This window comes from Thermobia domestica, chromosome 8, assembly GCF_964235325.1.
Source record: "Thermobia domestica chromosome 8, izTheDome1.hap1.1, whole genome shotgun sequence".
Taxonomy (NCBI): domain Eukaryota; kingdom Metazoa; phylum Arthropoda; class Insecta; order Zygentoma; family Lepismatidae; genus Thermobia; species Thermobia domestica.
This window is the reverse complement of record NC_137461.1, coordinates 198733990-198878168: the sequence shown is the minus strand read 5'-3', so window position 1 is coordinate 198878168 and position 144179 is coordinate 198733990. Positions and strand designations below refer to the sequence as shown.

The 144179-nt window shown below is 34.5% G+C and overlaps 1 protein-coding gene across 1 annotated transcript; it reads left to right on the top strand.

The window, feature by feature from the left end:
- The first annotated feature begins 59645 nt into the window (after positions 1 to 59645).
- Positions 59646 to 139463, top strand: LOC145692424 (uncharacterized). The gene is made up of 6 exons (XM_081767732.1): positions 59646 to 59723; positions 87346 to 87376; positions 90993 to 91119; positions 95391 to 95564; positions 127012 to 127163; positions 139277 to 139463. The coding sequence occupies exons 1-6, from the start codon at positions 59663 to 59665 to the stop codon at positions 139461 to 139463; spliced, it is 732 nt and encodes a 243-aa protein (XP_081623858.1). The 5' UTR covers positions 59646 to 59662.
- Positions 139464 to 144179: the final 4716 nt, after the last annotated feature.

Sequence of the window (144179 nt, the reverse complement as noted above, 5' to 3'; positions counted from 1 at the left end):
CTAGGAATAGAACATATTAGGATCAGTCCATACCATGCTGAGGCTAACTTAGCTGAAAGATTCATAAAAATTTTGAAATCGTCTTGCACTTATTGTGCGGAAAAACAGCAACAGTGGTCTAATTTTATACCTGTGTTACAGTATGCATTGAATATATTTGCGAACATTCAGGACTTAAATCGATTCCATACGAATTAAATTTTGGACGTCCCTTGAACACCCTATTAGAATTGAAATGGAAGATTTGTGACCAAAAATTGTTCACGCATAAGAATGCTTTATTTATGGCACAATGCTCTTGAGAATATGGAAACGGCATGGTTAAAGAGGAAATCTTTATTATCTAAAATTAGAGGTCCAGTTGTGGTTTCTGTTAATAAAATCTCATGTTAAGTCCTCTCTTGCCGATAAGGTAACAAAATCTTTGAGTTTTAAGTGGGATGGACCTTTTATTATTCGGAGGTTTTTGACTCCTAATACCCTATTGATATCTGATGCTGATGATTCTCGAGACTCATATAAGAGAGTTCATGTGTCGGATGTTAAGAAGTTTTTCCCTAGAAGAAATGTTTAAATACGGTTTCGAAAAATTCAATCAGAAGGTTTTTTCTCATAGCTTTCTGGAAAATGAATGACAGTAAGGGTAAGAATAAATGTAAAAGGAGTAAGATGTCTTAGTGAAATAAAATATTTTTAATTTGTTGTGATTTGATATAATTTGTATAAGTTTGTTATGAAATTTTTAATGTGTGGAATATAAATTTTAATTTGTAAAATAGATCATTCTAAATGTTTTGAAGTTTTAATGAGATTAAAAATTAAATTTTTGGAAAGAATTTTAATATTTGAGATTAAATAATGAAAGAATTTAAATTTTCAAGTTAAATTTGAGAATGGTATATATTTGAAGTTATATTAAATGTATTGTGAAGTGTTTAAATGTAATTGTACAAGAGTGTTTCATTTTATTAATGCTAGTTTTTGTTATACATTTTTTATGAGTTTTTCCAGCTGAGATATTAATGTGGATGATTCCTGGTGGCCATACAAAAAAATATCCTTCTCGGATTTTTTTTCTTTGGAGGGGGAGAAATGTAGCATGCTCAGCTACATTGAGTTGGAGCTGCCTTTAATTTTTGGAACACCCTGTATATCCTGGCGTTTTGAGGTGAATCGGAAAAATGGACTAATATCAAGAATATACAAGAACATGAAAGAAAGAAAGAGAAAATGTATAACTTTTGATTGTATAAGTTATTCCTAATTTTTGTATATAAAAAAAGAAAAGGAAAAATCTTATGTAATGAGAAAATGAACGAAGGACATAGAAGCGAGTTTGTTTGTGACAATTTCAAGGTTAAAATTATGACGTTATGTCTGCTCGTTTGCGCGTGGGCAGCTGCCTCGCTCGTGTGCGGAAGCTGTGAGCCAGTCAGTTGCTGCGTGGAATGTCCGTCTGGGAGTACCTAGTGGAATACATCTGATCGCTTTTGACGGAAGTATGTGATCGGTAGAATACGAAGAAATTTAAAGCAACCGTTTGGCTTTGCGTTCGTAATTTGATTCTGCGTTCGCTAGTTATATTGAATTTTCAGCCAAGTGTCGTATTATTAACAAAACTAATTTGGAAGGGTTGAGGCTAGTAGAGGAGAATTTTGACAGACTATACCAGAGGTGGAATGGAGCAGTCTTGAATTGCTGAGTATAAACCTGAGTGTAGATATTAGAACCTTAATTCCTATAAACCCTGATTATTAATTCAGCTAATAATTTTTCCTACTAGCCCAAGTAGCTAGATTTGTTAGATTATTAAATTACTAGACTTTAGATCTTGGTAAGAAAATTCTATTAACATTGATTTCAGAAACTTTTTTTTTAAAAAAGGTTATATTTAGCGTCCCATTTTGTCATTTACTTTTCTATTTTTCGAGACTTTATCTTGGAAGAAATAGAACTTCGGCGTCGATTTTACTACTTGTTTGCTTCGCGCATTTATTAGTATTTAAATTTCGTGATGTTTAGATTTGCAGTTAAAGTCGTGGTCATTTGATTTAGTTTTTGCGACTTTCCATACCGGTTGTTTTTAGGCAACCTTTGAAATTGTTAAGAGGGATCAGATTGTTCTCATATTGAATTATAAAACAAAAAGTAATTTATTGTATTTGACTATTATTTTTCAATCAATATAAACTTCTTGTTCAATTATATTTAATCGTATTTAAACCTTCATATTAATTAAATTATTCATAGAGTTCAAAGTTATTATTATTGTTGGTTTGTTACATTTTTAAAAAATATTTAAATTTTAGTAATAAAGTTTAAATTGAATATTTTCTTTTATTTCAAACTGTATCTTATAATTGGTATATTACGAATACTACTGAATCAAGTAAATTTGCCTGTCATTTTTAGGGAGATTGAAGCCTACATATTTAGAGGTATTTTTCTTACGAAGTTTTTTCCAGCAACTAGAACCGTGTCACATGATAGTTAGACTAATATTAATCAGTATTTCTTTATCTTGCTTTATACTAATAAAAGTGTCAAACAATCAACGGCACAAGGTTCGTTACACTTGTGAGAAAAAAAATTAACGGTCGTTAAAATTTTAGCTTTTAACCGTGTCCGGTAAAAACATTTCTTTCTTTGTCGCTTCAATCTAAATTCTTTCAATCTAGTTTTCTTTACATATATTCTTTTCTTTTTCTCTTCAGATTTCCTCTTCTGCTTGCATTTAATTCCTGCAAAGGAATTTCGTTTTTTCCGTATTCTCGTTTTCAGCCGATTTCGGTTCCAACCAGTTCCTTTCCTAATTTTGTTTTTTGGATTCCTCTTTGGCATACGGATAACATTATGTTCCCATCGAGATTCCTTCTGCCTCTTTCTGTCAGATCGTAGTTGAGTATGTTGACCTTTTCTCTTACGGCTGTATTTCCACAATTTATCACGTTTCTTTGAATGCGGTAGCATTCTCCACGATTTTGACCCTAATTCTGTCGATTCAGTAATGTCTGACGAGTTCTCTGTCAGTACACTACTTATTGACAATATCAGTGTTACATCTTTACTAGCTGACTCATTTTCCATTAATGGTGTACATTCAACACTATTGATTCTTCCTGCTAAATGAAGTTGCACATCTCTGTAGCTAATGGTCTTCATAGTGAGCAAGCCAGTGGTAGCTGTATCAGCTTGTGACAACAGTCCGGGAATAACTTTCCGATTCAATTCCAAAATCCCAGTATCGACCGTTTGTTTTCCATTCAGAGATATATGTTTATCTTTAACTTCTACCTGGATTTCTGTCACACTTTCTGGTATATCTTTCTCCTCTGTTTTATAATTATCATTTTCGCATTCTACTGTTTCAACTTTCTCAGCTGCAGGATATTCCATGATATCTATTGGAGTTACTGCTCCTTTCTCATTTCTTCGGTTCTTTCTCAACCCTGCTATAACCTTTTGACATTCTTCTTTTATTTCCACTTTTAATTGGTTCATATTTTGCTCCATATCTTCTACGAATGTACTTATCGTACTCGTCAGTTCTCCAAAACATTGGTGTAGCATAAATAAAATATTTTCGTTCGTCAGTTTGTTCCCATGTTTTGGTGTTCCTTGATTAGTATTGGCAATATCTTTCTGATTATCCTCTTCTCTCGGGATTAAAATACTTACATTTTCTTTCTTTGTTAGATTTCGTTCATTGAGCTCGTTCCGAGGTTTAGTTTCGTACTTGTTACACATTATTACGTGAAGTTCTTCAGTCTGCTCATAACCACTACACTTTTTACTCTCTTTATGTTCTACCTTTTGTGACACTTGCATAGTTCTTTGTGTCATACTTCTCCTTAAACACAAATGGACCAACCGGTTCAAAGATTGGATAAAGAAGTCAAGTAGTCATGAAGATTTTAATAAATTGCTGGAGCGGATGTATAAGATATGAAGGATTTTTTTTGAACCCCCCCCCCAAATATTAACTGTGAATGTGAGAAAGTAAATATGGTGAGCGTGTCGAGAAAGAAGAAAAGGTGCTATGGTCCTAGAAACTTTAAATAGAAATATGTCCAGTGTTGAAGCTGAAAAAGACTTTTTTAAGTGTTGCGGGGAAATAGTTCCGACGATAAAGGAAGGAGGCAAGAGGAAACTCAATGTACAGGACAAAGTAATTACCTGTGTTAAATGCACAAAATTGATCCACCAGCGATGTGTGGGAATCATGGAAAATCCAGAAGAACAAGGTACTGAATATTTCACGAATTGGATCAGTCAAGACTGCCAATCGAAAGGAAGTGAGAATTATAACACGACAGATAGTGAGGATGATTTTGGAGATATTGCTACGGAAGAAGACAAAGAAAAAGAAAAGGAGAGAGAGCTGGGAAAAGAAGAAGAAGCTCAACGGAAAGAAGTACAAAATTCAAAAGAAGGAGAAGTGCCAAACGAAAAAACTAGATAGGAAGAATTGCAGAATTCGAAGGAAGAAGGAAAAATTGAAGAAGAGGCGCAGGCAGAAAAAACAAAAGATATTTGTATTCTGATGGAGTCAGTGGTTTTACACGAAGCCAAGGAACAACCGAATGCGTCGTCATCAGAAGTAAACAACCAAGAAATGTTTAAACTGCTTATGCAACAACTATCCCAGTTTCGATTAGAAGTTGCCAATAATAAAACAACATTGGCTAATAATATGCAAACGTTCGGAAAGAAGTTGAAGGAAGAAATACGTGAGGATTTGAATATAGCTATCGGAGAATTGAAGAAAGAAATTGTAGGTATAAAGAAAAAACAGGAAAAAACGGAGAAATGATTGGAAGATGTTGAAAACTCTGTTGATTCATTAGTCAATGTTCATGATGACGTCAGTCTGGAAGTAGCCACGATTAAGAGCAGACAAGAGGAGAACTGTCAGAAAATTGAAAATAATACTCGCCGAATTGAAAATCTGGAGGACGAAGTAAAAAATCGTATAACGAAGCTAGAAGAAGAATTGAAGGATCAAAGAACGTGTGAAGAACAGTCTTACATGAATGGGAAGGAAGTGTGTCACGAGAATTCTCCGTTAGTACCTATATTACTGAGTTATGCGACGGTGTGTAGTACTACGTTCACAACGGTAACCAGTAACCAACAGAATACTTATGTCAATGATTCCTTGATGACTAACAGATCTAGTATTGGTTCCATAGTTACACCTCAAACTGTATGTTCCGTGGTAGAGAACTCTGTGCCTAATAATCCAATAATGGGGAAAAAACATTAGTGCGATTCCGACAGAAACGCTTGGAACGATAGGACGAATAACAATGAATGACTTAAGCCATTTTCCTAAATTCGACGGTCAGCCAAACGGAATAGCAAAAGATTTTTTGGAAGAGCTCACCCAAACACTGAATCTCTTCACGTTGCGTGAAAACGAAAAACTGGTATTACACAAAGATGTTTAACTAAAGGAGCCGAAGCATGGTTCAGGAACGTGTTGCAAAATCTTCATACCTAGCAGGATTTTGTCAATAGCTTCAAACGACAGTATTTGACCCCAAGACTAGAGAGAGTACAAAAGCGGTGATTGCAAAATATGAGACATGAACGCAACCAATATCCTTCTTTGACGGACTTCGTATGGGCAATAGTTGAACGATATCATGCTATAATAACGGATGGGAATGAAAGGGAACTAATGGAAATAATTCTAGACAACATACCGCCTAGTCGAAATGTGGATGATCTGGTACTAGAGATAGCTGATATGGAAGATTACGGTGATCCGTGGAATTATAATGAGTCGATGAAACCTAGATATTTAGGGAATACTAAGCCATATATGCGAACCCCACAAATAAGATATGCGAAAAGGATGAAGATGGACTCTGCATCACAAATAGAGAACCCGGATAATAAGCCATCGTTTGCTAACGAATCACCCTCCGAGAACATTAACAAGAACAAATGGACATATTACTACGGACCAGCTTATTCAGATATGAGAAGAAATAATCGAGGATGGTATATGAATCCGTATGCTCCTCCACCGCCTTGGTGGAATAGAAGATGAAATTTTGCAACGGGTAGAAACCAGAATGGGAACTCTAATGCTACAAGAGTTAATGATTCTGAATTGGAGAAAATTAATGCTTCATCATCTACTACCAATGCGCCACATCCGATTCAGAATCCGCAATCGGGAAACTAACGCTGCAGCCTACGGAAACAGGGGTAGGAGGCTGCGATGGAAATGTATCCCCTGATATATCTACCAATGATGACATCGCACGTAACCCAAAACAACTGGGTAAAGATATTCACCAATTATATGGAAATTTTATATTTAAAGAAGATCCTGATTTGTATGATCCTGAGGAAATGAGGAGGAAGCAATCGCAAGATGATTATTGCAATTCAGTGAAGAATAAAATAAAAGCATAACCATCTGAATATATTAAATTATTTAGATCCTTGCTGTTCGTTAAGAACGTGAAACGTGGGAGTTGGCTTCTGGTAGTGCCCCAAACTATGGCTAAGGACATTGTTCGTCGAATCCATCAGAAGGGTCATTTTGGTCAAAAGAAGTGTTTAGCATTTTGTAAATCAATTTTCTATTGGAAAACTTTGAAAAAAGACATGATACACTGCATCCAAGACTGTTTAGAGTGTGCTAAAACTAAACCAGCGAATCGAAAAATCCAATGTGAAACATATCATCTGGACGCAAATTATGTACACGATAAAATTTGTTTAAACTTAGAAGTTAAACTTCCTAACAGTCATGATTTTCAATATATTTTGTTCATTGTCGATGTATACTCACGCTTCGTTTGTTTCTACCCACTACGTAAAGCTAACACCTCGGAAATTTCTCGAACGTTAGAAAATCACTACTTTTATGTATTCCCTTACCCATCTTCCATTGTAACCGATCAAGGACCACAATTAACCTCGGCGCAGTGGGAAAAGTTTTGCCAGGAACGAAAAATTAAGCATTGTCTAACATCTCCGTATAATCCTAGAGGAAACGGTATAATAGAAAGAAAACATCGAGATGTTAACCGAATTATAAGACTGTATTGTGCTGAAGAACAAAGTAAATGGAACAAGATGTTGAAATCAATACAAGATCTTTTAAATAATTCTGTGAATACCATGACACAACAAATTCCTGCCGAAATCTTTCTCGGACATTCATCTGTAGAGATTTAAGAAAGGGTATAATTGGCCGGAGGAACTATATCCTTTGGATATACACGATAGAATCATAACCTTACGAAACCCTGTTCTGCCGAAATCATCTACAAATGCTACGAGTGAGAAAGATATTGTGCTGAAAACTGGAGATTTAATAATGAAAAAGACACACTATTTATCATCTGCGTTCAAAAGTGAATCGGCAAAATATTTGAACTGCTATATGGGACTTTATTTAGTAACTAAAGTGTTACGTAATTGTGCAGTGCTGGATACTCTAGACAATAAATCGATTGGAACTCATAAATTCCGAAACTTGAAACTTTTCAAATGTTCACCTGAGGAGAAAATTAAACTAATGGAAAAATATACTATAGAGGAGACTTAAAAAAATATCACTGATAATTTTTTTCCTGAAGGAGGGGGGAAATTGTTATGCCCCACAATTATTCTTGTTTGTTTCTTTGGCTTTTCTTGTTTCTTTTCGTGTTTGTTTATTATGTAGATTTTATTTGTTATATGTCTTGTTATATGTCAACATACTTTTTGGTCGGTATCCGAAATTAATCTTTGAAAACTAAATTTAATTTATTAAATATCAGAGGAAGAAGAAATATTTTTAAAGAGAGGAAGAATTGTAATTGTGAATCAGTTAATTCTTTTAACTGCAAATTTAACAAAAATAATAATTTTAGAACTTATTAATGTGTGCGAATCGTTATCTGTTAAAAGTTATATATTAATCCGTAATTATATAAGTTTTGAACATACTGAGGATATTTCTAACGGTGGCAGTAAATTAATAAATATGCATAATTAAATACTTTCTTCTGGGGCTTAGGCTCTTATTCTTCCATACCGCCACTTCACCTTAAAACAAATTCTGATGAAAATTACTGTGTAATCAGTAAGTACATAATCAAAATTCTAGTAATTTGGCTTAAGACTTTTGTAAAATGGAATATCTTTGGGAACAAATAGCATTTGAAATGAGTTATTGCCTTGGCATGATTTTATAGTAATCATAACGTGTAGTATGTTACTGACCAGATAATTATATAATTGATACCTGTAATATGAATCAGCGCAGCATTAAACGTAGTCTATGCCATTGGATAAAACAGGAGTTAATCAATAAATGTTGCATATTGAAACATGAAGTTAGATATCGTATAGTTACAGCAATGCCAAAACGATTATGGTATATACAAAGGCTATATTTAAAGAGATAAGTGATATAATTATAAAATAATATTAAAGAAGATAAATGTATTTACGGAAGTTATAAATAATGTGTTTAGTATATGGTAGAATTTATATTTAATGTATGTTTGCCTTTGTTGAATTTATGAGTTCTGGATAATGCTGACTGTATAAAGAATAACTTCAGTGTTGTAATAAGATAAACTCTGACCATGGGTAACGCTTACGCGAAAATTCTGTAGCTAATTAATTTCAGTGACCGGAACCAACCCATTTTAAGGTGGTCGTGACGAAGAAAGTTGTCATGAGTGGCATGCCCAATATTAACTACTTGAACTCCTATTTATAATCTATTCCTTATGAAGATATTCTATAAACAAGCTACTTCAGAACAGTATTATTTGTTTGTCTTCAAATTAGTTGTTATCTATTTAAATTATGTTATTGAAATCCGAAATTTACTTGAAGAGATTTCATACATTCACTCAGTGAGTCACGGTTTCTTTTTCATCTCGCACCGTGCAATGTGAGCAAATAAATCTTCATGGTTTCGCTTACTTCCAAAATCAAGAATCTGGATCTAAATCGGATTTTCCACGTTTTGCATAAACATGGTGGCGACTCAGTAATTTTAGTGCTGAACATAATTCAGTGGTCTGAGGTTATCTATCGGTTGAAAACGAAGGCAACTATGTAGTAATATAAATAAAAAGTGAGATATGCCAAAATATGGAGCGGTGCAGAGCATAACAAGTTCAGCACAAAATTTAGCAGTTAGTTTATAGAGCGTCGACGTCCTGACGTATGTTGTCTCACTGAATTGACTTTTCACTCTTTCGGTTCTCTCAGTGATTGTAATGCAATTATCAATTGTGAAGCTACGATTGGTGTAGCAATACTTGTGAGAAAAGGTTTAGTTTTTGACCGTGTCAGGCTTTCACCTGACGGTAGAGCAATCAGATGTTACATCTCAGGAATTGGCATTATCTTATTGTACGTTTACTCTGGATTTTTTAAAACTAGAGAGAGGTATGAGTTTTTTTCAATCACCATACCGTCTTTGATCCCCCGGAGTCAGTCAATGTATAATGGTGGGTGACTTTATGCGGTGATAGATCACAGAGATTCCCTCACACCCTCATCCTCTGCCCTTTACTAGTTGAGCTTGTGCGTGCCATGAAACTATATGATGCTCTTATCGTCTCTAATTCTCCGCATGTGATGACATATCGTTGTGCGACCACTCAGAGCAGACTCGATAGGTTATATGTCACAGATCCTTTATGCAAGGCAGTGCTTCACGTTTTAACCCTTTTGCCCTATTTGTCAAATCATGCTGTGGTTGAAGTAGCTTTCAAGCTTCCTTTTTCTCTTCCTCCTGGGCAAGACCTTCGTATTGGAAGATTAGTAACGCTATTTTGTTTCGTGAGAAAGTGATAGACGAATTTACACGTTTTGAGTATTGGTGTAAGATGCTACGACATTTCCCCAATGTTGATACATGGTGGCATTTATACAGTAAACCTAAATCCGTAGTTTTTTCCAATGGTGCGGTAAATTGGCACGACAACAAGACTGTACGTTGTCAGAATTTTCTATCGAGCTCTCAGCGAGTTATGGGTTTCCTCCCCGTACTTGGTTAACAGGATCAGAATTCAGGAACTTAAAAGTCGGTTGCTTGAAATAGATTCACACGCATCAATACAAGCCTATTTTTCGGAGGACTTTATCATTGTTTTCCGAAGGAATCTGCCTCCATATATCAAGTTGACCTCCTGTTTCGGAAGAAAAAAGCAACGTACATTAAATCACTTCTAACGGCAGATGGAATGGTCGTTTCTGACTCGTTACAAATGCTACAAGAATTCACCGGGCATCATACAGCCTTTACGTGTGCGCAGACTCTGGATCTCTCTCTCGCCCCTGAATTCTTGTCTGCTCTGCCTCACAAGAGACTGACTGTCAAGAATTAATACGTCCCATCACTGTGGATGAAATTTTTTCTGTTCTTCGACGTACCAAGGGAGGTAGCTTCCCAGGGGTTGATGGTCTGAGCTTTGCTTTTTATAAACGTTGTTGGTCTTTTCTAAGCAACACATTAGTTTCCCTGTTTAACGTCTGGTTATCTGGGGACCCCTTTTTTCAAAACACGGCTATTGTGGTACTCATTCCAAAGTCCTCCACTGCGCGAGTTGTGACTAATTATCGGCCGCTGTCATTATTACCAGTGGATCTTAAATTATTTACGAAAGTTCTTGCTGCCAGACTTCGTCCTATTCTTCAGAAATACATTAGCCCGTATCAAGCTGCGATACATGACTCGTATAACATCCAATACACGCTTCGCTCCCCGCGAGATCTATTTGCGTATTATCATCTTTGTAACGTTTCCGCTGGCGCACTCGCCGTGGATTTAGTCAAAGCTTATGATTCTGTAGACCATCAGTTTCCTCATCTGACGCTTGATTCTTGGTGTTTCCTTCTGTTTTCCAACAGGTAATTCTGAATCTATATGATAAGGCTCAGTTCCGTTTACAAATAAACGGACATCTATCCCCAAATATTTCTTTACGATGCGGACTGCGCCAGGGGTGCTGCCTTAGCACCGTTCTTTTTGCTTTGGTTTCTACATCGTTTGGCAATGTTGTTCTCGAATGGACCCTCCCTGTTCCGCAGTCAAGACATTTTTGGGTATGCCGACGATTTGAACACAATCGGAGTAGATCCTGTCTACCTACAGGGCATGTTTCCTGTAATGACCCGTTTTTCCCGATGTTCGGGATTACAGTATAACGACATTAAAACTCAGGTGTTGCTTTTTAATGGTTTCCAGCTACCTGCGGACCCCTTGGTTTCTCCCGCCTTACCGCATGTCACTTTCCTAACTATTTTAGGCATCCCCTTTAAGTCTAACCCAACTCCCAACTATGATGAAATCTGGACTAAACGATTTGAATCCTTATTACTTTGGCATATTTGGCGTGGTTTTTATTTTCGTATTCCTCGTAAGCCCTTTATTTGCCCCGTTCCGCTGGCGTGTTAGGCTTAGTCAATATTCGTATAAAATACCAAATGTTGTTCATGGCTGACTCTCATCTCACAGATCTATCACTAATCATTGGGTAAGTTGTTTTTGGGAGGATTATGGTCAACCGCAAAACCCCCTTTTTATTCAATTCGTCGATCAGTGTCCGGCATATATCAAGACTTTTATCCGATATTGGAATCATTCCGGGGTGTTCCTCCGCCCGCACCAACACAATGCGGGTGCGTTATACAGGATCCTGAGCGAGAACTCTTACTCTACCACTATTTTGCGAGTGATGAAGCTGTATTCACAAGTAGGTTGGCCGCAAGTGTGGTCTAATATATCGAACCCTGTTATACCTGAGTACATGCAGGTTCTTTGGTTCCAGGTAGTACACCAACTTTTCCCGACACGGGCGCGTCTCTGTGAGATTCAATGAGCCCCTTTTGAATTTTGGATTTTTTTGAGGTTTAACATAGTCCTTATACTGATTTTGATTAGTCATAATTCATTGTTATTGACCATAAGAAGATATAGTAATATATATAGAGATTTTTTTTGGTTAAGGATTTCCAAAGACGGATTTACTTTTGAATTTTAGGAGTGTTTTAAAATTTGCAAATTGAGCTTAAGCAAGTTTTTAGTGTTAATTATTCGTATCTCCTTAAGTTTGTTTTGTTGGATTTTGGTTATTAAGTGATTTCTAAAACCGACTTGGAACCGTTGCACTAAAGGCGGGAATGTTAGGTAAAAGCATTAGAAATTGAGCCCAAAAGGCGGGACCCACCGCGATTTCATTTTGGACATGTTTGGAAAAAAGTGGATACGTTAGGAGATTTCCCTAGAAATTCAAGACAGGACCGTTCTAACAAAAGTAGAGAGCCTTAATGACTATTCTAGGGGAACAAATTGAGTACAGGGATTGCTTGCATTAATTATGGAAATATTATTGATTGAGTTTTTTATACGTGAGGATAAAGATTACAGATATCTTTTAAAAGCATGGAAGCTTAATTTAAGCAAACGTTTAGAATATTTATTTATTTATTGTGAGAAATTACATGTATGCTTATTGGCAAGTGATTTCCCAAGTGTTTCACGGAAAGGAAAAAACAAAAGAATTTTTGTACAATGTTAGTTTCGTTCAGCACCGTGGCTATACGTAGCTTTTAGTCTACCACAACCAAAAGTTAAACATGGGGTTGCTAGCACCGAACATTAAAATATTAGCGCATGAATCTTTTTACATGATAGATGTTATTCATGAATATATTACTGGCAGCTTAATTTCAGTTAACCAAAACGTTTAGCAGCAATTCTATATGAGACATGAACCTGCACAAAGTTCAACTTTATGAGAGTTTAGATAGACATATGAAGAATTTTAGGTACAATAAATTAACTTAAATTTGATAGTACATGCTAGAAATATATACATATTTTATATTTTAAGAAAAAGAATAATTATAATTGATACTAATTACAGTTTTATTTTTTATTTTAGATAAATGGAAGCACAGCCGTCCACATCATTTGCCCCCTCCTCATCATCGAGCCACACCCAATGGCTGAACAAAATGGATGAACTATTGGATGTGGCCGAGGGACGGAAAAGGAGAAAAGAGGGGGAAAATAAGTTAAAAAGAAAAAATAAACGAAAATGTTACTTTCCGGTAGTAACAGTAACACGAAAACCAACGTTGGAAGAGGAAGAAGCAGAAAGAGTGAAACCGGCAGTACTAAAACATCCAATGGAACCTGCAGTAGCAGAACCACCGATGGAAACCGCAGTAGGAGAACCAACGATGGACCCAAAAGTACCAGTAGCAGTGGGGCTGGAGGGTAATGATGATTTACGGTTTTTAAATGACGGGGAGGATGAAGTATTAATAGAGGCATATGAAAAATATATGACTTGAAAAAATCAAACAACTGAAAGAGAAACTGCGGGAAAACATTTCAAAATATTTGAAATAAAAAAATGTAAATAAAACTGGAAATAAATGTGTATTTTTGATAAAATGGGAAAATTTTAGTTTTCTTTCCTTTGAATTTTTAAACCTACCTAACAAAGGTTATAAATGTCTAATATTTCCTTTCTTGGCTATATTGAACTTATATTGCAATATATTGTCTAATGATCCATATAAATATCTTATTAACAGCAACGTTTAAAAAAACGCTTTTGAATGTTCATGGTTTTTCAGCACGAGGCACTATTTAGTTAACACCCACTAATAATTTTTTTTAAATTTTATTGCAATGTTTGCCATAACTAATTTGGTTTCTCTCTAGGTTTTAAATTACACTTGAGTTATGATGATATCTACTTTGTTTTCTTCTTATTATTTGACCAATATACATAGTTGTAGGGTGAAACAAACTCATTGAGATAATTGCTTGTTCGCATAGATAAGAATTAAAACAAGGTTGTCGTTTACTATTTAGTCTGTTCTTAAAAATGACCGAACCTACGAATTTTTAGAAATATTATAGAGACAAGTTAAAAGAATTTGAAAACTTTTTTTCTGTTAATAGTAAAATTTATTTGGTAGCACGGAACACGCATTGAGTGCCCTAAATAATTAAATAGGTATTTTTTTGGCCCAAGCTATTTCATATCAAATCTTGTGTAAAAAACACAAAATTATTTAGCTATTTAAGGTAAAATGCCAAAAGTATAACCTCTATATTAATTCAGATCCCGTATGGATTAAAAAATGAAACGGAAATTCCCTACAATTAAACTATAATGAATAATTGTATAGCTTTTATAAAAGCTCTTTAAAATTTATAGAAAGCAACCCTGAAAAAACACGGGCTTAAAGTGTTTACCCACCACAAAATCCAAAACTTAATGATTGTTATAAAAATGTAATTCCAACCATCAGAGGTGCCCAGACACAATTGCCAAAGAAAACTTCAGTTCACTTGAAATACTTATTGTTGCCACAGCAGTTTTTTAAACTCTCAATATTTGAATTAAACTTTTAATATTTGTGAAAATTAAATAGAATAATATTTTAGCATTAATGCCGCGCCTTTGTTTGAAATGCTATTAATGTTGCGCGTTCACACCAAGATTTATTTTTATTATAGCAAGCATTTACGAAAATAATTTTAAAATACCATTACCATGTAACACTTGTTGGTTACACTTTTTACAATTGCACTTACGCAAAAGCGAAATAAAAATTACTGTGTTCACCTAACACATGATGGTTGCACTTTTTAAAATTGCACTATGCTAATGCGAAATAAAAATGAACTGTGTGCACCTAACACATCTTGGTTGCACTTTTTAAAATTGCACTTACACGAACACGAGATAAAAATTATTGTGTACACCTAGCACAAGCTGTTTGTACTTTTTAAAATTGCACGTACGCTAATACTGATATTTAACCCAAGGCGGACACCAACTTACATTTGAGAATGCGTTATAAAATATTTTTAGTATTAATACTGCGCGCTGGCATTTATTTATTTATTTATTTATTTATTATTACTTTTGCGCACAAATTAGTTGCCTAGCACAAAACTTAAATTGCCTATCTATTATATTATTTATTCAAACACTTTGTTATTAAGCTAACCTAAGATGCATATACTCGCTAACGCGCCTTTACTGGAAAACCATATGATTCCTTAATAAACTAACCTAAGCTGTGCATAATTGCTAACGCCCCTTATCGTAACGTGACCATCGCTAACGCGCCTTTATTTTAACGCAGCATTGTTCACCTTTGATAATAATGTATAAATTAATTATTATTATTTTGTTTTAACCTGTTGCTACGCGTTTGCTAATACTGAATAATTGCTTGGTTGCTTGGGAACAACTTAAATGTACACCGGCTTTGCCCTGCCCTGCCCAATTGTTTGCGCGTTGGCTTTACCCTGCCCTGCGTACATGTTGGCACGTATCCTTTTTTATATAGATTGAACCATGTATATACCCTGAACGTATTTGTGGAAACAAGTTAAATGTATACTTGCTTCGCACTGCCCTGCCCGCTTGTTTGCGCGTATGTTTTGCCATGCCATGCTAACTAGTTGGCGCGTATGCTTTTTTATATAGATTGATTTCTGTATATACCCTAAACTTACTTGTGGAAATAACTTAAATGTATACTGGCTTTGCACTGCCTGTCCACTGATTTGCGCGTTGGCATTGCCCTGCCCTGCCCTGCCCTGCCCTGCACACTTGTTGCCGCGTATGCTTTTTTATATAGATTAAGCGCAACTGCTATGTATATACTCTAATTTTATTTGTGGAAATAAATGTATATTGGCTTTGCCCTGCCCTGCTAACATAATGGCGCGCATGGTTTTTATAAACCGAACCCTAAATTTAATTTGCACATGGACACCAACTGCTACGCCTTGAAATTAATAAATGTACGCATGCATCCGTATAAATGCAAGCACGTTTTTCCACATGGACACCATCTGTTAAACATTTGTTACGAGTTTAATTTTTACTGATTCCTATATTTTAAGCACCTACATTAACAAATACGAAATATAATTTGATTTTTAAAACAAAAACAACAACAACAATTTGCATGTATTTATCGGCTCATGGCGGAAACAGCGTTGTAAATATTGTAACCTAGCATTATTTGTTTAACGTATAAAAAAACATGTTTATATTTTAATAATAAATTAAGCATTGATAAAAAATAAATAAATAAAATAAACTTATGTACAAAAAGGTTTACCTTTTAAAGAAACTTTAATTCATTTACGACGTGGACTCATTATAAAGCACGTGCGCCATTATCATTGTAACAAGATAATAAGTATTTACGATTACACCCACTAGGAGGCACCGCTAATGAGGCGTTGCGATACCGTATGTATCTTTTGCAAATTGTAAGTGTCTTTAATAATTGAAATAACTTATTAATAATTGTGTTTTTACTAAGAAATGGTAATTTTTATGCTATATTTTAATTACAACTGCAGAAAAAGTATATGTCTTGCCTAGTTTGTAAAATAGAAATAATGTAAATATTGCGTTAACGCAAACCAAGATGGAAAGTGCAATACTGCATTGTAAATAATTATTGCGTTTAAAATTGCGAATGGACCCTTTCAGTTAACTTTATAAATTATTACAATACTTATTTTATACAGAAAATAGAAGACCACGGCTGTTATTATGGAGCATTTGCCTTCGTGTCTACCATTTTATGGAATGATACCCCCTTATGATTTTTGTACATTGTATTGCAATCCTTATAATATTTATTCAAACAGTATGTAAGACACAATGTGTTAGTAACAAACAAAATAGGGGCAAACTAAGAATAGTCAAGGGGGCAAACTAAGAATAATCAAAGGGGGTATACTAAAATAGTCAAGGGGTAGTTACGGGATACTAAAGATGGTCAAGGACATTTAGTGGATAATTAAGGGGTAACTAGGGTATACTAAAGATAGTCAAGGGGTAGTTACGGGATACTGAAGATTGTCAGGGACTATTTAGTGCATAATTAAAGGTTAATTAGGGCAAACTAAGGATATTCCAGGACTGTTTAATGGATAATTAAAGGGTAATTATGGTATACTAAAGGTAGTCAAGGGGTAGTTACGAAATACTAAAGGCAGTCAATTGGTAGTTACGGAATACTAACAATGGTCAGGGACTATTTAGGGGATAATCAAAGGGTAATTAGGTAATACTAAAGATAGTCAAGGGGGTATACTAAGAATAGTCAATGACTATTTAGGGAATATTCAAAGGATATTCAAGGAATATTCAAAGGATATTCAAGGAATATTCAAAGGGTATTCAAGGAATATTCAAAGGATATTCAAGGAATATTCAAAGGATATTCAGGGGATATTAAAGGAATATTCAGGGATATTAGAGGAATATTTAGGGGATATTCAGCGAATATTCAGGGGATATTCAAGGGGGAACCTTAATTACAGAGTGCAGAATGAGGGCCTTTTCTTTTGCTATACTTAGTTTCAGAATAAATATTGCGGTGGGGCGCAGTAGAGAATGAGTGCCTTTTCTTTTGGTATATTTAGTTTGAGAATAAATATTGCTGTGAGCAGAATGTGTCTTAGGGTATTTTAAAATTAAAATAAGGTCACATAAATGTGTACTGTTAACGCAAATACGTATAGAATGGGCTTTAGGATATTTTAAAATTGGAATAAGGCTACATAGATGTGTACTGTTAATGGAAACGTGTATAGAATGGGTCTTAGGATATTTTAAAATTGGAATAAGGCTACATAAATGTGTACTGTTAATAGAAACGTGCATAGAATGGGTCTTAGGATATTTCAGAATTTGGAATAAGGCTACATAGATATGTACTGTTAATGCAAGCGGATATAGAATGGGAATCGGAAAAAATTCGCAGAGACCTGTTGTTTTATGAACCCGTTTGCAGACGATTTAAAACTATACTTATTGCTTTTGAATAAGGCCGCTATGTGACAATACTTAATATATGATTACGTGAAAACATGCGTGAACTTGTTGAATATAATGATATATATAATATAATATTCCGTTTTAACATTATTTTATTGTACGCCGTTGGACCTAACGCGTTGTTTTCCCTTGACTTATTTTAAAGTAAATATTACTAGTGCTAGAAGTAGTAGTACTGAATTAAAAATATAACATTTAGTGAAAAATATTATATCTGTTTTACAGTGTGTGGACCCTACAGTTGCAGAATAAACATTAGCGAGGCCATCTTTACCAATTTTTGAAGAACAACTAAAAATCAAAAGGTAAGTGTATTTCATAATAATTATTATTAATATATTTATTGAAAACAGTTAGTAAACAAGACTTTTTAAAACCAATTTAATAAACATTTCTTCAGGTGAGCTTGTTTTTTTAACCAGTAATTAATTTCTTTTATTGTTTTTTCAAAGCAAGTTATTGATTATTGCCTGTTTTGCTAGATTTTTGTTTTAGATAGATTTCGTGTGTTCTACTGGTGAATTCAATATGAATGATGAACTTTTTCTTCATGAAGTTTTGTGCGGTCTTCAGTACGTGGAAGGTAATATTAGAGTTACAAAGAATAGGACATTAAGCCAGTCAGTAATAGTAATAGTGTAAACTTAAAAACTACATAGAATAAAGCTTCCGTAAACTGATACTGCACAAAGCATAAAAGAGAATGAAAACGATTGTTTGCTTAAATTTAAGTGGGCGTTTCCACTAAGATTGGTCAATGACATTACAGCAATGTATATAAATACAGCGTTAAAATGAAACGATCTACTCAATACCTTAGTTTTACGCCAGCACCTCTTATTACGCCAATATGTAAAAACGTTTCCAAATTATTAATAAATTTTGTTTGCGGCAAGTCTGTTTGCTGCCCCCATTTTCCATATAGTGAGTTAAGGAATATCTTGAAGACATACCTCAGTCCCGGGTTCTTCCTAATATTGCTAAGATTCAATTAAATGTCCTCATTGGGTAAGATACTCGTTAAAATATATATTTTTCCTCATCTCCTTTACTTGCACATAAAATCCAAATGTTTCATTTAAAGGATTCCTCTCACACTCGTTTTATTTTAATTATATATATATATATATATATATATATATATATATATAATGTATAGCCTTATGCACTGCGAAACGCTCAATAATAGTTTCAACCTTTAAATGTATGAACATGTTCCTATACATTGTATCCTTTATCTTGTCTTTAAAAGTTCAATAATATATGGATTAATGTCTTATAAGTACAATATTTATATAATATGTAATTTATTATAAAATGTCTATTTTCACACTTAAAACATAATCTTCAATAAAAACCAATGTACGTAGAAAATTAAATATGTTAATGCGCAATTTTCTGCGCACGTTTGTGATTATAAATTAGGTCATGGCTCATACTGATATAAAGCGAATTCTACCGTGATAAGATGTACAGTCAAAGGCCGTCTGTTTCCTCTAGTGCCAAACGAAAAAGAAATACATCACTACATATAAAACCATTTTCAACTTCTCATAATAAAAATCAAAAAGGTGAAATTCAAACTAATCGTTTATTATCCAAAATAATACTGCAGACTCTAAGTATATTTCACCACGTGAAAAACAGTTTCAACTTGAAAAAGAAAAGAAAATTATACTTGTTAATCCAAATGATCCTGAAATTCCTGAAGAAGATGATACATGTCGCATAATATTTCCAACACAGGAGCCAATACCCGAACAAGTGTATAGAAGAAGTTTCAGAGATTCAAATGAAATACCATTTGAAGAGAAAGCAACAAGTGAAAATACAATTTTTAATGCTAATCTTATATTTAACGAAGTAAAGTGTAATTGTATTCCTAATAATGTAAGTGAAATTTGTGTAAAACAATTACTAGAAAATTATAAACTTTCTGAACCTTTACTTTGTGAAGGTTGTGCAAATCGTAGTGAAAATAAATCTGTACATAAATGTTTAACTGAAACCGATGAGGAATTAAATACTGTTGTGTGGAATTTCCTAATTAAAAAATCAACACGTGATCAAATATTAAAACAATATTTGAAAATTCATGTAAAATATATAAATACCAAAATTTTTCCACATCTTATAAACAAATTTAACTATACTTATCAGGAAATTACATTTAATGATTATCATATTTTTGATTTAAGAGAAACATATCTTGAAAAGGATAAAAATGTGTTTCAAAATCGCTATTTTAAACATCGGTGTATTTTGCTAAATAAATACAACAAATGTGAATATCACTGCTCTTCTTTTTCTATAAAAGAACACTGTGTGTTAATGTGTATTGCACGATGGAAACCACATCGAGAACTTTTATGTTACGGATGTTTTCAAAACAGAAGCAAAATAGAAGAACACGATTGTATTACTTCGGACTATAATATGTTATGTTATAATGCATGGCGTAAAATGGTAAGCGCACAAACGTTTGATGGTTTATACGAAGAATTTGCAGCAGTGCATTGTGATACTGAAATTGATGATTGGGAATTTACATGGACATTATATAACATTTTATTAAACAAAGACAACATTCAATTAATTACCAAATTATTTTTACAAAAAGATTTACTATATAATCCGCATTTTAAAAAGTTGTAATGGAAACTCTTCTGTTAATCAATTACATAATAATAATAAAAACAATGTGTATAAATTAGTAGAAAACTGTTCAATATGTAATTGTACATATACTAATATAAATCTTAAATGTATCAAACATTATATCAAAGAATGTTAACATCATCAAAAATACAAATGTATCTGTGTGTATATCTTATTGTGAATAAAATTTTATCAGTGTATATTACTTGTTTTCATTTTTTATTATTATTATTTCCTTAAAGGTATTTTTCTTTTGTGTAAATGCGTTTCGCATTATACTTAAAGTATTCTGTGAAAATTAATTCATGCCACTAAAAACTTTAACATGTGCATATAACAAACAAAATTTACATGTCATAAAATTTACTTGAGCATTTTATAATGCATGCATGTGAAAAAAAATTTTTAGTTTGCGTTTTTGCATTTTGTTTTTAAACTTGTATTTTCATTTTCGTTTTGTTTTCAACTTGTTTTTTCGAATTTTTTATACCATATGTATATGAAAAATTTCTACAGTTTTCATATTGCATTTCTAATTAACGTATAACTTTTTATAATTTACAATTTGTGTACTTGAAAAATAAGTTTCTTTGAATTAAAGCTCATAGCAAATACCAATTCTTATACCCAATAATAGTATATTACCTATTTTTATTATTCAGGAAAAGTTTTTAATAATAAATAAAAATCAAAAATAAATTTTTGGCTAAATATTTATTTCACTATCAGAAAAATATATACAAGCAAAATAATAATAATACAAAAAATAATATATGTACAAAAAATATATACAAAAATCAAGCATTAAATGTTACATTTCTGTCTTTCTCCAAAAGTATATTTGGTAAATCCTCAATATATTTCGGATTTTGTAATAATTCATTATAATGTTTGTTAAACAAATCTTCATTTACATACATATTAGCATGTGAAATCAAATAAATAAGATAAACATAACTTCTTACATTTTCACTTGATATAATAAGCCAAGCTTCTGCCTCCAATGATAGTTGGTTTGCCATCAAACAATGATGTGCAAGCTGATTGTAATAATTAAAGTTGCAGCCTTCACAAAATAATACACTTTCAGGTTTCCAATTTAAAATACTTTCATGAACACATTTTTTGTCCACAATATCAAAACCGCACTCACACTTTTCTTTTCGTCGCACTGATAAATCCATTGGTTCCTTTTGTGGTGATGGTGTAACACTTGCATCTGGTGTATCAGGTTTAAAATCGTCCAACTCCTGAAATAAACGAAGAATTTCCTCTTCCTCCACATCACTAAATAAGTCTGGCGATGGGGGCCTTACTTCTTCTTCCTCCTTTACATATGACAGTGTTGGTTTTGCTTCTTCCTCCTTTTCAATAAATAAATCTGGCGATGGGGGTCCTGCTTCCTCCTCATCCACATATATTGATGGAAACCTTGCTTCTTCCTGCTCTTCAATAAATAAATCTGGCGATGGGGGTCCTGCTTCCTCTTCGTCCTCCACAAATATCAATGGTGGTTGTGCTGCTAGTCTTGCTTCACCCTCCTCCACATATATCGATGGGAACCTTGCTTCTTCATCCTCCACATATATCAATGGTGGCGGTAGTGGTCTTGCTTCTTCTTCTTCAGCATCTGGCGTTAAGGTCCATTTCATTGCTGGTATTTTTAATGTTGTACCAAACAATGGTCCAGTATTTGATGCTCCCAATATTGAAGGTGATCCCACTGGAGATGTGGGAATTAAAACCGGTTCATCCCTAAGATCAATAATCTCCTCCTCAATAATTATTTCTGGAGATTCCGGAGCGTCTATGGAAATTTCAGAAAAATAATCTGAAGACTTAAAGTTCTTTGCCGGTTCAATATTAGAATGTAATAAATTACAATCCATCTCAAATCTGCCTCTCTACTTAATTCTTAATCGACTCTACAGCGTTGATGACTCTATGAACAACTTCTCTTCAAAACCCAGTATATAAGGAAATATTTTATCACCAACGTGATATCACATGATCATTATATTTTTCAAATATAATTTCAAAAACAACCCGTAATCATAAGCACATGATATACGGAAAACATGTAAACAATATGTTATCATGTTGTAGTCAAACCACGTGATATTTTAAACCCACCTATTAAAACAATATTATTTCCAAAACAACAAGTTTTAAAAGTTCAAAACATCTATAATGTTAAATTCAGTTTTATTTATCATTGGTAATCTCTTGCTTGTGTATTCAACTTTCTGCCAATCTTAATTAATAACAAGGTTCTTTAATCATATAAGTTCAATACCCTATCTATCTTATTTCGTAGTACGTTAACAGTTCCTTTTATAATATCTTATTATCGCGTTCCCATCACGTGTTCACAATATGTAAAATCATGATTACTTATGGCAATGTCATATAATGCTTATTCATGTGTTGGTAAACATCCCATCACGTGTTCACAATATGCATAATCAAACGTGGTTAGTTATCAATCACGTGTTACTTAATCATACGGTTGTAGCCCCAAATTACTTATCATATAATGTTTAATCACGTATCAAGGTTCAAAATTACTCATCATCACATGATGTTTAGTCATGTATCAATGTTCAAAATTACACATCGTCACATGATGTTTCGTCGTTCAACAAGTTTATCTAATCGTACAAAGGTCAATTCATCCTGATTTCCAAAGCGCATTAAACCTCAGTCCATGTCTTAAGTTCTTCGGTGATGGATGTGCAAGAACAAGACTCCGTCTTTAGTACAAGCACCAAGTATGGTTGAATAATGCAATAAAATAAAATAATTTACTATTAAAGGGTTTCCCGAGTTCAATTCCTGTGTCCACATAAATATAATTTCATATTTTTTTTAAAAAATTCAATAAAGAGGGGAAGGGTGTCCCTATATAGGGGTCGTTTCCTTTTATCTTCTCACATCTTTTTAACAGGTAGCTTGTAATAAATTATATATGCTCACATGCTGTTCGTATGGGTCCTGCATGGGGGCCATTTCCAGGGGCCATGCAATACGGAGCATTCACTGTGACCTTCGTAGTGGTCATTCACCATTTCTCATTTCCTAACATTATTTCGTCATCTATCTCCAGGAAAAAAAACCTGACCCAATTTCATCACCTCCTTCTATACTCACTATCTGCCTTTATCCATAGTTAAACAGTAGATATTGGTTTATCAAGGCGCGGCATCTCTTTGATGGTCATGATACTAAATCTATACTACTATGGTTACGACATAGGGAATAGCTTATTGTTAAACTTATCTCGTACAAGAAATAGATAACATTAACAAGTGTGTGTGTTTTTCAAGTATAAACATGATTAAAGTGATAGTTTCACTTACTAAGATCAAAAAGCAAGGATCATGGGCATACGGGACCACAGCAAACAGGGCACGGGGAGCATATCACCCTAAAGTTTTCTTTGGTCTCCTATACTTCCCTTACCTATAATGTGACTGCTTATAACTATTTATTGAACTTTAAATCTTTCCTCCCGAACTTTCGTTCCTGCCTGCAAACTTGGTGACATACATTATACATGTGTACCGAACGTCTAATATGTGCCATCGAACATCTAACCCATTTTGTGGTGTATATATTTTATATGGCAATGTAACGAAAACATCCTTGTCAAGGCAGTACCCATTAACAGTGGATGGCTGTGTTTACACAAGCAAGAATTTCTGTTAGTGATACTTGCAAAAATGTTAAATGCCATTTTATAAACTCGAGAATTTAGAGGGAGGGGTTCTAACGCTTTATATTTCCCATGAGTATTGCGTTGATCCTCGCAAACTGGTAATGTTAAAACCATTTCATGTTTCATAGCATTGACAGACAACACGATCAAGCATTGGAGCTGTTAAAAACTTACTAGAAATAATGGAATAAATGTCTGCACTTCTTCTATTAATATAGCCTATCATAATATAAATTGTCACCCAGGTAGTGTGTGCTAATGCATATTCGTAGTTTAAAAAGTTTATTTTTTAAATTAAAGGAGTAAGGTGGACTCGAACTGCCGTGTAGAAGATATGTAATTTTTTAACTCGCCTCTCAACCCACTAGGCCACACAGGTAATACTTTTTACTTTTTTTTCATACTATCGAAAGTACCAAATATCTTAAATTCACATTGACTATTCGGACTTTTCTAACAGGAATTATAATGTTGAAACTTAATTTGTATGTAAAATCTTAACTTAATTAGCGTTTAAGGACTTTGTGGTACTATGTGCATTCAAATAATAACAGAAATGTATCGAAAACTCAGTTTCAAACTTCATGTTTACCTTGATTCCAGATTCCTGTGCTGTCATTTGTTTGTACACTCAATGTTGGTAGGAGCCGAAAGTTGCCATTGATTTCTATTTTTTGCTTATGTCATCTTTATTTCCTATTATTTTTGCATAATAGTTTAAAGAAATATGAGTTACTAACTTCTTTCTCTCATGAACATGCAAATAAAAACTAATACTTAACGAAAGCAAAATTATAACGAAAAAATTTAATTTACAGTATACCCGCCATTTATTTTCGGTACAGTTGTACTATATACATAGTCGAAATGTTGGGATAGACTCGAACTGCCAACAGTGCGAACTGAACATTCAGAAAAGAAGAAGCAAATTCCTTACCAATATGCTAAGAATACAACTGCTAGAGAGTAATTTTGAATGTGGCGGGTACAAAATGTATCTGCAGCAAGCAAACAGAGATACACCGTTACGGTAGTTCTATATTTACTGTCATCACACCAATTTGTTTATAAATATGAAAGTGTATGATTTCTTATAGTATTGCTATTCTCCTAAGCTCCGTTTGGATTAAGGAACCAACAGTAGCTGCCTGCCTCTTTATTTTGCGTGTCACAAGCTTACACAGGTGTAGAAAACACAAATACTCTTCAGATCTATAACCTGTAATACTTGTCAACACGAACAATAAAAATTGTCACAATTGCAGATTCCAAAATCAGAACACCTGAAAGTAGTAACGATGAGCACGAGCCGAGTTAGAGGTAATTTATCCGTTTGTAGTTGCGAGCCAATTCATTGCTTTTGAGGCGAAGTTTGAAGTCAAAATAGAGTTTGATATTCAGTTCGTCCATACAGCTTGTTTTCACTGGTTTTGAAAAAATCACCTGATTATTTGGAAAGCGAGAGCTATGAGAAATGTAAGCAATAATGTGGAACAGCGTTATTGTTGTTCACGAGAGGGGACAATTCTAGTATCCAGTCTCGATAACGAGAGGAGAATAAATTTTTATGAGAAGAAAACCTCGTTAAATCTTGTCTTGTATGCATGAATATCATTATTTACATTCTATCAAGGCAGAGATGTATACGGGCAACAATTTCAGCACGGGCCGATCAGTTTTTAACGTCTTTGGCTGCGCACGATAATTTTTAACACTTTAACAACACGCGCTAGCAGGGGTTCCAGCATTTGAAGCAAAAATGTGATTGCTTTACAATAGCTGTATGCTCATAGCTGAAGCGCCTTGTACCTTCGTAATTTGTTTCCTTTCGTGTGTAGATGAGACACTGAGTTTTCTGTGAACTATTGTTGCGGAAGGACATAGTTTTTCTGGAAAAAGCCTTTACCGCTTGTGCATGCGTTTCTATTTTTAGATGATCATACTATTGTCATGTCATTTATATCTGTGATCGGAATGGAGTATGAAGAAGAGCAGAAATGGTTTGTAGAATTATTTATCTCAATAAGAGGAGATGAAGTTGAAAGTGAAATATCTGAACCACCATAATCATTGTTTCCTATGTCAGATCGTGAAGATGATGCGGATGAACCTTCGAATGCATTAGTTTTCTAAATGTGTTTACATTGAAATGTTTCATGTGTGTTCATTTAGTATAATATATATTTTTTGCAAAAGTACTTTCAAGTAAGAATAAAGACTACTTTTGGAAAACAGTATTAGAGGTTAAGAGGATAATAAACTTCTAAAGTGCGGGCAATTCCGGTCACCGCATGTGGTTACGTTTTAAAAATTTTAGCTATTTTTTTTCCAATTTCAACATATTTGCAAAACATTTTTCTGGCGCTCACACAAACAATTACGAAATTTTCTTGATTTTTTTTTTACAAATATATATGTAGGTTTTACTGTAGTAAAAATGTCTAAATGAAATATCTTTGAAGTAGTAATTTATGGGCAGTTATTTTCAGAGTGAGGGAATCCTCGTTCCGAGTGTGGTTACGGCATAATATAGGCTAGTGTGCTTGAGTGCTAACCATTTTTGGCACAAGCCGGAATACATGCTTCTTGGGATCTGAAACCGAAAACTTCGTAATTGACATCTTTGCATCATAGATATCACGACCACCGAGGTCACTAGTCAACCAGTAAACAAATTATGTACATTTTAGGATTCGTAGAGAAAGCATTCCACCTTTCATGTTTATACGTGGTGTTATAATAGAACGAGACAAACAGGAAGATAAAAAATAGTTTTTTAAAATTTCTGCTTCTTCATCTTTATTATTATTATTATTATTATTATTATTATTATTATTATTATTATTATTATTATTATTGGTATAATTGCAGTGCAGTGGACGTTAAATTATTGTATTGTCTTCCGTATTCCTGTGTATCACATTCTTCTATAAAGAGTACTTAAAATTACTCATATAAATTGCTTCGTTTTGGATAGTCTCGACTTCAGTTGGAGAAAATTTTTCGAGTCGAGTCAAGTTACAAATAAAACTCACACCAACTTGCCTATTACCAGCCCTTGCATATTACCAGGATCAATAATGACACGAGGCACATGTCTTCAAACTCTGCCACATAAAAGTATGGGTGAAAAATCACTCATTTTTACATTCAGTTTGCACGGCTCAACAAGTAAACAATATTTCATGCCCTTCATATTTTTATGGCTACTGCATTCTACTGAACTGTAATGAATTTTTATGTTTAAAAAAATTATAAATATAAGTTTTCAATAATTGTAAATGTGTAAGTTGAGTAATTCGCCATAAATATAGCCAACTAAAAGTCTTTTTATAACTTACGAATAACAACATGAAATGTGAAATCTCTTTTAACACACTGACGAGATTTGAGAGTCGACAAACTTTATATATTCGGGTATCGATTTCCTCGAAATCCCTGGATAAGAATTAACCCACGTTTGAGAACTTGTATTTCAAAAATAACAATCTCAGCAAAATGCAGAAGTTTTTTAGTTTGAGAAAAAAGGGAATGAAATCTGTATTTTCTAGTTCTATTAGTCTTGTAGCTCTGAGTCTGTGGCAAAAGTACTGATTGAAACAAAAACAATGAATTATAATCATTTTGTAGAACATTCTACTTTAATGTCACAGGAATTTCATCTTTGGTTTATGTTGTGAACAATTATATACTACATTGCTATACTATGCAAAATATGTGTACTGTCACTGATTTGTGATGACAATCGGAAACAGAAGTAAAAGGTAAATTACAGTAATAGTTTCCTATTAATATTTTTCAATAAAGGGACGTTATAACTACTTATAATTGAACAATTTTTTGGGGTTAAAATTTACTTCGGGTTCATCCCTTCCCCTAAACTTGGGTAAGGAAACGGAAGAACATATTTACATTTTGATTGTTGATTCCAGTATATTTCAGTCGTTTTTCTCGGATCTAGATTTGTGCGATATGTCGATATATCGATATCGATATTGACATATCAATATATCGACACCAATATGTCAGTGTCCTAAATGTTTGATAACAATAACCTACAATATTCGAAGGGACGTCCGATAGATGAAGAAATGAAACATATTTTCACAATAATGTCTTGCAATAACAATTTCTCTATTACTACAAACTGAAATGTTAATAGACCCACCTGCACATTTGCAATGCTGTAATTACTTAGCCGATAGCACTTTTCAGCTCCTTTATAAAAAACTGTCAAACCGCAAGTTCTTCGAACTTTGAGCTAGAATTTATCATAAGAAAGTTTTCTTTTGTTCCTCTCTCTGGGAGATTTCCATCCCTTTTGGCCTTTGGGACCGCTGATTGACAGAAACTGCACACATGACCGCTATATGCCGACATGGTAGTAGTAAGGGTCCCACTATAACTAGCCAACGTCACCAAACAATTTTCCCACCTTTTAAACCACGCCTCTAGTCACGTGGCCCATGGCCACACCCTAACCCCTGCACCCATTAACAGCCTAACCAAGCCCCCCTCCCTAGCTCCACCCCTTCCAGTCATGTGGTATCATAGCCACAACCCTTCCACAGCACTTTTCCGTTAGCTGAACTCTATGCTTATTGGTTGATAGAGGCCACGTTGCACACTACTATTAGTTACTTCGTTTCTGAGTGGGTGGTAGTAACAATACTTTCATTAACCCACAATAGGTAGATTGAAATTTCATTAACCACGTCTCTCTAGATTGATTGGATGATAACATCTTTAAGCAATTTCCTCCTAGGTCACAAGGTTTTAACGAACACCCTTACACTACACCCTCACCCTGTTAGACGACTAAGATGATCACCGCATACACTGATTGACACCGCCCTCAAGACACCATGTATTTTCTGAGATACCTGTTATTGATACTGTTTATTTCCTTTGATGAGATAACATATTCTCCCATGTTATGTCTTGAACTTCTATTACTCAGCTCTCTAGATTCCTTGGATGATAAAATCTTTAAGCACGTCCCCTCTTAGGTCATATGTTTTTAAACCTGTGTTATTATCCAATCAACTTAGGAAGATTGTCTGGGGCGTTGTACCCCTAGCACATTTCAAAGGTTACACAGCAAACACGTGGTCATCTTCGACGTCTGCGTTTATTCGACATTATCTTAAGCTTATTCAATGGAATAAATGGTTGTAATGGAATTACGTCAGGGATCATGTGAGTTGCTTTGAATAGTGTCTATTATGTTTGAGACTTTCGTATAAAGCAGGTGCTATATTCAGTGGTGCGTGTGTGGGTATATTTAATAAGGAAGCAGAGATATTATCAGGGTAAGTATTGGATAATAATAATAATAATAATAATAATAATAATAATAATAATAATAATAATAATAATAATAATAATAATAATAATAATAATAATAATAGTGCATTAGTGTCTTTTGTAAATAGTATACACGTCTTAGTGGATTCCCGGTAATAGCTTAAGTGAACGTTAAATTGCAAGTGCAGACATCACATTGCATAAATGTTCAACGTAATAATAAATAAACGCATCTTCAAGTTGTAAAGAAATGTAGCTGGTATTGAAAGACGAAGGAAAGATACATGTTTGAACATGTTTGATCGTTCTCTGAAGATTATTTTGTATATGAGTGATGGGAACGGAGTGAGAGGACTGTAAATTACCTCTTAGCTGGATAAAGCTTTGAGGATGGAATTTAAACTCGATACGTAGTAGGAATATAGTTCAAAGTACGTAGACTAAAACATTATAGACATTCAGAGTTAGATGTATGTCTTGCCTTTGCTAATGATTGTATTTTTTAAAAAGTACTAGACAGGGGTTTGTGATTGAATATGCTGCATACTTGCCATTCAGGTGTATGAAATTTATGTATTTCAAGGAAGTCAATAAAATTATAAATTTTGGTATAACGTCCCATGATCATTGCAAATACGAGACCTGGGTTCGAAACCTCGATCCCGGCGGATAGCAGAATTTGACCTTTGACTCTTCCGCCCGGACTAAACCGGCCGAAACTAGTATGTTGCTAACCTGGAATAGGGTAGTATGCTCTTGGATGTCTATGGTCTTAGTTGCTATGGTGAATATCGAATTTTATGTTGTTTTTTTTTTAAATCATGCGATGAGAATTCGTATGTGCAGGTGCCCCCATATACATTGAATAGGCCTTGACGTGAGTGTCCATGGGAATAGATTTTGGTATCAGAATGTATGAAATGTGTCATTTGATCGAGTTGATCTTAGTTGCTAAGGTGAATATCGAATTTCATGATTTTTTTTAAACGTGGGATAAGAAGTTGTTTTATGCAAGTGCCTGGCCATGGGTCCCACGTGAAAGTTGTTACAACATCAGCAGCAGCATCGAAGTTTAGCCTTGATTCTATCCCCCCTGAGATGCCTGAATAAACAAAATGAAACGTGACTTTCTCAGATCTTGAGTGAATAATTTGTTATTTGGATTCCATTGAGTATGAACGGAAGATTCTCATAGCATTTCATAATGTTTAACAGCTTGGGATGAAAATCTGTCTACTCAAGTCCCCCATTAGGCTTGTGATGTACATGAAAGTGTTATATAAAGAATTACATCAACGGAAGCTATAATATATGATGATGATGCTTGTGTTGAAGCCATGATGAGATTTTTTTTAAACACATCCCCATAGAAAACGATGACTAGTTATCAAAGTCACTTTTGCAGAGAGCCCAAATATCAAATTATGTCAACGAATTTGATGTTAGTATAGCCTTGAGGTCACACGAGAAATTTGATGTGGTTAATGTGGCCCTGAATATTAGAAGACCCGTTTGAAATTGAAGGATGCTTTGAGTAAAGTTTCAAAACCATTTTTTAGCCTAAATGATATGAGAACGTAATTAGTTCTTAGATTCTTTAGAATAAACCCCACAATTCATGTTATGGCATGCTTTGTCCATAGTATTCACGTATATATATATATATATATATATATATATATATATATATATATATATATATATATATATATATATGACTAGTAAAGAGTAATTGTATTTGATAAGTGACAGAGTGTGGATGTGTGCAGTGCTTTGTCTTCCAATGAATTCAAAATCTTTGACTATATTTTATGTTTATAAAAATAGGTAAGTAGAAAAATAACTTAGAAATATCAATAGTAAATAATAATATTTAGGGGAGAGTAGTCAAAATCGCAATCACTTTTTACATAAACGGTTTCAATTCGAAACTTTTGAAGAAATTTAAAATGATTTTTTGATCGTATTGAACTTTATACTTTCCCAATTCTTTCACAGTAATTTCATAACTATATCTTATCTTTATCATGATAAAAATGATGATATTTTAGAAAACCGCAATTGGTGCGATTTACGCAACAGGTTTCCCAAACCGCACTATGTGAAGCCAAAATCGCACCGTCATTTTAATACGTGCAAATTTTACAGAAAAGCATATGGTTAAAACAAATTATAATTTCCATGTAATATCACATTATTTTATTCATGTTTTATTAAGATGAGAAATATTACATCTTTAAAGAGAAAAAAACTGCAATGTAAATAACCGAGCACAGAAATAACACCTTAGAAATGAGCCAAGTAGAAATGCAATCTATATGTAAAACAAATCACATTTTTTATCTTAGTGTTATTAATACGAGGAAAAATATATCATTAAAGAAAAAATATCCATAGTTTTGATTCAATAAGCAACAATCCAATAGCAATGTTGTTCATAACCCTATGAAACGTAAAGTACCTTTATTTATGGAAAACACGGACAACTACACCTTATGTGAACAAAAATCACATTGGAATGCACGTTTATCTTCTGAAACATCCGTATAAGACTCATGTATCCAGACTTTACAAGAAACACACTGTACCAAATCTTCGACTAAATTTTGTTGACAAAGGGTACCAAACCAATCTTGTTCATCGATTTCAATAGCTAAATTCTAAACACTGGGAATATGTAGCTCCGAGCATCGTGATTTAGAAGATTAATCTACTTTTCGAAAACACTTTTTGGTGTTAAGATTAACTGAAGCCCTTGCAGACCTAACTGACGGTTAAGAAAGACTAGGTCTCTCCACACGTTTGGACACTCTTGATTTCCTTTGCCTTTGTTCTTCATGATATTTTTGTAAGGACTTGATGAAAGAATTTGTTCTTTATAGCTGCCCGTGGGTAGTCCTACTTTTTCCTGGTACTGGACTGCGCAGCGCACTTTACTTCCTATATACTCTTTTAAAGCACGGTTTATTTACTCCAGAGACCATTTTCCATATTGTAGTGTACCCACCTTGTGTGAACCGTAATGAGAAAGAAACCAGGAAAAACAATTTCACTACGGGAGCCAAGATCGCACTGGTGCGATTTCGGACATGCGGTAGTAGTGCGATTTGGGAAACTACGTATTTTATTTAAAAATGATCCTTTACATACCTCAAAAATTAAAAAAAGAATAACTTTAGGTTTCCACTATAATATTAATGGTATTTTATTTATTACTAGTTATTGAATCATAAGCTAATTCTCTTACCTTAATTCCTATTCTACTGTTAAATACCCAGAAAATTAATAAAAAATACTCCAATTGTACTGCAACTACACACACGCACATAACTTACTGAATGTCATCGCTTAACTGTGGAATTATAGAAATATGCTTAAGTATTTAATTTAACTACCAGATTACATGTTGGCACTACGGTTCCTTTTAAACTAGGGGTGGTGTGATTTAAAACCCGGTGCGATATCGGGAACACACCCCTAAGTCACACGTCTTATGAATATGCCCGAAGTATTAAACTGCATGTTGTATCTTCGTTTAACTACAAAGAGTTTCAGAGACACGTACTTGGTAATGACACTGAATTCTAACGTTACCAAGGTTAGCTCCTTTTTTTCGTTATACATTGAATTCAGCGTTAAAAAAGACAAATACGTTGTGTAAATTCAAGAACAAAAGATAAGATGACAGACTACATAATTGTGTATATATATTGATGATTCGTATTCCAATTCGTTCACAGCTCTAGTGGGAAAATGTCTGGAAACTTCTGTGGGAGCAGATGGTGAACGTTGAATGATAAAGACGTATCACTTGTTGTTGTTGTATGCTAAAATAATATTACGAATGAAGATATGTATTATGGATTTTAGTTTTGATAATATGTCTTCTGTCTGTCTGTCTGTTGTATGCGCTTGGGTACCAGCCGCACGAATTGAAAATAAATCTAAATTTTATCATGGTCTCAGATCAAGACGAAGTATTTTTAGTGGGTATATTCGAGTTCATGTTACTTTCAAAGTTATCCCCTCCCCCATAAGGAAAGGAACATCCCTAATAGGGGTGGGCTATCGAAACATGAAATATAATCCAAAATGATAGATATTACTAAAAAATTCATAGTTTTTGGGGTCGCTGTGATCAGTGATGAAACTTCAATCCCATTAGCACGCCTTATATGGAGTTGGAGTGAGGGTCCAAAGGGTGATGTATCAAGACATGTAAAATATTTCAAAATGCTCGATATTAGTGACAAATAAATAGTTTTTGGGGTCGCTGTGATCAGTGAGGAAACTCCGACCACTTTATCTCATCATGTATTGGGGTTGGAGTGGTGGGTCACCAATATCGAGACATGAAAAATAATACAAAATGTTCGATATTAATGACAGAGCCATATCTTTCGAGGTCGCTGTGGTCAGTGATGAAACTTTGATCCCATTAGCACATTATCTATGGTGTTTGAGAGGGGGTGCCCAGGGGGTGAAGTATCAAGACATGGAAAAATATTTCAAAATGCTCGAAATGTAAAAATATTTCAAAATGTCAAATCCGTACTAATTCCATATTTTAAAAAAAGTACATTAGTCTTATGAAAGAGAATTGACGCCTGCATTAGTTCATACAAACATATATTGAAATAATGCCTTGTCAAAGAGGATATAATATGTAAAAAGACTTTCAAATTTTGAAATTTAAATAAGAGCGTGGGAGTGGATTATTTTTGGAAATGAGTAAGAAAACGAGCTTTATTGGAGACGGTATCTTCTAGACGTTAACATATATTACACAAATCTACGCAACTCAAAAGCCTTTCGCTTCTCTAAAAAGGGGAATTAGAGTATAGGCTCGATTAAATATAGTACCGGTATAGCAAAATAATAACCTAACATGGAACGTCCACAAAGTGCTATCCGCCGATTTGAACGAAATTTAGCAGGTAGATAGGCCTACTAAACACCCGCATTTCTCGTCCCTGGGGAAAAACGGTTGGGTGTCTGCATCGCATATCACATGAAAAGGATGATTCGTTTCTTTTCTGTTGGTGAAATATTGTCGACGAGCGCTTTTGAGCAATCGATTCGGAGTTTCAAGACAGCACACCGTCATACAAATAACACATACTAGTTTCGCTTCTGACAAAGGACACAAATAATCAATAGATGGATATATAGAAACAAGATGAAACATGATGTTTTCTTCTTCTTTTTTTCTGTATGTGACCGTAGACATGTAATTGGTAGTTATTTTGGACCCCAACCCAACGAGAGCATCAGTTTTTTATTATTGTTATATTCGTTGGAAGTTCGTTCCTGATTTGAGTAAGATCACTTAGCAAAGAGCAAAAAAAGGCATTTGGAACCACACAGTTCCTTCCCGTTAGGCTCAGAGAAATGGGCTCACTTGAAAGAATTTATTCTATAATAAGCTTCAAGGTCTCGAGCGCCACGGTTCCTTTGTCTGTTTTCGCATTCGATTGTCTAGCCTAACTCAGAATTTATACCGATTTATTTCTTTTGCAACTTTGCAATATCACATTGAAAAATTTCGTCGTACCTACATCTGCACCAGTGTCGGTAAACATATCAGTAAGCAACTAAACATCTGCAGATGGTAGGCATATTGCACACATCATTCTGGTCTCGATCACCAAATACTTATCTTTGGTCTACTACGTACTGTAATATATATTTCTCAGACAAGATTAATAATCAAATGACAGTTTAAACTAAAAGTGTAGAAATATATCTATCTATTTGTGTGTCTGTATGTAGGCTGGGGGTCCGAGAAGTGAGCCGAAAGATATCAAAATTTGGTCATGGTCTCAGACCAAGACATAGCGTTTTTGGGGGGTAAACTCGAGTGGTTGGAAAGGCGCATAAAAAACAGGTTATATATTAGAATTTTTCTTGCCGGTATTTAATACTTTTCATCAGAGTATAAAATCATGAAATCGAAGTGGGAGGAGACTGAAGAACAGGAGAAAAATTCTCTGCGCACTTCTGGTGAGGATTGGGTTAGGTTTTGTGCCCTTTAGGACTAGTGCCGTTTAGGACTTGTGCCGCGAAATGATTTTTAGGTCTTGTGCCGTTTAGGACTATTGACGTTTAGGACTTGTGCCGTTTAGGACTAGTTAAGAGAAATGATTTTTGGGTCTTGTGCCGTTTAGGTCTTATGCCGCTTAGGACTTCTGCAGTTTAGGTGTTGTGCCTTTTTCATTCACCTGCTTTAGTTTTGAAATTCGCCATCATCATAAGAAATTGCGACGATGCAGTAACTAGTGGGCAATAATGTTACGAACGTAGCTAATTCCAACGGTAACAGCTATATTTGTACTACTAAAATTATTATTATCTGTTCTGCAGTTATACATGAATTAGATTAAATGACCTATTTCATTCTAAAAATTAATTATATTTGGATAAGAAAAATTCGTTTCTTTGAAATAGAGATTCGAGAATCGCATAACTAATTTCTAAAAAAGAATTTAATAAAAATGTTTAAGCAGCATATTTTACCAGACTCTTCTGAAACCAAGTATCCTTTCAGAATTTTAATATATATACTCTGTGGAGTATATTTTATTAAGAGTAGGACAAAAGCCCACTAACTTAAAGCTCACCAAAGTTTGCTTAAGTAGGGCAAAAGTCCACCAGATACTTCACAAGTGAATATTAAAAACCGACTATATACATTAAGAACGCAGACAGTTAGTGTATATCGCAGTGTGGTTTGATAGAGTTGATATGTATAAGCAAGAAAAATCAACAAATAACGCTAAATTACTAACGTAATACGCAACGCAATACATTTGAAGAAATCAATACATAGTCATTTATGGATGCAGATTGCAGACTTTTTCTGGGGAGCAGGCTTTTTCATATTTAAAGGAAACAAAAAGTATATTTCCAGACTACGAAAGCTTGAATAAGACAATAAATATATACATATAATACATATACATATACATACATAATAAATATATACATAAAATACATATATTTTTTTATTATATTTTCAGTCTGTTGCCTTTTTGAAACCTGGGTCTTAATAGTGCGTGAATTTAAAACTCCAGCTAGTGGGAAATGTACGAATAAAAATCGGAAACTATTCTTGGAAGTCCATTTGTTTGACTGTCTTCATCTTCTGTACCCTTATTCAAAATAATTAAGATAAGTGATTTTCTGGGTATACTACTACAAGTAGAATCGTTAAATTTAAGTTAAAAAATCATTTTCTTACGAAAGCAGGATATAAGAAAGAATTTTTGGAAATACGTATCGTGAAAACAGCGGGGTAAGATTTTTTTTTAAAAAAGAGTAGCATATCTAGCAAATCTCTGAAGCTAGTAAAATGAAACTTGATATATTTATAAACTTTCCACAGTAAAACAAAGAAAAAAATGAAGATTTAACACATAAAAGGGAAAGAATAAAGGGTGCCCTTTCTTTATGTTTGAATTCCTCATTACGTATTCAGAAAATATTTATAAAGTAAAGAACGATTTGCTAAAGCTGGATGCGTGAAACTCGATATTTCAACTTTTAACTAAAAGCAAAAAATAAATGTTTTAGAGTCTTGAAAATTGCACATTTTAGGAGGTAAGGAGGTTCAATTTCTATAATATTGAATTTTTCCACTGCTTATGAAATTTGGGCAGAAAAAGTTTTCCTTTAGGTCTGGGTTCGTCCAGTTAAACAAATGCAAGTACAAGAGTGATGAATTATTTGGTTCTTTTAATTATTTTAACATGTTGACGTATTTTAATCTTTTAAAAAGTGTTTCTTTCACATTCTATTATAAACATTATTAATTTGCTGTAATTATTAAGCACAGACGAACTCTCACATGGAGGGGGCAACAGTTTGTTTTGGGTGTTAAGCAATTTTTTGCATAACCTTTGATTGTTACTTTACGTACAATCAAGGCTCAGGTTTCAAAAATGTAGCATACTTGAAATATATTTATTATTATTATTATTATTATTATTATTATTATTATTATTATTATTATTATTATTATTATTATTATTATTATTATTACTATTATTTATGATAATAATAGTTAATTCCAACGGTAACAGCTATGTTAGTGAAATTCAAACTATTGTTAATAATGGTAACGAGTAAAGAGTACTTAGTTGACAACTACTTGTACGGAAAGAGTTGACTATGATAAATATAGTTGTATGTCTAAGAAAATAATTTACTTCAAGTCAACACAAAGAAAGCAAAATTTATGACGTATATAACTAAAACAGAATATTATGTTATTAATACAAGGTCAATTGGTGGAAATAGAAAACAAAAAATACATTATGGAAGATCTCGTAATCACATTTGATAGGTAGTTAATATTTTTCCAACAAAGCAAGAAAGAAAAATATGCTTTATTTATTATTATTTTGGTTTCAGAACGATAGAATATGTATTTATACAAATTACTTGTAAGAACTAAGCTAGAATCCGGTTTTGTAATATGAAGGTGTACATCTAAAACTTTAACTAACAGATTGACAGTATTCTTGGCAGTGACGCTATGGTAGCACCAGAAGAGATTTTTAGGCCCAGTGCCGTTTAGGTCTTGTGCCGTTTAGGACTAGTGCCGTTTAGGACTTAAGCCATTTAGGACTTGTGCAACAAAATGATCTTTTCTGCTACCTTTTCTTCTTGTACGTTAGATTTTATCTATGTAAAACGTTTTTGATAACGTCACAGGTTGTAATTCATCTCTATAAAATAATCCATCCAGTGGTTCCTTGTTTAATTCGGGAACGGTCGACAGGTGAGCTCAGCGCTCACCCTGGTTTATATTTTCGTTTTAAAGCCGCCCTAGTGCGGTCACAGACTTGAGGCACCATCTAGCTGTCTATTCATGTGTCTTTTTTCTAAGAGTCAAGTGTAACCTTTTCATTCTCTCCTGTTGGAGTAGCATTGGCTTTATAAATGTGACAATGCGTAATTTGTGAGCGCCACGCTCACCTGTCGACCGACGGCGTGAGTGATTTTTTCAAGATCATGGACAAAAACAAGGAGCAGATCCAACTATGGTTTGCGAAAAACATAAGAAAACGGTACGATATGGTGCCTGTCAAGTGCTAATCTGTGGGAAACACACTGGCAACATCTTCTGGAAGTATAATGTGTGACATCAATACAGTGATGGGACTTGCAGTAGAACAGCGTCTTATTGAGATACCTACTCTATGTATCAAGAGACACAAGTACAGTGTTTACACTAAGATATTTATATCTTTAATTTCATTAGAAATTTCGAACTCAAAATACGGATAGTATGAAGAGCATGTACTAAAAACTCGCTCGAATTATGTAAATATTTTTTTAAGAAAATGTAATCCTTATGCGATATATGTGATAATGATAATAAAAATATAATTTTAAGTGACAACGATAATCAACTAATTGTATTGCTTATGGGATAACAGAAATTGATTTCATAAAAAAAACCTTTGATAATAAAAATATAAACTACTTTAAGAATGAATGGTAATAAGAAATAGTTTTATATAAACGCATCATAATTTTATTTGCGATGTTATTTTAATAATAATAATAATAATAATAATAATAATAATAATAATAATAATAATAATAATAATAATAATAATAATAATAATAAATCACATACTGTCAACATTTAGAAATGTGTTGAAAATAAAGTCATAAACCTCTATAGAAACGATTTTATTATAAGTGAGCGCAGCGCTCACCTGTCGACCGCTCGCGTCACAAGTCAACAGTCGACCGTTCCCGGGTAAAATCTTCTATTTCTTGAGAAAAGATATGAAGGAAGAGATGGGGATTACCTAAGACAGCAAGTGTTGTTAGTGAACTTTCTGTATCATAGCAAGCACCTCGGTCACTGATTTACAAAATTTAAAACAAGTGTTAATTAAGAAATTTCAAAACAAAATTCTCAAATTAAAACTTGTAGTAAAAAAATTCGAACTAAATTTGTCTAACTAAAATTTCAAACTAAAATTTTACTAGAAAAATCCTCTTTCAGAATGGTCGATCTGATAAAAGAAAGCTTCCTACAGTTGTTGGATCGAATGGCCTCATCGGAAATCGAACCCTGGTCGTTTCATATACGTTTTATTAATGAATGACTATATAGACTTTTAGAAACTGCACATTTGTGTCCCATTGATGTTGCTGAGAAATTGTTACGTACTATTATTTATTACTATGCTGTTTAAAAAAACTTTTTCGGACTCCTTCTTTTTTTAATATCAGAGGAATGGTTCTTAAACCGTATTTATTATTTTGAATATCTAAAATCGCTCATGCAAATCATATTGCTGTCAGAATTTGTTACGTTTTGTTATTTATTAACTATATTAAAAGATTTCCGCTAACGCATGATTATCAACTTTTAGATTTATAATCTACGCATCTAACCGTTTATCTCTAATGGTGCAAATGATTTGATAAAAGTTTTACTCTATAATTTACAAAACAAAATGAAATGTTGTTTTCGTAACGTTAATGCTTTGTATTTAGAGTATAGTTTGCGTACACATAATTTTCATCTCGAAGTCCAATATCAGAAGAAATGCTTACGCCTATTATAAGGATTCTCTGTCACAAAGATTGTAGCTCAACACAGGTAGAAACAATTTCATTTATTCATGTATTCCTTTATGACTACAGTGTCTGGGAATTTATTACGTCCTATTATTTATAAATCATGCATGTAGATAGATTGTTTTGTTTTTTGAAAATATTATAAGATTTTTCACTACACATGATTATGTCGTAATATTCCATAATGTTTAAAGCTGTGTTCGTATTGGTTTTCAGTCTCATCACTCGTTAATCTCTTCGTTTTTGATTCATTGATGTGTAATTGTTAAAGCTGTCTTAATTTTTTTTTCAGACACATCATTCATTAATTTCTTCGTTTTGATTGATTGATAGTAACAGCACTTAATAGTGTATACGTTTTCAGAGCTACATAAATTAAATTTTAGTTTCAAATCTCATATTGACGAAGATTGTTGATGAAACAAGACGTGCACTTTTTATCAGTGTGACTTCCTAAATTTCAACGTCCAAGTTACCGTTGAAAATAATTTGTAAGTCTACAAGACAGTTAGAATATTAACATTTTGAGATTTTTAACAACAGATATGCTTATAATTTTACGAAAACCTTTTAAAAAAATCATTGGGGTGGTTCTTAAACCTTATTTATTATATTGAATTTCTAAAATTAGACGTGAGAAACATATTACAATATCTGAGAATTTCTTATGCACTGTTATTTCTAAACTATATTAAACGATTTTCACTAACATCTGATTATCAACTTTTATAAATTGTGCATGGGGATAAAAATGTTTTATTTCCGAGAATTTGTTAAAAAGTTATAACTAACGTGATTTTTGTACATGATCAATTTAAACTAGAAAAATTACCTTTAGAAAATCACAAGATGATGTAATGAAAAACACCATTAATAAATAACGTTCTTGGTTTGATTTCCAGTATAACAACAGCAAAATAGTGTAGTACCTATTTCATCACCAGATTATTTTAATTAACCATAAACGGTCCATTTCATCAATGTTACTGTCTAAGACATGGAATAAAAAAATCAGGGTTCGGTTTCCGACATGACAATAAACTATCCATTTACCAATACGATTATTTGAAACGTCAAATCTAAGCTCTCACCATGAACTAACCAAGGTCTCCATGCTGATTGAAAGTAATCATCGTTCATGTAATGAATAACATCTTTGCTAAATAAGGGTCCAGGGTTTGTTTTCTAGTATGATGACACTGAAACCTTTTACTATCTATTTCAGCAACCGAATTATTTAAGACAAGAATCTTAAAAAAATTCCTGGTTTGATTTTAAGTATAACAGTAATAAAACGACCGTTTCAGCAATGGCACTATTCAAGACTTGAAAACTGAGCGGTTAATCCTCGAGAAGTCGCACTGAAAAAGTAACGCGAGTAGTCACGCTCGGTCAAAAGGACCGTACGAACATAGTGTGTTGCAAATATCGTTTTAAACATTTTTTCTTGTATTAGAAACGTAATTTTGTATATTTTCTGATTAAGAGGGATTAAAATATTTATTATTATAATAAGTTTTACAGTAGTAACAATTAGTGGAAGCTACTATTAAAAATATACTGTTTTCTTTTTTTATTTCTTATTTGGAATAAAGTGTTTTTTTTCGTTACATATTTCTTTAGATAGATAACTACGCACTGGTTTCATTGAAAATTCTAATTCTGATGACGATCTTTTGTTTTTGTCAACTCTTTGGTTCGTCTAAAATTAGAAATGCAATAGTAAATTAGTAAAATAAATACTATATACACATTACAATAAAACAAAGCTTCAAAGCGCATTTTACATTCAATTATAGCTCACTCGTAGCTAAGCGGTTAGCATACGCCCCTTTGGCGTGGAACTTCCGGGTTCGAATCCCGGTGGGAGTTCATGTGGTTCGGATCACAAGTTAAGCAGTAGGTCTACGTCTTACATAGCCTTGATGCTGAAAGGGCTCTAAATAGAAATCAAATCAAATTTACATTGAATTATTTTGCGGTCCTATTATTTTGAAACTTCGCCTATACAACACTATATTGAATTATTCTAGGGTATATTCAAATTTACACTGTTTTACACTTCGTCGTCGCTTATTTCGACCTCTGCGGCGCTGACTACATTCGGGGAATCGCTGGTCGTTTCTGGGTTTAAGATCTTCAGACTGGCTCGCAGACTCCTCACTTCCACTTTCGTGCAAACTCACTTCTCCATTATCTTTTTGTTATGATCTTTCTCACACAAAGTTTCCGTGAGATCATCATGGCTGATTTATCCGAATAGTCCTTTCCTAACTTTTCACTCTGTTTTTTTAAGCTGTTCATTTCTAATTTCCTCTTTTCCCACACTTGGTATCAGTTTAACTTTGTTGACCTCTCTTCCATCTATTAAAATAATATTTATGTTTATAAAGCTTAAAACATCTCCAATGCATAGGTCACGTGCAGAGCGAAACACTGAGAAAAAAACATTACACGGTTAGTCGCGCGTGGTGGAAAGCACCGCAGAGTCACTAAACAATCAATAGTATTTAAACTAAACAGTGGATAAGAGAGTGATTGAGCAGGAATGTTCGGGAAGATGAGGGGTAAGATTAGGTAGACGTGGAGTCTGTCGGACAAACAGAGTTGTCACACGATAAAAAATAATTTTCCTGCGGTGCTTTTGACCGCGGCGCGACTACTCGAGGGTTAATGGAAATCAAACTTAGGCCCTCCACAGTAATTGCGTAGTTAAAAGTTTGAACAAAGTTTTACGATTTACTGCTTATCACGAGGTGTATTTATTGGTGTAGGATTTTCTCTGTTTTCTCTTTGCAGAAAAATTAAATCAACGCCGCTAAATACCTTTCTTGCTACCTTTTACATTAATTATTCCTGTTCGTTTCTTGCTATTTCTATCAAGGCCAAATTGGGTTTTACGATTGTAAATGAAGTAGCTCGACACTACAAGCGATACAATATTGAAAGTCGAATGTTGGAAGTACAGTTTAATTCACCACCCGCAGGAACCAATTGTAAGAAAAAGAAATTGTAAAGAATCAAGAATCAAGATGCCTAGTGTCCGTCATTGTAATTGCCATTGTTCTGAAGAAATACAAAAACGTTATAACGTGAACGATGTGAAACGTTATAAGAAGTATCAAAATCAGAGCAAATGAATCGTGGACCAAGAAGTGGATGCTTATGTTCCGATGTAGGAGTCAGTTTAGACAATGGTGCTAGTCTGAATGAAATTCGGTAATTCCAGACACATCTTAAAAAGTACAAAATTATAGTGTACACCAATTTTCTGGTCAAGATATCATGTACGAGGGACCCAATGATGAAAATCGCACTCCCATACATCTGACTTGTTCCACCGGTCATTTTGACACTATTCAGTCTTTATTGCTTGCTTCGACTCCAAGTTCTACTGTCATTAAAAAATACAGTGAGTGTAACAGACATGTGCAAAATTATCCTGTAACATGTTCAATGCTGCAACAATATCAATGGAAACCTATTGTCGTGTTGTACGGAACCAAGATAATGAGTTTAACACTAAATAACCTAACATTCATTGTCTCTTTGAATTTTCTACCTATGGCATTAAGTAAATTGTCAAAACCATTCAATTTACCTGCAACCAAAGATTATTTCCCTCATTTCTTTAACACCAAGGAAAATCAAACGTATATTAAACTGCTTCCAGAAACGAAGTTCTATGGTGCAAATGATATGTCTAGTAAGACAGGGAAGACAAAACGAAGTTTATGCAATGGCACATGGAACATCGTAATGACACGTTTCATTTCCAGAAGAGAATTTTTAACTATTGCACTGAAGATTGAAATGAATTGAATTGAAAATGACTTTATTCATGAGGCGAGGTTCAGCCGTAGGCTGACAATAAACATATAGCGTTTAGTTTACTATAAACTAATATTATATATATATATATATATATATATATATATATGAAGAAAACCAATATGAAGTAAGAATATAATAGTTAGTTGTACAGATACAATAGGCCTAGAACTTGTCCTCTATACTACAATATGCAAAATTCGTTTATTTGCTGCAGGCTAAGGCGTAAGTATTCAAGCTAAGTTTCTGTTGATGTAAAAGATGATCCTTTACCCTACGTTTGAAGGTCAAGAATCTTTGCACTCGATTATATCGGAAGGTAATAAATTCCAGGCTCTCACAGCTGAAATAGAGAATTATTTCGCTGCTTTTGTTAATGTATGCCGCGGGATGTCAAGTGTACGGGAATATTTTGTTTCGTATGGATGGATTTCATTTCGGAACGTCAGCTTACTTTTAAGATAAAGGGGACCGTTATTGTGTATGACCTTATGCATCTGGCAGTACAGGTGCAACAAATGTCTCCTTGACATTGTTAGAATATTGTCTTGATTTAGTATGGGCAGTATATGTTCACATTTTCGTGTGTTATAGATAAATCTCATACAGGCATTTTGAACTTTTGAATTGACATTGCTAAGGATTTAGTAATGGCTGGTCCATATAGGGAATCGCAATACTCGAACAGTGAAAAAATAAGAAGCGTGTTCAATAAATACAATTTTGTGTTCTGATTTAGAAAATCATTATATTTATATAATAATCGCAGAATTGATATTGATTACTAGATACAGTAGATATATGTCGCTTCCAGTTCAACTCACCACCTAGTATTAATCCGAGATTTTTTACTGAAGGTGAGTAATCTAACGGCCTGTCTCGAATGGAAATATTAATTCGTCCAGTTTCCAATTCCCTAAGACTTTTCCTTGTTCCCATGACTGTAAATAGGCATTTACTTGCATTTATTTTCAAGGAATTAGACAAGCACCAATCACTAAATATTTCTAAGTCCTGATTGATGAGTGCTGCACTTTGTAAGGCGTGCTCTGGAGACGTGGCTAAGCAGAGTTGTGTATCATCGGCGTACAGATGTATTCTAGAGTGTAGCTTTGGTACGTCTGCTGTATATAGACTAAAATAGCAGAGGTCCTAGTATTGATCTCTGTCGCACTCCTCTTTGAAGGCTGATTCGGTTTGGTACCGCAAGTTTAGGGTTTCTTAGTACCACTCTTTGTTCCCTATCTACAAGATATGATCTGAACCACTGGATCGTGTTGGTGGAAGAGTTATAGTACTTCATTTTAGCTAGGAGTAAGTCGTCATGAACTGAATCAAATGTTTTAGTAAGATCTAATAATACCAGGAATGATATCTGGTTGTTATCTAACACATATAACGAAACATGATTTTTATAACATTAAGCGAAACGTCGGTCATTTTTACCGTCTTTTGGAATTTTTTTGTTTTTTGCCAATATTACTGTCAAATTAGGGAATATTTCTTTACAATCTTTTTAAAACACCATTTATGTTACAAACGTTTTATTTATCGCCAGCACAGTGCTGTTTTTACTATAATATATAGAGAGGACAAAACTGTGAAATAAAAATTTGCATAGATTTGGCGTATTTTCTGTCATAAGCACAAAAACAAAAGTGGTTTGAATAAAATAAAAGTGATATATGTTTTTCTGTGCTCTCTTAACGTTCTTTTTCGCATTTTATACCCATTCGGCTGAACAGTTAAAGCACATTCTTCTATCGCATTGTCCACAAATATGGCTGTTACATCTGAAACACTTATTTTGCGTCTTCTGTCCTTTTCAGGTGGGCACTTGACACAAGTTTTCCTTTTTCCATCCAAGCGTTCATTCGGCACACAAGCTCTTGTTAACGAATGGTTGTTTCCTATAATCTTTCTGATGTCCATCTTCAGGTCTCTTGGAAGATTAAGGGTGTCAATTAGCCTCTTCTGAAGATGTGGCACAATCAGGTCATGGGCTATCTTTTTGTGAATGTATGTCATGTCTGCAAAGTAGTTTCCAAGAAGCTCATATAGACTATGAAGCAGTTTACAGTAGCTATGTTTATATGCCTATAGAACACGACTAGGGGCCATCGTCTTGCTTTTCGATTGGCAGAAAACACCAACACCACACGTGTGTTATAAAAACATATAACCTCTGGCTTCTTCTTTTCTTGATTTGTCTCAATTGTGTTGTGCATAGTTGAAATAAGGCACACTGCCTTATTCTTTTGGGGTACGTACGAAAGAAGTGTCATATTGTTCCTAAATCCGTAAAGAGTAGAAGCAACTGGGCGATCCTTATTTGGCAGAAATTCTTTAGGGATCGCACGCTTATCCTTCTTCAAGGTACCAACGTAGGTGAGTTTTCTTCTCTCAAGCTCCTCAACTTCCCTCTATGGGATTACAATGTCGAATAAGTGACTGTGTAAGTATACTCATATTTCTTTCTTCTTCCGTCAATACTGCCCCACCACTTCCTTTACCAGAAATCGGGTACCTCAGAAATTGGAGCTGCTTTATCATCTTTCGTCTCTGTTCACGTGTTTGTAAATTGTCAAACCTATCAGTATTTTATAATGCTTACCTGACATTGTAGCGTGAAATATGGGTTGATTGAATTCATCGTTGGTAAAGAGAGACTTCATTTCTTCATCGTTTGATTTTAGAATTGAAGAGAGAAGTAGCAGTCCGACAAAGGCATTTATTTCTTCAATATTTTGTATCTCTATAGTTACCAGCACTTGTGCCAGGAGCAAGCGTTTCTCTAACAGTAGCCAATTTTATGTTTGTGTTAGTAACTATTTTGTCAATGATGTCGGAATCAAAGAAAAGCTTCCACACCACAACTTTACTTTGATTATTTCCCAACGCTTTCGCTGGACCTCTTATCCCTGGTAGTCGGTTCTAATTATATTTCGTGCAGGAGTCCTCACATTTCTTCGCGAAGGTTTACTGTTCCACGCATTATCTGATCCATATTCGGATTTTCTTAGTCTTTCAAAGAGAAATCGGGAAGTTCAACGTTGTCAGCTACCACATTTTGTATACTTGCTTCGTTATCATTTACTTGAACTTGATCGTCCTTGATCAAAGCATCATCATCATCAATAACATCATTGGATTCATCACTTGCAACACACTCTTCTTCACATTAAATAACGAAATCCGGATCTGCATCGGAATCATCCACCTCCGAATAGGATTCTCCTGAATCTGTTTCAATCTCATCCAATGAATTACGGATCTGGTCGCTGAAGTCCGGGTCTTTTGTATCGACACTTCTTTTGAGACTACAACGATCCATTTCAGTCAAAAACATAATGCAATCTAATTGACACACTACTAAGCTATACTGAAAAATGCAAAGCCAGCACCATTAAGCAAAACATACGGTATTTTAGACCGATGAAGAAATAACATTAAGAGAAAGATACGGTCAAAATGATTGAGAGGTTTTTATTTTTGTGTCCATTGCCGCCAAGTTCTCAACTCAAACTAAACAAGGACGGAAAAGTAGAAAGGGGAAAGAAAAGCAGCTATTGAGAGCGGCGGCTATCCAAATGAAACAGTGTTGACACTATTAAAAAGCAAATTTTATCAACTGTCAAAATGAATGACATTCCATTGTAAGTGTTAAATCCCTTCATTCTAACCGGAATTGTGCACATTTTAAGGCAACGACAGCGACTGCGGAATGTGACCGAATTTACGTGATCAAATACAAAATGGCGTCCAGAAAATTAGTGAAGTAACATACTATCTAGGGTGTTTATATATAACCCATTCTACCAAACTGTAGTGTCAAACTTAAGATATAGCGCCGGTTGAGCGAAATATCTTTTTTAGATATTAGCTCCTTGACTGTAACCATTTACAAGAAATAATGACCACTGGTACGTTCATTGAGTTCTCAGTTGTTAACATATTTCAAGCGACAGCCTGTCAGGTTTTATGATTTACATGTATGTGCAAATTTACTTGAGTAACATAGACTGAGATTATCGAAACCTTAAGAAAATACTTCACTGCGATATCATTTTCCATCTACACTGCCAGTACAGTGTACTTAGCTGAGTCAAAAACAATATAAAAGGCTGCATCGATTTAGGAGAAAGTCAATATCATTCTACAGTGAAAATTATTATGAATGATTTCAGTGATTTCCTAGGTAGCTGCTATCGAAAGAGAATAGGGCAACATGTAGTTGCACTTAAGCTCATTTCCATAAACCATAGCACATCTTCATAAAATTACAATCCTAACTGTGGAGTTTCTGTTATGTTGTTCTATAACATAATATCTCAAAACCTAGGTGCTTAACAAATGGTGATGATTGAAGATATCCCCGAACTTCTTGCATTGTTAGGTTACGAAGTAATATTTGTAAACAATTTCTAAACAATATAATATTTTACTATAAACCGCTAGAATATATCACTTGTGTGTATGGCCCTTCGATTCAAAATGTCATATCCGACAACCTACCTGTAGCACTGGATTCTGTTTCACAGTTAACAATTATCCGAGAACAGGTTTACATCATCTATGAAAACGGGAGAAAAATGAATATGGCCCATTTCCGCTTGTATGTACAGCATAGGTATGGGAAACTACAACGGTGTTATGAACACAGCGCATGCAAAGAAGAATGGTAGGATATTTTTTATTCAGGAGAATATCGTTTGTTCCTGCAGTATCATGATAGCCGCATCCTTCTTTGCGTTACCGTACTACTAAGCTGAGCGTTGTTAGAATTTTGAATCGCCTTCTGATTGATGTGTTAGTACTTCAATTAGTCTTTTCTGATAACATAAGGCAACAGATGTAAAGGGTTTGGGTGCCATTGGATTTCATGCCCGTTCGTGCCTTTGACTAGCCAACGATACTTTACTAAGTTTTAGAATCAATTATGTTTCCTTTAGTCCAAGTTATGGTGGGGACTCCATTGCAAAATAACAACGTACACGTTCAAGTTGCTTGTACATCTACTCGTTGGACAAGATTCGTTCTCTTGCTTCAACGCCGTTTTCCGTCGATTTCTAGCCGATTAAACACTTCTGGTTGATAGTTCAAAACGCCTATCCCACCTTCATAGTTAGCCAATCACAGACGACGAGTTGTGGTATCATTTTGAAGACACGTGGATAACTATACATCAGGAGGGAATCCAAGGACTCATACAGCCCATGTCCCATCGTGTTGTATCGTTTGTGACCAATCATGGTTGGCCCAATGTCTCTGACAGTTAGCAGCTTTGACCCGCTGTCTTCGCGCTGTCACGTGCAGCACCGGTTATTAAGCTTAATCACTCACTAAATTTGCACTATCAGGTTTCTGTCTGCCAACTTTGACTCTGTTGCCTTATATTTTGATATTTTAATGGCGATAAAATTTTAAATTGGTATTAAAGGAATCAACAATTTCGTCTTGTTTCCCCTCAAATAAAGCTCCAGATGAGAAGTATTGTGTATTGGAATGCGCGTCAAGCTGTAGGTCTACCTTTCATATAACCTTGCTGCTAAAAGCAACGCTAAACTGATCAAGCTACTGATTCTTAGACAAAGTCTTTAATTTATAAGGCTAACCAAGAAATAGTATCTTGTCAAAGAGATTTCAGAAAGAAAGTAATCTCTGAAGCTAGTTTCTAAATCATTCAGATGCTCAACAACGAAACCTGATGAACCACTTCTGACAATCTTTAGTCATTGAACTTCAGTCATAAATTCAATGTAGGGAAGATGTTAAGAATATTACCTGCAGCCCAGCTTGCCAACAGTCGTGTTTTTATAATTGCTGTCTCAACCTCGTTTTAAATATTAAAAATATATTGATACAACTACTTTGAAGATTTATTATGTTAAAGTAACCAAACATATCTGCTAAAAAAAACTGGCATATACAACCAAGGTAATTATTCAATAAATCAATTGAAATCTATTATTACTTAGAAACAGTCATATTTAGTCACTTACTCAAAGTATGATTCCAACATTTTTAAACCAAATATACAATATACATCTGCATTCAAAGGCAATTACTTATAGCAAATCCTAATTTCTTCAAATGCCCTACATTGATTAATCGACTGTTGATTTGAAGGTTAGCGTATTTTTAGTGCTGAAGCTCTATGAGATGTTGACCCAGCTTAACGTGGGCCACTACATATTTGAGTTATCACCAGGAAACAAACCTAGATCTTCCCTGTCAGAGGTGCATGCGCAATCAATAAGACACAAGGAGTTCTTCACATATTTTCCCTCAATTCTTGCAATTCAAAGATCATGTAATTCAAATACAGAGATATAATGACATTTTGTATCTTAACTAGTGCTTCATATACTTTCTTTAATGATTGCCGAATCATCCTTTTTTCAAGTATTTTCGATAAACACATTAGCAGCTCCATTTCACATTCTCCTCTTGAGAAGTATGTCCAATTTCGCTATCTGATACGAGCAAGTCTGTATTGAGCCCACACATTTCTCCCATGAAATGGAATTCAATAAAAAGTGCATTCTGTTGTATACTGTAGAAGTTCATCTGTTGGAAACAAGATACCTTCTATAATAATTTTATTTTCCTACATGTAACATATGAAAATTAGCATATATTTTTTGTAGTGCAACTGATTCCGTCAATTTGTGAAAAACTGTTACCAGCCTTTTTTCCAGAAATTAGAATGTTTTATTTGATATATCACATATTTTTAGTTCCTATATGTTCATGCATAGAAGCATTTTACTTTTCTCACTAGACACCGATCTTAAGAAATTACTTTCGCAACATCAGAGAAGTACACTTTGCATTGTTTTAATTGCTTACACTAAAATGTTCTATGTAAATTCAGGGCATCTCGTAAAACATAACGCTTACCTTGATAAATTCTTCAAGAATCTGATTATTCTGGATTTTTTATTGCGTTTTAAAATTTGGTCTCGAAAAAAGTGAAATGAAATATTTCAGTTTAAAATCCCACGATTATCTTCCTTCAAGCTAATGGAAACGAATGATTAAGTCAACCGAATTATGATGGAAAAATCGGTTTATTAAGAATGTGGGATGAAACAGAACTTGATTTGATCCTAGTGAGCATGGTCCTAGATTCTATCCCCAGAGACCCCACGGATGTTGTCCAGCACAAACTTACTTGGCTGAGGATCGAATCAAGGAACATACTTATCAGAAGTAGGCGCTCTTCCACGCCGCCACCATATCTCCCTAAATTTGAATGGAAGTAGGTTTTGTATCGTAAATGCTTGGATTCCAAATGTTACCTAACATTAGCTGTTTTCATAGATTCAGTAGCAAGACTTTGTATATACAAGTGATCCTTGTTTAGATTCAGTAAACTTATAGGAAAATATCTTCTATATTTACGTATTTTAGAATTCAGTTTGCATTAAGAATTAAAAATGCAAAAAAAAAAAAAAAAAGTTAACAACTATTACAATTTTACTCTGATTCCTGGTTATATATCGAAACGTATTATGAAGAAATATCACACGTACACCTCATAAATATTTTAAAATCTTTTTACAATCATCAAGGGTAATCTTTTTACAATCATAATATCATTCCTGTTATTTCACTATTCTTTTTTCACTTTATTTGCAAATTTATGTTACTGTTTTCCTACATAGTTAGTAGTTCTAGACACTTAACGTTCATTCTGAGATACATAATGTACGGATAAATTAACAATCATATCGAACGCATCTTCACATATCTATTTCCCTTTAGAACACCCACTCCTCTCAAACCTTTATAGTACGCGTCAAAGTAATTAGCAATATTATTAGCTTAGAAACTTTATCCGTTCGATTAATAGCAACATAATTGCATGGAATCTCTTATTAACACTCCTAGGTTAAACAGATCACCCACTCTGCATAATAATACTCATAATTTGATAATCGAGCAAGTTGCTTCACTTGTGTTAGATCAAACGTATCAGTATCTCATTCTTGCATGCATGTATTTGCAGCTTGACCAACCTTTACTCAATAAACATCACCCTCGCCACCACCACGAAACGACTCCTATCATTTAGTAGAACAAAGACCATATTTACTTGCGCATTAGGGGCACTTATTACTAAATTTTTTAATCAATACGATTTCTCATTATTTATTTTATGATTATGAACATATTTATAACATTAATTTGATATTGACGAGATGTAACCTGAAAAAGAAATATATCAAATACTCCATACTATTCATATAATATTTTGTCTCTGCTGAGGAATAATCGTATTTTTATATCAGAACACTTAATTCTTATCTTGTGCTGAGCCTTCTGCCACAAAAGACTAGCATCCTAGGTAGAAATTAGACTATGTTACAAGTATCATTCCATTTAGTCACATATACTATCTTTATTATATACAGACACAATATAAAGGTAACCAAGGAAGTTCTGTCGCCTTTTCACTCACCACCACCGAACATCGATATGTCACCTAAAACGTACCTGAAAGATAAAACATACTCTAAATCAGCATTTACGACCTCCTGCCAACGTTCTGGAAGGCCATGGATTCTATGGGCCTTGATGCAAAGAAGGTATCAAGCGCATTTTGCACAACAACTAGGGATTTCAATTGGCGTCCTTTAAGGTGACTGTCCAAGGAATGGAACAGGTGATAATCGGACAGTGCAATGTCCGGGTAGTATGGTGGATGCAATAGTATTTCCAATAGTGTTGTCCTGTAACAGGAGTACCACTTTGAAATTCAGAGGTGCTGGCTACAGAGTTTTGAGTTTTCTTGAACACGTCTGAACTTGTTTCAATACACAGTTGCATTGATGCTCTGAGCAGCTGGTAGCAGTTCCAAATGTACGTGCCACGGGCAGTCCACCAAATACACAAGACGAGCTTTTGGTGCAGTGCTGGTTTCAGCTGTTTCGAAACCGGTTCATGGGTTGCTAACCATTGGTGACGGCGCCGTGGAGCTTCGTACTGGACCCACTCGATCGAACTTGTAGTGCTTCCCAAGTTGATGGAGGTGCTTCCGAATGGTTTCTCCACTCACACTGAATTGTATTCCCAGTTCCACACATGCCAGGCCACTGCTCGCCTCAGTTGCTGCCTAAAGATCTTTCTTTTGCTCATGTGTTGGTCTTCCGGTACATGGTGCGTCTTCGAATGTTTCGTCACCGTCATTAAACTTGTTGAACCTCCGCTGCACTGTCTGCGTATTCACGACACCCTCACCAAAGGTCTGACATGTCTTCCGCCCCGCTGCAGTTGCGTTTGACCCCAGTTTGAACTCGTACAGTATACACGCCCTCATGACGCTCTGTGGAGGACCCATGTTTACTGTGTCCTTACGCAATCACGGTGTAACTGAAATGCCAAAACCAGGTAGTGTGCTGAATATCCCATACCAAAAACTGACCTTTGCCTTATCTCCATTCTCATTCAATTCACGGTGTGAGACCAATTGAACATAGACTTACACTAAAAGTGACTGAGTGATTGGTTGATTTTATATTAAGTCCATCAACCACCTCAAGACTTTTATTAGCAATCATCCTAGATTTCTATTTCTCACTTTTCATGAATATGAATATATGAACTACCTTTCACCATTCACATTTTACAGATCAAGATTCATTGTGGAGAAAAAAATCCATAGTATTCATGCTATTAATGGACCCACATTACTAGACACCTACATATTACGCCACATTCTCTGCATTTTTTACCTACTCATCCTTTCAGATTTGAAGTTGCCATATGATAGTGACACTTTGTAAATGTAGTATGATTATTTACCCAAGTAATTAGGAAACCTTCATGCTATTGTAGGAACATCTATATGTTTAATTAAACAGTATATGAGTACGTATATGCAACTACGTACTCAAATCACTTTGTAGTTTGTTTAGCTAACAAATATGCTGCTTATTAGAGTTACTTAAACTTCTCTTTAAATTACTTTCATTCGAAAATATTGTACGAATGAAAATACCTTTTGTTTTGTGACTTTTGTTACTTCTTTATTTGGTTACATGCTTTAGAATATATCTTCCCAATTGGCCTTTTCGATTGTATAGTCGTTCAAATCCCACATTTCGTCCCTAACTACGCCACTATTTCCAGCGTACAGACATGTAGATAGAGATGTATTACTGGCAATGTCTAAGTTCTGCATAAGTTTATGTATTAAGCATTATAACTAAAATTATGTATCAAATTACACTAAACTTACAAAGTTGTACTTGTTAAAGTACGGATCTCCAGGAAACGAGGCATGCTGAGAACTGCAACCAGCTACAAAAGTCTGGGAAGCTATAAAGAAATTAGAGGTCACACAAAAGAATTAGAGGGCCAAATCTTATTTTCTTTATAGTAATCATAATGATACATTACAGATTAGGAGGCTAAGGACAATTTAGTGGTTCTTGGGCCCATGCCTCCCCACAGTTGCGGATTTGTTCCCGCTACGTCACTGGTAAAGTGTTTCTGTTAGTTCTCAACTGAGAATATATATCCAACTATTATTGACACGAAAATCAGGGAAGAAGAGTTGAAGGATAATAACAATTATACTTACGTGACCTGGCACGTGCCACATTGGGTGCTGGAAAACCTAGCCACCCACTTTGAATGCTCGAATATACTTCTGCGCAAATGACAGTGGTCAGTGAATGGATGTTAAGGATATAATGAATTATGAGTTCTTAAAGTAATAAAACGCCCCGTTAAAGGTCTTTCGTCTAAACTACAAAAAACAAACGATACTGCACGGAGTTCCGCAGCGCAACCGCCGGACATGAATGAATAAATAAATCAACTTGAATTTATATAAATGCTTGTTATTCTAAAACACATCGTTTCACAAATTTCTTCAAACTTGAAATTACACGTTGCACCGAGATCAGATCAAATTTGTGTCAGCATTGATAATATTTCAATTTCAAAAATCACTTATAGCTTTCTCTTTATCTTAATATTAGTAACTTATATTCCTGGACTATCTCTGAACATATGCATGGATACATGGAATGTTGGATTTGTACGTAATAATTAATATGTAAGATGTAACACTCCTAACCTTCTGGCTCATTTTAACCAGACGTAAAATTTCAAAGATTATACAAAGTAACAGAGAAACATGTTAACCGATCTCAATATTAAAGAGAAAATATAATTTTGTGTGTTTCTTTCAATTACGATCTATACACTTTCAAAGTGGCTAAAATATAACTAAAATAAATTGAATAAATCGCTTCGCTTTATTCACACAAATTGAGAAATTTTCCAGTGTTAGTGGAAAGTTGGTGAAATCAGCCAAGTGAGAAGGAAAGAGACAGTCGGAACAGATAACTGAGTCCTAAAAATAGATACAAATTCGAGAGACTATATCCTATGATGGATACATTTAAACTTCTAAAACTGATTTCAGCTCTGGCAATGTATTTGCACAGAATTTTTATGAAATTTTATGAAATGAACATGAATTATGAAATGAATATGAAATGAAATGAAATTTTATGAAATTTTATGAAATGAATATGAATTATATGAAATTTTCACAGGAAACACATCTTTGATAGAGAATTAACTGATTGCATTAGAATTGAAATAACATACACGTGTTAGTATTAATGAATTGCTGTTTGTTCACTGATAACTTGAAGTACTAATTTGTTAATTTTATATAGATATGTTAATGGACTATAATGTGGCCTCTGAGATCCTATTTGTAAGCATATGCATCATCAATATGTCATTTTCGCACAAAATTGTATAACTTTCCTCCATGCTGGCTAACTCTTTTCATCCCTTCAAACAGTGTGTAAACTTAAGTTCATATGAAACGTAGTGATGAGAAATAATGATTGATATATGCAGCTGAACGTAGACTGGAGAAAAACAGATGGACCCTTGCTTGGTTGTATGCTGTTTAGCTTATTAGATCATATCATAATCATTTGGTAAAGTTGGCCAGTTTTAAATCTGATTGAGGTATGCTTGAGAGTTTCTACTACGGGCTTCCGGAACATTTTAGTGCTTGATCTGAGAGGTTTAGACCATATTCTGATCGGTTTATCAGTGTTTCACACCATTTTACTATTAACAAACTTTGGTGTACTTCACATTGGAGTTAGCGACCCAAACCAAAGAAGGAATTCTTTTTGTAAATTTGATTGATCCGATAACCTTAAAAATTCTGTATATTCTTGTTTGCCAATTGCACAAACCTATTTTCTTTGGATATTGTTAATTATTGAAACACGACTGAGTTTAAGTTCTGCTGGTACAAGTATTAGAGTATATCCCTCTATACTTTTGGAACTATTCAGATAATAATACTTCAGCTTTCAAATATTCATAAAGATATTTAAAAATATTCAAATGAAGGAACAAGTTCTGTGCATCATTTTTCTCGTTAGTTCGACTGCTTAAGTCGCCAAGCGCTGTAGTGTTCATTTTTAACTGTTAGCACGAGGAAAAGAAAGACAGTATTCTACTTGTTATTCTGTCATCCAGATTACTGTAATGATCCTTAACAATGATTTATGTGTGTTCTAATAAGTAACGTCAATAAACTAAATCTTATTGTATAATTATTTTCAAATAAATTCCAGTCCATTTACTTTTGCGTAACCTTAAATATGTACAGAATTTTTAACAAATCTGCATATGCATTGCAACTGTTCAAATATATAAATATGTTTATAACAATATACAAATTGAAGATGTAACATTTCTTCTCGATAAGGGTTTTTATAACAGCTGTAAATGTTCAGTTTTTTTGTAATTTATCTACACGTGCTCATTTAGTTAATTTTCAGTACATTGCATATTTTGTCAAAACACCTGGATTTCCAACTGTGATATTGCTCAATTGAGTGAATTAAACTATCGGTTTGCATAAATAGAGCATTACCAGGATACTACTTTCACATCCACTTGAGTTCAGCATCTTGAAAGTAAGTATTTCTAAATTGATATTGATCAATATGTAGCAGGAGTAAATCTTATGCTGATTTTCAAGAACAAGCTGCGACGAAAGAGTAATTGAAATGTTATTTAATGTATATTATCCTGTATATTTAAAGGAGCTTATAGAACTTAAAAATACTCTTATAAACTGAATATTTGAGCTCGAAGTTACACTATATGTAGCCTGGAATTTAGAAACTATTTCTAGCATGGAAATGTAAAGAGACAGTTTTTAAAAATTGTGTTATGTTGTTTCTGATTCTAGAGTATAATCAATTTGAAAACACAACGATAGCGTCTATTTTTATGTACTTTTTAAGTATTGTTAATATTTACGGGCAAAAATGTAACTTTAAAGGCACAAGCACTTAAGAAGAAGAAGAAGAAGAAAAATATAAAGAAATAGTTTAAGAGTTTGTATCGTATAGAGATACCTCTTAATTTGGTTGCTGTGACAACTTGTTTACCTAGTTGATGTCGTTGTTACGGTAACTAAGAAAAGACATATAGAACGAGAAGCCATCTTGTAAGGACCGAATGTATAATATTTTAATGTGACAAACACGATATAGAAAGAAGACCACGTATCAGGAAACATACACGCGTATAACCTCGACATCTAAGGTATTTTAGTAATAGTAATAGCCGCGTGAAATTCAGTGAAATAAGATCATTAACTAAATTCAGCGGCAGATCTGAGGACATCCCAGCGAGTAGGTTTTTAGAGAAATTTGAGGAAGAATGTGAATTAATTGGCATAGATTAGGTTAATTTAATCAAAATCTTACCGCATATTTTGTTACCACCTTGTTCGGTATGGCACAAAGCAATCAGAGGCAGTCTTCGTCACTATCCTGATTTTAAAAATGCAATGTTAGCAAAATTTGAGAACGACTTTGTGCTGACAGACCGGGATGCACAGATTAGACCCCGACGTTTTGATCCTAAAGTGGAAAAACGTCTTACATATATTGTAATCTCAGCGTATAATGACATGAAACAGATCAATCCATATAAGCAGGAATCACGCATTATTGCATCAATAAGAAAATTATTACCGTTTAGGCTACAGCAAGTATTCATCTCTTCGCAATGTATTAATTTTAATCACTTAATAATGATAGTTCAAAATTATGAAAGTCAGACTAGATTGCAAAGTAATAATAACAGAAATCAAGCTAATTATATTCTTGTTCGGAATATCAATATTAGAGAAGATTGTATTCATAATACGAGAGGTAATGTTATATTTTCTCGTAATGACAATACGACCAAACTTAATTTCAGAAGAAATAGAAATAATAATTATACATCTTTTAGGAATAATGTAAATAATCGAGCTAATTTTTCACGAACTTCCAGATTTCGTAGTAATTATAAAGGTAGCAGAAATTTCCAAAAGAGAAGCCAAAAAACTGGTGAAGTAAATAAGATACAGAATTGTACTCAAGATTGTTCCATTCAATGCAACCTAATCGAATCTTTTGGTAATGTCACTTAAGCTAAAGTTATGGCGTCCGTCAAAACATACCCAATTAATTTTTATGTCGCTTGGGATATTGTTATGATTTCATTTGTAATTCGTACTTCGTTCGAATTCTGTACAGTTGTATTAATGATTGCGCTGAATGCATGAAAATTAAGCATAATGTCCAATTTATATACGAAAATATTTAGAATCTATTAGGTTATGATTTTATTGTAATTTTTACTTCGTTCAAATTCTATGGAATTATATCTAAGCATCAACACAAATATTTGTATATCAAATTTATGTTAAATATGCCCGAATAAATTAAACATGTTACATTGTGTTTTAGCTTACAGCAACTTCATTGTTAATGATCATAAAAGGCATTGAATTAAATAATCTATTTAGGACTTAACAATAACCAACAAACTTATCCTATTTCTTTGAATGTCTTTCTCATCGATAATTGCATAAATTTAAAATAAAATTGCTTATTGAATAATTATAAGAATGATATTGAGATAAAATGAAAATAATATATTGTCTTATGAATTATAATTTTTATATATATATGAAGGCTATTTAAAAAGTAAAGTAATTATGTATATGAAATGTTTAACAGTCCAGGATTTTCCCTTTAATTGTAATCAATTTAAAGAAGTCCCATAGTTCGGGAGTTATTATACAACGATAGTGTCTATTTTAGTATGTACTTTTTATGTATTGTTAATATTTACGGGAAAAGTGTTATTTTAAAGACACAAGCACTTAAGACGAAGAAGAAGAAGAAAATATAAAGAAATAATTTAAATATTTGTATCATATTGAGACATTTCTTAATTTGGTTGCTATAACAACTTGCTTACCTAGTTGATGTTGTTACAGTAACTAAGAAAAGACATATAGAAAGAAAACCCACCTTGTAAAGACTGTAAATTTAATGTGACAAACACGATATATATATATATATATATATATATATATATATATATATATATATATATATATATATATATATATATATAAAAGTATATAACCGCGTAGTGTGATTCATGATAATCGTGAACTCTATAAATATTCAATATATAGATTTGGAATCAGGGAATGTAACGTAGCAGAAGAAATAATGTTACAATATGAATGTTGTAAATCTTGTCTCCTAACATCAATGTATTTATTCTTTTAGATCTATCTCATTCAACTTCAAAAATGAAACATTTACTTCTCTTAGTGGCTTTAGCAGTTGCTACTGAAAGCGTACCTGCACCAGGTAAGTTTACTTCTGCAATATTTTCTTTGGGTGTGGCATATTCATAACCCACGTTTCATTTCAGGTAACTGTAAGTAGATGTAAACTAGGTTTCTTAAAAATAGATCTTGCGTTCTTCACTGTATATATATCCCCCTCAGGGAGGCCATTGGGATCACAGGGACCACACCATTCGATATGCCCTATGATATTTACATATTTCAATTTTGTTCTATTCATTTACCTTTCATGGTTTTCATACTATGGGTACTGGAGTTTCCGAACCATATCATGGCGGCCATTTTGAAACTGTTGCAGAATATGGAACATCTTTTAGTACAGCTTTACTTAGTTTTCCAAGACCTTTCGAACGAGGTATTACTCGACCCATATTCCCATTTGACATTTCAAAGTTACCCCCCGTTACCCCCATTTACAGGGCGCGCGGAGGGGTACTTTTGGCGGAATTGGTTTTCCCTCTTAGCAATATATAACGTGCACTGAAAAATTTTTTCCATGTTTTATCATTTTTCAAATATTTCCTTGGATTGATTTAAATGGTCCAACCTGTATATATATATATATATATATATATATATATATATATATATATATATATATATATATATATTGTTGATAAGTACTTTTAATGTATTTCAGATTTATTACTCCTGTATAAAACTAGTAGCGAATTATAAAATATTTATAATCAAAGTATTTATTTCTTATTTTATCGCAGGTTTCTGGGCGTAGAAATTTAGGCATAAAGAAACTATTGAGATATTGAGATAGATTAGTTTCGATCTCTATTACCTTGACAAGAAAAGTTCACAAAAATAATTTAATTTCGAGTGTAGAGCATCAAAATATTCAACGTAATCGGAGGAGCTTCGGTGGGTCAGTGGTTGAGCGTTCACATTTGGTGCATCAGGTCCCTGGTTAGATCCCAGCTTGCGTCAAGTCAACATTGTGGTGGACAAACGCCGTGTGAGTGGGTTTTTACGCTATTCTCCCGTTTCCTTTCACATCATTCATTCCAACATTCAACTCATTTCTCATAATTTCCATCTGCTTTAGCCTAGCGGGCATATCCGGGGGATGTTAAACCGAAAGATTTCATCTCACTTTATTTTTCATCTCAAGATAATTAGAAGTGTCATATTCTCTGTTTTCCTTAATGGAAAGCATTTATTTTAGAAAATTAGGTATTTTACTCTTTTCATTTTTGCATATATAACTATAGTGTTCAAGATATTTCTAAATACCGAAAAATATAAATTGATGATACTGTAAGATCATAAAATCGGGATCAAATGACGAAGTTACAATACAACTAAGAATTTTATCTCTAATGTCCAGATTTTTTAAATATGAGTATGCATAACTTATCATTTGGGCATTTTCCTTAGTACCGGGTGATTATTATAAAATTTTTGTTTATTTAGCCATTACATTTGAATAATATATTACAACACTCATTTCACTTGATTGTGATACAAGTGCGAGAACGAAAGGCAGCAGAATTTGTCAATTATTTAGCACAGTAAACTTGCAGTTAGGAGTGGTGACAAATAAACAAGATATTGTGTTAGAACGTAATAAACAGTATAGGGACAAACACCACGTAAAGAGTACATTAAAAATAGCCTTAAAATATGCAATGTAAGCGAAGGTAGAGAGTAAATATAATATTACAAGAACTAATCATTGATAATCTAAATCAAGACCAATATAACTTATACACAAAGTAACTCAAATCACAGTTATCCAAGAATACAACATGATATTTCAGGCACATGAATAAGCAGTCTTTTAAATTACAAGGTATATAATGATTAATAGGCACTCATTAATATGCACTATATATAATCCTACTCTATTATCACAAAGGTTCAACTTATTTTCATTTATCTACCTTAGTGTATTAATCTAAATCTCTATTTCATCCTCGCTTTGTTAATTCTCAATTTCATTTTATTGATTATACTTTTTTATTTCTCTTGGTTTATGATTCACTTTATATGTTTTTCATATTAAATATTAATATACAAGCAGTTTTATATACCACATGAAGTTATATTTGCAAATATTATAATTGATAAATTTGTATTAACACGAACAGAAGTGCACTCACACTTCTAATTATTCACGTCCTTCAACATTAGAGAACCAAGAATGCAGGAGGGATTTCTTAATTGAGAATTAAGAAATCAGCATTCTTCTAAATACGGTGTTCTATAAGTTCTCTAGCTTTTTGGAAAGATCTTGATGTAGCATACTGCATTAAAAAGTAGAGTAAAACCTGTCACTGTAACGAACAAAGAATCTGAAAAAAAAGAGACATTATTTAGTATATACAAAGCGATTGATATCATGAGAAAATTGCATAGTGATCTTATTTAACCTTAGGTATATCAAGGAAAAATTAACGTTGTTCAAATTTTAATTGTCTTAGGACACAGTATTTTGTTAAATATCAATAATTTTTACGATACTTGTTTCAGCGTTCCCTTCACTTTAGTTAGTTTTCAGTTTTAATACCTCTACTAAGACTTTATGGAAAAATATATCACGTCGTGCGTGGTGATTTCACTCCCATTTTAGTTTTGCAAAAATAAAAATTATCCTCAAAAGCACCGTGTTATTCCTTTTTTCTTAAAAAAATATTCTTATTATGAGTCATTTACACATTAGAGTTAACAAGAATATTTTGCGGTGTTGCATTATTGGCTTCCAATATTATCGGAATATGCAGTCGAAAAAACAAACGGACAATCTAAGAAGACAAGAGTATTCTTTTGTAGAGAAGAAAAGACAGCTACCGTAGTTCTCCTATCCATAGGTAAATTTAAAAGTCAAAGTGAAATAACAACAGTATTAGTGACAGATATGAATGCCATTGTCTTGGAAATTTATGTTTATTTCTTCACAAAGAGCTCAGCAGAAATTTTCAGGCTAGCTCAGTGGTAAAGCGTGGGACATTTTATCGTAAGATCGTGAGTTCAATTCCCGTTTGGGTAAACTTCTTGATACGCAATGACATATTCCACATTACATTAAAATTAGCAAGTTATATATATATATATATATATATATATATATATATATATATATATATATATATATATATATGGACCTAGATATACGTTTGTTAAATACAAATTAACCCTTGCAACACAAAGGTATTTTTGGGTTACATGGAACACTAACGGGGGACCTCTGAGGCCGACAGATTAAAGGTCATTATTTCTCACGGAAAATAATTTATCTTGTCTGATATGAACTTGGGGTGTCTAAGACATCATAGCTTTTCATTTTCTAATACTACTAGATTTCTAAGTACAGTGGTGCCAACTATATGTGTGTGATTGTTTATTTTACCTTTTTTCTTTATGCCAGTAACTATGACCTACTTGATAAAGTTCTTCTCGGGCAATCAGCTAGGTGAAAACTGGTGGATAGGCCAACGTTTCGAGAACTGTCATCGTTCTCATCATCAGGACAATTATGTAGAGATCAGCGGATGTAAGTAATATATACTCTGGACTGGCGAAAATGCTGGTTCCTGATTGGCTGAAAATGCTGGTTCCTGATTGGCTGATTCCATCTGAAGACTGGAGCTGTGGTTGGCTGGCTAGGTTCCGTAGTCCGTGGTACTGATTGGCTGAGGATTATCTGGATGTTTGTGTGTCGTTTTCTTTGCAGTGGTACTGATCACAGGGTTCCACAGGGGGCTGAGTTGAAATCCACTGTCTCTGTTAACGTTGTTCGGTTCATGCACTATGGCAAGAGATTCGGTTACTATCCTGGTCCAGTAATTGGTGCTCATGGTGATGATGGATGTGTCCTTAAATAAAACTTTATGACCTTCAGTTAAACTGTGTTCAGCTAAACCTGATTTTTCTGGATGGAATAATATAATGTAATTTTCATGTTCTCTGCAACGTTGTTCAATGGTGCGTCCGGTTTGACCTATATAAGCCTTTCCGCATTCACAGGGTATACGATACACGTCTGGTGTCTTTAAGCCTAAGTCATCTTTGATTGGGCGAAGTAAGTTTCTGATTTTTGGTGGCGGCTTGTGTATGGTCTTAATGTTGTTTTTTTTTTCAGAATCCGGGAGATCTTTCCAGAGAGTTGTCCAATGTATGGTAAAACTTCTATACTCAATGGTTCTTCAGATTCTTATTTGGATTTCCTCTGTTCAGAAAAGGTTCTTTTCAGGGCCAAACTGATATCACGCTTCTTGTAATTATTCTGGATTAGCGTCTTCTTGAGACGATCCAGTTCCCGAGGGAGGGATTCTTCGTCTTACATGTCTTTCGCTCTATGTGCTAGTGTGCTGATGACGGTGTTTCGCTGTGACTTATGATGAAAACTATTGCCATTGAGATAGAGGTCAGTGTGAGTAGGTTTTCTGTAGACGCTATGGCCGAGACTACCATCGGGCTTCCGGCGGATGAGAATGTCCAGGAATGGCAAGAATCAGTCCTTTCCAATCTCCATTGTGAACTTGATGTTACTATGTTGTTTATTAAGAAATTCTAGGAACAAATGTAGTGTCTTCTCCCCGTGAGGCCAGATGACAAACGTATCATCCACGAATCTATAAAAACATATCGGCATGAAAGGTGAAAGTTCTAATGCTTTTTGTTCAAAATCTTCCATAACGAAGTTCGCAACTGCTGCTGAAAGTGGTGATCCCATGGCGACTCCATTCGTCTGTTCATAGTACTGTCCATCATATAGAAAGTATGTTGAAGTTAGGGTGATTCTGAATAATTCCACCGGTGTGTGAAGTGTTCACTAAGTAAGAGTAATGTATCTTAAACTGGAACCTTGGTGAACAATAAATCACATCGAAGCTGACTAGAAGGTCTCCTGGAGCTGTGCTTATTGTTTTTAGTATATTCACGAAGTGGGCTGAATTTTTCACATGATGCTCACACTGACCTACTAATGGTTGAAGCAGAGAGATGAGATATCTGGCTAGGCGGTAAGTTGGACTTCCAATGGCACTGACGATGGGTCTCATCGGGATGTCAGGCTTATGTATTTTTGGCAGGCCATAAAATCGGGGTGGCTGACTACCATGTGGCGTGATTTCCTTGCGGGTTTCATCTGGTAAACTGGCTTTCCTCAAAAGAGCAGCTACTTTCCATTCGACTGCAGGTGTAGTTTCCCTCTTAAGGCGTCTGTAGGCCGTGTCATTGAGTAGCTCCAACATCTTGTTCTTGTAGACTTCTGTAGGCATGAGTACAGTTGCATTGCTTTTGTCTTCTGGTAATGTGGTGGTGTTGGTGTTTTTGGGATTTTTGAGAGCTGTTCTTTCTTCTTGGGAAATATTAGGTTTTGGTATTCTGGTCCTTTTCAGGGCCAAACTTACTTCATGTCGAATTTCATCTCCTTCTGCTGTTGGAAGAGAGTGTATAACTTGTTCAATGCTGGAGATTATTTTTGTAGACGGAATGAACTTTGGCGCTGGAGCGAAGTTCAGACCTTTTTGTAGCAGTGAAGAAGTGGCTTCATCTATTTGATTGTCTGTAAGATTGATGATGACTCTGTCTGGATTTCGTTCTGGTGTATCCTGTACCGGTCTCTGCAGTCGTGAAAATTTCTTACTTTGTTTCCTTGTAGTTATGAGGAGAAGTGATTCTGCCTGTGCCGTGGAACTGGTGTCAACCCAATCCCAGTCTTCCGTAGTCAAGTGTCCAGTGAGGAAGAGTTGAGTTGATAGAAGTTCGCTATCTAATCTGTCGAGTTTCCAGTGGGTGAAACTAATGCGTTCCTTCACAAGAGCGAAACTGTTATGATCCGCTGATCTCTACATAATTGCCCTGATGATGAGAACGATGACAGTTGGCCTATCCACCAGTTTTCACCTGGCTGATTGCCCGAGAAGAACTTTATCATATACGCCGCCAGGAAAGCTTCAAATCTTACTATGACCTACTTATTTTATTTGTTTGAGTAGAAAAACTATCAAACAGATCAATATTATCTTAGCACAGTATAGTATGTGTACAAAGGCGGCTTCTAAAACCATATTGGTGTGGTACAATAAAATGTGGTAGAATGGGAACGAGTGAGGTATACTTCAGTATTCCAATGAATTCAGGATTAATCTTGCGTAATTCCATCCCGGTTCTCCTTGGAATGGCGAAATTCTTTCAAATTTTCTTTCCACGAAAGATGGACAGTATGAGGGACGATCACTAGACACTATAGAGGATGTCATCAGAGAAGCAGTGTTGCCAACCCCAAAAAATTACAATTTTTCTAGTAGCACAACGTCAGGTTTTTGCACCTGAACATGTAAGCAAACAAGCTACGACTTGTCTATCAGTTTTGTAAACTAACACCATTACAGCGTAATGAATATTACAAGGAATTCACTGCAAGGCATAGTTCCTTTCCATCACAATGGAAACTATTGAAATTTGATTATCTCTTTCTTATATATATATATATATATATATATATATATATATGTGTGTGTGTGTGTGTGTGTGTGTGTGTGTGTAGCAGGTTTGAAGGAATAAACTAATAGAAAATAAAATATTTAGGTGCCAAAAATAACACTGTTTTACAAGGGTTGTATTTCTGAAATGAAATTTTGTGCTATGAAAGGAATGTGACATGGAAGTTCAAATGAGACATCCGATTTGATCCGTAAGGGATAGTTTACGAGTAATTCAAGCATTCATATACTACATATATTCATATACATGCCAAACACAGTATGGTTGACAAAAGGGAATTTGGAAAGTAAGACCTTGCAACATTGACAGCTTTCATTTTTCAGAGGCTGGCAAAACTGGCCCGACAGTCTTTTATTGTTGCAATGGGATTTTGGGAGTAGTTTGTGACTTAAACTGAGCGTGTGAATCTGGTATTTTTATTGGGCGTTAATACTACCTGTTGTATGTAAACTGAATGCTGTGGATTCATTTTATTCGTGTTTATGTGAAGTAAAAAAAAAATGCATCGCAGTCGTGGTTGTAAGTACGCAGCTAACAACTTCTGTTATGTTTGTGGAGAGTCAACCTTCGTGAAGAACAGGAAGAAAATCACACCCATCATCAAGAGAGCATATAACCAGTACTTTGGCGTCGGAGCTGGTGATTTTCATAAGAAGGGTCACCTAATATGTGTTGGGCTACATGTTATTGTAAATTAATTAAGTGGTGGCAAGGAAAAAATATTTCATTATTTGCTGTACTGATGGTTTGGAGTGAACCAAGGGACCATTTGACAGACTGTTATTTCTGCTTAATCAAAATTCAGGGATTCACGAACAGCAAACCAAAGAAACATATTGTTTATCCGGATCTGCCGTCAGCAAGACAGCCTGTGGCACATTCTGAAGCTTTACCAGTTCTTTCAAGGCCCACAGATATAGAAGAGATGAGTGATAGTGAAAAAAGTTGCACTACAGAACTTACACCTTCTCCGGAAAAGGAAGGGATCCCACGTATCAAGGCACGAGTACGCCCATGCTACGTGTATTACAGTAGGATAATTTAAATGATTTAGTGCAAGACTTAGGACTCAGTAAACAGAAAGCACAATTGTTAGGCTCCAGGTTATAGGAACATAACCTTCTCCACGAAACAACCAACATAACCTTCAGGAACAGAGAACGTGCTTTTGTGTCTTATTTTGACAGTGATAGTTCCGTGACATTCTGCAATGATGTTCGTGGATTAATAACAGCCTTGCACATAACATACGAACCTGGTGAATGGAGATTATTTTTGGATGCTTCGGAGAATAACTTAAAAGTGTATTGCTGCATATCGGGAATAAACTACCTTCAATTCTATTTGCATATGCCACTTTTACCAAAGAGAGTTATGAAATTTTCAGAAAGATATTGACCTCAATTAAGTACAGTGAACATAAGTGGAAGTTGTGTTGTGACTTCAAGGTAATAGCATTATTATTAGAGATGCAACAAGATTACACGAAGTTTGCATGTTTTTTGTGTGAATGGGATAGTCGGGAAAGAACTTCCCACTATGTGACAAAGGAGTGGCCTAAACGGAAATGGACAGTTGGTGAAAAGAATGTGCAACGGGACAGTCTTGTAGATCCTAGAAATGTTCTTGTTCCACCCCTACATATAAAACTTTTACTTATTAAACAGCTTGTGAAGGCAATGTATCCCAATGGGCCAGCATTTGCATATCTTGCTGACAAGTTTCCTTGGCTGTCAGCTGCAAAAATAAGAGAGGGCGTGTTCGTAGGTCAAGAGATACGAGATCTGCAGAAAGATAGAGGTTTTGAGGCATGTCTCACACACAAAGAAAAGCGCGCATGGATGAGTTTTACGAAAGTAACCCAAAACTTCCTCGGGAGAAGACGGGACCCTAAATTCAAGGTGATGGTGTATAAAATGCTTGCAGCTTATCAAGATTTAGGGTGAAAAATGTCCTTAAAGGTGCATATCATGGACTCACATCTGGATTAATTCCCTAGTAATTGCTGTGACATTTCTGATGAACACAGAGAAAGATTTCATAAAGATATATCCACCATTGAAAAACGCTATGAAGGGAAGTGGATGCCCTACGTGCTGGCAGCTTATAGCTGGGGTATCGTTAGAGACAAGAGAGACACTCAGTACAAAATAAAAAAGTAAACCATTATGTACGGTCGACAGCTGTTTCGCATACCTACAGTTATATGTAATATATAGTGTCAACAATATATAGTAATGCTTTACAAACACAAACATTACGTGCTGATTACTCCGAAACTATCCCTGATGCAGAAAAATTAACATCAGTTTTGAATTCAGAGTGAAATTCCTTTCAGAATCACTACTTTGTTACCCAGAAATAGAACTTTATTTATTTTTTTGTAGAATAGTATAATCAGGAAATAATGTTTATTCTAATTTTTATAGCGTGCAGTTGGCAACACTGCACCATAATAATAGCTCAGAGTGACTCTGCATGTTCTAATACCAATCCTGTTTCAAAGAAAAGTAAAATAAGTAGCGAAAACACTGGAATATAACAGCCAGTGTATGCTGTGAATAGCTCCTTAGTATTTATAAATAGACTTTATTTATAACCCACAGCACTTCATTTATAAATAGAAAAAACAAAACACTAAAGACTGAGCAAGTACGTTTTCTGATTAATGGGGTAAAGCTTGACAATATCATTTTTTTCAGATTTTTTATGCAATTAGAAATGTTAGATATAGAACAAAAATAATATGTGGATCTCAGAGCCCCCCTTGTTGCTCCTAGGGTTAGGTAAAATGTGAAAAAGCAATACATACCTTTTATATATTTGTCTGCAGCCATTTGGAATACGAAATTGCTTTTCAATATTCACAATGCAGCATGGGATACGTGATCTTAGATATAGTATTATAATCACTAAATGTGAGACATTTGCATCTGACATGTACTACATTCACTGATAATTATCTGCGTTAATATGTATGGATATTATTCATCTAATGCATGCTATGGAGAGTAAAATGTGCCATTTATTTTATACTTTCACTAAAACTGATATTTCTACTCTTTTAAAACTATTAACATTTCTTTTAACACTTTACCCGAGAGACTGAATCATACGTAATTGTAATTCTTTAAAAACTTCGATTCTGAGGTTTTGATATATTTTTTATAAAATTCAGTGGAATAGGTAACATTAGGAAGTTATTAATTCAATTTCCGAACTCTAGAATGTGGAGATTTATTAATTTAGAACGTTCACAATTATACGTAAAAAGGAAAACCCAATAAACTAAAATATGGAACATTATATAAAAATCTCCACAGGTTTGTTGGGAAGAAAACGCATGAATTAACTTTTTCACCAATTGGGAAAAGGAAGAAAATTCGAATACTTTCATTTACATTTTTTTGTTTAAGGTGTTTAAACATATGTTACATTGAGATCTCGGAGTTTCAGAATATCTCAACTTTAATACTTTTTCAACAGATACGAGTAACATTGTCATCGAACACCGGAAATTCAAAGTAATGTTTCTTCAGTATGTTTTGTACGTGTGTTGGCGTCAGCTCACTGGTAGAGCCCGAGACCTCCAATCATTGTTTGTTAGTTTAAATTTGACAGAGGCTTTTCTTTAATAGTATATTTGCACAAAAACATCGTACAAGTAGTTTTTGCCGCAATAAATATTTTCAGAAAAGTTTAGGTAGCCCAAGAAGCAGCTATATAGTTAATTGGGATTGAAACACTAATATTGTATCCAAGACACTTTTACAATTATTATACGCTATATTCTTCTGGCATGGAATCTACTACAATGACGACGAATTTATTTCCTTCCCCTATCTTCAACCATACTACCGAAACCAAACCTCACAGGTCATTGCAAGATCTTTGTGTATCTGATTTAGATCAACTGCACCTTAGAGTACGCTTCATCTCTGCCTATACATTTTGCATGGGATTGAGGTTTGCTCGATGATTCGGAAAGAGAATTAAATCAGTCTCAGATTTCCCTGCGAACCATTCCGGAATCACGTGGGAAATATGTATTGGGGATTGTTCTTGCTGATACTGAATGAAACCATTAAACTGAAGTACTTCTACAGATGACACTATGTAGTTACTCATGATGTGAAAGTACTGAGCATGGGCAAAGTTGGCGCTGTGGATCTTCATATCTAAATATGCCGGTTAAATGTCATTCAAAGATGAAACAATATACCAGAAGTGCGAAGTGCAAGATCACCACTCATAACTTGTCGGTGTGGAGACTACAAATGAAGCTTACGTGTGTATATCCGACAGTACAACTCCTCAATTCAAAAGAAGAAGATCCAAACTGAACGTCGGTAGTTCTATGTCAATGCCTAAGGCTGTTGTTTACCTTAAAAGTGCGGAGATCAAGAGAGCCAACATACACTTGAAAGGAAGTAAAATCTAATTGAATACTCCTGCAATGGAAGGGATGGCTCTGTTGAATAAGCGTATCTGTAAGCATAATCCGTGAACAATTCATCTAGAAATATAGTCATAATTACATGCAACACTCAAATGTTTCATAAATACCATCACAAGTGCCATAATACAAATTTCGTCCCATGCCAGTATACGTATACAACGTGAGTACACCAGATTGTAATAAGAACGTGTCTATGATAAATACTGTATGTCTAACCAGACTATATGGTATCGAGAACTTCATTATTGAAGAGATCTAACAATTTTATGGATGAAATTTCTCATCAGTCACCCAATTGAATTTAAAAATTATTTACAAAATTTAGCTATCACTAACAATAATACAAAACATGTCAACTTTTTCATTAATTACAGACTACCTGCTATTAAACATATTCAAGGTATAGAAAATGAACTTTTAGCGTCAAACAAACCTAACTTTGGACTAATGTCTAACCTCTAAGTACCAAGTAGTGAAATCCATCGCTGTTATGTTTAGAATAGCAATAGAATTGTACATTTAAACAGTGAATTAAGAACTATATATGAGCAACTTTAAGAATTATGCTGCTGAATAAAATGGTGGTGGAAGGTTTTGTATAATAGACATTATGTTACTGAGACCCAACATGTAAATTGAAAGTAATATTTGGAAAATACTCTAAATGTTGAGCTTTTAAGTAGATTAATTTTCCAGGAAAATTCAAGATATACAGGTTGTTGTTAATATCGAAACAATGAATACAAATGTTTGTTTATAACATATTTGTAGAATTTTCCCACTTGAGAGAAATCTAAATCTAGTTTCGATCTATACCGCATGCAGCGTATGACTGAGAAAGTGTTCAATGGCATCAAAGTTTCTGTGACCTTGCATCACAGTGCTAATTTGAGCAGTAGTACAAAAGACAATGTCACGTTGAAACAACATCTTTATATTTGTTTACTTGTAAAGGGAGAACGATTGTGGAAATGTGACGCAGATATGGAATTTCATCTTATGGAAAGAGTATATCCTATTCATCTACCGAATCAAGGGAACAAAATACTTCACATTAAATGTGGATTAAGTGTTTCTCGAGCCTTGTTCGAATGCAAGTGTAATTACTGTCATTTCATTCTTCTGTGGCATTATTAAGAGGAAAAAATATAGCATATACCGTAAATGCTGTGAAAAGTACAAACAAACACTTGCTCTTATGACAAAACCTCTCACGAGTAAACACTCAAAAAGTTCAAATCATTGTTCAAGGTTCAGATTGTAATCTATTGTGACTTCAAGCTTCCCTTGACGGTAATAGTCTTATGGATATCAGGCAGTTTGAAATCATATACATCATCCCATCTGTAACATGAAGCATGAAGTCTTGTTTACCAGGTTCTTGCAAGAGATAGCTTTAGACAATGCTCAGATCTTCGTTTATATGAAGGCTCAAAAGTAGCCAAAAATATCTAGAATCTATGGAAAGTGAAACAAAATGGACAATGTTGTATTTTCTATATCTAGATCTCGAACAAGCTTAGATGAGTGTTGTCACATCTAATTGTGCTGAGTGTTGCAAATGATGCTCTGTTGAAGCAAGGCATTTCTATTACAATGTTCATTACATAGAGGAGTTTATGCAATTTTCAAAACTTAAAAATTGCAACCTACTATTTGCCATAAATTGACTGGTTACGATACATAATTATTCGTGGAACTACTTGGAAATACATTTCGAAAGATACCAAGATGATACACAAAGTAAAGAACTGTACTTCAGTTTTTAAACCACTTTTTTTAAAGATATGCATACCAAATTCGGTTTCTTCAATTATATCGATGTATTCCTTATATCTTGCATAGTTTAGGTAAGGAAATTAATCTACCATGCCTTCACGAAATGTCGGGATGTCTATATTGTCTGCTTTACGGAACACAAACGTGACCCATCCAAAATATTATTTGAGGCTGGAGATAGCATAGGACGCAGTATTAACTGCAAAATCAGGCTTGATCTTTTATAAATCCTGACGTGTACTTCTCAATAATATAAAAAAATATTTATAATATATGAGTAGTATATGGTAAATGTCACTTTTACATTTGAAAGCTAAAAAAAGTATATACGTGAAGACAACATAGAAACATAGTAATTTCGATTGACCCATCAAGACTTATATGTACTACTTGTGGTTTTCGTAAGGAAACTCAGAATTAAGGCATATATTTAAGGTATTTGAAAATAATGCGATTTTTCTTTTGTTTTACTTGATATTGGAATATACAATTGAATTTCATGTTGTTCATTATGAATTGCCATTCGGTCGAGAATACCAATGTCTTGCAGGCAGTAAGCAAAACAAATCCTTCTTACGCTGAAAGACAAGGAGAAGTATATTGCACTATTGTTTGCTGAAGTTTTATATGGATCATAAGCTTATAGTAAAGAAAAGAAATGTTGTGCTGTCTTTAAGAAAATTTATTTGGTTGAAAGGAATATGTGCAAGAAAAGACGTTTGCTGGGAATTGTAATAAACAGTCTGGAGAAGGATATTGTAAGCTAGTAAATAACGGTGAATCTACTTAGAAAGTACGAAAATCTTTAGATATTGGCTTCGTGCATAAGCAGAAAAAGTGTAATAAAATCTACTAATAATAAAGATAATGTATCAACAAAATTATGAGTGGAGCGCCACATATGAGAACTTGACACTATTTCATATGAAGATGTCTTTTTACCTAGACAAATACACTTATGATGGAGAAGAGCATTTTGAATCGTCAAACTTAGTTATGCATAAAGCTACTTCGGATTATATTATACAGTTTGTAAGACTATATGCAAATATGTTATGCTATGATTTGGTAAACAAGGAGTGGCTAAAGTAAATCATAAGTGTTGATAACACTGCTAAGAAATCAATTACAATGTCTGCGATTGATAAAACCTTAACCGGCAAATTAACTTCACAAGCAAATGACAAATACATTCTTATCAACAATATCCAAGAACTGAAATGATAAATAAAATGGCATTAGATCCTAACGATGATAAGTGGTTCATATTAGAATATAGATTATTTAGGTAGGAACATTACCCTGTAATCAAAAGTTATCAGTGTGACATATGTAGATACTAGTTGCATTACTTCTCGCTAAGAGTAATAAGTTCAAGAGGCAAAATAATTGGTTTTAGTTAACAAGTGCAACATCCTTCTATGTGTCTTTTATGAAATTGTGATATCGACTTGAAATTTTGTATACATGAATCCGTACTAATTGCAAACCTCAACTGAAAAACGTAGTCCAGCAGCGTATTTTATTTAGAAGGAAAAGCATGAAAATGCATATTTTTGAAAGCACTTTTTTGCGATTTGTTTAATTAATTATCTTTGTTCTTGTCCCTCCCTAAAGTAAAATGGTATATCAACGTAAATAATATGCACATACGTATGTCTATGGACTTAGGATGATTTTTCAACTGAAGTGCCCAATGTCAAATATTTCGTGTTATGAAGTAGCGTCACACGTTCAATGACTGAACAACTGGTTGCATATATAATATTAAAAGTCTAATTATATTTTAGACTGTTTTCCCGTTTGCATACAAATTTTGAAATGATCCCACTATGTTGTGTTATAATAGTGTAGGGTGACTGCTGTATTTTACATTTTGTTGTGATATTCCATATATAAAAATGTACCACAACGAAGGAGCTAGAAAGCCGTTGGCGCTCCGATCTCAAAAATAAGAGAAAAAGTCTAATATAGTTGCTATCAAATGTGTGGGATTTAATAACTTTCGTTCCTGTTTGTTAGCGATTAAAGCAATATAGTTAAATATATTTTTATAATCATTGAAGTTTTCAGTTGCAGCAACATTGTTTGCCTGAACGTGAAAACGTCCTATATTCCTCAACTTAATTCAATAAATCCTTCATCCATAGGATTTGGATGTTATTTTATTTACCTTAAATGATTTTGTACTAAAAGTAGGATTTTGAATTGGACTTAAACCGTAATATTTGTCAAATGAAATCATACATGCTGATGAATAACAACACTGAAAGTACAAAGAATGGGCTGGGTATGATTTCCATTTCAAGTTTTGTAAGACTGATAACTGTAGTGGTAACTTTATTGAATACAGTTCATTGATAGTTAACTAGATCGTTATTTTTATCTTGTGTTTTAGGTTCAATATTCCTAATCTTGTCTTGTTGTACGACAAAAAATAATGGTACCATTTGTGTATACACAATTGGCTCCTAGAATTCACTATGTGGTTTGAATGTAACATTGCGTCTATTCTGTAATCACCATCTTTGATCATTGAGCGTCATATGTTCAACTGAATATTGAATGTATAAATGGTCAAATATATTGCTATCTATTCCATAACATTCACATTATCATTCATTAGTAGTATTTAATTTTCAATTCCAGGAACATATCTCAGGTTCTAAGTTAACATCTCTGCCACAATGCTCAACTTCTACGTAATGACTTGTACCATTATCATCCAAGAAAAATCTTTATGAAAGTTTGATTCCAACGTGCTACTATACTGAAGAAAAAGAAACTACTTTTACTCAGAGTAGGATACATTGCACTTTACCGATACACTTTGGAAACCTACAGATTACACATATTCACTCCTTTTAGATACTGTGTTTCCAAGATATGTCCCAGACGTATTTGAAAAATTTGTCATCACTTTGATTTCAAACCTGTTGCCCAGAAAAAGAGTGTTTTAAATATGTTACACTAGATATAACCTTTTGAGCATGAACGCTCTTTGACACGTGAAGCACACTTTATGAACATCATTTCATCAATTTTCTTCTAAACATCGGTGCTGAAAGTGTTTAAATAGTGTTTTAGTTTTACAGTATACTATGTAGGCCATTATATTTAATTTGGTCATTCCAGAACCTTTATGTTATGTTAACCTTCGTACTGTTCTGAATAAGATAGACATCTAAACACTAAATCTACCCTAAAGTTTTAGTTACAGTTGTGAATGTGGCTATGCAGATGCTACTTTAGCGTTAGAACAGTGTTACATAGAGGCATATTCCAATAATTTGATGATAGTATTTTGTGAACTTTGCTGGTGTGTATGATTAAACACGAAAAATCAGATAATGACTTTAATACCAGAATAAAGAAAATTGAACTCATGAAGGCACTCAACACTATATTGCTCTCTTTTGCCGCAAGTGTATCGTATCAGTATAGATTTTCTGTTAACACAATTTCTGTTAATGAATTAAGATGCATTCCAGTAATATGCGTAATGCGTCCAGGTTTAGTATGTTTAATTAAAGTTACAACAACATATGCATTAAGCATTGTTTTGGTTTTAGGAAGAGTGACCTGCATAAACATATTACCAACGTGCTGGATGTTAAGCGATTCCTCTCTCTCTCTTTGTGTTTACCATATATATATATATATATATATTCGTGGTTGGTAAAGAGTTTTAAGTAGCAATAAGAATTTCTTGCTTTCCTTGGACCATCAATTTATACGACAAAGACATCTAATCTATCTACAGACTATGAACTTAAGCAATGTGTTTTAAATTATAATATTACGTCACTTCTCATATTCCTTATATTCCTCTATAAGTATTTTAGTGTTTATCGCTGATTTTGCTATAGTGCTAGAGCCCCCTTAGAAACCTATTGTTGGATCCACTACTAGTATAACTTGCATAGTGAACACAAAGCCACTTCTATTCATTTTCTTAAAACGTTTCAACCTTTCTACACTGAAGATTTGTTAAACCCCAGTGCCTCTTGCTAAACATCGTTGCACATGATGTTTATTAAGACTCCATACGCTTTCTTTAAAAAGAGTAACTGTTTAACTGAATTATACACTATTAGACTGCACATTTATCCTTTGCCTGCGTATTATTTATTGGCATAATTTAAGCCACGTTCTAGATTTGGCTTCAAAATGCTAGTTATAGCTAGAGCTCCCAACACCTCAACTTGTCTATTATTGTCCGTAATATCCCAGAAAAAGGTTATCATTGAAATTCTTTAAGTATCTGCTTAATTCAACACTGGAATGATCTCTATAGGCAATGGAGTGCTCTCTAGATGATTTGTCTATAGCAATAACACATCTCTTAGATCTTGCTAAACGTTGATCAAAATTTACAACAGACACAAAAAGTCTATACCAAGTATATGAATTCGACATAAAATTTTATTTATAACAACATTCACGAGTTCTTTTCTTTCTTAGCGCCACAAAATCAACTTGCCCTTTATAAGATAATCCACATCGTAATGAAATTAATGAGTGATATTTAATCATGTGTATGACACTAGATACCTTGAACTGTCTGAAGAATGATTTAAAGTGCTTCTCGCGTGTTTGTTCTGTAAAGAAAGATGGAACCTGAACTTAAGTATCACTATATGAGTTGTAGTTAATATTACAACTGCAGTGTTGAATTTAGTTGTTTCGGTAAGGAATCCCTGTCAAATATGATAATATTATCTTTGTCGAATGTCACATTCCATGATGTAACCTTCCATTGCGTTTGCCTCGAAAAAGTATGTACGGAGTACAAGTTAAACATCTCATCTTTATCACTGTAGCTTCTACTGAGTTATCACTCAAAAGTGCTTCGGGTTAATGTCTTTATTGCAACTCTTACTAGAATAAAGTGACTTGATATCAGCAGTGAGAAGCAAATGAAAGCGTATTGGAACTGTGGTTAACTAAATCGGTTTCAAGTAAATCCTTAGCTGATTAGGAACAGTTTCTGATGTTAGTTGCCACTATCGGAACTAGTGTAATGATTCATCCATTATTCTGCTGCAAAATACAACTGATTTCATTCTCTAGAGATAAAATTAACTATAGTAAAGTCTTCTTCTGTCGCTTCTGATACTCATAAAAGCTTTTATATTCTGCTTTCCAACCTTTGAACCTCGTTCTTAATTGCCCTTCGGCTTGAGATTCCCCTAAACATCCGGTCTTATTAGACGAATGCTCACTCATTGAAGCAAAACTGTCAATAGTGTACCTTCATATTTCGACATCTTATGTTTTAGGCGTAGTTAGACTTAAAAAGCCATAATCCCTGTCATTCCAACAGAAGTTTGGAGTCGCGGGGCCGCGGTGGCTCAATGGTAAAGCGTTTACCTCTGGTGCTTGGGGTCCCGGGTTCGATCCCAGCCCCCGCCAAGTGAACTTTGTGGTGGACAAACACCGTGTGCGTGGGTTTTCTCGGGGTTCTCCCGTTTCCTCCCACTTTCTTCATTCCACCATTTCATTCATTACTCATCATCAACGTCTTCTTTAGCCCAACCGGCATAACCATGGGACGTAAAACTCAAAAATTTCATTTCATTTTCGATCCCAGCCCCCGCCAAGTGAACTTTGTGGTGGACAAACACTGTGTGGGTGGGTTTCCTCGGGGTTCTCCCGTTTCCTTCCACTTTCATCATTCCACCATTTCATTCATTACTCATCATCACCGTCTCCGTTAGCCTAGCCGGCATAAACGTGGGACGTAAAACTCACAGATTTCATTTCATTCTTTTTTTCAAGTTTGGAGACAATCTGTGAGAATATATCAAATAACTTATCACCATGTACGTCTTTGTTCCAGACAAATGTATTTTAAGTTTGGGCATCCTAATCAAACAACAGAAAGAAAGTTGACATTACTCCTTTAGTAGTTACTAGTATCAATTACCCGCTTCACTGGGTTATATTAAGAAAAAAACTGTAATACATTTCGTTATTCTGTCACTTTTGACAATTACTAAAGCGCTCTCTGATATAGGCCATTTCCACTCATTTTTATATTTCTCCTCACCTCCTTCCCCATGTTGCGTGGCAAAGTTTGAATTTAAATGGCACCGGAGGTGTCGCTGTTTATCCCAGCGACCTAGGAAACAACGGAGTGGACACTAATATCGGTCACTTTGATCATTTTTATGTATCTTCCCCTCTCCTATGTCGTATGACTGAATTTCGATTTAAACGCCATCAGAAGCGTCACTCAACGACCCCGCAAACTATGGATTCGACACTAAAATTGGTTATCATTTTATCATTTTTATGCCCAAATTGTGGGGATGAATTTGGATTTAAACTTGATCGGAAGTTTCACTATTCATCTCAGTGACCCCGAAACTATGGATTCAACACTAATATTGGTCACTTTTGTCATTTTCATGTATCTTCTTCTCCCCCTTCTCTGAGTTGCACCATCAAAACGATATGAGAAAATCTATGCGAGGTCTGAACCTCATCCTTGTTGAAAATTTGATAGAGATCGGTCAAGTGGTTAAGAGTCATGAAGTCACAAAGCCAGTTACTTTCATTATCCCCATCCCCCTCACCTCTGTTGCACTGTGAAAGTGAAATGATGAAAATCAATCCAATCCCTAACCTTATCTATGTTGAAAGTTTGATCGTAATCGGTTGGGTGGTTCGTTATTAACTCACGAACATATTCACTTCCATTTATATATATATATTGAATTTTGTATATCATCCTCCTCTCGCTGCCTTACGTTGCTTCATCAAAGTGAGATGATAAAAGCCATCCGAGGCACGAACAGTGGTGGATCTATAAGGTAAAAACTCTGGGGCAGTCAGAACACAGACTATGATAGGTATATCATGAGTTTACTATAAACTTTCAAAAATATATAAATAATAGCTTAAATTATTTTTTCCACACGGAGAACTGGGGGGCCTAGGACCCCCGGCCCCAGACTAGATCCGTTACTGGGCAAGAACCTCATCCATGTTGAAAATTTTATAGAGATTGGTCATTTGGTTCAAGTGTTACTAAGTTTTATTTATTCTTTTACATCTCCCCTTTCTTAATTTCAATAAGTTACACTACCAACGTGAATAGATGAAAACACTCCCAGGACCAAACCTCATTAATGTTGAAAATTTGAGATCGGTCCGGTGGTTCAAGAGTCAAAAACATAATTACTTTCAATTTTATAATATAGATTTCGGCACCTTACTCTTGTTTTCTATAAAGTAATCAATTTCCTTATTTTATCCTTGAGTATATGGTCATCGAAGTCCATTGCTGACTTAGTGAGGCATTTGTTTAATGGTGTAGCGATTGGTGTCCATATTGGATTTCCTACAACTCTATTTTAAAGTTCTGTATTATGAAGATATTGAATGATTGTTTTCTTAGGATAGTCGAAATTTCTAGAATTAATATGAAGGTATCACCACTCCCAAACTAGACATTCTGGTGAAAAGATAACGTTCCTACCAAAGTGTTATAATTTCCCATCCAGAAGGCTCTACAATGACTCTTCTACGTATATTTATCTGACAGTAAGTTGTCATTTAATCTACCTAACATATTAACAACTAACGTATTAAAACTTTTTACTGATCATATTATCCAAGTCAACCTGTGATCACTCTGGCGCTCCTAATTATTTGTTTCCTCGGATATTGTCTTTTCATTTGTGAGTATATATTTTTTATTAGGTATGAATCAGTTTATTTGGTTTTCTGTAGTTGTTGAACGTAGAAGTCCTTTCCTATGGGTTTGCTTTAGGATAGAGACACTCAATATTAGCTTTCGCCTCCACTGAATTATTTTCAGTTCACATTTTTTTCCTTTAACGTGGGTTCCTGTCACCACGGCATGGCGCGTCCTCAGTTTGTAGCTGCGAATATACTGAATAAGCAGACGCGGACAGCCGACTAGGTGTGGTCCTCCAGCTTGGGTGTTTGGGTAAGGCTAACAACCTCAACCTGTAAAAAAGTCACTTGTTCAGAAATATTCTCACAAGCCTCGGACAAGGACGGATAACTTGGCACGACCTAAGCAAAAGAAAATGGACATGAGATTTGGAACATGGAATATTAGAAGTCTTTATAGGGCAGGCGTGTTACCAGCAATTAAACGGGTTGAATTTGTTACTGACAGACTTTCCTTTATTACTCTTAACGGACGGTAGTGTGATATTATTGTTTTAAATGTACATGCCCCAACTGAAGACAAGGATGATGATGTAAAAGACAATTTTTACGAAGAACTAGAATGGATATTTGACCAACTCCCGAAATACCATATGAAAATTCTATTAGGTGATTTCAATGCGAGGGTAGGACGAGAGAGTATTTTCAAACCGATTATAGGGAACAAAAGTCTCCATGAGGAAAGTAATGACAACGGTGTTAGACTCGTGAACTTTGCAACATCGCAAAAACCTAATCGTAAAGATTACAAAATTCACACATCTCGACGTTCATAAATACACTTGGACATCACCAGACGGAAAAACACATAATCAAATTCATCATATTTTAGTAGATAGAAGAAGGCAATCTAGCATAATTGATGTCCGGTCGCTTAGAGGGGCTGATTGTGACAATGATATCTACCTTGTAGCAGCGATAATACAAGAGAGATTATCGTTGAATAAAAGTAATATTTTATGTCCGAAAACGGAGAGATTTAATTTAAAGAAATTAGAAGAGAGACGGGTAAGAGAGGAATACCACATTGAAGTTTCGAATAGATTCTCGGTTTTAAAAGATTCGGAGTGCACTAGTGTTCAGGCTGCTTGGATTGAAATTAGAGATAGCATTAAAATTCCAGCAAAAGAAAAATTGGGATACGAGGAAATACGTAGGAACAAACCACGGTTCGACAAGGAATGCATTAAGCTAGCAGAGACCAGAAAAAGGCAAAATTACGCTGGCTACAAAATGCGAATGAAATAACTACACAAACTTTCGCGAATATCAGGCGGGAAACTTCCAAAATTATTAGAAGAAAGAAACGCGATTTTTTGAAACCTAAAATAAAGAGCTTGAAGATAAAAGCAAAAATAAAATCATTCGGGACATGTGTAAGGGGATCAGCGTATTTAAGATTGGCTATACGTCAACCTCGTGCTTATACATTAAAGAAAGCTGACGGTACAGTTCTCACTGATACGGATAACATCTTAGATAAATGGAAAGATTTCTCTGACGATTTGCTGAACACGCAGCCAAAAACTAATGTGCGTGGAGAAAAAGTGATACACACCACAGAACCGTATATTCCAGAACCCAACCGAATAGAAGAGAAACCGCTATAAAGAAATTAAAGAAACACAAATCTCCGGGTGTAGATGAAATTCCGGCTGAGTTAATTTTAGCTGGTGGCGAAAATTGTGGAACAAGATACACAACTCATTCTCCTAATCTGGAACAAGGAAGAATTGCCACAACAGTGGAAAGAATCAGTCATTATTCCAATTCATAAGAAAGGTGACAAAACTGACTGTAATAATTATCGAGGCATTTGTCTTCTGTTAACATCCTATAAAATCCTTTCAAATATTCTATTAGCAAGATTGACCTCCTACGCAAATGAAATTATTGGAGAATATTTTTTCGGATTTAGGTGAAACCCATCAACTATCGACCTAATATTTACCATTCGCCAAATACTCGAAAAAAGTGGGAATACAATACCTCGGTACATCAACTATTTATTGATTTTAGAAAGGCGTACGAATCGGTTAGGAGAGAAATATTATACATCGTTCTTACAGAATTTGGAACACCGAGAAAGCTAATTAGATTAATTATGATATGTTTAAATGAATACCAAAGTAAAGTCCGGGTAGGAAAATTTTTGTCCACGAGCTTTCACGTCTAAAATGGCCTGAAACAAGGAGATGCGTTGTAGCCATTATTATTTGACTTTGTTCTGGAATACGCTATAAGGAAATTCAAAGATAGCAACCACTGCGTAGAGTTGAACGGTATTTACCAGGTTATGGCATATGCTGATGATATAAATTTAATAGGGGATGATAGGAGAACAATAGAAAGAAATGCAGAGATCTTATTAAACGCTTGCAGGGACATGGGTTTAGAAGTAAATGCAGAGAAAACTAAATATGTGCATGGAAGTGCGTCTTGACCGTAATACGGCAAATTGTGGTTGCGTTAAAATATTAAATAATACTTTTGATAAAGTGGATACTTTCAAATATCTAGGATCAATATTAACAGACGAAAATCATATTCACGAAGAAATTAAATGTCTACTAAAAACAGGAAATTTATGTTATTGTGTAGTTCAAAATCTCTTGTCGTCGCGAATTCTGTCGAGAGATTTAAAGCTTAAAATATACAAAATGATAATCATGCCTGTTGTTCTGTATGGTTGCGAAACATGGTCGGTTACTCTGAGGGAAGAACATAGACTGAAAGTATTTGAGAACAAGATCGTGAGAAGAGTATTCGGACTCAAGAGGAACGGGAAGGGAAATGGTGAAAACTTCATAACGAGGAACAACATAATTTATACGGTTTACCCAACACTGTTAGGGTCGTCAAGTCTAGGAGGCTTAGGTGGGCAGTTCATGTACCTAGAATGGAGGAAAGTGGAAACGCTTTCAAAGTCTTGACTGGAAGACCAATCGGAAGACGACCATTAGGAAGACCTAGGCGCAGATGGGAGGACAATATTAATATGGATCTCCCAGAGATAAAAATACAAAGTAGAAACTGGATCCATTTGGTTAAAGATAGAAGTCAGTGGAGAGCTTTTGTGAACACGGCATTGAACCTCCGGGTTCCATAGGCCATAGAGTTATTTAGTTAGTTATTTTTTCTTTTGTCAGCACTTCGCTGCAATAATTTCTGGAGGCTTTTTAAGTTCTCTTAAGATGTCCTAGAAGAGACAGTTACTTGCGCTGGTTGAAATATATTGTCAGGAGTAGTTACGTTGGCTTTAAAGTTTTTTTTTATCCTGTAGTAACGCAATAACAGAATATTGATGTCAGTTACATCACTTCAAGGTCGTTATAAAGCTTAGAAGAGATTTGAGGTTTTTATAGATTTTTAAGGCACCCAGAAGAACGTCTCTTGTGTTATAGATTGCGTATCAGAGTTAATATTTAAAGACACATGTAATGTCTCCAGGACCGTAGGCTTATGAATATCTTTGCCTAATTCTCAAGCACATCGTAATTTAACTCGGGGATGTCAAGTGGATCTGATTTTCTGCTATACCGATATATGTACTGTGTCACTTATAGATGGGTAATTATATAATGCGAGTGATTTTATTATGTATGTAAAAAAGCAACAGTAGGGAGTATATTAAGATATAAAGTATAATATTTTCCCACCTATTGGAAGATCATCTAGCGACTTGAACTAATCAAATAAGGATATTACCTTCGATCTGGTTGCGGTAATAGCCTCTTTCTTCATATCTCACGAATCTACACGTTAAACTTTAGCTCACTTCACCAATATTCACGTATTTCAATTTTTACTGATGTGTGAGGTCCTTACCCAATTCCATAATTACTGTTTCTTCCAATATTCCTCTTTTCTTATTAAGAGATTATTTGCTTGATTCTATAGTGCATTTATATCAGTTCCCCGTAATAGGCCTATGTCTTTTAGGTCAGTGTGAACGAAAGTATAAGCAGTTGGGTTCTGAGAATTTGATGATTGTACTAGGCTGCCTATGCGCAAGTAACAACTACATTCTTGCCTGTCTTTAGTCACGCTGTATATGAAGTACTCTAGAAAGACGGAACTCTTAAAGACTGTATCTAGGTTATTTGTTATTTTTTTATAAAACGAAATTACCTCTCAATGCTGAGAGGTTGTGCACGTGTACTAAGTAATCACATTGAACGTCTATTTTTGTGCTTAGCTTTATTTGTGTTAGTTAGTGTAATACTACAATACGGTCATGATACTTTGGACTTAGAGTAGATATGAACGAAGTTATGTGTGAAAGTAATTACATAATCCGCTTCATGTGGCTTATACGTAGGTCTCCTGAGTCATCACTTCTGGATGAAAAGGTTTCCTCTTCATCTTCCTCTGCTGTTCTGTATATTAGTCCAATTTCCGATCAGGGATCGATCCTGGCTTACGGACGTTCGGGGCTAATGTCAATATTGGGCATTGTCCCTTGTCTTATAAATATTAATTTCCAACTTTGAGTTTCCGATTCAGGATTGACGAACTCTACTTTCAGTGGGCAGTATGTCCTGTTTCTCCTGGATGACTCAGGTCTGTAGGGTTCCTTTATTCTTTCCGTCCTCTGTTCACACTTTTGTTGTAAACCTGAAGGTAGAGTAATGATTTTGAGCAGATAGGTGGATGTTATTTTAATTAGGTCTCATATTCTTCGGGAGTGAGGCCACTGTATTACTCAAATGGTGCTCTTCAGTGTTCAATACATAGCACACTACGTTTAAGTATGTGAAGAAATTGTTTTTCTGTAAACATTCGTTTCTTGGCTTCGTACGTCCCTTATTTGTACTTATATTTTCGCGTTTAAAATTTGCGTCAGATTTTTTTTATGTATTTGAAAACGTGCTGTACTATGAGGTATTTTCGAGAAACTGATACAGTAGTTGTTTGTAAACTCCAGACACATCAATGCAGCTCTATCGATGGAAATATTATTATATTAATTTTCTAATTTATATTATTAATCGATTTTCTTATAAAGTTTCCGATTTTTAATATAATAAATTGCATCTTTATAATATCCAAGACGTTTCCATTGATGCAGCTATATAAATGTTTCTGTATTCTCGAGTCATTGAAAGATTGAGGCATTTAAAAGATCATAGACTTGAGAAACAACTAAAATTGGTATACCATCGTTATATTGAAGCTGTACAACTTTACTAGTTATATCCTCTCATTCTTTCCCTTAAAATGTAACTATTTTCCTTGATATATGAAAGTGTTGGTTTTGCCTGCAACTTGGTTGAAACATCCGCTGTGTCTGCCGTCTCCCTGAAGAATCAAGCAGAATTAGCATAACTTCTAAGTAGATCATTTTATTTCGTGTCGGTTTTTACTGGTATAATATTTTCCCGTATTCCTCAATAAATGCACCATATTTCCCAGTGAAACATCTTTATCAGAATAACACTTACCACATCTCAGTACTTACACGAAGGAACTACTGTCACAAATATTGAAATACAGGTTTGATGTAGGTCATAGTCATTAGAAACTTCTTAACCGAATTTTATATGCAATAGTGCAATGCAATGTTGTTAGGACGAATGTTGTTGAAAACAAATTTAAAATGGTAATAAGAACTAAATATCAAGAAAGTATCAATAAGAAACCTATTACTATTAATAAATTATATCACAAACTCTAAAAGCATTGCAGCCTGCTCACAAGTTTCCTGGGACGTAATTCTGACGGTTGTGATTTAACAAAAATTGTTGTAAAATACTACCGGGATTTTTATATAATACATATGGTCATTTATAAGAAGTAATTTAGTTAACCAGGCACATATTTACTGGATGTATATGCCCCTCTTACTCTCCCACAGAATGTGTGTCTATGTGTTAGTGTGAAACTTTTAGCTATTACCCTTAAGCTAAAGGAGAAGGATGGTTAATGAAAGGGAATGATGATTAAATTTTGTGTTCCAGGAAACTATTCGAACCAGGACCACAAGTATCAAACTCACATGCTCTAGTCAGTAAGCAAGTGGGATATATACCCTTATCTATAATATGTATCTATAATAGAAGTTACCTGCTCTGATTGATCAACTGCAAAAAGTTTTTCTTCTCATAAGTTATATGCAATCAATATGCGACCTACGAGGAACCTGAAACATCTTGTTTACTTTGAATCATTATAGTTTTGAAATAATGACATATCCGTGTTTTTGTTATTACACCTATCCCACCTTTCAGATTTATACAAGTGGCCATAGACTTTGCAATGAAGAGTGTGTTGATATTTTGACCCGGCACTATTTTGCACAGGCTTATCGTAGTTAGTCGAGACTTGATTTATCTTACTTCATTTAACACCAACTTTCATACGAAGTGCAAGTTGACCCCCACTTTCCATTTAAAATATTTCTGGGAGCCTGCGGGGACAATGGGACAATTTATTTTACTTTGATACGTTGTACTTTTGAAATGAGGAAAGACATGTTTTTCTATTTTCATACCTGTCTCACTGTTTCAGGTTTTTTGAGATTCCAACGGACTTTATGGACACGGTTAAAGATTATAATAACAATGAGTAAATTGCTGCCCTCAAGCGGAATGCGTGAGACCTCCCCAATTTTGGTAACTGATTTTGATCTTACTTTGACCCAGGCTTTCAGGAAATATATACATCACCCTCACTTTGTGGGTTCAGGTTCAAGTACATTCCGGGTAAGACTAGATCTCTTTCGAACGCCGAAGAATGAGAAAAAATAAGAAGACATTTCCTGAAGGGTGAGATATGATGTATGATTAACAGCACATGCGTCAAATAAACTCATAAAAAATTAAATTAATTTTAGCAAGGATCTGAAAATGAAGAAAGCGCGTGGTTGCTTCGAAATTTTCACACAACAGCAAATCAACGAAAGAAAGTGTATTGTGAGAATTTGGTGGATGTTGCAGTGCAATACAACTATTTTCAGAATTGTGTCATGGAGGACGACGAAACTAAGCATTGAACAGTTTCGTACGACGATTTCACACATTGTCTGGACGCGTACCTAGATACTAATTGCATCACTCCAGTTAAATTGACTATAATATTCAGCTTAGACATAGATTTTTCCAGTATTTTTACACTATGAGAATGTATTGTTAAGAGAGGTGACTGTTACTCTAAAAGATCGGTTACTTTATGAGCACATGTTATATAAATAATCAAATACTTTTGTATTTTATAGGTGTCGAACTACCGAATCCTGAACCCGGGCAGTAAGTATATATGTCCTAATAAATTACTAATTAAGTTATAAGTAACTTATAAAGTATATGTAGTTCCTATAAGTATATTTATGTGATATTCTTGAAGCATACGACAAATTTAAAATGTCTATTCCTTTCACCATAATTAGAAGAAAATAAGATGGCCCTCTGGGGTGAAAATACTTAGGTTCATTACATAACGCAGAAGTTCTCACTCTTATTTCCATTCGGATTAATTTTCTACATCTGTGGAAGTGCTTAAATTGTTCGCATTGGATGTATCAAAAAGCTTATCCTCACTATTTCATTACTTATTTCAAACGATCAGATTCTTTTCTTACCTCTTTCTCCTTAATATTGATTTCACACCGACAATTGAGGAAGAAATATAAAAGTTAATAAAAGCGAGTACAATATTGGCATAGAGGTTTGAGAGTTCTCTAAAACAAAATATAGAAAATACCTATTCAATAAATCAGCCAAACCAAGAGGATTTGTCTGACGTCTTGCTCAACAGTAAAATCACCGTTGCACACTATTTCCTACTCATCGGCTCTAGTTCCAGTTACTTACACGAACATTTTCTTTAAAAGGTAAATGACTAGTCATTATCAAAGGCAACCAGAATAACACAACGAAGAAACTCCAGCACATTCCAAACAATTCGTTTCTGTACTGCCTCTAGCGAAGACGGCAACGTCCGAATCGGTGTGTAAAAGTATCAGTAATTTGCAGAGAACAAACTCAAATAGATTATATGTCTTTCTTTTAATTCTTTAAAGAATCAGACTATTGACTTCCTTGACTTATAACTTAACTGACTTTCGAGCATGATAATTTCATCCGTTCAACTGAATATAGTAGAGTAATACTACTAGTAAATGCTATGCTGATAAAAATTCGTACGTTAAATACAGTACCTTTTAAGGTAGGAATATAAAAAAGAACATACAATCATAGTAAAATTATCCCACTTCTATTTCTATATATGTTTGCGAATCCATGCAATTGATTGAATTAAATAGTTTCATCCTTATTTTCACAATTCCATGTCCTCACCGATAATACAATCTATATATCAAAGAGCAGTAACTTTTTGCTTCCTTCTTTTCAAATTAATAGAGATCGATATATGATAACAACCGTTGCTTTAGTCTTTGTAACGTTTATTTCATTCTAATTTTTCGGAGGTTGATCTCAACTTTCGAACCCTTTCTGTTAAAATTCCCTCCAGAAGCTGCAATTTTGGTTAGCGTAGAAACAATGGGTACATACTTTTAACAGATAAATGGTGCTTATTGTCAAACTAGAACAGAATCTGTCTTAGATTTATCTTTTAGAAGAAAGTGCCAAATAATTATATTAATTCTAGTATCTATGAATCTCGTATAGATGAAGTTCATCTGAACGTTCCTCGAAGAGAAGTATTTTTCAATGACATTGTGGTGGTATGTATGTAAATTAGAATCTGACTATGGGTTAGTAAAGTGATTTTACTCTGATTTCGATTATTAATCACAAACAGACAAAACGTTTGAATTGAGTATAATTTTTAGTTTTACACTACGTAGAAAACTGCAACAAAATTACAGCTATAATAATAATAATAATAATAATAATAATAATAATAATAATAATAATAATAATAATAATAATAGAACAGGTACCAAACTTTCTTTCTTAAAGATTGCATGCACTTATATTCCAACATTGTCAATATAAGCTATACATAAATATTTACATCGCTCATACATCTAATTTTGTTCACCTTAATGTGACCTTTTCATTATACAGACATATTATTACATAATAGAGTTAGAAACTAACTAAACGATCACACCATTAATTACTCTTTATAACCGCTACCAGGTTATAGAAGTATTTTTTGTGGATACTCTGTATATTTCGTAAAGACAGTGATTATTATTTTCGATTTATACTTTATTCTGCGACGCATATAAGTTCTTTCTTTGGTGGGAATTGCTTCTTTCCCACACAATTGGATAAAGAAGTCTTTCATCGCTTTTTCATATATATATTTAAAACATTGCTTTTGGTGAGAACATTTCAGTTAGTGACAAACCATTTCAGTGTTTCTTCCTGACTTATTATATGCACAGTATATATTCTATAGTTATTGGAAACTGACTTAAGTGTTTTCTTTAATCGCTTATGAAACATTGCAATAGATTAGAGAATACCAGACCAGAACAGGTATTCAAGTGACCAAAGTGGAACCAACTGTGTTGTATTCCAGCTCGTTATCTGTACTTTCCCACGCCAGAGTTATCGCATTGTAGGCGGTTAACTAAAATTGACATAAATTGTTTTCCGTATTCTGTTTGTATGTGCATACAGGTGAGTTAACTGAGTGATTTTTGAAATGAACTGCCAACACTTTTCAGTTGATCATTGCAACCCGTACCTTGAGTTTTGGTGCTCAGGGACTTCGACTCCGATACTGTACGTAGCCACCACGCACGTTGCGTAGGGAACCAAGTACGATTGGGTGTTAAGGGGCACAAGCTATTAGCCGGTGAAGGACGTTTTCTTACGGCTAGCCCCAACTAGTGAAGTCCCAGGTCCGCAGACCTTGTGCGTACATGTAAGTTATATACGCGCCCTCCAACATCAGAATTCTACTGTGGAGATCTTCTTTTTTTTATTTGCGGAAGATGCATCTTTACGCCTCAGGATGTTTCGGCGCAGCAATTGGATTCATCGTGGGACGATCCAGACAACTTTTCCCCTATTGTGTTCGCTATTTTATTTCTTTATATATATATTTATGATAGTGTTCTAATAAATAAGTATAGTGTCATTTAATACAGTGTGTTTTCGTTGCTTGTATGGGTGATGTTTGTGTGCGTTACGGTCTGGATGACCGTCTGATCGTCCGTGAGGTTTTTGAGACGAGACACCCGAACCTCTCGGCGTCTAATGCTCATCTCATTATTGAGACCGACGAGCAATTTGGGAACAGTTTGTAACTCTTCTTGGACAGGTCCTTCATCGTCCTGTCCAGGTAAGTTCCAGTCCAGAATACTTATTGGTATGACCACAAACCACGAACAGCGACAAGAACTCCAGGCGGTTACATCTTCATAAAGATAAATTTATTTTATTTTAATCATGTAAATACGCATACTTAAGAACAATTATTAATCACATTTTTTCAAAGTTGTTGAAAGAGAAATTGTTATTAATAAAATTACCTAAACCAAACATCATTTTTCATTATGTACGAGAAACATTGAGATACATATATAAAAAACATATTTTGTTTATAATATTAGGTAAAAAATATTTTAGTCTTTAATTTTATGACATAAGAAGCACAATTATAGCATAATAAGATAACAATGAGTGGTTGAAGCATCGTCTTTAACATAATATCACAGAGAATAACATAGGATCTTACAAATTAAGTTGTAAGGAACTTTTCATAATTTCTAAGAATAATTAGTTAAATCATTACTGAGGTGGCTTTAAACTAGTTTTAAGATTTTTTGTTTTGTATTTCACTCTTTTAGTTGTGTAACATACGTCAATGAAATATATTTTCAGTACGAAACTACATCTATGTAAATTTATAGAAAAAATATACAGCTGGTTTTCTTTCCAGATCCTATGTTAATGTAACACTTGAGATAACAGATGGTTTGCTATTAGTATCTGAAATTTTTCAAAAAGCATCTCAACAACTTCGTGATTTCCTTTACGATACGTTGCCTTTTTCAGAGGCAATAGAGGTAATGTATATTTATATCTATATCTATGTAATAACGATCTCTCTCTCTCTCTGTATATATATATATATATATATATATATATATATATATATATATATATATATATATATACAGAGAGAGAGAGAGAGGTAGGTAGATAGATATCCTTCCTAACTATATATAAAACTACATGAGCTGACATAAATTATTGAGCACTTCCTGCAGGGCTACAATGATTAAATTTGGCATGATTGTAGCTTTCCGGAACTAACCTACAGGAAAATTGTCAAAAGTGAATATTTTTAATTTTTAGGGGGGTCTAAAGAGGGGATGAAAAATTTCCCCATTTTATTTAAATGGGCTTTTTTTGGACTTATAATCTCATGTTTTAGGTACTTAGAATTGGAATAGAAACTTGAAATTCGGTATGCTTACACATTTTCGTTAGCACTACCTAAGTAAGTCAGTACAAATAAAAAATTCCGACCTTAGAGTGGTTTTATAGGGAACTGAAAAATCTTTCCCCATGTTATTTATATGGGACACCTTTTACATCCTCAAATTATTAAGCACTTCCTGCAGGGCTACAATGATTCATTTGACATGATTATAGCTTTTCGGGACAAACCCACAGGAAAATTGCCAAAAGGGAATATTTTTAATTTTTAGAGGGGCTGAAGAGGGGATGAAGAATTTCCTCATGTTATTTAAATGATACTTTTTCTGGACCTATAATCTCATGTTTTAGGTACTTAGAATTGGAAAAAAAATTCAAATTCGGCATGCTTGTACGTTTTCGTTAGCTTTACCTAAGTGAATCATCACAAATAAAAATTTCTAAACCTAAAGTGGTTTTATGGGGAACTGAAAAATCTTTCCAATGTTATTTATATGGGACGTCTTCTATACCTCAAAATGTTTAGGCACTTCCGGCAAGATTAGAATGATGAAATTTGGCATGATTGTAGCCTTCCAGGACTAACCGACAGAAAAATTGCCAAAAGTAAAAAATTCCAACTTTAGAGTGGTTTTATAGGGAACTGAAAAAATCTTTCCCATGTTATTATATGGGACACCTTTTACAGCCTCAAATTATTAAGCACTTCCTGCAGGGTTACAATGATTAAATTTGACATGATTATAGCTTTTCGGGACAAACCCACAGGATATTGCCAAAAGGGAATATTTTTAATTTTTAGGGGGTCTAAAGAGGGGATGAAGAATTTCCCCATGTTATTTAAATGAGACTTTTTCTGGACCTATAATCACATGTTTTAGGTACTTAGAATTGGAATAAAAAGTTCAAATTCGGTATGCTTGTACGTTTTCGTTAGCTTTACCTAAGTGAATCATCAGAAATGAAAATTTCTAACCGTAAAGTGGTTTCATGGGGAACTGAAAAATCTTTCCAATGTTATTTATATGGGACGTCTTCTATACCCCAAAATGTTTAGGCACTTCCGGCAAGATTAGAATGATGAAATTTGGCATGATTGTAGCCTTTGAGAACTAATCGTGAAAAAATTGCCAAAAGTGATTTTTTTTTAATTTTTCAGGGGTCGAAAGTAGATGAAGAAATTCCTATGCTATTTAAATGGGCGTTTTCTTGAGATACAAAATCTTATCTTTCAGATAGTTGAGATAGCAAAAAAAAAAAAAAAAAAAAAAAAAAGAAAAGAAAGAAAGTCGGTAGAATTCCGCTCCGCTGCATCTGCCTTTGTCACCACTTTGAACTCGTATTGCATACACGCCCTTATGACGCTCTGTGGAGGTCTCATTCACTCTGTTCTTACGCAAGTTCACAATGTAACTGAACTACCATAACCAGCTAGTATGCTGCACATACGCAGAACAACAGCTGACCTTCGTCTTATCCTCATTCTCATTCAAGTCACGGTGGGAGGTCCAATTGAACACAGACCTCCACAAAAGCGACAGAACTTTCTTGCTTACCTTTATAAATTAACAGAAATAAAAAATTCCAACTTTGGTGGGGTTTATTTATAGGAACTCCTTTTATATCTCAAAATTATTGGGCAATTTCTCCTTTTATATCCTTTTATAACTCCTTTTATATCTCAAAATTATTGGGATTACAATGATTAAATTTGGCATGTCAAAGGAAAATTGCCAGAAGTGAATATTCTTAGTTTTTAGGGGATTTTTGAAACGGGTATTACGGAACGTGTTTGTTATAGTTGCTTTATATGTTGTATTCTTGTCTTCAGTACTATATCTAAAACAATTATAGTTATTATGAGAATATAGAGTTTGTTGTTTGACAGAACATTCATAAATTTATCTATCCAGATATATAGTTTTATTAGCTGCAATAAATAGGAAGCATAATCATAACACGAGCGAACATTTATTCTATTTTTCAATAAGTAGCCTTATACAGTAGTTTTGAACAGCGTAATTTCGTTTATGCTATTATTTTATGTTTCATATTTATTTATAACAGTCTTGATTATTGTCTCTATAGTAAGAAGAAGAGTAAGACGTTAGAAAAATAAATGAAAGGACGATTATAAGAACAGCAATAATACAAAGAATACAAATATTTTATAGATAGAATAGTGTAAAAGTCTAGAATAGTAATTGTTACATAATATGTATTTCTTCTGATGTTAAAACAAATCGTTTTCAGTTTATTTATTCCATTTCTGAGAAATACCTTACTTTTTAAAATTTATTGGCTTTTTTTTTATAAGTGAATGACCATTTGAAGGCCATTGAGTTTTAATGGACTATTGTTTAATATCTAACACTTTCGTGGGCAATGGGAAGAAGATTTCCCGCCAAAGGACCTAAGTACACCCTTATTTGATCCACTAGGAAGCAATATTCCAATTCGTTATGAGTCTTTTTCACTATGGAAATGGGAATTGCGCTAGAAAAATTATTTCTTTTGTTTGTTTGATTGTTTTGAGTGTGTGTTGGGTAACATGGAGGAGGTATCGTCCCACCACTTGTAGAAAAAATTAGCCCACAAAAGGGTTAAAAATATATTTATTGTACTATATCTCGTACTTGCTAGAACCAAATTAAATCATAATTTCTTTCTGTAGTTGTTCATCTAATTCTTTTTAAATAAATAAATAGTGTATATCTATTTATTTATATAAAAGTAAAATAAAAACTAGAACATTTTATCTTTGCAACTAACATTGATGAGACAAATGGCAAACCCTAACATTGAAAGATAATTTAGCACGACCTATCCAAGATCTTGAAAGCCACAAAAAAAAACTGTCAATATATTCAATTTCAATGTTTCCTGGTATTTGTGTACTGTAAGGAACTTTTAGTATTGACGTATTGAAAATAAATAACTAAGAGATACTAAGCTCTTCTGTAGATGAATGTATTATGAGTGTGATACGTATTGAAAAGTATGTGCCGACTTGACCAAGCCCTCTTTGTGTTCCATGAAAAATTGCTTAGTGTGACATAGATAAAGAGTTAATTCTACAAATGATGTTTTCTAATTTCAAAGTATGCTTAGATACAGAAATGTTTCGATATCGAGGGAACACTTTGCTCAAAGTTAAGATATTTATTTAAGAGTAAGGAAGGGCAGTCTGACGAGCAAATATGATCTTGGACAACAAATAACCTTCTATTAAACTAATAAAATGTATATGAGAACAAATTGTAAGAAGTTAAAGTAGGAAATAATAATTTGTATTTGTACTGCATAACATTATAATGTATGGATAAATAAAAGAAATGTTCGTCATTGATACTATATTAAAACGCAGGAACAAGGGAGATTCATAGAAATAAGCAATATACTTAGATACTTAATAATGTAAAATGTTAACTATCGTTTAACCACTTAATGACAAACAGCAACTTAAGAAATAACTTCCAAGAAGTTTCGATCAACACGAAAGTTCATCTAAAATAACTTGCATGGACACTTGAGTTCTTGACTGAAAACGATGTACAATTACTAAGACTTCTTATTCACCTGACTTGTCACCATGGAAATCGTCTAATATTTCAAGAAAGCATGTGTTACTTAAGAAAAAAATAATTCAAGAGTGAATTGTACTAACTCTGAGAACATATATTAAATATTTACTTTCTGAAGTCAACATTTAAGACTATATTTTAACATTATTTCCAACTATTTAAAAGATTATGCAATGAAGAGTTCGAAACTGAACAGCTTTATTTTAATATTTCAGACAATTGAAGTGCATTATTAAACATTGAAAAATATTTAATTCATCATATACAATATTTAGAAATAAAATATTTCATTTTCGTATATATTTTTGTAGGTTGGATCAAATTATCAAGATGGGGGACTAAAACTTTTTGTGAAGGATAGGAAGATTTCTCTGAAAGGCATATCTTCTTTGATGCCAACCAGCCTAGGAGGAGTTATAGTCTTAAACAGTAGCAAACCTGAGATAATGAACTTGCATGTTCCTGTTACGTTTGAATCTGCGACGGTAAGTTAAAAGCATGTAAAAGTAAATTGTGTTATTAAATACACAATGCCACTGTAGTACATCTACTCTATCGCTCAAATGAATGGCTTGCAAATAGAGCACAAATTGATATTTGAGAGACATAAATGATATATTGTTAATCATTTCCTTGAATATTATTTTAGTGACAGAAAATAAAATAAATCAAGTGTGAAGTGTGATAGGAATAAGATCGTTTCTAAAATAGTTTTGCCTTTAAAATACCTAAAGTTTTCTTAGAACGGATCAGTATGAATACCGTAAAATGGAGGGAGAGTGGCAAGTTTCTTTTAGTTTTTTTTTCTAGATTTTTTCAGAAACTATATAAGACTCAATTTAAGAAAAAAGTCAACATGACATTCGAACCTTCCTCTTGTAATATATGTAACATCTTTTACAAAATTCGAATTTGTGATTGTATTTAAAAAAAATGTTTTGGTGTAAATTTTACCCCGTATACGGGTAACTTTGGCAAGTCATTTATAAAGCTTGTTTTTAGAAAATTTGTTCTCAATAGAGGCTACATCGGCGCCTAAAAACAGTTTTAAAATATTTTACCCTATTTTTAGTTTACTAAAACCACTAATTGTACAATTTATGTATAGGAAAACAGACATCCCAAGGTTACAATATGTGAGTGAAGAAAATTACAAATATAGAGTTTTGAATTATTTAAATGAATTTGAAGTGCTCAATTAGGTAAAGCGGTTTTGCACATTGGACATTCATAATAGGGGTCTGTAGCAGTATTGGATTGCCATGTTTGCTATATTACGTCTGATATTTTTGGTATTTAATATAGGTTGTTTGCTATATTCCGTACATTTTCGTGAGCCAGGTGGAGTCCGAGCCCTACCGTGTTCCCCCTTCGGGTGCCCATAGTCTGTAGTGTTCTCATTACAATTGCCACACATCCAATTTAACACTAGAAGCACGAAGCAGCAAATTGACTGTTTTTGGTTTATGACTAAAATAGAAAAGAATGGTAACACAGGATAACTGTTTTATTGACATTCTCAATGAGACACATCTAGAAGTAAGCCTAGAAAGCATATTATTTATATTATTGTTTTTATTTATAAACACTAAGGGCATTAATATTAAAAATATTTATTAACCCTTATCCGGCCAAGACATTTTTGTAACGTAAACGGGCAACCGGGGCCTGTGAGGCCCAGTATATATTTTAAGTGCAGAATGCACAAAATCAATGCCTATTGTCACTTACTGTTCAAACTAGTCTAGAATGTACCGGTATATATTTTCGTCAAGTGGCGAAACTTTGTGTCACGCTTTTGTAAGCCTACCAAGCAGAATAGCAAATCCGGTCCAGACTTTTTTGTAACGTAAACGGGCAACCAGGGCAGTCAAACCCAGTATATATTTTAAGTGCAGAACACTCAAAATTCAATGTCTCTTGCCGCATATTGTTCCGACTAAAGGTTACAATCCTCACGTGTTCAATATATAATTATGTGACAATTTGATCTAATATTTGACAGGAATTTCACTAAAGTTTTACGGGGCCTCCTAGGCCCCGGTTGCCCGGTTACGTCAGGAAAAGATTTTCAAATTAAAAAAAAAAACTTTACCAACTCGATATGTTCATGATTTTAACTTCGACGAAAGATAGAAGAATTCAGTATTTTATGTCTTCGAAATATGTATGGTTGTTGAGAAATTTTAGAAAAATGAAGCTACTGGGCCTGGGAGGCCCCGGTAGCCCGGATAAGGGTTAATATAATAAATTTAATATCAGTATTTGTAAAATAATGAAAGAAGCAAAAGATTACTGTCACTCTTAGGTTTTAATTTGATTGTAAAATAATATTTACTATGATATCTTTCGAAAATATCTTCTGATTAGAAGACCATTACAAAGTCACCCACAGTTGGAGCAGATAATTCGCATTCAGATCTCTGCAGTACACACTTTCCACAAACATACTTTCGACATTTGTAGCATATGTCAGCTGTTTTCTTTTCTTTCTTATACAATCGTTCTTGACATTTTTTTCGCTTGCGTGTGGAAGCGCAGTGACATTCACAATCAAATCTTTGGCCAAACGTTAGACATATTGTCACCTACTGATTTTCTTTCCAGTAGCTTCTCTGTACATCTTCCAGGAATCAATACGCACAACTCACCTTGTGTTTCTTCACCATTTGATCCACGACGTCTACACTTAACTTCATCTGATTGTAATACATTGTAGTTTCGTTTTTTTTCTTCTTATAGTGTCGTGGAAATTGATACTGACTCACACAGACACTTTTGTTGCTCTTATATTTGTAGACAGCTAATTCATTACCACTCTGATCGAGGTAAACATCACAGTGATACAGGGCTTTCAGTTAGTTTCCTTGTGAAGAAGTTATTACGTTTGTCACATTTATTCCTTTTCCAGTAATAGGATTTATCAAACTAGACACTAGAATTTCACCTAACTGTGTCCCACCATGACGTTACAAATAATTGCTCAGATATGGAAAGCCATTGTGGATAGACTGATTCTACGTCGGCTAGTAACCAAATTTTGATGACAAATTTATCGGGTTTATTTGTCAAGTATTGCAGAATTCGATCTCTGACTTTCATAGGATAAAGTTGCTCGTCGGGTTCACGTTGTCATGTGGTTTGTAACATTTTATGCCGTTCTCAATAAACTCATCCCACAGTTCCGACTCAAGTGCTAATTTGTTCCCTTTACGTCATGCAGATCTTGTGCCTTTTCATTAAGTATCAAATACTGTTTTATTTCACAGAACCTATCCCTACTCGTTATTTTCCTATAAATTGTGGCTCTGTTTATATTTCCCACAAGACCCCATTGGGCAATGCCGAAACACCTCCATAAATAATAAGGCCCAAATAAGGCTGTAATTTTGAGAGTTAAAAGTCCATGTTGCTGACTGCAGTTGCCTATATGCTTCAGAAATCGCGCACTTTAGGATACGTCTCATTATAGATTTATCAAACAGTAAACGAAAAGCACTACTACATTTTTCCTGAGACACTTGCCACTTGGCAAAATTTGTCGGTCCTGGAACTTCGCGAACAGTATTCTGCTTAGATGTACGGCCAATGTACTCTTGTCCAAAACCCAATTTGTTCTACAATGTTCCATCTGGAGCAATAAAACTGTCACCACTACTGGCGTTGTCATCTCCATCGCTGTCTTTCTCTCCTTCATCACTTGAATAACAAATGTTCTTTTCAGGTTCAAATCACTCCAGTTTCCATACCCTTCCTCGAATTCTCAGACTCATCTTCTAAGAGGTTATGTAAAACTCGAAGTATTTCTTGAGTTCTCATCGTAAAATTTTATGTACACGGTTCAACTCAAACAACTCCAAGTGCACACTAACATGTAGATATTGGAGGCATATATCTGATGTAATTTGTTTTCCGACCATAAAACACTGAGAGATATCTCATAACACAAAAAAATGAAGTTATAGTTGGAACTATGTACCGCAATATACCTAATAAAACAATAAGTTATCTTAAATTTTTCTCTTTAAAATTACAATGAATAAACTTTCAATTTTTCTTTTGTCTAGAAATAAGAAATATTTAATACTGCCATATGTAAATTACAAAAAGAAACACTAATTTCCTATACTCTTTATAAGGCAGTCAATCCCTGCAGAGCAACGTTCCATCGTTTCCGAAAACGGCTGCCATTGCGGATGATGTATTTAGTATTCTTTCCGAAACAGCCATAACGTCGGAAAAATAAGAGAGATATTGATGTACTATTTGCTTGAAATTATTGCAAATATTGATAGTTATTTACTGAAAACACATTTTTAATATTTAAGTACCACAAGAATATACCTATCATTACCAATGTGCGTGAAAAGAGCAATCTGGGAAATGTTTCAAAACAAGTTTTGTTGATAATCGATTTATACTATTTCTCATTCCATTTTATTTTTCAAAAAAAAAAAAGTGCTGAAGTGAAAGTAAAGGAGTAGAGAAGATGTCATAACTTTGTCCAAAAACTCAATTATGAATGGATTCATAGAGGATGCAATAAGCACTATGTGGTGGAGTCAAATGTTTTCAATGTTCGCACTGCAGTCCCTACGTTTTTTTCGTTTTCGTTTCTTACAAAAGCAATACAACATGTTCACAACATGTTCACGTGTGAAAACATAAATTAATATGTTCATAAACTATAAGTCCATATTTCTCTTATATAGCAGAAAAGGAGCTTAGAAGTATATGTAGAAGTATTTCAAAACAACACCGACGACGTTTGGTAAGTGATTCCTGATACCAAGATAAGACAAAAAGTAGAGACCAAACTGAGTTCAGAATCCTTCAGTACTCACTCAAGAATTGTTATAAATGGAGTTTGGATAAGGGCATATAATTTGAAGTATTCACGTAGTATCTCTATCAAAATTGTGACGGAAGTACTGCAGGATTTTGAAACATGAATATTTGGATAGGGCACATGCTAGTTCCTAAGTTAACATGTTCATGTCTTACCTTGGTGTCAGGAATCATCTCTCAAACGTTGTCGGTATTGTTTTGACATATATATTTGCGCTATATGGCTCACTAAGCTAGTATCTTGAAAACGGTACGTTAAGTAACGCATAATTTTACAACTTCTCGTCAGTTGTCAATGTAGTTGTGACTACGTTTCTGGAAGCTTTTGTGTGTCATGATATACATTAAAGATGCTGAGTTGAGTTGATTTTGAGTTTAACGTTCTGTTCAGCAGCGAGGCTATATGAGACGTGGACCTACTGATTAGCGCGAAATCCGAACTACATGAGCTCCCGCCGGGAAGCATTAAAGACGTGTTAATAACTAAGATGACCCATGAAACCAAACCTGAATGAACATTGATTTACATGATCAGTGGAAATAGTTTTACCTTGAAGTGACAAAAAAGTGCTTTGGCTTTAAACTTAGTACCAAGAAAGAAGAAACGACAAATGGGGAAGCGAATTTCTTCTGCGAGTCCGCTCTATGACTGACCTTGTTGTAAGTGAAGCTAAACAGCACTGAATTTGTTCTACTTTTGTAGAAAAAGAGTCGAATCTGTCCAGGCGTATATCATCAGAGCAGGGGAACTAATTTAGGAAAGTATACCGCGGTGGCAAGACTATGAGAATTCATGGTAAGTGATGACGCATTTCAATATCATTTGAACGACCTCCATCGGCTAATGAATGAGCTGTTTCCAGGTGCAGAATTGTATTCTGAAAAGTAATTGTATCACACATCCAAAGTAAATCAGATTCCATATTGTCATATCAAAGTAGAATGAGCCGTAAACTGATGGATAAATAATTTAAAAGAGTACAAATGAAGCTTCGGAATGAAAAGAAAAGAATAGTGAGGATAACAGCAGAGATTATCAAAGAGGATATTTGCTTTATTTTATACAAGACACATAATTATCCATCAGCAGAACACATTCGAAAGGAAGGAGCTACGTTGTGTGAAAAGAGACTGAAATAAGCAAGAGAACACTATGAACTTTTCTTCCTAGGAAAGAAATTTGATGATATTCTACACACTGATGCTATTGTTTCACACATATGCTTTGCGCAGGGTAGAAGTCTTGCCTTTTTTCATTAGAGCAGAACGCACAGAGGAATGACCACATTACTTGTTCAGTATACAAAAAATGCTTCTGTATTTGCATAACGGTGGGTATATTAATTACGCAAAATCTACTCACATATTTGCATCAAATGAAAAAAGCTTTGATCTTCTGGAAAAGAAAGAACTTTTCAGTGAATGCCGGAACCCCAAATTCTGGAGCGGAATTTGGTCTGACTTGACCATTGGTTCTTAGATTGAAGAACTTCAAATCAACCGGAGATATGCCTGATGGACGTAAAATATCCGAATCTGTCGTCGCATGATTGATACAATCCATGCCAACATGAATCAATCTAGCTGATGCATGTGGAACCTTAGCAGGTTTTCTAATCGCAAAATCACAACCGCATGTAGGTTTTGGAAAACTGTCAAAAAGGGACCTGAAGTATAGAGAAACATTCAAAATCTTTCTGCGGCCCATTTCCCTTTTGAGAAACCTTGTGATCTCCTAGTTACCTTGTACAGAGGCGTAATCACATGCAAATGACGTATATTATTCAGCTTACGGTAGGGAATTGCTACCTTAAAGAAGCTAAAAAGGAAATAGTTTTTGGACAGAAAAGTGCAGCGGAAGGGCAAGGTAGTCATTCTTGCGACATTGAGAATGCCATGGTTGTTAGAGCTGAATTTATTCTTGTGAATTGTAACTAACTGTTACATCAGATAGAATGCGTTGTTTGCAGTGAAGAATAACTGTATTGTTTTCTCAACTGTGAACTGGCAGGATACAATTACACTTAGGAAAGATACAAAATCAACTTTAAGATGTGTTATGGAGAAACGATGCCTTCCATTTGAAAGTTTTGCTAAAATTTCAAGGTTTGCTCTCGACGGGAGGAGATATACTGCATAGACTGCAGTGTGCAAGATCAGGAAACTACAGTCATTGCAACATATTTCATTCATCAAAGCCAATTATAAAGAACGTGCTACTGTGGATTTCGATGATTATTCAAAAAGCCACAGAAAGTGCGTAGAAGATTAAACGTTTTATGCTCAGTACTGGTAGAGATGAAAACTGAAGCAATTACTTTACCGCAACATTTTTAAAGCCAGAAATTTAATAAGACAAAATTCATAGCTCATCTATAATCACAGTTAGAAGAAAATGTACTTACAGTGATCAATGTCCCTGGTGATGCCGACTAAGTTGTAATAAGTACTGCTATTGAGCTAATAAAATGTGAGAAAGATTCTCTCATTTTCAGAGTAGACACATCCTTATTTTGGTATTTGCACCGACAAAAAAAAAACGTTTGGTTGCTTATGCCACGCTTAAAATCACATCCTCCTTGTTGGTCCAATCTACAAAATCTCAACCTTGCCTGGGTGACATGTATCCTCATATGGTATTAACTCAAATGACATCTGTTTAGATACTAAATCGGCACAATACAAAACAGGAAAAATACTTTAATACATTGTAACAATCTCCAAGGATTCAGAAGAAAGTGGAAAATTTTAAGAAAAATAATGCAGCAGTTACAGGGATTGCAACGGTTGGCAAAGAATTCCTTGTTTCTATGTACGGTAGGAGAACTTTCCAGGAAATGAACAAAACTGTAGAAATCCTACGTCATGGTTGTCATTAAACTGAAGGTAGGCGCAACGTTTGATCTGGCAACCTTTCCTCCAACATCATCAGCAGCGAAGAAACATTGCTTACGAGTGTATCATAACGTTCAGAAAAGGCGTAGGGTGCTCTCTCCTCCATCTGAATGTGACTGGAAGAAATACAGCAATGATGGATTAAAACTAATACAGTGAAACCTGTCTTTAGCGGAATAGAGCGGGACTTCAAAAATGTCCGTTAAAGTCAGTTTCCGTTTAGTGGAGGTAGACCTTTCCTTTTTTAAAAAAAAAAAAAATACATGCTTATAAAGGGGCATACTGAGAAAATATATTGCTGTACGTACATTGTTCGATTATAGTACTTCTTTCTTCTACGAATAAATACACAAAAAAATTAAAATGAATACTGAATATACTATGTACACGTTTTCTTTATTTTTCTAATATCCAAGCAGGATTTTCTGTGTACATTGCTGCTTGGCTGCTTGACTTTCCGCATACACTTTAACCTGAGACATTACACTAAGTGAATCAGAATCATTTTTCCTTAAGGCAAATTTTTGCAGTTCCTTTAAACTTCTGAGAGCATCTTGCTATGCATTTATTCTACACTCTTCTTCGAACTCGGTATCGTATTCCTCTTCTTCCTCTATCTCGTTTTCTTCTTTCCGACATTCCGTATGATTCTTGATTAAGTTGAGGGGATTAAGGACAGTTTGTGGGGGTGAATAGAGTAGTGGTTAGGGAAGGTCAACACTGTCCAGAAATATTTAACAAAAGAACGAACATTTTATCGCAGACAGTGTATTGTATATGTCTCACAAAATGTCTAAACATCTTCTAAACGCTGTAGTCCGGAACTCAGAATTTTCCGTTAAATGTTTATTTTTCTTTCCGTTGTCCACATAACACAGTTTCCGCTTAATGAAGGGACTTTTTACTCGTTTTGTTCTCCAAAATTCATGGGACCGTGAAATATTTCCGTTTAAGACAGTTTTCCGTTTAATAAAGGGTCCATTGAAGACAGGTTTTACTGTACCTAGGTGGTGAATGGTCATTCAACTACCATTTGCCACCATCATCATCATGATCATCTGGTATTCTGCCATTGTTGGCAAGTCACTTGCTGCAACTGAGAAGCTTTTATGCTCCATAGCCTTACGCTAACCCCATCGTCTTCACTTATGATTTTTTTTGTTTTGATACCATCCATTAATTATAGTCTCCTTCGCCCCCTCCTCTCTCTCTCTCTCTCTCTCTCTCTCTCTCTCTCTCTCTCGTTTGGCACCTAACCCTTCAGCACGTCGCTCAGGACGCAGTTCCTTCGTAGCAAGTGTTCCAACCAGTTTCTCTTATTCTTCTTAACAATATCTAAAATTGCTTTTCTTCTTTCCCATAATTCTTAAGACTTTCTCATTCATTTTCCGCTGCACCCAGCTATTTCTCTCCATTCTTTTCCACACACATATTTGTAAAGTTAGTAGTAGTTTTCCATCACTTTTGCGTAATGTCCATATTTCTGCTCTATAATGTACAATACTCCACATGAAGCATTTTATTTGTCTTTTTCTCAAGTCTTAATGTAACGTCCCAGAAAATAGTGTCTTCTTCCACCTAAAGGCCTAGTGTTGTAAATAGAAAAAAACCGTTCGTATTTTTCAGAAATGTACGTTTTTTAGAAAAAAAACATTGCCTCTCGTTTTTTTCTAAATTTCGTTTTTTTCCAAATAGTCATTTCTAATGCATCTTACGTCTATTTAAGTATTAAATATTTTTATGTAGGTATAATCACCGTAAAATGCGACATAAATTAAACGCTAGATACTGATACGCTACAAATATTTTACAATTTACATGAATACCATACCTATTAACAATTCGGGTTTCAACAGTTTTCATCAATATCAACTAAGAAATAAAAGTAGAAATGAAAGTTTGGTTTTTCGTGAAAGCAGGCCTTTAATAAGTACGAAAATAATGTCACTAACAGTATAAAATTCAAATAACTTGTTTGAAGGTAAAAACTAATACTAATTTGCCTAATAGTGGTTTTCTAAATGTCATATATAAATAATTTGTCGACGATATATATGATATGCAGAGCCGGCTCTACCATATATGCAACACGTGCTTTTGCGTGGAGCGGCAAGTTTGGATGGTATGGCAAAATCTGTCATAAGTATATTATTTAAATTAAATATTCCTTGTTGGAAACAGACTTCGTGATGATGGTAGTTACATTTACTAAGCTGACCTTCTATTTGAATACTGCATTCATAATTATGTTTAGGTTGCATTAGTTTAAGGCCATATGGACAATGCTAAAGCAAATGGTCGAATAAATCCGAGCACAAATTGCTTGATTGTTGTCAAATGCAAGAATTCAGTTCTCGAATAGTAGTGAATATCTGTTTCATTTAGTAAGTTATCATAGTTTTGATATGACAACTAGCCTTGCTTTTGTCAGAAACAAGTTCCTTATCATTGAAGATAGAAACAAGTTTTTTTAAAAAAATGTTAACAGATATAGAAGAGAAATCAAGAAATAAAAATAAAAGAGCTAGTTGCACTGCAATTGCAAACTGATACATTGAGATTGAAGCTCGATAGTGAATTCTATAAAAAGGATTACCATCTTTCCTCTGCAGGTGTGTTTGCTTTATCTTTCACTAACATAATAGATTAATATTTTAAAAAAAAAAAGACACAACGGGATTGCATTTTTAATAAGTATTTAAGCCTTTCTGAGTGCAACTGCACTTACCCCTCACCTTTGTTGTTCATGCTGGAGTAGCATACTTAAAATCATGACTTTTAAGATTTGTTCTTTCTGGAGAAACGGGGAGGCGGTAAATTATGCCATTGCATGGGGCGACAAATTGACTAGGACCGGCACTGATGACATGTATATAAAAGACATGAATATAGGATGACACAATTTGAAGTAATGCAGGGTGTTTCAAAATTAATGTTAGGGTTTTAAAACTTTGTAGTATCTATTACAATTAACTTACAATTATAAATATTATATGAAATGAAAGAGCAACTCAAACAGTTTTGTACGCACGCATGTACATGCATTGTTTCTTCTGTCTGCCGTTAGAAAGAGCAAGCAGCAAAGATGTAGACTAGAGAGCAGAAAGTTTTTTGTGTTTTAATAAAGACTGAATCTGTACAGTGCAACGGTCTTTGTGAAGAATATTAAGGAGACGCTTGGAACTACGTCCTTATCGTTTGCAGTTGCTACAGGTCTAAAGCCTACTGACTACTTTTTACGTGCCAATTTCGTAAGTGAAATATTGATGCATAACAATGAAGATTTTCTGGATCGTGTGGTCTTCATTGATAAATCGACATTTTACCTAAGAGCTAATGTGAACACTCATAATGTTTGTATCTGGCCGTCAGCAAATCTTCAGGAGACGGTACACTTGAAACGAGGCTCCCCTAAATTGAATGTGTTTTGTGCCATATGGCGGAAAGTTTATGGGGCTTTCTCGCCTATCGACAAGATGTGTGCCGTGTGACGAATGAATCTCACATTGAACACTTGAAGCAAAGACTGTTTGAGGTGCTCTAGGCTTAAAACCCCAAAATTCATTTTGAATCACACTGCATTTCTCACCAACAGTGTTGGAACTAAGATGTAAAAACGAGAGAAAATTGTCCTTATAAAGTTATTGTTTACAACACCGATATTATTATGAGTCGAGACTATAACTACAACAACAACACGAGTTAGTAGTCAAAAAAATGTAATCAAATGTATACTCGGTGGCCCAGGTGGCCAAAGTGGCACACACGGGTGAGTCATTTGTTTAATCCGCTCATGTGTGGACACTAATTAAGATATCGGGATATTATTCTTGCAAAATATGGTTGGACTATAGTTTATCATATTAATTTTTTTCTTCTGGTGTCGAATTTCCTTCTCAAATTTCACCCCAGTCAAAAATTTGAGAATTTTCTAATTTCGAATTTCCTCTATTTCTTTTTTCCCTGTAGCTTCCTTCGTTGTAGAAAGACCTCTTTATACTTGCCAGGTAGATACCTCGGATGGATACGTATCTGTTGACATCAATTGAACGGTCCTGCGCGCAGTGTTGCCAATTAGAGAAATTAAAATTTTCCTAAATTTGGGCAAAAAAATTAGAAATGTTTGTTTATAAATCCGTATCTATACGTCCCAGTGCAAGTCAACTTACGCCAATCGAACATTTGTCCTTACTTAGCAAACGCAAGTACACGTCGTTACAATGGGGTAATTAGGGAGCGCACGAAAAATTCGTATTTAGGTTCTAACCCTTGATTTTTCTAGTTTTTCTCTACTTTTCTGTTTACCGTAATATATTTTTGGTAATTAGAAGTTTTGTTCCTTAAATATCGTCATAATACTTGTAGGATATATTAGTGGTTGTACCAGTGTTTAATTTAAGATAGTTTGCGTCTGTCTGGTAGCAGTGTTACCAGCTACAAAATTTTAATTCCAGATTTTAGGGGGAAATTTTGGAAAAATTATCTGTTTTGTCTCTATTATTTCCCTCTTGTTGGCTATATCGGACCAAACGTACCAGTATCTGGAAGTCTCGTCTTTGCTCTACACAACGTACTATAGAAAGTTTCAATAGGATAATTAGGGGAAAGTACAGTTGAGGTTTACAGTAGACCTTGTTCTCTAATTGGGAAGATAACTGTGATTTTTTTAAAGGTAGAATGAGATACTTTTATTGACATGCTTACTTTATTAGATATCGTCACAATACTTGTAGGATATATTAGAGGGATACCAAAGCTTATTTTAAGATAGTTTGTGTGTGTCTGATAGTAGTGTTGCCAGCTAGAGAAAATTTTAATTCCAGATTTTAGGGCAAATTTTGAAAAAAAATCCCCTTTTTATTTCTATTATTTCCTTCTTGTTTGCTACATTCAAACAAACGTACCAATATCTAACAGCCTCATCCTCAGCCTACACAGCGCACCATAAAAAGTTTCACTGGAATCATTAGGGAAAGTACAGTTGCGGTTTATAATAAACCATGTTCTGTAAATGGTAAGAAACTGGTGAATTTCTGAGGTAGAATGAGATTATTTTTTAATTTCATGCTTACTTTGTTATATATCGCCATGATACTTGCAGGATATATTCTTGGAGTACTAAGGGTTATTTTCAGATAGTCCTCGTCTGTCTGTTGGCAGTGTTTCCAGCCAAAACAATTAATTCCCGCTTTTAGGTGAAAAATTTGGAAAATGTCCCTTTTCCCCTCTATTATTACCCTCTTACTGGCTACCTTAAAACAAACGTACCACTACCTGAAAGCTTCCTCCTTGTCCTACAGAATGCACCATAAAAAGTTTCAATAGGATAATTAAGAGAAGCTGTAGCCCCGGCATATTTGATTTTTGCTTGTGAAGCGTAAAAAGTGTCAAAATTTCATGTGTATGATAGAATTTTTTCTTTCCCTCTTTGGATGGAAGCAAGCGACTTCAGGATTTCACTGTACCTTGTCAACACACCAAAGATTTTTTAGGTGACTTGAACCCATATAGCTTGAACCCATATAGCAGCAGTGGTACTAGATACAAAAAAAATTGAAAGTCGGTTAGGGAATTTTTTATAAATTTTTACCCCTACATTTCCCTCAATAATTTCCCACCCATTGGCAACACTGCAATGCAACTCACACCAAAAATAGCCACATCCATTTTCTAAAAAAGCAAGTCCTTAACCATATCAATCGAATGAATGGTTTTTGAGCAATAAGTGTCACTAACTGGAAATGTAGGAAAACGCCAAAAATGACCTGGGGCCGAAAGGAATAATCACACAATTTTGCTAGTGTATAGGTACAAAGAAACAAAAGATTTGTAAGTTACGAGAGCTTCGACTCAAGTTCTGTTGATTATTTCAATAATCTGCAACGTAAATCAATAAACAATAGTTGCCAGAAAAAAAACAGACATTTGAAAAGAAACATGAAAAAGAATGTTTTTTTATTGAAAAAATCTTCACAAAAAAAAAACCGTTTGTTTACAACACTATAAAGGCCTAAAAAAGGAAATAATCAGACAGTATATTATAAGCAAAGAACATTAATGATCATAACGAAGGATTAGGTATAGTATGCGTGATACGTATGATATAGTAATGGGCGTGAATGATGTGTCAATGTGCATACACAGGACAGCACGTGGGTGATATTAGTTAGACAAATGAGCTTATCTTCAGCCTAGGGGCTGCTCTAGGTAATGATGAAAACGAATGAGACCCATGTTAGTAAATAATGGTAATCACTGTGCTGGGAATGATGGGTGAATGTAAGATGTTCATGAATGACATAACCTGTGATAATAAGTAAAGCAGGGTCGAGTGGTGGTAGAATATAATGATATAATGTAAAGAGAAGCGAAGTGGAGGATAGTAACAACGATGAGGTGTTGGATGAATTGCTAAATAACGCTTTGTATCTTGAAGTAAAGGATGGTGATTTTCAATGCTTTAGGCGATATATGTGAGTCGAACTTTTTCAAGGTAGAACTGTAAGGTCGGAAAGGCAATTAGACGATACAGATTTTGTGTTCGACTAGGTAACTTTATACGGAATACTGTACGGAAAGCATGGCGTTCTAGGATTAAAAGTGTATTATAGAATTTTGTCGGGGCATCTGACCAAGCAATAAATCCGTGTGTGAGGACTGGTTGTAAGAATACTTTGTACGTATTTAGTATGGTGTGTGCTTTAAGGCGCCAAGTGGTACCAGTCTAGCGTTTCAAGAGATTAAGTCTATTGTAATCTTTAGAAGTAACGGTTTTAGATGTTGTAACCAGATAAGATGGCGGTCATATGTAATTCCCAGATATGTAACAGTATTACTGAGTTTAATAGACACTTCATCAACGTTTAGAGAGAGTTTACGTGGATTTCTACGGAATTTCGAAGTTCGTCTGGGTGCTAAGGAAACTATGGCCTGAGTTTTAGCTGCGTTTATAGTAAACCTTAAGAAAGCACACCAGGTGTAGAAGCGATCGATAGCAGTCTCTAAGAAAGTGCTGATCTGCTGAATAATTGTTCCAAGTGCTAGCCGGGCCGTATCGTCCCCATACTGGAAGAGATGGACTTTATCTGGTAATCGGGGCACATCAGCCACATATAGGAGATACAGAAACGGGACGCAGCCGACCCTTGCGGTACTCCAGAGAAGACAAAGATAGGATGTGATAAACTGCCTCGTACTGAGATATATGTTATACGATTGGTAATGAACTTGTATATGAGGCGAATATATGAGATAGGGAGCTGGAATTTGAGAAGTTTTTATATGAGCCCAAGGTGCCAGACCTTATCGAACGCTTTTTTCAAGTCAAATAACACTAAGCAGGAAGTTTGAGCTGAGTTCTAATGCTGTGTAATGAGCATTGCGAGTCGGAGTAGCTCATCATTGATAGAGAAGCCTGGTCTAAAACCTGCTTGTGTAACTGGATGTAAGTTATGATCGGCGATGGAAAGATGTAATCGTTTGACCAGAATACGCTCTAAGATCTTACTGAAGATAAAAGAAAGTTGGACTTTCTATAGGTTGTAATATTTTGCTAAGGTTTGTATGGTTTAGAAAACATAAGCGTCTTAGATGTTTTCCAAGCTAAAGGAAAAAGCCAGTGCGTAGTATGAATGTGTAAAGATTCGCAAGAAGAAGGAGTAGTGAGATAGGGCATTGTTTGATATGGTGATATGTCACGTTATCGAGACCAGGTGCAGTATTTCGTTTATTATGAAAAACTTGGGAGATTTCCTGAACAGTGATGGGAGCAGAGACAGCAGCATTAGTAGGTAATACGAGTAATATTTGGTTGAAGTTGCGGCGATGAGGTACTAAGCCTGTCTGCAGCGTCAGGTGTCTTGTCAGATGACGGTGTGAACATTTCTTGTAAGCGATCTGCAAATGCATTCGCTTTATGTCGATCGGTAGAAATAGGTGTGTCACCTAAAAAAATAGGGTAAGGTGTAGTAGCGAATTTCCCACAAAATGCATTAAAGCGAGTCCAGAATTTTGTAGGATGCGATGTTTCGGAAAGATTGTTGCATGTCTTCACCCAGGAGCAAAGTTTATATGCTTTGACGTAGTTGTGAACTCCACGTTGAAGTTGTTTGTGATATCGGAGTGCTTGTGGATTGCTAGTGCGAAGATAGTCTCGATAGAACTGGCGTGAACGTTTCATCATAGTGATGTATTGAGGCGGAAGCTTAGATTGATACGGAACGGATAGTGTGGTTGGAATGTACAATTTGCTGGCTTTGAAAGAATTTTTTCAGAGTGGTGGATAGTAACAGTACTTTACTTCTTGAGTTGAAAGACGAGGGACATCAATTTAAGTAAAACATTTGTTGATTGCTGAAGAACTAGGAATCAATGGCTGTAAAGGAAAGGGCACTAGAGGGTTCCGCCCTCTCTCTTGGCCGGAGGTGTGGGAGCATCAATTATTATTTATTAAACACATAGCTCATCAATGAGCTGTGAAACAATCATTGTTATTATATAGTAAGAAAAAATCAAAAAATAAATATATTAAACAACAATAACATTAATAATACATCAATAATAACAAACTAGTAATGGAAGGTGCACATACGAAAAGATAACAAAAAGGTGCCGAAATAACTCTGAAACTAATGAATAACGTAGAAAATGCAAAAATGGATAAGCGATGATGAGTGAGGTGCTCGTAACGCCACAGGACAACATATATATGTTAGCAGAAACAATTGCAGATTAATCTTCTGCCCTGGGGCGTCTCAAGGCTGATGAGAAACATGAGATAAGCCCAGCTTAGTGTTGTAGCGAGATAAGTGGTATGGTGGAAAAACATGTTGAAGATGTTGGATGAGTTGGTGACGGAAGAAGGTGGTATGGTGGTGATCTGCTGGAAGAGTGCGGAAGTATATGAAAAGCAAAACTCTGAGTGGTGTATAGCAGTACTTAGATTGATATTCTTGTGTAAATCAGTAAATATGGCGTCAAGAAAGATACCTTTACGATCATTAAGACTGGTAGTTATGAATTCATGATGCAATTGTGCTATGTGTTGAACAAGCGGAGGAAAGGCAATTTTGTCACACAAGTCAGTATTATGATACGGAAATTTGAACCTAAATGCAAGATGAATGGCATGACTCTCTAGAATTTCAAGTCTATTGTAAAACTTCGGAGGCGCTGAATACCAGGCTATGTGTCCAAATGTAAGTATACTCCACATAAATGCTTTGTATGTGTTAAGCAATAATTTGGAATTTAAACCATAAGTCTGGCGAACCAGACGACGAAGAAGTTATAAGCGGTTCTTTGCTTTGATAACAAGTTTCTGGAGCTTGGGTGTCCATGTCAAGTTACCATCAAAAATGATTCCTAAGTATGTTACAGTTTTACCTGGCTGAAGAAGGTGATCTTCCACACGTATCTGTAGTAAATATGGTTTCACCTCACTTTGATTTGTAGTAAATAACAAGTGTTTGGGTTTTGTCTTCATTAACTGAAAGTCTCCATTTACTACACCAATTCAGAAAGCTAGTAATTGTAGTCTGTAAGTTTGTATTAATCTGCTGTATAGTGTTTCTAAGTGTGAGAAAAGCTGTATCATCAGCATATTGAAAGAGATATGTGTCCGGAGATGAAGACGGTATATCGGAAGCATAGAGTACGTATAAAAGAGGAGATAGAGATTGGTTATCCTGTATGAGAGGATAAGATGAACTAACTGTCTGTCCAGTTAGATGATTTTTTCTAATAATTTGTGAGATGTGACACTGTATTCAATTGATTACATGCTTTGCGCAAAGTAAGCCGTTCAGAAGCAACAATATAGTTATGAACTGTGCCTTGCCATCGTCTTACTTGAGTCAAATACTCTGGATTTCGTGTTTGTTCGTATTTTCGAAAGTAAGTGCGAGACTTTTTGACGAGAGCCAAGTACTGCGGAGGTAGCATAGGTTGGTATCTTTGCCTCTATATATAGGTATGTCTTTGTTAGCGCTAGTGGTGATAGCTGTGTTAATGCTATGGATGGTAATATTAAGGTCGGTCTCTGATGTGGTAGGCACAAAAGATGCAAGAGCAACATCTATATCAGTACAAAAAAGATCCCATTTCGCCTTGTGTAACATGATAGTTCTCATTGTTGATTGAGATATTTGTCGTCGCTCATGGAAGATGGTCGCTGCCGATACAATCCAGCACATGTATACTTCATTTATCGACCATAGAGGTAGTGCTAATAACAACATCGGATGTTGTCTGACTGCTCGGTCCGGAATGTTTAGGCAATTGATGAATATGTCCATGTAAATTAAGAGTTATATGATCGAAGAACTCAGCTATTTTCGGCTAGTATGACAAAATGTTTAAAGTGATAAAACAAATAGGTGAAGGCAAGAGGAATGATATGACCTGGTCGAACGTATATTGTAGCTACTGTTAATATAAGGTGAGGAAGGTAAACTATTCTCACAAGATGTTCCGGTAAGTGGATATGGTGCGGAACAGAATTCCATCTATAAGTGAGTTTAGACGAACTCCAATCGCAGCGTCACCTTGGGCTTGTACCTTATTGTCTGCATATGTCTTCAGCGAAGAAATTGAAATTGAGAAAATCGGACGTAAGTAGCAGGTTTGAGTGTAGTCTCATTTAGTACAAATAAATCGATATTTTCCTCAAGCAGTAACTCCTCAAATAGTATTCAGTGTTGCGCTAAAGAACGAATGTTCAGTAAAAGAAGTCTAAGAGCCATATTCGCAGTGTGACTGCAGTGTCTCAAGGAGAAATATGAAAATGAACGTACGGTCCACAATATATAGCATACAAGTTAACTTGAAATATGCCGGAGGCTGCTGCAATAACATGATCTACTGTAAGTTGACCTTGGAATGGGAAACTACTTTGTAATATGAGCGTTATGTAGCGGAGGAAGATTTCCACAATAAGAGGAGAGGTGATAGACTGTGACAAAGACACGTTAGAATCTATGGTACGTAGCGGTACCGTCATCTCCGAGTGATCAGGAGTTCGAGTCGGTTTGCCTTTACATTTGTAACTAAACGTTGGGTGCTTGTCACTGGAACAGGTCGAGCATAGAGGTGGTTTCCCTGTATTGGGACACTCTTTATATCATGGTTGCCAGCACAGTAGCCGCATTTCACGACATTTGGACACTTAGTCGTTATATGTTGGTTATACACCTGGCACCATGCACATCTAAATGGAAGAGAGAGGCTTGTTTTGGGATGGTTCCACCTTATGACGTTTCTTAAATATGTATGCGCCATCTTGTAACAAGGCATCGATGAAAGACTAAGAAGTGCTCAAAACTCTCACGATATACGTTGGGCCGTTATTATTTCTGATACGAATATACTTGGTACAGCTCCTCAAGCACCTCATCATCAATTATTTCAGGTACAACTCCGCGAATAACTACGGACATCATTGTTCTTTTGAAGGTAGAGGACTTTTGTGAGGAAGCTTAGACAGTTCTGCAGCTATGCCAAAAATCTCGTAACTGGCCTTATTACGGAGAGTAATGCGAAAATTTTCGTCCTGAGATTTAGTAATAACACCGCCCCTGGTGAAAACTATCTGTTAGATACTGGCCCTTGGAAGATACTTGATAATCTGATTAAAGACATGGCGGATGCTACTGTACTTTGGGATGAAGTTAGTAAGAAGGAAAGAATGCTCTTTAGGACGAGGAAGGGTGGTTGCATATGACGGTTGTAATCCAACAGTAGATGTGCTAGGATCCCCAGCGTCTGCATTGGTTTCGATTCTTCCGGCTTGCGAATGTAGGTAGGAGATCTGGAACGCTTATCAGCTTAGTCTAAACTACCCTCCGAGAGCTGACGGGTACGTCGATTCGTTCGAGGATCACGTTTGGCATCAGCCACTGGCTTAGGTGTGAGGCCTTGAACTAATCCCGGTAGCTTATGCATGGCGCGACAAAAAATATGCACCGCATAAATATGTAAGGTAAAGAGAACCCCGTTCAAATAGTGCTTCAAATAGCCCAAGCAAAACGACAAAAGAGTTGGTCAAAGTGTGAACAGAAACAATGACCATCAAAATTTAAGATAAACCCTCCAGAAGATGAAGATCCTCTGTCAATCTCCTATGTAGAGTATCTTCACTGATCTTACAAGTACGCTTGTAATACTTGATCACTGCTTAGTACAGTAACTAACTACAAGAAGAGTTAGTTTGTAGTATGCTACGAAAGCTCCTGAGCTCCAACCTATAACCTTTAATTTACGGTTATTTGTAATTTCACATTTAACAGAAACAAATATTTGAACTATGTGAACTTTAAATAAATTATTAAAGTAGACCTTTTTCATATAAAGTTTATTTTTAAAATTATTGTTCAAAGTTTTTGCATTTTAATAAGCCTTTTCCAAAATCAAATGAATTGTGCTGCCATCTACGGAGTTCTTTTAAACTATACGTTTGTCGGCGCTTTTATGTTTGTGGCCAATCCTTTCGACAGTGAGATCTCGGAAACTACTGGCTCTAGAAAGATGCCGTTTTCACTGATCGATTGCAAAGTTTGTGTAGATTGTCTAGTTCTAATTGAATATTTAAAAAAAGCCATTATTTCTTTATTACATTTTTACGGGTACACTGGAAGGGTTGAAATTAAAAAAGAAAATACTAAAGTATCATATCCTACACATTATACAGTGCAATGCCACATAATTGTATACAGGGCTTGCTACATCTTTCAGGTGTTTGTTTCAATTGCAAATGATAATGAAAAACGAAGGATAACCATTTCTCCACTCTAACTATAAGTTGAATCTTTATTGTTTGGAGTGTTTTGCCCAATGAATATGTTTCGAATGGAATAAATCCAGAAAAATTGATAGAAAATGTTCATACGAAAATATACTCTTTGATTCGGAACTAACATGAAGATCGCGTGCTGAATAGATAGTTTGAGTTGAGCTCTCAGTGATCTTGAACAATAAAAGGTGGAGTTGGTGGAAACATCACTACGACGACAGAAAAGAAAAAAAATAAAAAGAAACATTAACATGCGCATGATAACATTATTTTTAGTATGTGTGATTCGATGGGTCGAGGTAGGAATAATAATAAAACTTGATTACTACCTACGCAAATAAATGACATAATGTCGATTAATAATATATAAATAAAAATAAAACAATAAATGGTGATAAAAGTTAATTTTGTTCATGACAAAAATCATAACATCTAATATATGAGTATATTTCTAGTATAGATAAAATAAAACCAAATGCATTCTTATTAAATACTCGAATAAAATAATGTTGGATATTATCTAGCTAACCAAAAGTAGTAACGTTGAACAATACAAGAAGAGTACAATTTCTGGTTTTGCATATAAAAAAAAGCTTCAAGTTGTTTAGGCTTAAAGCGACCGTCGAGCTTGGAAAAGAGTTCCAAACTATGTTTAAAGCCTCATATATTGGCTGTATTCAAACCATAGAGAATCAGCACGATACAACTATCCACCACATATAACCTATTTTCCTAACTAGCATAATAGTTTATTCTCATCATATGTCTTTAAATCTTCGAATCTTCTGTCTTCGGACATCGAGTTTTCAAAACTCAATCTTCAGACAACGATAATGGACATCGGATGTAATAGAATGAGCAGAATTCGTAATAAGTCTTCAAAATAGATCTCCATACATCTTCTTAAAGTAATTAGAAAAAATGTGTTGTTAGAAGCAAAATTTATAAGCGATGTTTCTCCATTCTTCACATACTGATGTTTTAAACCACCAACAACAATATAAGAAACTTCTGTGGTCTAAATATTAACGTCATCCAAGCGGTTACAATAAGACATTCGTTGTTCCAGATAAAACAAAATAATAATTTTAAGGTTTACTGTTTTTTTTAAAAAAAAAAAAGAATGCAGAGGCAGTCTATCACAAATACTGTCACACTGTATTCATATCAGGGAAAAAGGCTACGCCTGTAATCACTAGTGTAATCACTAGTCATGTCATGGTGGCTTGTGGAATCGAGCAAGGACTTCACAGCGTTTATGGAGAGAACACAATACCTCATTATTCTATGTGGAAAGGCATAAGCACGTGCTATACAAGCTCACTATTTGATTGAATCTGCTCTGGCTAATTGCTTCTAAAACATATAACAAGCGAAAGTGATGTTTAGGAAGGTGGAAACAGAGATCTGAAGAAAACGTACATAGACTAATGGTGGAAGAAGGTTTAATAAGTAAATTCTCGACTATAGGTACTAAAGTACTAAAGTACAGCAGAAATATTTCCACGAAGAGAGAGCTTCGAACCGTCAAGCACAACTGACTCTCAATTACAATCAACTGCATTTGGACCAAGCATAAATGAATTAAAGGAAGTGCATTCGCAGGCAATTCACAGAAATGCATGTTGAGACTTCAGTAAAATACTTGTAGTGGAACAGTGTCTCCAGAAATGCAAGAGCTTCTAGAAGAAAATTTTCGGATCTCACGAATGTGATTACAGTATCTGTACTGTGAAAACTGTTAAATTATTTACTCTGGCTGAGCATATTGGTGAATTGCACTTGCACCGCTTTCCTGTCAGTCGTATGGTCAATCTTTTGTATATTGGACATATATAATACGCAAAAGTGCTCGTCTGTACTTGTAAATCATGCACAACTTCCGACGTCTCATCCCTGGCCATATGAACAGTTCATATAAAGTGTCTTCATAGGCCGTCGATCGAGTGATGAATGGGCTGGTTTATGGTCAGTCCTTATCATTGAACGAACGGTAATGCGAAGCACTAAACATGAGGCGGTCTGAGACAAGAAAGTGGATTCTTTGACAATATGAGATTGATTTGGGTCCCACTATGCCTGTGTGCTCCTCTGTCCAGGAAGCTATGACTTCACTAACTGCAAATCATCACATTTAGGGAGAACAACACGTTAAAATGAGGACGACTAGGAGCCGTGATGCAGCTGATCAAAATAAGGTATTTGAGTTTCCTGAAATTCACAACCCAAATGACATCAGTAAGTTTCATTTGGTAATTGTGCTATTTTGAGAGATGGAATTAATTGCGATGATCCTGAAGATGTAGGCGCAAGAGTACAAAAGACTTTTGGACAACAAGAAAATTTGTAAAGCATCAATTCAGAAAGCAGATCAAGTTCAAACGCTAATAAATTCGCAGAAAGGAATTAATGTTGGACACACAGTGCTCCATGTTGATTCATCTCTACGGTTTTTGCGAATTATTGCCATTGCTAAACGAAATGGAAATGTGCATGAGCAACTTAAATATGAGCTTACTGCTGACCTGCAGCACTGTTCAAAGATGGCTAATAAGACAGACCGACAACGCTATCCTAATAACAATATTAATAAAGAATATGCCTAATGCTCCACAACCGAAAGCGTGTGACAGAAATATCTTAGATGGTGGAGTACTTCTTCAACACATTCGATGGCCTACAACTGGAGCTACTTAGATACCAGCAAACAGTACTGACAGTACATTTTCATTAAATATGGAAGGTCTAGTCAAATTATAGTGGTATTTAATGGCTAGCATGACCAGCCTTCTATTAGAGACCATGAACATCAATGTCGCTCTGCTAAAGTCATGTTAATCAATGCAAAAGTAACTAAAGATACGAAACTCCAAACAAACAAAAATGCTTTCCTCGTAAATCCATGCAAAAAGACAATACATTTTCAAACTTAACAATCATCTTTCAGACGATGGCCTCAAGGTGATCCAAGTTTCTGGTGACGCGAACACTGAAATCGTTGCAGCCTCACTTCAAATAGCTTTAGAAGTTCATGAAGTGACCGTAGTTGCTGATATTGCAGATATTCTCCATATGCTACTTCATCATCTAGAAACGGAAATGGCTAATATCCACTTCATGCCTGGTACTAGACGAAGCTCCATATGATACAGATTGTGAGAGAAAGTCTTCAGCCGTTGTTCAGTCATGCAACGACTGTGTGTGATACCACATTTACTCTATTTGGATTTGTTCAAGAAAGTTGTGTAAAAATGCTCGCAGGATAAAAGGATCATCAAATCCTCAGTGAATATATTGGCGACGTTAACTCCTCCCAAGAAATTATTGCATCCAGTGGCCTCAAATTTCTTGTTAAATTATATGGTGGAAACGACTCAGACTGTCTCAGTGCCGTTCTTTATAAACTGTACATTACAATGGTTGCTACCGGTTGTACTCTACCTCAATCTAAGAGACCGCCACCCACAGAAAGAGCAGAGTAATTTCACTGGCAACGAGTTAATCTTCAAGTTATTTCATGGAAGCAACTTTCACCGCAAGCGCTAGATCCTCTTGAATTGGGTTGGATGGTCGAGTATGTGAGGCTGGCACCCATTATGACTGACCAAGTTCCTGCTCCTGGAGACCTGCTAGAGGTCAAACGTTGTAAATGTAATATGTTCTCTAAGCTGCCATGTGGACAAGTGTTTTAGGTCGTATGTTCAGCCTAAAATGAGCTGCGGACTATGACTATTTTAATGATGAAGGATGCCAGAATGGTGAATCTACGCAAGTTGAAGGCAATGATGAAGAACTGGAGAAAATATAATTAGTTTACTCTTGTTTCAGATGGCGTAATAAATACTACAATAATTGCGTGTAGTTCTTATTATTTGTTTTGGGTTTTACGTAGATATTAGATAAGTAGTGATAGACAATAAACAAAGTCTATTTTGGATCGTTCCTCAGTGGTTGATTAATTGAGCTACCTGAAACCAGAGTGAAGTAACAACGTTCACGTGAAGACCGTGTTCCAATGGCTACAGTTCTTGTCAAGTTTTCAACGTTTCCATAAAGTCTAATCTCCCACATTCGAAATATAGTTAGTTCATTCTGGCTTCAGGCTACTCAAATATACGCGCAATTTTGTATGTGGCACGAAATCATTTAACTTATGGTAATTCTACACTTAACCTTATACCAAACACTGAATGTAGAAAATGACTCAGAGGTCACGTAAGGATCATGTCCCAGTGGCAGCAGTTAGTAACAAGTTGTCATTGTTTCGTTAATGGCTAATTTTTCCTCGGCACGAAAAATGTAGGCGGTTCACCCTGGCTTCAGATAACTCAATCAATACAATCGAATCATATCTGAGAAAATATTATTCTAGATACATGAAAACCTTTAATAGAAAAATTTTAATTGATGATTGATTCTGCTTCCCAGAACAATATAAAATACAAAAACGAATTTCTTCTTACTGAGACACTTGTGCCACTAAGCTCATTTTTATAAGAGTTTACGTTTTATTTTCTTGCCAAGGAAGTGTTATTTAAAATATAGAAGTTTTCTTTATTTTTTGATAACCCTAAGAACACCAATTTATTATTGGGTTACATGAATCACCAATAAGGCCTACAACTTACAGCTCAATATTTCTTACAGAAAATAACTTATCTTGTTTATTATGAATTTGAGATGTCTAAGACATATATTTTTATTCTCTATTATTAATACGTTTTTAAATACAGTGTTACCAACTATGTGTGTGTGTAATTGTTTAAGTTAAAAATTTGTATATATGTTAGTAACTATGATCTATAGTCTAAGACATATATTTTTATTTTCTATTATTAATAGGTTTTTAAATACAGTGTTACCAACTGTGTGTGTGTAATTGTTTAAGTTAAAAATTTGTATTTATGTTAGTGACTATGATCTATAGTGTAATGCGTGTACAAAGGCGGCCTCTAACCTTCTTTCGGTGGTAGTACGGTAGAGTGAGGAATAGTGGGATATACTTCAGTATTCCAATGAATTCAGGGAAAACCTTTTATACATTATACGCCGGTTATCCTTGGAATTGAGATTTTTTTAAAATTTTGTTTCCGTAACAAGATGGATAATGTGAGGGACTTCCATCGGGCTCTACAGGACATGTGACCAGAGAAGCAGAGTTACCAACGAAACATAAAATTATGATATTTCTATTAGTGCAATGTGAGATTTTTGCACCTGTAGAATAAAACGTAAGCAAACAAGGTACCACTTGTCTGTCAGTTTTGCAAACTAACACCACTACAGCATCGTCAATATTAGAAGGCACCACTGTTTCCATTTGTTCCATTTCCATTATCAAATAAAATGTTCAAATCACTGGCTTCTACCTCAAAGTCTGACAGGTTTATTTCCAGACGCTATCTTCGAGCTCACTACCTTCTATATCGGATTCATTTAATAGTTCTTTAAGGTCTTTCTCAATAGAACTTTGGCGAATTAGACCATCTGCCATTATTCCAATGCTGCTGCAGATTCCCACATACAGTCACATAATAACAAACTTGCAATTTCCCATCAAATATTCGTCTTCGATCAGTGTTGCTGCTTGTAAATTCTACGATTAAAAATACTTGATAACACCAGAGTTGCAGCAGCATAGTTCTTTCAAATCACTGTTGAATCCTGATTCTCTCTTGCTTTATATATTATTACGATATATTTGTGTGGGTGTGTGTACACCCTGCGCTTAGTAGCAAAAACTGTGGGAGTTGACAATGGTCAAGCAGCGATCCTAGTAACCAAGTAAGTATCCATAATATTAGTTATGTATTTCCTAGAAGGATCCTAAAAAAAACTTACTTTACCCATTATGGAATTGAATTCCCTTGTTTGCCATTATCGAGGTTAGTCCTAGGCATTTCCTCTAGGGGAATCTTCCCTAAGCAAACCTCTTAATGTTGAGAATGCACACAGAGTAAGTGCCACAACAATAATATTAGGAAGAGAGTGAGATTCCTCCGAGAAGGTTAAATTCCGACAATCATTCCATTCACGACGAAGTCCTACACTCTAATTCAGTACTTGCTTAAAAGCAAGTCTCAGTATCAAGTCCGTTAGATAACAGCATGTAGTTCGCTATCTAACCTGTCTTGGTAAAACCTTCCGTCATCAGCGCCAAGTTCACAGGATATTTATAAAGAAAAGGGGACGATAGCTAAATCACTACTAGCATAATATCGACTAGCATAATATATCTATCGACTGATCCTCCAGATAGCTGTCAATGGTCATTAACTTTAGAACAGTAACCATTTGAAAAAATGAAATAATCTTTTTGAGCTAGTAAATTTTTTACAGATAAGTTATAATAATTTATACAATAATTTTTAAAGAATTCTTCCAAGTTGAAATAACTCTGAGATCCCTTAAGGTTTACAAGGGTCGTCTTCGTTGTCATATTTTAACCAATTATGTAGTCTCTTTATCTAATATTAAACATCAGCATGAATACCCCTTACCTCACTGGCTATCTCACGATTGTAAGGTATTCTACCGGCACCTAAAGGGAGCTTTGCGAAAATAATCTACTTAGCTAGAGCTAGAGTGACGGAAAGTTATAAAAGTCCAAAGTTTCAGCCTCCCTAGCTTCATATCTGCACCTTCTTTGCCTTTGAGTAGAAAATTGTAAAGCTTAATTGCTTACATACTTGACATAACTTCAACAGGAAGTGTTAACTGACACTCCGCACGACAAAACTGAACCAGGCACAGCACAAGGCGAGCAAAGCACAAGACAAGGAACACCACCACAACTAAGAGAATTTCCACTCTTATTTTTACAAGCGCTGTCTGACGGAAGGATTACCCACTCAGAAACTGAGTGGTCAGAAGTTTTTTTTTATTTCTGATAAAACTATACTACTTTATCATACGTCATTAGAGGTAATCCCTTCTTTGGAATAGTAACCCACAACTTCTAGTGTGTGCAGAATTATTTTCACCCTTATAATTACATCAGTTCAGAGCGTCATATTCCAGGACAACTATTTCTCGTATTTTTGTTGCAATTACGTAAATAGAGATCTCAGAAACGCTCCGACTTCATTCGTCACTTAAATTCAGTGAATTGTTTAACTGGTAAATATCCATTTTTCAGTCATTAGCTACTTATTTACGTAAATTCTTTCACCGTGGATTACTCTGCTATCTTTCCCAAAAGTACAGAGAGCATTAAAAATTAAAAAAAAAATAAATAACAAGTAATCAGGTTGGCACGGTGCCTATAACTTTACAACCAAAACTATAGAAACCGAAAAATTTAAAACTCCTCTTGTCAACTTTGAAAAACAATCGGTTATAATTAGATTTATTATTGCCCCTAGTTACAACAGTCTCTGTTTGTCTACTTTCTTCGTACACATGCCGTCGGCTTTTTAAAAATATATTACCAAAATGACCTGCTCGGTAAAAAATTGTATTCTTTCAGTAGCTGCAATATCACTGTAACTATTATAATACGAAACTGAAACATCGGTACTTAGGAGCAAAATTTTCCTTGAGCATAGTAGAAACAGACAAAGTACAGTAAAGCAAAATATACAACATGTTTCTGGGTATCTAACTTCCTTTACCTACAACATAACAACACAGACAAGTCTCGGCTTAATTGACTGCCCTAATTGTTCAGTTTAAGAATGGGCCAGCACACATATTATGAATTCGAAGGTAGCCTTTTTATATATACTTTGATGGAACTTTTTTCTAATGTCGTATTAGGGTTCATTTGGCATTTCTCAAGCAGACTGCTCTACCAAATTTTTACACTTTCTTTGCATTTTAGGATTTCTTTTTGCACATGCCCTGAATGAGGATCTAGTGCATAAACCACGAACCAACTTGTGCTAGGGGGCTATTAAAAAGCACGAATGCTATCTAACCGCATCAGGGCAGAAGGTTAGCATGGGGTCGGAGTGGAGCGAGGGGGTGTGTCCGTAGGTAGCATGCGCGTCAGCGACAAGGGGGCATAAGCATAAACGAGTATAGTGGAGAAATACACAAAATTTATGCAATAATTTTTACATTCAAAAACACTTAAATAATCGTAATAATCCTTAGCTTTAAAATGGCTTCACTTCTTTCCCGGGTACAGATGGCCGCTGCGAGAAGAATTGAGTTGAGTTGACTAAGTTCAACGTCTCTTTCAGCAGCGAGGATATGTGAGACGTGGACTTACTGATTAACGTGAATTCGAACCACATGAGCTCCCTCCCGAAATCGAACCCTGGTCTCCCACGCCAAAGGCGCGTACGCTAACCGCTCAGCCACGAATGAGCCCAACTGCGAAGAAATTCGTCTGTTCTGAATTTTTACTTCTTTTCCACACTTCGCACAGTAGATTTTACGTTTCAACATACCATGACGCTTCAAAAACTTTATAATATGACGCTCTTTATCGCAAAATTCTTTGTAATAAAATCGTATATTTGCATTACATCCATCGCAAACGTTCATTGCTAACACGAACAGAACATTCCCGCCGTTTATTTCTACCTTCTTTGCATTCTTGTATTCTTCCGCTTCAGTAACTAGTTTCACTTAGAATACTTTCACTGCCATTCAAAATGTATATGAATACGATAACCGATGACAGAGATGGGTTCACTCGAGCAGACGGTTCTACCGAAAACAAAATTTATAGGTAAAATACGATGTGAAACACACTTCGTAAAAGACGCAGAGTGTGAATATAATAAATTTGTGTCATTGGATATCATACTGAAATACATTTTGAATGGTAGTGAACGTATATTAAGTATAACTATTTACTGAAGCGAAAGAATACAAGAATGCGAAGTAGGTGGAAATAAACGGCGGGAATATTCTGTTCGTGTTAGTAATGGATGTTTGTTATAAATATAATGCAAACATGCTTTTTTTTAGAAAGAATTGTGTAATAAAGAACGTCATATTATAAATTCTTTGTGGTGCCAAGGTTTGTTGAAACATAAAATCAACTGTGCGAGGTGCGGAAAAGAGGTAAAAGTTCAGAACAGACTGGCTTCTCCCTCGCGGAGAACCATTTGTACCTTGCAAAGCAAGAAACCATCTTGAAGGTAAGAATTATTACGATTATTTAAGTGCTTTTGAAGGTAAAAATTATTGGGGATATTTTATGAATTTTTCCACTATCCTTGTTTATGCGTATGCCCTCTGTCGCTGACGCACCTGCTCCCTACGGACGCATGCCCTCGCATCACTCGGGCTTCCCTGCTGCGCTCCGGATCTGACTCGCTTAGATAGTATTGGTGCTTTTTAGTGGCCATCTAGCAGAAATTGATTCCTGTTTCATGCATTAGCTCCTCATTCAGTGCATGTTCTGCAAAAAGTAACCGGAAAATGTAATAAACGTTGAAAATTTGATACACAGTCTGCTCGAGTCATGCCACAGAAATTATATTCATTCTCATGAGCTCCTCGTGAATATATAATTAGCTACGTGTCTTCAGCGCGGGAAAAAATTGTTCGATTCCTAGTCTTCATCTCATGTAGTATCACTACTGAAAATAACTATTTTTTTACTTTTTTTACCCCCAAGATTTGGTGATAACTTGGTTTACAACCAGGAACTTGTTTACACATGAAACTTGTAGAGGTAAAGTCCCGTAGTTGCAACCCATCTTTTCAGAATGCCTTTCTAATAGAATAGTGACCACTTTTATTTAACAGAACAGAACCTACTCTAACCTATGCTAACTTAATCTAGTAATGAGATACAAAGAACATGTACACAATATATGCATGACTGTCATCTTCACTGCACATTAGAGGTCCCGTCTTTGCCTAGACACTAAATGCTATAACATTTCGGATTCATTTGTTTAAGGAATCCTACATTTCGTATGCGGTGTTCCTACATTTCCTGCGGTGACCTCCAGGCCCAACATCCGCCCTCAGTCCCACCAACCGAATTCAGGGATACTCAATCTATCAAGGGCATTACCCAACTTACCTCTTGTCTATTGGGTATGCATCACTAGTTACCCTCATGGAATGATATTAAGCAAATAAAGAAAACACACACACAGAAACTAATCCTTGTCACGACACGCTCATGGTCGTTTTGTGTTCACACTATTAAATGACAATGTTTGTAAAACATGCGCAAACACACAGTACTTTAATTTTGGTGGCGGATAATATTGATGGGTTTAAACATTTAATACTTGCGTACTGACAGCATCATATAGTGTGAAGAAATAGAGCAATTTCATTTCGACTCGTTCCCGGAGAAACTTCTGGCGACCCCATGAAGGTGGGTAATGTCAATACCAGTTGATAGATTTAGTATTCCGACATTCACCTGTTGGGACTGAAAGCGGATATTGATGCATTTTCTGTTCAGCTTATCTTTACTGTTTTCTTTCTACTTTATTTAACTTCTTCTGCATTGGGTGCAACAGCGAGCAAAGGCTCGCTCTCATCAATATCCCATTGGCAGGCCGTACTTTTTCAGAAACGTAGAGCTCATTATTAATAATTCCGATCGCCAGCGAAACGAATGCTTCCACACGTTCATCTCTATTCCCATTACCGACTCCTACACCAAATTTGATGCAATTATCTCTGAGTGACATTGCTCCCTTCCGCGGTTAGTAAAAAAATAGCTAGTACTTAGTTTTCAATGAAAAATGAAATAATGGTAGCATGCGAAAGCAAGAAACGAATCTTTAGCTAATGTATTATAAATATTGTGGAACATATCGTACGTTGTACAAGTTTTTTATATAATTTTTCCTTAATTACGATAATTAGCTTAGTTCAACGCACAATTAACCATTGTAATCTTAAAAACATAAAAAGGGCACTTTAAATCAACATAATGGATGGCCGAAAGCAAATACGAGTGTGAGTAACCGGGGTTTTCCATACTTACAATTATCTTTGGATCATGGAATACATCATATTCACTTGCACACTTACTATTTCGTGTAAATCATTGAATATGATAACAAAATTCTTGCTTCAACTAACTATTGTTTTCACAGTCAAATTTTAATTTATTTTATCAGCATCTATGGACTCGTATACCCTTATAACCATAATGCTTTCATTCAATATATTTGAAATTACTTATTTAAAACTCCTCTGAATGTGGGTTTGCATAGCTACTAAAATCAACAATTAATGTTATCATAGTTTCTCCTTACTTTAGTCAACTTAAAAATAAATTTTATTAAAAGTGGAATCGAGTTACTGTTTAAAAGTGTTGTGGGTAATAAGAGTTGAAGAAGGAAGTAAATAAATTAATACACAGTACTTTTGTTTAAAAACTTTGTTAGTATTAATTTAATTTAATTTTTTTGAAGGTATTTAATTAGCCTATTATTTTACCTAATTTTTATTATTTGTATTTCTCTTAGATTCTTGTGGAAACCAGAGAAATCAATGATAACGTAACTATCGGCACCTGGAATAATACTCCCCTTAATTCGGACTTATACGTTGATCTTTATCTTGAAATAAATACGAATCGATATTTATTGCTATATTCTTCAGCTAACGCTATCATATCGTAAGTATTTCTTGATATTTGTGAATGGAAAATAAGAAGTAACATTTACGTGCTACATTAACATTCAAAGAGTTTATACTTATAAAAGTTAATTTGGAGTAATTTATTAGCACTTAAACAGACCTAAATTAAGCAGGTCACTACATTATAATTTGCTCAATGTCTCAGAGGTAATGATTTACCCTAGTATCTGAGAAAGAAAGAACAGATGAAAGAAAACTAAAACCCTCATTCAATTACCTGAATTAGGTGTTGTTTTGATTTAAGAATATTAGGCCAGTAGCATTCACAGAAGAGGTGAGACACAATATTGATTTGGGAAGCGAGTTTCGAGGAATACATAGCTTATGAGTTCTCTATTAAACATCCAAATAAACGTTTAGCAGTTTTTACTACGTATATTGTGTATATGTTATGACAAGTGTAACGTTATTTCTTTGTTACATTCCCTGATTCAAATCTACTTTGAATAAAGTCCACGATATTAAAAATGAATTGCACCACAGACATGCACTTTTAGATTGTATATATTTTTCCGCACATACCTTATTTGTCACATTAAAATAATATACATCTAATTATAACAATATGGTTCTTCGTTCTATATCTTTCTACATTACCATATCAACCAGATAAAAAGTTGCCATAGCTACGAAAATAATAAATATCTCGATATATTGCAAAAATTTAAATTATTTCTTCATATGCTTTCTTCTTTTTCTTAATAGCTTGTGCCCCTTAAATAGCACTTTTGCCCGTAAATAGAAACACCATTTAGAAATACATACAAAATACACACTATCGTTGTATAATGGCTCCCGAGCTACAGGACATCTCTAAATTGATTACAATTATAGAAATAATTCTGGACCGTTAAAAATTTCATATAACTAGTTATCTTCTTGAATAGTCTTTATATATATATATATATATATATATATATATATATATATATATATACTACAATTATAAAATAACATATAATTTTCATTACATCTCAATATCATTCTTATATTTGTCCAATGGTCAATTTTATTTTAATTTTATAAAATTATTGATGAGAAAGACATATTCAAAATGTGGTAAGTTTTTTTGATTATTTAGGTCCTAAATAGATTCTTTAATTCAATACCATTTATACTAGTTAACAATAAAGTTATGTAAACTAAAATACAACATAACCTCTTTCCTTTATTCGGGCATAGTTACCATAAATTTGATAGACAATATTTGTATTGATGCATAGATGTAATTCCATAGAGTTCAGACGAAGTAAGACACAAAGATATAGCAATATTCGAAGTGAAACAAAACACAAAACTGATGGAATATGTTTTGAGTGACGCCATAACTTTACCTTAAGTGACATTACCAAAAGATTCGATTAGGTTGCATTGAACAGCAGAGTCTTGAGTTGAGTACTGTATGTTATTTACTTCACCAGTTCTTAGGTTATTATTTAAAAATTTCTGCTAACTATGAAATTAATACGAAATCTGGAACTATGTGGAAAATTAGATCGATTGTTTACATCATTCCTAAAAGCAGTACCATTATTATTTCTGTCTCTTCTAAAATTAGGTTCGGTCGCATTTCTATTTTGAGAAACTCCAACATTACCTCTCGTATTACGACTACAATCTTTTCTAAGATTGATATTTCGCACAGAAATATGGTTAGCTTGGTTTCCGTTATTATTACCTTGCAAGCTATACTGACTCTCATAATTTTGAACTATCATTCATAAATGATTATAATTAACACACTGAGAAGAGATCAATGCTTGCTGTAGCTTAAACGGTAATAATATTTTTATTGATGCAATAATACGTGATTCTTGCTGTAATGGATTGATCTGCATCAAGTCATTATATGTTGAATTTACAAAATATGTAACTCTTTTGTCTACTTTAGGAACAAAACGTCGGTTTCTAATTTGAGCATCCCGGTCTGATAACATAAAATCGTTTTCAAAATTTGCTAACAGCGCATTTTTGAAATCTAAATAACTACGCAGACTACCCCTGATCACTTTAAACCATACTGAACAAGGTGGTAACAATATATGTGGCAATATTTTAAGGAATTTAACCTTATCCATAATAACTAGATTATATTTTTCTTCAAATTTTTCCAAAAAGGCACTCGCTGCGATGCCCTCAGTTCTACTGCTGAATTTAGTTAAGGATCTGATTTCACTAAATTTCACGCGATTACACTTAGTACTAAAATACCTTAGATGTCTTGGCTTTACGTGTGCATGGTTCCTTTGACGTGCTCTTATTTTCTCGTCCTCAATATTAGAGATGGTATCCTCCCTTTCAGAATAAACTTCTGATGGGTTGCTGTCTTCTTCACGGGGTCTTGATTGATTCCTTATACACCACATTGAGGGCAGTATCAGGATTACACTTTGCAGTACTGATTTTCACTTTGATGCCCTGAATCTGTTCTTGTAATCTCCGAATTTGATTTGTATGTTCGTTGACTTGCGTTTCTACTACATCAACGGCACTTCTCATCACTAATTTGCTCTATCCTATTGTCGGTTATTTCCAGTTTGGTATTTATCTGCTGCGTTACTTGCTCCAATTTAGAATCAATCTTCTGTCCAATTTGTAGTTTCACTTGTTACAATCTAGAGTCCACCTGTTGAGTTACTTTTTCCAATCTGCAATACAAATTTTGTGATATTGTTTCAATCTGGAATTCATCTCCTGTCCTATTTGTTGTGTCACTCGCTCCAATCTGGAATCCAAATTTTGTGTAATGCAATTCATCTGCTGACCTAGCTGTCGTAAAAGATCAATCCCGTCCGTTAAAGTCTCATTTGCTTTAATATCTTGATCTTCAACTGCTGTATTGGTATTCATTTTGGCTCTTCGATATATTTTTCTTTTATTACGTAGTAGGACGTGATCCGTGATGTTGAGATAGTTTGCTAAACTTCTGACTAATCTCAAGGATCCACGGTTGAGGCACCGTATAAATATGTAACGTTATTTCTTCGTTGCATTCCCTGATTCAAAAATACAATACTTTGAATACTTATAAAGCCCACGAAACTACAAATGAATTGCACCACAGTTATGTACTTTTAGATTATATATATTTGTCCACATATACCTTAATTGTCATATTAAAATAATATACATCCAATTATAACAATATCGTCCTTCGTTCTATATCAAGGTATATAAAGTAACAGGTAGCCCCAGTTCGCGATTAGCGTTCTCATTGGTTCCCTGTCCGTGACGTCATATGGAGGTATCGGTGAAGATCTTTTTCGCTTGCCTGCTTGTTACACTTCGCGCTTTATTCGTAAAACTGGATTCAAAACATAATTATGATATTCCTTGTCTTTCCAAATACAAATAATGAGTTATTTCTACTCACAGATGAGACAATATAATGCAATAAGTATATAAATACTGTCAATAATGATTAATTATCTATACAAATAAAAATGAATATAATGTTTACTTGCTAATTAACTCTAGAGCTTTGGATCGATTTTTATTTTTTAGTATCATACATGAGTTGATCTGGCTCTTATTACTTTGATTAAAGGGCGAGTCCTAAGGGGTAGAAGGGGTTCAAAATTTGTACATAAAATACAGTATCTCACGAACTTATCAAGTTAGAAAGATGAAACTCAGTATATAAACTCCTCATTAAGCTTAAAGAAAAACGTGTCCCATTGTTTCTGAAAATTTCGGTTTTATGGGGAAGAGGGGGCATTTTCTATTCATTGTAACAATGTTTGATTGCTAACTTCTCTTCGATCAGCTTTAACGACATTTTTTACTTTAATGCAGCCAGGCCTAACTTAGGATCTTATTTTTTCGCTCGCGATGAGAGGAGTTAGGAAGGAGGTGGCAAATAATCAAAAACAGTTGAAATTGGTGTCCAGTCTATAATTTTCAGGATAATGAAATGAATAGTGACCTTTCCCGATACCGTTTAAAACGAAATTCATCCTCTTTGGGCGTGGGGAAGGGGTGGCATTATGGATTTTTATCGTTGCACTTTCATTCAAACGTGAATTCTAAGGCTGGAAGGAGTTCAAATACTTTCCATAAACCAATCCTCTCAATAAGAACATTTCAGGTAAAAATACATAAAGCAAACATTATTCAAAATTTCAGAGATTCCGGGTATGTAATAACAAATTAGGTTAGGTTGTGTTAGGATAGGTTAGGTTATGTTAGAAATCTATTCTACCCTAACCTAATATAACCGAATCTAACCTAACCTAATTTGATTAGGTTAGGTTAAGTTAGGTCATGTTAGAAATCTAACCTAACCCGTTGTATTTAGTGTGTATTAACCAAATTATCAGAAATCGTGATGCAAAATATTTCCTTTACGTTACTAATATTTGTTTATTACTCAATATAACACATTTTACATTATGTATTACAGGTTATAAGTTGCACAGATATCTATAGGGTGTTATACATACATAAAAGAACCACCTTCACAGGGGAAAATTTGCAGTTATTTGTCCTACACTTTGCCCTTCGATTTATTGGAATTTAGTTTTTGTGGCTTAGCCCCCTCTCTCGGCCAGTCCTTCAATTATAAGAATATCGTAAGAGTGCACTTTGATCAGAACAAATGATTTTGTCACACGATGTGGCATGCGAGAAGGAATAAAACCAATGTGATTTGTGCGTAACAGGTACGGTTCGGTTAAACAAGATTAGATTAGGTAAAGTTAGGTTAGGTTCGGTTCGTAATTGATTCCTATGAATGTTGTGCTCAAAGTGCACTTTCAGCACTTTGCTAGAATAATGTGTCAGATACTTAACAAAACTTACGAATATCATTTAAACTAAGGAATATATGAGAGTATACATTTATATTCTCGTTGGCACCCCCTTCCACTTCGCTTTACGCACAGAAACTCCTTAAGCTTCAGGCCCTCACAAACAAATGTCATAAAAGTGAAATTAATTATTGTTGTTACACACCTGTTTTTCAACTTGACTAGTGCGTAGTTTATTTTTCCCCATGCCAGTTTGGTATCAATAATGAAGGAACAGCGTCAGATCTTAAACACTACTTTTGCAGGAAACTTAGAAGCTCGTTTATTCAAACTCTTTGATAATCCTCTGGCGAAAAGTGAGCAGAACATATTCGTGCGTTATCCACATTAAAAATGCACAAGTAAGATAACTTTTCCCCATCTTGAAACAGTAGTGTTTATGCAGAATTTCACTTATTTTGAAAAAAATACTGCGATACCTCCACGTGACGTCACCGACCGCAAAGTATCGTGGGAGAAATGAGAGCAGAAAAGCTATCGCGAGAGTCCCCTGGTTCTATATCATTTTACATTACCATATCAACCAGATAAACAAGTGGTCATAGCAACGAATATCTCGATATATTACAAAAATTTAAAATATTTATTCATATACTCTCTTCTTCTTCTACTTCTAAAAAGCTTGTGCCCTTTAAATAGCACTTTTGCCCCTAAATAGAAACAATATTTAGAAATAGATACAAAAATACTCTATTTTTTACAAGTGTCTATTTGCAGTTTCGATTACAATTTTTAAATCTCTAATATATTAAATAGTGCTGAGTTTTTTCGAACAATATTACTAAAATATTGATGAAAGTTTCATTAAATATTTTAGTTGCAATGCCAACCACCTAGGTTGATGAATTTGTGGCTGTATACTAGGGGAAGAGAAATACGCCTTTTATATACCACCTTATAATTAATACACTAAGTTAATATATGTTGGGTACTGGTTACTTTCAGTACATGGTTTGATAAAACTAATTGATTCGGAATTGTAATTAGATAAAAAAAATTAAAATATATAAAGTAAAATATAATTATTCTAACTAAAATGCTTGAATCGGTGTAACCAAGACCTTGGTGTAAAAGAACCAAGAAAAAAATATCTATCTATCTATCTATCTATCTATCTATCTATCTATCTATATATATATATATATATATATATATCGGGTGTTCTAAAAATTTCGCCCACGGACCACAGAATTATTCTACAAGTTAAAATAAAGCAAAAAATATATATATACTTGTATTCCTTTCAAGTCCTTGTCTGAAGACACAAATTGCACTATGTGGCAACGTCGCAAATAAAGAACAATAGATTAGATCTACCAATCTACCAAATACTTATATCGATTCATTCCAGTTAGCTAAAGTCGATATGGATTGATACTAGCACCATTTATTAGTGTAGCAATCGATTCAACTGGTTGTTGTATTCGTAGAGTAATGCTAATGGTTCCAAGTTAATTTGCGACGTTGCCAGATTGTGAAATTTTGATTCCCCATAGCGGCTGAATGAATCCCCGGATGGCAAACCATCATATATTATTTTCGCTTTACTTTGGCCTGTAGAATAGTGCTCTGTGGTTCGTGGGTGCCATTTTTAGAACACCCGATATATATATATATATATATATATATATATATATATATATATATATATATATATATATATAAGTTTAAGAGACGAATATTTAAAAGCTATTATATGTGATGTTTTTGGTCATATAGTGCGACCCAGATGACAAATTCGACGTTAAATATGCGAACTAAAAACAGTATTGCAAATTTATGAACTCTAGTAGTTACTGTTGTTATAAGAACTATATTGTACTATTAATGCAGAAAGAAAAAATATTCAATTTTGTTGTTCATGTTATTCCCTTCTGCTTCATTGTGGAGTCGTACTCGAGAAATATATCCCTTTACTATTCGGTTGAACGATCTGCAGGGCCATATGCCATATAAGGAGTATAAATAGAGCGAGTTATGAATAAAATTAATTCCTTGTCTATTTAAAATCTCTTGATCTATTAATCACTTTTTTTTTAAATTTCGCTTAGTATGTTTGAACAAAATTTGATTCGTAACTCAGTTGCTAGAGAGGGAACTGAGCGAGCGTTGGCGACGTAAGGCAGTTTAACTTAGAAGTAGAAAACATAAGCTCCCACTGGAAATCGAATCCAGGCCTCATAAAAAATGTGAGAAGACAGAACCATATAACCATGATGGAGTATGTTACTTCTCTGAAAAAAATATTTCAGTTACCGCATCTCTCGTATGTGGAGTTCCTAGTTCGATTCCAACTCGCACCAAGTCTGTTTTATGTAGGACGCACACAAAGCACCATATGCGGGGCTTTCTCATGGTTCTTCTGCTTCCTCCCGCTTTCTTTATTATATATTAACATTCTTGGTTCTTTATCTGATGATCCCATGTTCAAATCCGTTTATCGTGTCTGAGGTTTTTCAATATGTCTTCTTCAAGCTTCATTAGACGAATGAAGCGTTTCAGTAAGTAGTGACCAACTTTCTTCCACGTCGTTTTATGCTGTTGATTGTTGCTTTTTTTCAGTATAAATTGACCGGTTCAGAATATATCAGGAACTTGATTAAGTATATAAATAAACATTAGTGTTCGATAAAAGCTCAATGCATGCAAAAAATATGAGGTGTTATGGTCAACTCAACAAAAATTTACTTTGGTGAAAGCGCATTTTAAAAAGTCTTCATAAGAGCATATTCAACAAAATGTTCAGCTATCAAGTAGTTATTATTATTGGTGGTGATTTGAGTTTAGCGTCCTTTTCAGCACCAAATTTAAGTGAAACGTGAACCTACAATTTAGCATAGGATCAATTTTACATGAGCTTCCACGAGAATCGAATCCTGATCTACCGCGCCAAATAGTTAATAGTATTGTTTAAGTTCTAATTTTATTAATTTTTTTGAGTAAATAAGAGGGCACGGTGGCTCAGTGTAGAGCGCTTACCTATAGTGTGTGAGGTCCCTGGTTCGATGTCCGGGCAAGTAAGCTGGTGGTGAACAACATCGTGCTCTTGGGTTTTCTCGGGGTACTCCCGTTTCCTCCTACTTTCTCATTCAACCAATTCTCCCATTATTCATTTCCTTTAATCATAGTCTCCCTTAGATTAACAGGCATAATCATGGGACATTAAACTCAAAGATTTTATTTAATTTCATTTTGAGTAAATAAAAAAGCAGACCCAATGTTGTTTGTCCTTACTATCCGAAACACATTATAAGTACAAAATTTTTTTGAAATTAAAATGGGCCTATATTGAAAATAATAGTCCTTTTTCGATTTCATGAAGATTATAACCATAAATACGCTTTCGCCAAGAATATTAATTTAAACTTTTTACTGTCATCATTTGAACATAGTGCCTTAAAATGATATACAAATGAACATCCAATTTTAACAAACGACATTTTTTTATTATTATTGAGAAATGAAAAGTAATATGCCGTGGCGACAAACTCACTTGATGTACAGAATATATTAATCATCATCGTCTTTTCCATCATGGAGAGCTAATATTGATATAATCATCATCATCATCATTGCTGCTGTCACTGTTTCCTAACAGTGTGACACGTTTGTTGACAATTTTTTAAAATTCCTCGCATTGTCCAAGCCTTTTGTATTAAGTCCCATTCATGATTCATTACATTATTCCAGAATAAATTGTCAACTTTGTGTATTGCATCATAACAAAGTTTTTCGACATCCTTTAGTGCAAAATTAGTGTTTTTTCGTGTTACATAACTCTTTAAATGTAACCTTATCATATCAATTGCATCGATATGGCAGTTTTATGTAGGACTGTAAGTAGTGTTGCGCCAGGCCCACGACAAGAGGGGGGCTAAGGAACCTTCCTCCCAAACTTTTCGTGCCCCCTAGACCTTAACACCAAATGCTATTATTAATACAAAAAACACAATTTAGCTATGTGTAAGAGATTTTTTAATGACTTGGCCTCCCTAACATATTCGTGCCCCCCAAACCTCTGAGGCTGGTTGGGGGCCTGTGTTGCGCACGAGACGAATGCATTTTCAAATTAGAGAGGAGACGAGAAACATATAAGTAATCTTCCTTTTATCGTTATCAAGACGAGACATCTTTCAAATCTAATGGAAAACTAGTTCACCCAAGGCTTAGATCGCAAAAATTGTTTTAGTGTTATATAATTTATAGTATAAAAACTATTCATTTTTAAAGTTACTGTGCGAATATAGTGAAGAACATTTTCCAACTTCAAATATATACAAATCATTATATTAAAATAAGAAATGTTGTTATATCACACTCTTTGTTGACGCAGAAGGGTTCTAATAACTTCTCGATGAAATTAACAAAATACAAAATCCTGATCAATCTTTATTTATCATTTGTAATATTATAACATTTGTTTTCCGTATGTAACTACTACTACTACTACTTCTTTGAAAACAAAACTTTTTTTTTACACAAAAAAATTGGTCGACTGCATTTTTCTTGTAACACGTTAATATTAATAAAAATCAGGGCGTGCGATGATATTATATTATATGAAGCAAATCGACATTCATATTGTGTTGCCCTAAAGTAACCATTTCTCCATTCTTTCCTCAGATCGATTCTTTATCACCACTACATAAACCAAACAAATAGGGCTATGCCTTTTGAAAGTTATTTTGCAAACATAATTCATTTTTCTTTATATCATAAATTAGCCTTTCCCGCTGGTCTAGTGGTTAGCGCGTATGGCTTTGGTGCACGTAGCCCCTGGTTCCATTTCCGGTGGGCCAGCAAAAAAAATTTGTCAAATATTTATTTTAATCAATCATCTTTTTTTAGCCTAAAGGGCATAGGTGTGGGACGTTAAACTAAAAAACTCATCCTTTTTTTCGCAATAAATTGTCCAGTTTGTCTCTTGGAGGGTTTCTCAGCCTGGGATCGCGAATGGAAATGAAAACGATACTTGTAATTAGAACCTAGTAGCAGAAATATATATATATATATATATATATATATATATATATATATATATATATATATATATATATATATATATATTAAACTTCTTATTTTGATAGTCATATTTTTATTTCTATACTTTGTTACCAAATACAGCAAAGAATATTAAACAAATAAAGATTAGTTAAAAAAAGGAATAAAAGGAGAAACTGGTGAGAAACTGCAAATTGAAACACCAGAAGCAAAAAAAAATACAACTCACAACTGTAAGCGATTGGCAACAATAATGAAAACTTTATTGGAAACCTGAAATTAATTATGGGGATTACAGGCAAGAGGATGTGATAAAAGGGGTCGTGATATAAAATGAGATGAGTAAGCCCAGTTTATTGTATCGTTAGTAAGTCTTTCGTAGCATTTTATCTTCAGTGATTATTGCGTTAAGGAATCAAAGTGCACGAGAATTTAAATTCTTTATTATAATAAAAGAATAGCAGAATATATACATAAATGTGCCGGTATATATACTTAACGTACCAAAAACTCATACAGATCTTAAATACTAACAGACACATGTAATTTGTTAACAGTTTTACAAAACAAACTGAAATTAAATTTTGTATCCACTACAAACACAATATCAAATGATCCTGAATGAACAGAATCTTTCGCTCTTCAAATTTTTGGCGTTTGGGTAAAAGGAAGAGCGAAGGTTGGAGAGGGAGGGTAGGGTGAGAACATGGCAACATCGCCTTGTCAGAGAGGAAGTGGGGAGTATTCAGAGTGCCTAACTGACCCTAGCGCCACGTAGAAATTGGTGTTCAGACATAACGTCATTTGTGTCGCACTATATTAAAGTTTGTCAACTATCTGATCAACAATCATACTGTAGTTTGCAGCAGGCATTTTTTGTAACATAGGAGAATCGATTGTAAAGGAGAACTACTAAAAATTTTGTACTAATTTATCAGTAGTTGGACATTGGTTATAACTAGGGTATTAGAGGGTACTAATATCCTGCTAGGTCTTTGAAAAGAAAAGCTACATACATAAACTTACACACACACATACCCACAAACACACACAGACACACAGAGAGAGAGAGAGAGAGAGAACCTCACTCCTGCTACTAACTATGCAAATCAAGTTAATAATGGTACAATTTAAAATTCAAACGAGTCACACATAGACCGCTTGAATGCCACACGGCTATCACCAAAACTGAAATTTTCCAGCTTGAAAGTTCAAGTTTAGTATCTCATAAACAATTAATACTTTAGCTATGTTTCCAAATGACACCGCAGCTATTTATTATAAGGTTTTACAATATACAGTTTAAAAAAAACTTACAAATGATACATATAAATAGGAGTGGGTAATTTTCTCTTTGTTTCGAGTTCGACCGTAATAAGATATTTGAATAGCGAAAGTGCTTCATAGATAGTCACTAATTACTCAAATTTCGGTGAATGCCAGTTCACAGTATTTATTCCTAGGGGCATTCAGAGCATTGGACAAACTTATTACTGAGAATCGTAGCATAATTTGTGAAAAATTACAAAAGTGTTTAATATTTCGTTTTGAACAATAAACCCCAACTTTCATTACGATTTGCTGTTCCTAAAAGTGAATGTATATTGAGTTCAAAAACAGCTTTCCGCGTTGGATGTATTGTAACACACTGCTTATACCATTGATTAAATTGCAAGTGATTTCAAGTTAGTTAAACCTCAAAGAATTCCTCAGATTTCAGTATTTCCACAGGGATTACAAAGTGAAGCTAACTTTCCTCGAATGGGGTGTCTCTACTGACACACCTTTCTAGTCCGAACCTTACTTGCCATTAGTTATACCCTGGGATAAAATTATAGTATAGCAGGGGGTAATGTGCCAAAGTAAATGCAGTTTCACATTGAAGTTTGTTTTTCTATGTTTCTGCAAAGCATTCAGGATAAATTTCAACGTCCCTCTTAGCACAGTTGTGCTGAAATTAATGAGAGGAAAAAAGGAGAATCGTTTGCTTATGTAATGCTGGATAATCAATTATCTAATCCGCAAAGATAGATAATACAAAGAGAAGAAGAAAATCAAAAATTGAAAACATTATAACCAAATAGAAGGTCCATGTCGTATAGTTTCTAATAACCAACATTAGAATACTTTTGTCTCAAAGTGATTTGAGAGAGTTACGTATAATATCAACTTAGTAAAGTACACACAATTTCGCATTTCATTATTCGCACTGTTTTCTGTTGAAATAATTTATATTATCCTTTATAAGTACTGTAACTTGAATTCATATATCTTTTTTCAGATCTCGGTTGGCACATCAGTTAGGTGATTCCGCTACATATCTGAAGCACTACTTGGAAAACATGTTCAGGAACTTCTTGACAAGGGCTCTTACAGTAGAAGAAGAAAGTCATGTCATCAATGTTGTGGAGGAATGCCGTAATAATAATGGACCAGCTACCATTGCTCTATGTTTCGTTTTTGTATGATTTAATAATTTGTAACAAAGTCATACTATTATACATGAGAAGTCTTTCATTTCTAATGTTGAAGAAATAATAAAAGCATAAGTGCAGTGAATAACAATATGCGTATCTGTCCTCTACATTTTTGATAATTAAGGACTTCCGTATCCTCATAGATGCCATGTTGGTTATTCATGATTGCGATTTACATTAACACTTTTCTGGGGGAACATGGTTTGAGATAAACTTAATTCGTCCCTTGGCTGTGACTTCAATGCTTGGCTTCAATTTTCATAAGTTTCTCAGTATATAAATATGTAAGCATGTATACCTATCACTTTAATTAGTAATTTAAAAACGTATATTTCTCATATAGAGAGAACAGAATATTACGTCAGCTACTGATATACAATACTAACATAATTTGTTTTGAAGTTAAGATTAAAATAAATACAGACATTGACGTTTGTTTCCTACCGTACAAAATAGAAAAGATGTGACGTGTAAGTATTATAAACAAATGTTTTTAAGCCGATATTGTGTTTCTCATCTTGTTTAGTTAAAGCTCCTTAATTGGTGTTTTTAAGGGTGATCTTTTTACAGTCTACATATTATACCTCAATAGAGTGAAAGATACGATCCTGTCAGAAAACATAAAAATATTTGCCTTAAAATTAAACTTCAATTTTTCATTATTTAATTTGAACTAAAACCAAAGTTAATGATAATAGATGCACCGTTTGTTATATAATATAAGCTTGTACTTCCATCAATCAACATTAAATGTACCCAGTGGTGTATGATGTTGTTTGCGATCGGGGAACAGGTCATGAATGATGATAAGACCTTCGGCATTGTCAAACAAAAGGTATTATTTACATGCGTTAATAATATGCAAAACATTATTACATAACATTATTACATTGCAATTTCCTTCGAGGTTTCGCATCTTATCTCATTCCACGAATTCCTTCGTAACCATTCCTTTTCTTTTAATCTTGCAGCTTGGAGAGTAAAGTTGGGAGTTTGAGAGCCAGAAGGTTTGTTTTTATCGGGTTCTACTATATTTACTGTTTAGAAATATTGATTACATGTTCTGAATCATGGTCATTATTGTGCAATGGCTGCCATCTTGAATAGTCCTTTGCTATTCCCTAAACTTTTCTGTGATTGTTTCAAATTCAGAAAGCGATTTGCCTTAAATATTAATTATAAACGCAATACTTACAACATTATTTGTGAATGCAGGGATAGGGCAGCAATAGAGTGATAGTATCGACCAAAATTAAGACACGTGACCCTTTATAACGAGATGCCTTCCTAGCGTGGATCTCGTGAGAGACGTTCATTTGGGTCCTTTATGTACACTTTCTGAGGCGTTTCAGTTACACGATAGTAACACTTTGAAAGAAGTCACACACCACTTATCTTCAGTTAACGCTCGAAAATGGATGTAGCTCAAGCTGTAATGGTCGCAAATTTATGAATTATATTTTGTTCGATTTCCAATAGTATAGGCTTTTAGCTGAGGTCATTTATTTGTCAGTAGTACATACAAAGGGAAATAAAAGAGGGAAATGCTACAAATTTCCCTTTTACCGATTTTTTTGCTATTGTTAGATAGCAGCGCTGGGTTCTAGGCAAGGAAGAAATTTTTTGTAGATTGTCTGTTACGTGGTAAATGTATACTGAAAGTTTTGTTTTGATTGATTCACTAGCAGAGGCGTAATAACATATTCTGTCTTTTATTATTTTGGTAACTGTAACAATCTTTGGTTTCAATGGAAATACTTTTGTCACATAGAAAGATCTCCAGCTCAGATTGTAACTGCCTCAGAGATAAAAAAAATAGTATCTCGTTTTATAATTCATTTGATCAGATGTAATATATGGTGTGGATTAATGTAACATATGTGGCATTATACCTTATGACAATGATGTATAAGGCTAAGGGAAATAAATATAAATTTCCCACAAAATATGTTCTTGGATATTTTCCTTTAATGACGTGGAAACACTAAAAGATAGATGTGGAGCTATATGGCGCTTTGATCTTAGAAATTTACTAAACATTAATACTCAGTATTTAATTCACAAGTGAAAACAAAAAAAAAATCTTAAATATTTCATACTTATAACTAAGAAATGTGTTCCAAATTTGATATCAAGTGATATTCTCAAATAACAATTTGTTATTCGTCTCACACAACAGAGCAAAAATGTGTGATAAACTAACACTCTCACCCCACGTTTACACAAATATTCTTCACTTTACATTTGCAGAATGGACAACACGATACTTGTTTCACTCTGCAAAGACAAACATTGACTTTTGCCCATGGCTTACACTACAAAGGAGACAAATTCAGGATATCTCAAATATTCAGTCGTTAATATAGGCTTAAAATGTCCTGCTTCTTCTGTGTAACCATACACTAGTTCATTCAGTGGTTGGGTTTCATACGGCAGTCATCCATATGTAGGATTGAACATATGCGCTCTGTATATTAAAGACTGTCGTTGATGATGTTGGACATAGTTGAGAAAAGTTGATAACTTTCGCTTTGTGGTATTGTTAAAGTTGTCACAAGTTGTTTTTGATGAATCAAGTACTTTTGTGATAAAAATCTTGGCATTTTTATCATTTCTTCATCCAAGGAAGCAACCTTAAATTTGCTTAACAGTGTTCCTGATATCATTGCTGTTTTAAGTGATACACGTTTTGTCCCAATCTCATAAACATTGTCGTCCATGCTCTCCGTCATTTTGTGAAGTGGTATGTACCTCATAGATTTGTGTGTGTTTGACAATCCACAGTTTATTCAGGCCACATTTTTTGTAAATCTGTCTGAAATGGTATAGTGTGGAAATCGTAACATCTGTAGCCACTGAGGCAATCGTAACTCTTTCAATGGAATCAGTTTCGACCATGTGTTACATATTTTTCATGATTCTATTATCAGCTTCCCCACAATCACAGTGAAGGTCTGGTACCAAACTGAAAGATCCTTTCCTTAATTGCTTTGGTTTGTGTTTGTGACGTCGTTCCAAATACAAAGATTTTGCGCAATTTTCTTGATCGGCTATCCACTCAATCCACTGTTGCAAACGTGCTTTGTTCTGGCTTAAAGCCCAAAAAGTATCATATTGACAGAGAGGGGTGCATTTGGGTTACTAGAAATTACATCGATAGAATCAACATTTTTGTGGTCTCAGCCATTCCCAGTTTTTGATACTTTTATCTTGATACAAATCAAACACGATGTCTGTGCGCAAACAACCTTTTGGAGAGTTTTAAAAATATCTTCTACAAGTTGCTAAAGAAGTCTCCAAATGTCTTACACATAATTCATTTGACATAGACTTCTCGCTCGTACACCATAAAGTTAATCACTATTAGTCTCGTTTCCTGCGTCGATAAATGAGTAACTATATTATTCTTATTTAAAAGGTAGTCTTCAAGTTCTCTGCTGAGATCTGCTTTATCTGCTTTCTTTAAGAACCCATCATCTGTTAGATAATACGATGTCGATGCAAGTTCGTATTTTTATGAACCGAAGAGCATTATTTGCTTTCTGGGGCGCCGACTCAGTTGCAGATACGTGTCTCTTTGTCTTTGGGAATTTTTATGCATAGAATATATAATACCATTGGATTTCTCAATCAGTGTTTCTGGAACGAAGTTTTCGTAGCCAGTATATTCTTTTTCTTGTATACTCAGCTACGACTTAATCAATTTTTGTTCCGGGTATCTATATTTTAAAATGCTAAAATAGCAATAAAAACGCTTTTTTAGTTAAGAAGGAAGAGATAGAATGGTTTCTCTTAAAGAGTTGGAGTCTACGGTAAATAGATTTGTCCTCCTGCCTCTCATAGCGTTACGCCCATTCTTTGGCATGTGATCCTTTATACAAAATAGTTCCAAGAAATGGTAAGGGGTGGGTTAAGAGATATTCATTATTAGCAGCGTGAAGTGTAACAAATTATTGGAGTGTTGTGAAATCATCATAATTTAATTTTATAACATCATACCACATTTATTTTATTTTTACTGGTATAATATAGTGCTACAATAACTCTAAGATTGCATAATTATATAGTCCAAAGAGAGAAAAGGTGAAATAAGTGTGACAAAATCAGACATATAACTAATCATCAGTTCAAGATAATCAAGGATATGGAATAGGTGGAGCATGTGGCTAGTGACATTGAGAAGAAATGAAGATGATAAATGAGATGAAGTGCTAGCACGTCACAAACATAAATGTGTTAATGAGACAGATAGAGGGTTATATCTTCTGTCCCGGGGCGACTCGGGATTAATGAACACAGGGGGAATCCCTTGTCAATGGTGAGGATCTCTGTACAATAATGGAAAAGGTGAGGAATGTCGACAACGAAATAAAGGTCGTAGATTTCTCGTTCATCCGGTGTCAGACGTGTATTGTTGAGATATAGATAAATATATTTAATGGTGAAAGAATGTACGGGTGGGTAGAGTCTTTAAGAACATCATAGTGAAGAACATTTAAGAGCGGATGACCTGTGTTTATGCGAGAGTTGATATATCTAATACGGAGTTCTGCAAAGTGTTCCCTAATTTTCGGAAAGGATATGTACTCATAGGCAAGCAATGTGGGATATGGTATCTTAAGGCGATAAGCTAAACAAATAACTTGTCTCTCCAGTATGCAGAGCTTTTCGTAATAAGAAGCAGCAGCATTACACCAGGCAGAATGC

Excerpts from the sequence above, each read along its gene's own strand:
- LOC145692424 (XM_081767732.1), top strand. The coding sequence starts at position 59,663 with ATGAAACATTTACTTCTCTTAGTGGCTTTAGCAGTTGCTACTGAAAGC. Across the intron at positions 59,724-87,345 it reads TGAAAGCGTACCTGCACCAG|GTGTCGAACTACCGAATCCT; the intron begins GTAAGTTTACTT and ends TGTATTTTATAG. Across the intron at positions 95,565-127,011 it reads TTACGTTTGAATCTGCGACG|ATTCTTGTGGAAACCAGAGA; the intron begins GTAAGTTAAAAG and ends TATTTCTCTTAG.